Source organism: Callorhinchus milii, unplaced genomic scaffold (assembly GCF_018977255.1).
Source record: "Callorhinchus milii isolate IMCB2004 unplaced genomic scaffold, IMCB_Cmil_1.0 Scaffold2, whole genome shotgun sequence".
In the NCBI taxonomy this organism is placed as follows: domain Eukaryota; kingdom Metazoa; phylum Chordata; class Chondrichthyes; order Chimaeriformes; family Callorhinchidae; genus Callorhinchus; species Callorhinchus milii.
In genome coordinates this window covers 20,795,704-20,939,104 of record NW_024704743.1, presented here as the reverse complement: position 1 = coordinate 20,939,104, position 143,401 = coordinate 20,795,704, and the positions used below count along the sequence as shown (strand labels likewise).

The 143,401-nt window shown below is 40.2% G+C and overlaps 3 protein-coding genes across 6 annotated transcripts; 1 reads left to right on the top strand and 2 right to left on the bottom strand.

Moving 5' to 3' along the window:
- Positions 1-29,409: 29,409 nt before the first annotated feature.
- Positions 29,410-31,082, bottom strand: LOC103176336 (OTU domain-containing protein 1). Its single transcript, XM_007889792.2, has one exon. The coding sequence runs from the start codon at positions 30,956-30,958 to the stop codon at positions 29,411-29,413; it is 1,548 nt and encodes a 515-aa protein (XP_007887983.2). The 5' UTR covers positions 30,959-31,082; the 3' UTR covers position 29,410.
- A 10,101-nt stretch (positions 31,083-41,183) lies between these two features.
- cunh10orf67 (chromosome unknown C10orf67 homolog) lies at positions 41,184-119,365 on the top strand. 4 transcript variants are annotated; one of them, XM_007889724.2, is made up of 17 exons: positions 41,184-41,413; positions 46,608-46,728; positions 50,429-50,572; positions 51,937-52,011; positions 60,147-60,296; positions 69,566-69,713; positions 71,029-71,087; positions 71,466-71,531; positions 75,306-75,359; positions 99,352-99,486; positions 101,055-101,140; positions 103,572-103,637; positions 103,799-103,886; positions 105,359-105,427; positions 105,510-105,609; positions 115,744-115,767; positions 119,218-119,365. In XM_007889724.2, the coding sequence occupies exons 1-17, from the start codon at positions 41,316-41,318 to the stop codon at positions 119,304-119,306; spliced, it is 1,572 nt and encodes a 523-aa protein (XP_007887915.1). In that variant the 5' UTR covers positions 41,184-41,315; the 3' UTR covers positions 119,307-119,365. The 4 variants fall into 4 exon arrangements, with proteins under 4 accessions (XP_007887915.1, XP_007887914.1, XP_007887917.1 ...); XM_007889723.2 differs by having other exon boundaries at positions 101,052-101,140; XM_007889726.2 differs by lacking the exon at positions 51,937-52,011 and having other exon boundaries at positions 101,052-101,140.
- Positions 119,366-130,068: 10,703 nt separating this feature from the next.
- ptf1a (pancreas associated transcription factor 1a) lies at positions 130,069-131,157 on the bottom strand. Its single transcript, XM_007889728.1, has 2 exons — positions 130,575-131,157; positions 130,069-130,292 (listed from the first exon to the last, which is right to left on the bottom strand). Exons 1-2 carry the CDS (start codon positions 131,155-131,157, stop codon positions 130,090-130,092), a joined length of 786 nt encoding a protein of 261 aa, XP_007887919.1. The 3' UTR covers positions 130,069-130,089.
- Between the last annotated feature and the right edge of the window lie 12,244 nt (positions 131,158-143,401).

Below are 143,401 nucleotides of genomic sequence, written 5' to 3'. Positions count from 1 at the left end.
GTTGTATATTTGTTGTACATGTGGGTTTTTTTTTAAGACAGTATGATGATCTGAACATTGCTTGTGAGTTCCTGAATTCTTATAACATCATACTCTGTAGTCGTTCAACCTCTATTGTATAATAACTAAAAACAATATGTGAGTCACCTGTTTGTCAGGAGCAAGTTTTGATTGGAAAGTTTGCTTTTCCTTTGTTTGGTTTTATAGTCCAAAATAATTTCTTGCAGGGATTATTTAGAATTTCAACCAGAAGTAATGTTGTCACAATAGAAGGTTTGACAGAGTTCTATACAATAATATTAATAATAATTATTGAACTCATTGGGTTTACTTTCTCAATCCCATTTAAAATGTGGTATACATCCATTATGTCCCCTCTGAGATGTCTCCTTTCAAAACTGAAGAGCCCTTATTTATCTAATTGTTGTTCGTAGCTTGCTAGATCTCTTTGAGCTTGCTGCCTTGGCAAGTTCTATCCCATCCATGGAATATATGTACCTCCTCTACTTATTTGTTATATGTAGTGCCTTGCATTTACTATATGTAGTGCCTTGCATAGGCACTCTATAAATGTAATTTTGTTGTTGTTGTTACCTGTTTTAAATTTAATTTACCAGTTATCAACCCATGCACATACCCTATCAAACTCACTTTGTAAGAACGTTGCTGCCTACTCGGATTCTATAGTTCTCCCTAGTTTGGTGTCATCTGCAAGCTTAATTACATTACACCAAATCTGGGTCTGCAAATCCAGATCAGTAATACATACAAGGAACAAGAGGGGTCCCAGGACAGACCCCTGGTACCCTACTTAATTCCTTTCCACATTTTGACCTATTGCCCTCACCCTCTGCTTCCTTCCCTTCAATCTATTCTAAATCCATGTCCGCATCTTACCTCAGATACCTACTAACCCAAGTTTGTGAAGGAGTCTTTCATGTGGTATTTTGTCAAATACCTTTTGAAAATCTAGATACACTACATCATGTAGCTTTTCATGGGCAATGTTGCCTGTCAACACCACAAAAAAGTCTATGATGTTGGTCAGACAAGACCTACCCTTTCTGAACCCATGTTGATTATTATTTATTATTAATTTTCCCAATTAATGAGGTCAGTTGAATAGTTCTGTAGTTGCCAGGTATGGCTCTGTCATTTGTCTGGATTATGGGAACACCATTTATTGCTTCCAGTCCTTTGGAACTTCACCAATGGTGATTGCCTACCTTAATAATGTTGGCCAGTGCTGCACAAATCTCCTGCCATGTCTACCAAGTACCCTCAGGTATAGTTCCTTTGTCATTTGTTGGCTTTCAGCTCCTTAAGGCTTTCTAGAACCTCAGCTTGACTAATGTCAAAGTCCTGGAGCTCAAACTACGTTTGCTGGATGTTGGGTGCTTAGTTTTAGTGCTCTGTCTCGTAAAAACATCCAGGAAGTCATCATTTAATATGTTCGCTAACTCATTCTCTCTTTCAACCCCCTTTTAATCCATCAGGGTTTAACATTTTCCCTGACTATCCTCTTACTGTTTAATACTAAAAGAATGGTTTAACATTGTGTTTTGCGTTTGTTGCCATGTCCCTTTCCAGTTCTCTCTTGGCAATCTTATCTGTATTTTTATTTCGTTCTTTACATTCTTGTTTTCAGCCCAGCCCTCTCCTTTCTCCCTACAAGCTTTCTAAATCTTCCTTTTTTCCCCTTGATCTCCCTTTTTATTCTACATTTTGGTGTGGTTTTTGTTTTTATTTAATGTGTCCCCTGCTGTACTTGGGTATGTAATTGTCCTGTATGCACTTAATGGTACCTGTGGTGCTTTAACATAGAAAACCACTGTACATGAAATTACTACTTTTGTGGAAAAGTGCTGTTGAATGAATAACAACTACTGAGGGGTTGGGGCTGAAACATAATGAGTATGAGTGAATTGCAATATGAAGTTTTATAGTGAATAGCAACCACTGGAGCCAGGCCTGCAGTTATTAAACTTAAGGCAGCTGTGTCTTACACTGCCTGGTCTGATCCTTAGTAGACAAGATTTAGTTTCAGCTCAGTGGGCCATGGCTGTGTCAATAGTTCATGACGGACATCATCCACTCAACAGCACTTCTATTTTATTTTCTACACTTTCTAATAAATGTGAAACATTTTCTCCAAAATATAATTTTCATACCACAAAACCAAACAAATAGAAGTGTCTATACACAATTTATAATAATAGTAATCCTTGCATTTTAAACTTGCCTAAGGTTTTGCCGTGTCCATGAATTGAGCCTGAGTCGTGTCACTAGCGAGGCAAGTGCTTTAACCAATACATTACAATTTGTAGAGATTGAGTTGGGATTTGCTTTTAATAAGGATATCATTTTCCACTAGTTTTCCAACCTTGCAGTAAGTTATGTGCCACACCTTCCTTACAGCCAGGAGACCAGGCAGATGGTTTACTACCAGACACTGTTATAATTCTTACTCTTGGTCAACTGCTAGGAAGGAGTAAACAGCTTGGAGAAGGCACCCAATTCAACATCTCCTCACCTTCTCTAAGGTTAGGAACTACAAAATTCACAGTTACTACAATTTACAGTAAATGTTTTGCAGTGCTTTGAGATGTGATCCCAAAGTGAAAATCGCTGTATCAAATGTAAGGATTATCAACAACTTGCATTTAGCATAGCACACGATAGCATCTCAGAGCACTATTTAATTCAGTAGAATAGAAATAGAATCCAGATCACATCAATTCACAGTACTTTGCTTTTGGCTCCAAATTTACTGCACCACCCAGTCATTTTGGTTTCTGAATTTTTACATTGATACATTTTTTGGTGAATATCCTTTCGCCTCCTGATAAAGGGAATTTAGTGGTGGGGAATGGTATAGGTTTCCCTATTGGCCATATAGAGTAAAGTTCCTCTTATAATTGGGGATTCTTGTAATGAAATAATCCAATTACAAGTCTACATCATTGAAGTCTCACAATCTCACACACTATATCAGGAACTCTCAGGTCAGACAAAGCACAGCCAGAGACAGAATACTGTAACTTTACTTCTTTGGGTGAACTTGTGCACAAATTGACGGCCATATTTGCCTGTATAATTAGTGACTGGACTTATAGTAATTACTGTAAAGAGCTTTGAGATGCTTCATAAAAAAAACTCTCAGACTTCCCTTTCTCACACAATCTACAGCCTTTTAAAATCCAAAATTGATGTACCTAACTACTTGTATTTAAATGATCCAGTTACTCTCTTATAATTTTCTAGCTTGGTAGTGCCCTAAACTATACAGCTCATTCTTTCAGATACTTTACTTAAGTGAATGCTTGTTAATGCTTGATCATTACTTGCTAATGAGAAATTGCTGTCCCTTTATAATAATTGAAAAACTAATTCTTGAACTAATGCAGATTATTTTGTACAACAATAATAATAATAATCCTTACATTTGATATAGTGCCTTTCATATCAGGAGGATGTCTCAAAGAGCTTACTGTAAGGTGGAATGACTGTGTACTTGTAGGCAAACACACGGGTCAATTTGCACACAGCAGTATCCCACAAGCAGTCATGAAGTGAATGACCAATTTTATTTGGGGGAACTGTTATCCAGAACACTGGATTTTGTCAAATAGTGCTATGGACTATCCACCTGAAAAGACAGACAGGACCTCGGTTTAATGTCTAATCCGAAGGTACATTTTATCCATAGGTCTCAATAGCTCAGTGACTATTAGATTCTGCTTTGTCAATGGTCAATACATCTCAAGGTTACAAAGCAACACAAGGTGCCTCAGTTGCATAACTAACATATTATCATCAATGTTAATCTTGATCACAGAATCATATGAATTTCATCACTGTTCACTGTGCCTATGTTATTCTAACTCTCCTATTGAAGTTGTCTCTTCTAGGCAGAAATAATAATAATAATAATCATAATCTTTGCATTTGGTATAGCGCCTTATCACGTTTTCTAAGGAGCTCAAAGCACTTCACAGAATATACACTACAGTAATGACTGGAAGCAAAACAATTTCTATTCATTGGAAGCCTGATTTTTACTTATACAATTATATTGGTTAGGAATCAGTATTTTAATGTTTTAATGTTTTAGCAGTGATAATATTTTAAAATGTTCCATTTAGTGTTCTTCGGCAGTGCTTTTGACCAGACAAGAATTTATACGCTACATTATTTTCGCATCCACACACCTGCATCAGATAAACTACAAGCGGTTAGAAACATATGGTTGGGCAGACCTATTTATGCATGAAAAGCATTTCTTTGATGTGCCAATCAAAAGTCTTCTCAAGACTGATCAATCTTCTAGAAGATTATGATTGTTGTTAAGGTGCTATAGTTTTGTTTGGAAAAGGAATCTCAAATCGACTGGCATCTTCACCCTGCAGCATTGTGAAACCTATCACTTGGTATCAGTGGCTCATCACCAGTCTGGTTCGCTTTTAGATCAAGTTAATAAATCAGGATTTATACAGTGCTTTTTGTGCTGATTTGCTGATTTGCCACGAACAGTGCAGTAATAGCACAACATTAAATTACCAATAGCTGGAATAATTCCAACAAGTGCTCGAAACCTGCAGCAGGTAATAATAATAATCCTTGCATTTGATATAGCGCCTTATCACGTTGTTGAGACGTCTCAAAGCGCTTCACAGAATATTGTAAACTGGATTGACTATGTATTTTGTGGGCGAAACCTGGCAGCCAATTGTGCACAGCAGTGTCCCACAAACAATCGTGGATTGGCTGACCAAATTATTATTATTATTTTTATCTATTTTTGGAAGGATTAATACCCCGGGAAAGCAATCCACCAATCGACTAACAACCACCACTTATGGGTAGGTAAACAGAAGCGTGGGGAGAAAGGAAATTTGCTTAAGATTTTGCCCTGCCTGGGAATCACTTGCGAGATTTCCAGCATTTTCTGTCTCCTTTTCCCCACAACAATAGGTTAGAGAGTGTGGCAATAAACTATTGTTTCCACTAGAGGTCATTAAAGATCTGGTGCTGCATTTTGCTTCAGAGCTATGTTGTCCGAGTGGACAGCATAACATGAAGACACATGTTGAAATAGATACATAGATAATGATTTTAGTCTACGTGAATTCTTAATACCTTTTGAGAGATGATATCACAAATAGCTACCAAAACTGTAACATTGCCATGTCTGTGTTGAATCTAATCTACGATAGCATTCTGGTGCTGTATTTGATGAAATGAGATCTGATGAAAAGTCACACCTGAAACATTAACCTTTTTCTTTCAAATGCTCATATACATATTGTGCACTTCCTGCATTTTCTTTCTTTCTTGATTTCCAGCAGTTGTACCTTTTTCTTTTTATTTCTCTTTATTTGCACATTAACTTCATTCAAGTAATTGTATAATTATCCCAAAGTCTGATAACATCCTTTGAAAAATGTTGAGAAAAGAAAACAAGCCTAGGTTGTTGTTGTGATTTGCTTGCATTAGTTGAAGTGGACAATAAACTGAGTAAAAGTGAGTAAAAAGCAGGGGCAGCTATTTATTCATTTATCTGAGTGGCCACTAGATGGCTCAAATGATTATAAGATTATGCGTGTCTGTAAACATGTCCAATGGTTTGTCTCTGGAAAGTTTAAGAAGAATTCCTGGTGGATGAGGTATAGATACAACACTCAAATGTGTGTGCAGATTTCCCACAAAGAAAATGCAGTCATCACTAGAGGAGAGTTTATACAATTAGTACATGATAATAGTTTTAAATAATTGCTTAGATATAATGAACGGTATCATGTCATACTGCCATGGAACTATTAACAATTTAGGAAATGTAAACAGAAAATGGCTTTTAAGTGTCTTGGCTGTCAAATTATATCTGTGAATTCAGACTGTTTCGGTCAGTAATCATCAGTGTTTTTAAGTGTACTCAGTATGTGTATACAAATATCTTTTAAAAAGAGACATCTGAAAACTAAATGAATAAGTGACCATGACTGACATTTTTTCATGTTTTCTTAATTAACAAAACTCATTTTGCAATTATCCCTTTAATTTACCACAGTTCTTCAATGAGCCAAGATCACTTTGATTTGTTTGTCAGTCATGACTGACAATTACATTTAGTGTGACAGTCAGTTAAAGCAACTCTACTGATGTATCAGAAGAAAGGGGACCCAAGTCTGAGTGTTTTTTCTGATCTCTTGGTAAAGGAATTGATCCCATTCTTTGCTTTAAACAGGTGCTTTGTGTCTGATGGCATCTTTGTTCTGATGGAGTTAACAGAAGCTTTTCAGCCTAGAATGTCTGAGATGTCCTCCTGAAGTTAAAAGTTTACAGACTTTTCCGGTTGCTGTGACTCCTGCTTTGTCTTCAGCAAGAGGTTTGTATGGGAAAAATGCAACTCCATGTGTAGCCTATGACCTTCTGTGGCCTCGCTGAATAAACTTTCTGTGTGACCACTTGGTTTCCAACAGCCTTGGCCCCAATATAAGTGCTTTGACCTATAGAATTAATCCAACACAAACAGTATGTTTTTTCTTGTCTTCAGCTCCTTTATTCCTTTGAATACCCAGAGTGCATTATTACTTGTACTAGACAGGCATATGTTATCTAAAATAACATAAACTATATGAAGTGTAAACTTAATCACCATCAAAACGTAATATTGGATTACTTTGTTTCAATGTATTTTTAAGGACTTAAAAAGATTGTCAAATGAAAAATATGTCTAGTAATGAATGGTGTTAAAATCGTGTAAATACTTATCGAAAATATTCGGTAATAATCTACCTTATTGACTCTCCTAATGTTAAAGTATAAAAATTCAACCATAGATTTTTTTCCTCTCTTTTCGCATTTGATTTCCATAACTTATGTTTGACTGTGGGATGTCAGCATGATGCACAGAACAGGAATATGAGCTGCAAATGCTCACACATAATACAGGACTTTGTTCCTGGCTGCAGATGGCCTATTGTTTGCATGTGGTGGGGGTCCTCTATAAGCAGCCTGAGGGTTCACTCTGATATAGCTAGGATGCTGGTGCACATGACTCCAGTTTAAATGGAGCAGAAACCACAAAACAATAGATGTTTTCATGCAGTGATAGCAATACGCTGAGTATTTGCATGTTACGCAAAAGAATCTTAAAAATAACCCAAAGCAAAAATAGCAAAAGTAACAAATAAAAATACATGTATATTCCTGGGGACTACTTTTTAATCGAGATTTATGCTGGTGAAGTGATCACAACTCATATGAATTGAAAGGCCATGAACAAGGGTACCTTTGGTCCTCATCACTAGTCTATGTCGGGTACCACTCTGCTTCTATGGAAGTCGTAACCAACAACTATTTAAATTTAAAAAATAATGTACTGATTTAAAACATCTGCCATATAATAAGAATGCTGGCATTTCTTAACATGATTTAGTATAAGATAATAAATCTTGCATTATATATATCGCCTTCAAAATAAACAGTCAATCCACTTCGCAATAAATCCTGTGAAGCGCTTTGAGACATCTTGACCGCGTTCTCCGCTGCCCGGCTATTCACCTGCACAAAACTCCGTACCCCCAACACAGCAGTCCTTGCCAGGTTCCACTGGCTCCCAAGTACCGAATGGATTGATTTCAAGATCCTCTTACTTGTTTTCAAATCCCTCCATGTCCTCGCACCTCCCTACCTATCCGACCTGTTTAGCTCCCACTCCACCAACCGCTGCCTCCGCTCAGCTGGCTCCGACTCCTGTTTGTCTCTCTTGCCCTCCGTTCCACCATCGGTGGCCGTGCCTTTAGTTACTATGTCCCAAAACTGAGGAATTCTCTCCCTCAATCCCTCCTCCTTGCCCCCTCCCTCCCCACCTAAACCCGCCTAAAGGCCTTCCTTTTTGATCGTGCTTACAGTCCCCTCCGTCTCCCCCTGGCTCGTGGTCAGACACCGCCATTGTGAAACAGGACGCTAGCCCACATGAAGGGAGCGATATAAATGCAAATTGTTGTTGTTGATGTAATAAACGCTATACCATATGGAAAGATTATTATTATTATCGCATTGTCAAAATAACCCAAAAGCTTCACAGGAATTACTGTGGAGTGGAGTGACTGTGTATTTTGGAAGCAAATGCTACATAAATAGGGTACCCAATTTGTGTGATAGGATATTTACACAACTCCTGAACCAGACTTACTTGTCAAGTTACTTGTGGGTTATGCATTTTAGTCTATCAATAAGTGGAGATGATATTTAATATTTAAATAACTTAATTTCTTAAGAATTTAATTTATCACATTTAATGGGTGTAAATTGTTGTATTTTCCTCCTCAATAAGGACTCCCATTAGAATTCCTCTTGATAAGAATGAAGTGGATCTTATTGGAATGGAGTTCCCATGGGTCTTGGCTAGTAAAGTTATCAGAGGGTTTGGAGAAAAGATAGGCAATTGGCATTCTGCAAGCCCATCACCCCAGTCATTGACTGTCTCGATGGCTCCCAGCAGATCAATTTCAAGGTCCTCACCTACAAATCCCTGGCTCCTCCTTATCTCCCTGATCTTCTACCCTATACTCCTCTGCTCGCCTTCAGCTAATGGGCTTGTTGCATGTCCCCCCACCCCTCCCTCTCCACACTGCCATCAGTAGCCAAGCTTTCAGTTCCTATGACTCCAAACTCAGGAACTACTCCCTCTTTCCATCTTTAACCATTTAAGTCCCCCTTCAAATCCTACCTCTTTGAACATACCTATGGCCATCTCCCCTTCCCCCTCCCCCCTGTGCTCTCTCCCTTCCAACCTCATGCCTCTTAGACATGTGAAGGGTGCTACGTAAATGTAAGTTGTCACTGAATTGAGTTACAGATCATCCACCATGACCTAAAAAAATGACAGAGCAGGCTCCGTAATTTTCTTAGTTCATGGCTGATCTGTGGCTCTGCTGAATGGCTTACTCCTGTTCCTATGGTCCTAAGAGAGAGAGAGGAAGAGAGAGAAACCAACAGGCACTCTGGTGATTTGGATTACCTCCCAGTTGTTAGCAAGCTACGCAAGCAGAAACTGTATATGACTTTATATATATATATATGATGCAGGATAGTCTAATTGAGAGAAGGAAAATGTAAGTTTTACAGACGTAGTTTTGTATTTTCTCAATTAAATGTTTATGATGTATTTGCAATACTGCAGATTACATATTCAGTTTCGTTTCAAAAATCTTTTAGAGATACAGGAATGAAACATGACTATTTAGAACAATAGTATCCACAGAGCTCCCCAGGGGCTCACTTTGACATTTCTAACACTGCTCAAAGATATAAGATGCGTGCTTTTTTTAAAAATAGACATTTTCCAATAAACAATATTATTATTTTACTGTATGCCACAGCTTTAAGACCTGCTGAATGAGTCATCTGACTCCATGTCAATTCTTATTCTCCGTACTTAGGTCAAAGAAGGAGTAAATTACCTGTCAGTTTTTTCTGTATTTAAGCTGCATATTCAGTGATGATTTGCTATTAACTATGCGGTAGAAACTGAGACTCAAACAGCAAGAATCATTCTGGAGCTCCCCTGCTAATACCATTCAGAGGAAGTGGTTTGCCAATAGTGCAATTTGTACAGATGCATTATAAGCACTGCACAAATGTCCCCATCTTCTCCTCAAAGCTGCAATGAGCATGAATTTTGAACAGTAACTCAGTAGGTTGGCCATTTCAATAACAGTGTTATGCAAAGCTATTACAGTGTGCACTTTCAGCCTCAATATGAAGTGATGTGGAGTGGGAAGCAAAAGTGGGAAATTACTACTTTACTAAATGTTACAAAAGCTTCAACGTTTCACTTTTAATAGTTTCCCTTAGAATGATTTGTAGGAACAATTGCAAATCTCAGAGGCAAAGAATCATTGTGCTGAACAACTGCCCAATTCTGGTCAGGGGCCATAAACTTGCAATATTATGTCACAATCACAGTTGTTAATCAGCAGGACGTCACACAAACCCGCGGAAACTCCACTCCGACACAAGCTACCTTCAGAGTCAAGTTCCCATGGGTTTCCAGACATTCCTCTGGTTACAGGAAGGAATCTTCATTTGCAAATTGCAGTCCTTATTTCTGCTTTCAGCCACTAAGCCTCTCATTCTCTCGAATGTGAGCGTGAGCAGAGCTTCAAGCAAGGTGGACTTCACTTGCCAATGATAATCTTCAGCTCACTATAGACTTTCACTGAGACATCTTTTCAGAGTTGGTCCAGCTCTAAGGAGATTCCATTTCCTTCCCTTCCTGGAGGAGGACAGTTTTGCTAATTTTTAATCATAATACTCACTTTATTAACCTTGAAAGATGAAGATCCTGGCTCAGCTCAGAACTTTCTCAATCTGAAGATTCATGCTCAATTGATTGCATTTCCTTGATGAGAGTGATCAGGAAAGAGTCTTCTCTGTGATTCGAAGTTTTTGCAGAATAAATTGTAAATTTCTGCGTATTATAATAATCCTATATAATAATAATCCTTGCATTTGATATAGCGCCTTATCATGTCTTTGAGACGTCTCGAAGCGCTTCACAGAATATACTGTAAAGTAAATTGATGGTATGTTTTGTGGGCGAAATGCAGCAGCTAATTATACACAGCGACAATTCCATGACAAACAGTTGTGGATTGGTGACCAATTTATTATTTTTTTGTTATGATCATGATTGGATGCCTTTTAAGTCAATTAAAACAGTGGGTGTCCATTTCTTTAAGACTTGCTTAAAATACATTTTAATATAATTTATATTTAATATTTAATTATAATACATTGCTTATAAGTGCTCTAATGAAATTGTGTTCTTGTGTCAAGTTATAAAAAATGTATAAGTTCCTCAAACATCTGGAGAAGGATGCAGTGCAGTGCGTTTGCCATTGTGCTTAATAATAATAATAATCCTTGCATTTGATATAATAATCCTTGCATTTGATATAGCGTTTTTCACGTCTTCTCGACGTCTCAAAGCGCTTCACAGAATATACTTTAAAGTGAATTGACTGTATATTTGTGGGCGAAACACGGCAGCCAATTGCGCACAGCAGTGTCCCACAAACAGTCATGGATTGAAGTTACTAATTTTATTGGTTTTTTTTCTTTGAGGGATTATTATTAAGCATGTGGAGTAAAGAAACGTACCTAAGGTTTCACCCTGCCGGGAATCAAACCCAGGTCTCTCTTGCAAGGCGAGTGCTCTAAACACTGAGCTACAGAACTCCACTATCTATTTCGGGAGATAATGCTTTAATCGCATTTTTTGCAACTGCAAGAATCCCCATTAGTGTCGATATCCTTTCTACTGTACTGAACGGATGTCCCTCGCAGAACAAATTTCTCCATTAGCCCTGAATTGCTCTGGTCTACTGTTGCCAAAAGATTCACAAGTCACCTCTCAGAACTGATTGATAGTTAATGAAAACAGCCCAGAGGCAAATCTCCCATTGTTTTTTTCCCATCCTATGGGTTGGTGGCTGGCTTCTGCTGTGTGATTTGCATAGCAGAATACCTGGGAATCACCTGAGTGGGGAAATAGGGAAATTTGAACCTGCTTGGCAGCACTTTGCTCCAATAACCCTATCACCTGTCTTGTCCAGTTCCCAGTCTACCAATTTGTTACCAGCACATTCCCATGGCAGTTATCCTTCTTGTCGGTTAATTTCTTTACTGTGGAAATCGCTCACTGGTATCGCTGTAATGGTGTGAGCTTATTCACATGGTCTTGTGATTGATACCTCTACTCATCTCTATGTTTGCCATCTATGAAATGGCAGAAATTGAAAGAGAGAGAGTATCTGTGGGTATATAGAGAAATCTGAGAAGGATTGAAATTTACAAGAAGATACAACAAACTGGATTATGTTATGATGGTTGCTAAAATAATAATAAAATAGCAATAAAGTTCTTATTGCTATAATAATGTTCTATATTTGATTTGAAGTTGAATCAAGAGCTCATTATTAAGAATCTCTTAGATGAGACTGTGAGGTTTAATTCTGGCAGCTCTTCAAAAATGCAATCATCATGTTACAGTTTGATAACTGAATAGCCCATTATAAAGACATTAACAATTTTTAGCAATCATCAAAAAATAATCCCTGTGTGAAACTTATCCTGATCGCCAAAGGGGAAGTGAGCAAAACGTCCAGGATATTGATTTAACATTCCAGCCTAAATTATTCAACACTGACAACTCACATTCCACAGATGGCATTTCCATGGTCCCTGCAACACAGAAGCCATTGTCTTCTGTGCAGAATTTGATCATCCACGTTTATATTTGTCCTTAGAGCGTACAGTCCCTTTCTTAACAGGTATTCATCCAGTCCTTTTTAGAAGGTTAAGCAACACCACGTTGATTGGTTTAATGGGTCTAATTCAGATATTGTTGCTTCACTGTGGAAAATGTTTCATTTCTGATTCAAGTTACATAATCTGTTTACAGTTATCTGTGCCTTTCAGCATTACAATACTTTTTAACGTGTTTTTATTGCAGCACACTGCAATTCTTTAGTTTGTGTTTGAATTTTTGACAGTGTGTTGTTGGAGTGGCTGTTTTATAATTTTAAATACTCAACTTTACAGTAAATCAATCCTCATTATAATATGTAGTCCTGTAGCTCAGTGGTTAGAGCACTCGCTTTGCAAGCGAGAGACCTGAGTTCAATTCCAGGCAGAGGGCGAAACCTTGGGCAAGTTTCCTTACTCCACACGCCTAATAATAATCCCTCCAAAACCAAAAACAATAATAAATTGGTCATTTTCAATCTACGACTGTTTGTGGGACATTGCTGTGCGCAATTGGCTGTTGCGTTCGCCCACAAATATACAATCAATTCACTTTACAGTGTGTTCTGTGAAGCGCTTTGGGACATCATCCCGACATGAAAAGCGCTATATCAAATGCAAGGATTATTATTATTATGTACTACCCACATTACAATGTTAGCCGCCCACATTATAATGTTAACTGTCCACCTTCAGTAATTCTTGTTCCGAAACCATCATCCATCCATTCGTCACCTCTTGCCTCGATTCTTTCAATTCCTTCCTCATCAGTCTCCCCAGCTCCACTATCCCCCCAAAAAATTAATTGAAAACTCCATCACACTTATACTCACCCGCACAAAACTCTGTACCCACATCACCCAAGTCGTTGCCAGGCTCCAATGACTCCCTATCACAGAACGGATTGACTTCAAGATCTTCACACTCGTTTTCAAATCACTTCATGCCCTGGCACCTCCCTACCTCTCCAACCTGCTTAATTCCCACTCCACCACTCACCGTCACAGCGCTGATGGCTTCAACCTCCTGCATCTCCCTTGTTCCCTCTGCTCCACCATTGGTGGCCATGCTTTCAGCCATTACACCTCCAAACCTCCCTCAAACCCTCTGCCTTGCCTCCTCCTTTCCCCATCTTCAGATCACACCTGAAAACCTTCTGCTTCGACAATGCCTTCGGTCACCTCCCTTTCACCTGGCTCAGTGTCAAGCTCTGATGAGCACTCTGAGACACTAGCCTGCGTGAAGGGCCCTATATGAATGCAAGCTGTTGTTGTTATTCCTTGTACATACTAATAGATTGTCACTGGTCTGCTAGGGTTACTCTACCTTTAAAACATTTACTTTCTAACAATCATGGTCTCAAATACTAACATAGGACTTTACAAAAGCCTGCGGTATCCTCTCATAGGTCTCAAATGATTCTTCTCAAATAATTATCTAATTCTCATTTGAATTTTCTGACACAATCTGCCTCCACCACCTTTCTGGGTAGTCTATTCCGTATGTTCACCAATATAGATGAAGTGATTAACTCTGGACTATCTGATCACTTTTCCTCTACTGTTTCCACTGAGTGACATAAGTCTCCACCTATTCCTTACTCCCACATTTCTAAAGCGCTTTTCACATCGGGAGGACATCCCAACGCGCTGTGTAGCACTATATAACTACTTTTAGAGATTGTTAGATCTAAATCCCCACCATTCTATGCTCCTCTACTCTTAGGTTCCTACCATCTATAGATGGCTTCTTTATTGACCCTGTCAAAGTGAATTACTTCACATTTTCCTTTGCCATCTGTCTTCCCATTCTGCTAGCCTTCTTATGTCTTCCTGCATTCTTCTGCAATCCTCTTCACACAGCCCCAGCTTGGTGTTATTTTCAAATTTTGACACACTTCCCATACCTGAATCCAAATAATTCAGTATACGGTGAACATTAGCAGTTCTAACAAAGATCCCTGTGGAACATTACTTCCTCTTCCCATGGTGAGGAGATTCTCTTACCTCCTACGCTTTACTTTCGGTTTCCTACCCATTCTTTAATCCATTCTGTTTTCTTTTCTGTGATTCCACATGCCCTGATTTTAGTCATATCATATCATATGTGGCACTTTATCAAAGGCCTCCTGGAAATCCAAATACACTACATCCACTGCAATTTCCTTACCTGCTTTGTCTGTTACATCTTAAAATAATTTGATAAGGTTGCTCAAGCATGACCTACCTTTCGGTAAATTGTAAATCCATGCTGGCTGCTCTTATTTATATTCTTCTTCACAAGATGGCTAATTACTTCATCTTTTATTATAGATTCCAGTAAATTCAGTAGGTTTGTAGTCTACAAGAATTGGACCAAAATTCTACTCTGGAACTAATCATTTCGTCTAGATACAGTTTTGATGAATTAAATGAAAAATCAAAGTAAAACAGATTGGTAACTGCAGTGATGAATTCAATTAATGGGATTGAATGAACATTTTGTACTGAGAGCTGGTGCAGACTTGATGGGCCAAATGGCCTCCATCTGTGCTGTAAATTTCTGTGAATCTGTTCTATGATGATAGAGCTGAACATATCTGATCCTTCAGTTGTAAACTGCACGTAAATTACAACAACTAACATATCAACTAACATATTTAAATACGTTTTTATTTTTAACAGTAAAAATAATTAAAAATAGCAGTCAAATTCTTATTTCCTTTTTCAAAATTATTGCACATCCAGTATTTGTTAATTGCATTTCATCTGAGGAAGTCTGAATTCTTGGTGAGTACTTTTCAATTACAATTATAGAAAATACCAATCTTTAAGGATCATGACTGAAAAAACAATTTAACCCAGATTGAAAAGTGATAATTATTTTTGACTCACAAAAAGTTACAAAGAGTGATACAGCATGGAAACTAGTCTGTGTTGATGTTAAAATTGCACACAAACCTCCACCATTTCTATTCCTCTGTCTCTATCCCTCTATTCCCTTCTCACTCATGCTTGCATTGTTTTCTTTTAAAAACATTGGTGCCAATTACTTCAACCACAGCTTCTGGCAATATGTTCCACATTCACGAAATCCTCTGAATAAATATGTTCCTCCGAAACTCCCTATTAGATTTACAAGTGCTCCAAGTCACTATCCCATGTGAATATAGTAATAACTAATCCTTGCACTTGATATAGTGCCTTATCATGTTGTTAAGATGTCTCAAAGTGCTTCACAGAATATACTGTCAAGTGAATTGAATGTACATTTTGTGAGCAAAACAGAGCAGCCAATTGCACACAGCAGTATCCCTCAAACAGTTGTGGATTGAGTGTTACAAAATTATAATTAATATTATATTTGAAGGGATTATTACCCTCGGAAAGTGATCTGTCAATTGACTAACAATTGTCAATCGGGAATCGAACTTGTGAGCTTGTGAGGCGAATGCTCTAACCGATATGCTGTAAGGTGTGAAGGGCACTATATAAACGCAAGTTGATGATGTGTTACTAATAGCTATCTTTCATTTATGCTCCCTAATTTTGGACTCAACAAGTGGAAACATCCAAATTAATGCAGTTAGAGAGAGCTCTGGGTGATTCTTATTTTATAGTTCAACATGTATCTTGATCAAAGGATTTCCTTCTCATGGCAAGAATTGTAGCGTTCTTGGCTTACATTCTAGGTTTACTTTCACGTCTCCCATCGTGAAAGGCTCTATACAAATGTAATTGTGTTGTTGTTATTGTTGTTGAGCATGTATCATGGGTAACAAGCGAATCAGATCAGGCAGCAGAATTACAAAGAAGCATTTCACCAGCAGAGTCACATATAATGAGATTAACCAAGAACAACACAGTTCTTTCTACATAGAATATCCACGGTTCACATTACTGAACAGAATATTTATAGGGTGAGCAGAGTTAAACATCTGCTTTTCCTTCATGAGATCAATCATTACATATTAAGAAGAGTAATATTTCTATAAATATTATTGAACGTCATCGGGTATTAACTTGCTATGCTTTTCTGAACCTGTTGCCAGCTTCTTAAAATAGACACAAACACGCTCTGAAGAAGGTTACCGTAAATCTTTTGGAAGGCCTGTTTCTAAACCTGTCTCATATTAAACTGCTGCAAAGTTGAGCATACTAACTCACAGGCCCACTTGTTACACAACCATTACACGAACCCAGATTTTTGGCTATTGTTTAAAACGTTCCACTAAATTTGTGACATTTTATAACAGATATTTCACCCACAGATATTTCGTCCATAAAAGTCATTCACTTTACAGTATATTCTGTGAAGCGCTTTGAGACATCTTGAAGATATGATAAGCCACTATATCAAATGCAAGCATTATTATTATATATGGAGAAACATTCTACCTGTGTACAGGCTAGCTCCATTTATGAAGCAAGTCCAGAAATTGGCAATTGCTTTATATAGATTTAATCGTACATTGAATTACAACATGGAAACACATATTTGGCACAATTAGTTTGTGCTGGTGTTTATACTCCACATGAATCTACACCATCCTTTATCCCCTCACCTTTACCCCTCCTTTCCCTATTTTGAAGTTGGTTTTCTATTAATTCACTTAAGTTGTGATCAATCACATCCAGTTTATTAGGAAGCAATCCAATTTCAGTCAGTAATCATTGACTGTTTTAGCTCTAAACACTCTGCAGCTTTAGCCCAAGGGAATCCATCCTGAATTCAAGACAAATACAAATAATAGCACATCTGATTATGGATCAGTTTTAGACCTTTATAAATTCATATTTTACAGTCAATCCACTTTACAAGTGCTGTGAAGCGCTTTGAGATGTCTCAATGATGTGATAATGCGCTATATCAAATGCAAGGATTATTATTAAATGTTAGTACTGTAATGTTACAGGACAATGCCCAAACACTTGTTGATTCTCATCCCCTCAACACTAGTGCCGTATAAACGGTTGAAGCAGGAAGTATTGATCGTTTCAAACACAGATTAGATAGCTTTCTTTTAGGAAATAACATTATGGAATATCGTACATAGGTAGTTCAGGATATATGTGCATGCGACCCCCAGGTAGATGGAAGACGAACTAGATGAACCTTGGTCTTTTCTCATCTAGCATTTCTTACGTTCTTATATATTATTTCACAGGGCTTTTAGGTAGAACAGCTGTTCAATAAAAAATGGATGACCGGAGATTTGTAGATTGCATTGTGCTTAGAACTTTGATATTGACTTTTACTTTCAATTGAAATTGTATCTGTCTAAATATGTTTTGTAATTCAATGCCAAAATTTAACATGAATCAATTTATTGTCCTTAAGAAAACAAAATATGTCATTGTGTGAAAATTAACACAACACACAAAAGCTAATGTTAAAATCACCTTTCCTTAATAAATCAAAACATAAAAAATCAATTTTACTAAAGCCATTTCAAAAACGAATGTATTGTTTATGGTGTGTAAGCGATTGTTTCCACTCAACTTCTATAACATTCAGATACATAAAAACACATAAGCAAATATTTGATACCAAAAATGAACTAATTGGAAAAGTCACTAAGGACTGAATCTGGTCTTCCCTTGTTTTCCTTAAAGGCCTAGGGAACAGATGCATGTAGATCACCCAGTGACAATTGTAATAATATTACCATATAATTGGTACCATCCCTCGGGCTTTGAAGTTCTAGCTGAGCCAAACAGTAATGTGCTGTGGATTAAATTGCTCCATTACAGACTCAGACAGAAAAACCCTGATTGTAACTCTTTAGTGGTTGGTCTGTTATAGTGGTCTTTTAAGCGCTCTGTGACGCTATCCTATGTGAAGAACGCTATAGACATACAAATTGTTGTTGTCTTTTATAGTGACATTTTCAAGAAACAATAACTTTTTCAGAGAAACATAAAAGTCATAGCAATGTACAATATTTTGTGACAAATTGAATGACTTTAATGTTTAAGTACACTAACAACAACAAATTATATTTGTATAGCACCTTTCACATCGGGAGATTAAGATTAAAACAGAATATTCAAACAAGAGGATATTATCCCTGTTCATTGCTTAACACAAGTCAAAATAAACAGTTTATTGTAATGGGCTACTGTCTATAAAATACTTTGAGATCTTCCCCTTCGAAAATTTTTGTTTCAGTTTGTGTTGACAAGTCACTTTTGTTACTCCCACATATAGATTTGCACAGACTGCACAGCATGGAAATAAGACATTCAACCCAACCAGTCCATGCTGCTGTTTATACACCCTTTTTTATGGTCAGCTGGGTGTCTGACACATGCTTAAGAGTATTCAAACCGAACTGAGAGTTCCATGCATCCCACGTGTAGATGGAAATTCCTGAGATATTGATTGGAAAGGAATGTGCACTCCCTCTTTCTGGAGGAACACATCCTGCTTACCTAATTCCGGAGAGTATTAGGTGCAGGTTGGGAAGAGCCAAGGCTTGGGGAACCCAGAGTGTGCGTTGGGGTATTGCTAAGTCTAACCTGTTAAAACTTCATAGCTTGACATTCAGAGCACTGTCTGGCAAACTTTCCCATTGCTTGCCCATCTAGGACCACGCTACTTGTTAGGGGTCTGGCTTGCATGGTTAACAGGAGCTGAGTAGGAAAAATCCATGCATCCAGTGACTGATCTGCTGTTCCAAGTCCTGCCAATGGCTGTGCTGTCATCAGCAGTGACTTGGAGTACTGTGGAGCCACCTGGCTCAGGAACGGGACTATACAGACAGCCACAGTGGGTTGGCTGAGTTCTGTTATTCCTTTGTCACCTTGGAGCCACTTCAACTCTAAGGAAATTGCCCCCCCCCCTCCACCACTAGTTGGTCATTTTACATCTGACAAGCGTGGGTTTGAGCCCTCACTAGGTGAATGGTAGTTACCAAAAACTCCCTGCAAGCTTCCTGCCCACAGCTCAGACAAACGTACCTTCTCATTGAGCAACAGTTCCACGAGTTGGAGGTTCATAGCTTGAACAACAGCTGCTTGCCTCTATGCAAACCAGTCAAGATAGATTCTAAGCCCTGGATGCATGTTCTCAAACTCAGATTCCAGATAATACTTTCCAGCAGCTGTTGCCTCAAGCCTCAGAGTTTCCTCATCAGCTATCCGGTGGGCATCTGCCTTCAGCGTGGTGGGTGGATCTTTACAGGACAGCTCGTGATGTGCCAGCCACCTTGATATTCTCCAGACCAATGCCGCTAACCAGTCTTACTCAGCACCAGCTGCTTAATCCACGTCCCACATGTGAAGGGTTAGTACTGAACCTGACCGATGGCCCAGCTGAAGCCTCGCTGCTGCATCCCTAGGAGCTCAGAACCATAAAGGAAAACAGTTTGCACATGTGACTTATATTCCACAAGCTTGAACTGCATTGAGACCTTGTTGTCCTTGAAGAGAGATGAGCACGACCACATGAGTAGTCTACATGAATCCACATGTCGTCACTCACTCCTTACAATCTCCCATACCCTTCTATTCCCTTCTCCCTAATGTCTTAAAATTGCTTTAACACATCATTCTTGTGGCCTGAGATTACTCACCTGGAAACTGGATCTCTTCCAACTCTAGTGGTGTGTGGAGATTTCTGATGAAGGCATTGAATCATCCAGATAATAGCCTCTCTGCCATTCTTCGATTTGAAAGCATCCTACATATCCCATGCTCTATGTTCATCTAGATTATTCTGTCTATTTTGTGAGCATTCATTTTGATATACACTTACCGCTAGATTGGAGCAGTCATTGTTGTTCTTGTTCATGTGTTGCTTGGATACCTGTGGTTCCTTCTCCCGAGGGACAAAATAAACACTCCCTTCATTCATTTCATATAACACGGTAGGGGAAGTCACATGATGATGGTCACAAGTTTGTGACATTGCTAATTTCAAAAAAAATATTGGATAGAGCTCTGTAATTCTTCCTAGTACAACTTGATGTCCTCCTGGCGTGAAAGGCGCTTTACAAATGTAATTTTGTTGTTGTTGTTTGATGCTTTTGTTCCCCTCAAACTCTCTCCCTTCTACCGTCAAAGGTACTGAGGTACATTTGTATGGATACCTCACCCAAGTGGTGAATTCTTTACATACAAGACAAGGGGTGAAGAGTCTAACTTAGGCTGATTGCTCCAAATGGTGATTGTTTTTGTAATGTGTTTATAATGGAATTTGAAATCAATATATATATAAGATGTGTAAGCGAAGTCCATTTGCAGTCACTAAAAAGAGTTATCAACGGGGGAGTGTAATTGATTTGGATAGCTCTTTTCAAAGAGCTGGCAGACACGATGTATAATTCTGTGATAACAGAGAAATAACATCAATTTGTCCACAGTACACCCAGTGGAAATTGAAGGAAATAATATCCTATAACATTCTTAACAAAGCTGTAAATTCTCACTTGAAGACATTCCCTGGGATCCGCCTACTCCTCTACTAAGCTGCTCCAAACATGTATGTTACTGGAAGGGGTTGAAACAGCAATTGGGTAGCATTATGGGTACCTGAGGGACTATCTAGAGGTACTCCACCCCAGGAATGTTCAGTCACAATGAATATAGAACAACATCGATTGGGACTGAACTTTCCTAGGCCCTTTGCCTAGCTTTCTAAACTTCTTCACAGTAATCTCTGTTCGCATTTCCTTTTTCTTCCCCACATCCATGCCATGACCTGTTCTGCCTTCCCCCACCTCCACAACATTGCCCAGTTCCACCACTCTCTCTCCCCTCAGGCAGTCTCTCCCCCACCCTCACCCATTCCATTGGCTCCCCATCCCCCAGAGGATAGAGTTCAAAATCCTCATCCTCACCTTCAAAGACCACCACCACCTTGCTCCTCCCTATCTCTATGATTTGCTAACTCCATATTGACCTGTCCACTCCCTCCGTTCAGCATGCTCTGGCCTGCTCCATCTTCCTCGCCCGGCCCACCCACCCCACCATCAGCATGACGAAACTTTGGCCAAGTTTCCCTAATCCACCTGCTCTGTTCACCTAGTAGTAAGTAGGAACCCTTGATAGTCGATCGGCGGATCGGTTGTCCAGGGGTAATAATCCCTCCATTTTTTTAAAATAATAATAATTGGGTCACTCAATCCACAACTGTTTGTGGGACACAGCTGTGCACGATTGGCAGCCGTATTTCGCCCACAAAGTATAGTCAATTCACTTTACAGTATATTCTGTGAAGCACTTTGAGACATCTTGAAGATGTGATAAAGCATATATCAAACGCAAGGATTATTATTACAATATTATTTTCGATAGTCGGACCTTCAGCCTTTCTGCCCCCACCATTTGGAATTCCACCCCACAGTCCATTCGCCTTGCTCCCTCCCTTGCCTTCTTCAAGTCTTGTCTCAAGACCCTCCTCATCGACTGCGTCTTCAGCCATCTTTCTGATCCCAACCTGCAGCTCACGTGCAAACCCCTGACTGTCCAGCGCCTTGGGACGTCCTCCCGATGTGAAAGTCGCTAAACAAATGTAATTTGTTGTTGTTGTTCTCAGCTGACCCTTACGAGTCTTCTTGTGTTCCTTCCCAAATGGAGAATGTTTTTTTTAACAGCTTTAGAGTGCACAACTATTTTCCTTTTTAGTTCAAAAATCTATCTAATTCTCTTTTTCCTCATTCACAGATGGACAGAGACATCAATAAAATGTAAACATTTCAAATTATATTGTAATATTTAATGCTTCTTCGGGCATGAATTTCATTACCATAACATAATTCTCCCTCCATCAAATGTAGGATCCAAATTATAACATATTTTGATCAAATCAAATTTTACAAGTCACCCTGACTCCAAATGAACCAAAAGCAAGTCACTTGATAATTTGGACACACATTGCTGACCTTAAATCAAATGTTAAACCATTTGAAAGTGAATTAAGCACAGCTTGGATATTGGTTTTCGTCTATCAATGTTGGCAGATTCACAAGACTGGCATAGATTTGCACTAATTCTTAACAGCTGTTGTATGCTTCACCGATGACCAATAACAATTGCAAAGCAGAGATCTCATCAGTGAATTTAGCGACTAAGGGACATCAACAGTTCTTTATTATTCATAATGAAGAAATTTGATTTGTCACAATCCCTAAACTAAATTTGGATTGATATTCCTTATAGACCACATTTAATTACTTCAATTCATTATTTCCTTAATCTTATACTTAAATCTACATTTTTTAGGTGTTTATTCTAAATTATTACTATACTTCACACCATTGACTCCGTCTCCCATTCTTCCCTCTCTTTTCTCATCTCCCGTATAAAACCCACCACCTGCTCCCTTGACCCCATTCCCACACAATCCCACTCCTGTCTACCCAGCTGTCGCTTCTCACCCCCCTGCTAGCCAGAATCATCAGCCTCTTCTCCTCTGGCACAGTACCCCTTCCTTTCAAAGCAACCATCATTACTCCTCTTCTCAAAAAATTACAATGAACTCCTCCAAACTCTCCAGTTATTGCCCTATTTCCAACTTGTTCTTCATCTACAAAGTGTTGGAACGTGTTTTGCCCCCCAGATTTGCTCTTTGCTCCCCCATCACTTCCTTCATGAGTCCTTTCAATCTGGCTTCCACCCAATCCACAGCAATAAGACAGCCCTGATCAAAGTCACAAACTACATCCCCTCCATCTGCAATCCAGGGCTCCCTATGCCTCCTTGATCTCTCTGACATCTTTGACACTGTTGGCCATTCCATCCTTCTCCTCTGTCTCTCTTCCCTAATAAACATCATGCCTCTGCATTTTTCTTTTCTGGTTTCATTGTTACCTGTCCCAATTAATTATTTGTCTCATATAATGGCTTCTTCTCCTGGCCCTACATGGTTACATGCTGTATTCTTCAGGGCCCTGTCATCAGTCGTCTTCTTTTCCTCATCTGCATGCTTCCCCTTGGTGACATAATCCGCAGGTATCCACTTCCATATATACATGGATGACACCAAACTATCTTTCATTCTCCATTCTCGGTGACAGGACTGTTGCTATTCTGATAGACTGCCTGTCAGACATCAATTTCTGAATAAGCTTTAATTTTCTTTAACTCAGTGTTGGCCAAATGTATGTTATACTGCTTGGAGCCTGCTCAAACTCTCTTCCAAAACACTTCTACCTTGTCTCCTCCTTCTGTTTCCAAATCCCATCTAAAAATTTGTCTCTTTGATAGCAGTTTCAACCACTACTCCACCATCTCTGATCTTCTTCTCAGCTCAAGTATCTACTCCTTTTTTCTAAAGGATTTTGAACAACAACAAAACCAACAAATTGCATTTATTTAGCGCCTTTCACATCAGACACAAGCATTCTCCCTACATGAAAGACACTATACTATATAAGTGCAAATTGTTATTGCTGTATTTGTCAAAGCTTAGTATCAAGTGAAAAGATTTTCTGTTTGCTTTATTTCACAAACAAAGACCAAATAAGAATGATGTTCATCACTGTTATATCTGAAATTAATTATGAATGGATAATAGATCCATAAAATTATAATTAACCTCATGAATATAAATTTTCTTCCTCTTCAAAGCATTCATGTGGAAACATTTTATTATGAATCAATTAAGCTGTTTCTTAATGACAGTTCCAAACTCAATATCATACTGCTCTTTTTTAAGTCCAACAGAGAAAATTCTGCATGCTCACAGGACTGTAACTGATGTTCAATATTAATTTATCACTTACTCTAAGTTATCATTTCCTTAATTACCTGAATTAATTAAGGGTGGAATTCCCTTCTCTTTTCGAATGGTGCTATGGGCTCTTTAATGTTTACCTGAACAGGTTGACAGAACCTTGGTTTAACATCTCATCCAAAGGACGGCATCTCTAACAATGAAGCACACCCTCAGCACCGCATTGAAGTGCCAGCTTAGATGGTGTGATTCCAAGTTCTGACGTTGGGCTTGAACCCACAATGTTTTGACTGAAGAGGCGATAGTGATACCACTGATCTCATCCTTCCAGAACACGTACCCTACCATCCAGTCATCACAGCATGACATTTTTGAAAATGAGTCCAGTGTCCAACCACTTGATTTGATGTCTGACAGACAGTCTGTCAGGATGTCAATTGTCCTGGAGTCGAGGATGGAGGCAGAGAGATAGATTTGTGTGTCATCCTCGTGGAAGTTGACCCCATGTCTGCGGATGATGTCACTTAGGAGGACAATATAGAGATTAAAGAGGAGGGCACCGAGGACACAGCACTGAGGAACCCTGCACGAGACTGTGCGGGGGTTGGAAGAGAAACCATTGGCGGAGACAAATTGGAGGCGGTGTGAGATATAAGACCTGAACCATTCAAGAACAGAACCTTGAAGGTTGAGGTGAGACGTGGTTGAGGAGGTTGGAGTGGTCCACGGTATCAAAGGTAGCAGAGAGGTCGAGGAGGGAGAGGGGGCAGAGGGAGCCCTGGTCACAGATGGACAGGATGTTGTTTATCACATTGACCACAGCAGTTTCTGTGCCGTGAGCACACGGAAACCTGATTGGAGGGGCTCGTGAAGGCAGTAGTAAGAGGAGGAGGAGCAAAGCTGGGAAGGAACGGCTCTTTCAAGGACCTAGGAAAGAAAAGGGAGGTTGGAGATGGACCGGTAGTTAGAAAGCAAGGATAGGTCCAGGGAAAGTTTTTTCAGGATGTGAGTGATCATAACTGTTTTTAGGGGGATAGGAATGGTGCCAGATGATAGGGAGAGATTAATGGTGTCAGAGAGTAGAGGGGTGAGGAGGTGGAGCTGGGAGGTAAGGAGAGGGGTGGGGATGTGGTCAAGGTAGCAGGTAGTGTGTTTCATTCTGTCCATCTGTGACCAGGGCTCCCTCTGTCTCCTCGTCCTCCTTGACCTCTCTGCTGCCTTTGACACTGTAGACCACTCTATCTCTAGGGACACAGTTGAAGCTGGAAGTGTTTCAAACCCAGATTAGATAGTTTTCTTTTAGAAAATAAAATTATGGGATATAGTACATAGGTAGTTTGGGACATATGTGCACGTGACCACCAGGAAAGTGGAAGGCGAACCTTGGTCATTTTTCATCTACCATTTCTTATGTACTTATGTTCTTATATGATCTATCCGCCTCCAACGCCTCTCCTCTCACCTTAACCTTCACGATTCTGTCCTTGAATGATTCAGATCCTATCTCTCACACCGGTTCCTTTGTCTCCACAAATGGTTTCTACTCCAGCCCCGCACCATCTCATGTGGTGTTCCTCTGGGCTCTGTCCTCGGTATTCTCCTCTTCAACCTGTACATGCTCCCTCTTGGTAACATCATCCGCAGACATGGGGTCAACTTCCAAATGTACCTGATGACACCGAACACTGCCTTCCCATCTGCAACATTGCTGGACTCTGCCACTTCCTCACCTCTCAGACCCCTGAAACCCTCATACATTCCTTCATTACAACCAGGCTCGACTATGCCAATGCCCTGCTTGTCGACCTTCCAAACTCTTCCCTCCACAAGCTGCAGATCATCCAGAACTCTGTAGCTCGTGTCCTCTTCTGCAGCAGGCTCCATAACCCCATCACACCCAGCCTTGCTCCAACTCTACTGGCTCCCCATCCCTCAGAGGATCGAGTTCAAAATTCTCGTCCTCACCTTCAAGGTCCTTCATGGCCTTGCCCCTTGCCGGTATACCAGGGTGAAGTTTGTGAGTAGGAGATGGTTCTGGCGGTGAGGGGGGAAAGGGCATGAAGAGTGGTGGAGAGGAATTTTTGGAGTAGTGAGTGAGGAGGATAAATTAGTGCGGGTGGTAGGCCAAAGGGGGAGGAGTTCAGATAACTCTAGGGCAGCAGAGAGGGATTGCGGGGAGACTTTTTTCCAAGGGCGAAAGGAGATGGCGGTGGATTGGGTGGCAGTGGGGAAGAGGGATCGAGGAGTTAAAGTTGATGAAATGGTGATCGGAGATGGCTTTGACTGTGATTGTGAGACCAAGACACTGACGCCCCGGGTAATCACCAGGTCGAGTAGCTGCCCATGAAAGTGGTTGGCAGAGTGGATGTGGAGGGAGAGGTTATGAAAGGGGATAGAGGAAAAGTCCAATGAGATAGAGTAGGAGGGGGTGAAGTGAAGGTTGAAGTCGTTGAGGATGAGGAGGCGTTCAGAACAGAGGCAGAGGGAATCTAGGAGGGTAGGGACATCAGAGATGAAAGTGGGGGAGGTTTTGGGGGTGAGGAGCGATAAATGAGGAGAATCTTGAGGGAAAGATTGGAGCGATGGTAGAGTGTAAGGTGCTCGAATGAGGGGAATGAACAAGCGGAGTAAGGCGATAGAGCAAGTGGAGGTCCTGGAGATGAGGGCCACATCACTGCCAAGGTGGTTGAGATGTGGGGTATAGTGGGTAGTGTCGCCTCAATGAGGGGGAAGGTGTCACCAGGTTTCAGTGAGGGCCATGATGTCAATATTTTCATCAACGATGATTTCTTTGATGGTCAGAGCCTTGTTGCACAGGGAGTGGACATTTTGTAGGCTGGTGGGGAGGGGACAGTTGCCAAGGGAATATGTGAGACAGGAGGGGGTCATGTCGGTATTGGCAGGGAGGATGGGTATGAGGATGAGGGAGGAGGGTTTGGCCTCTGGGGTCTGGGTCCGGCGGAGCTTGCGTTGATAGTGGGGAATGGGGCAGTAAGTGTGGCTGCTGCTGGACAGCTACTGCCGAGTGCCACGGTGAGCCCGGCGAAGGAATCTCAGGCTGGAGCCCAGGGAGGCTGTGGGATGGTCAAGTGGGGATAGGAAGCGAGGAGGACGGAGAGAGAGGACAGAGCAGGCGTGTTGCATGGATGGGGGCATTTTTGGGGAAGTACAGCTCGGGTCCTCTATAACCCTCCATAGATGATTGATGATGCCATATTTGGAGTATCAAGTGCAATTTAATGTTTAATCCGAATGGCACCGCCTCCAATAATATATTAGCAACTCACGTTAAAAAAAATTCAAAAATAAAGGAAAATCCTATTGAAAAATAACAAGTGGGCAAATTATTTAAGAAATATTGAATTATATATTTTCACGGTGCGCAATTTGGGGATTGAAGCTAAGTGCATTGTACGTTGCATGTACATAATTCTAGTAATTTATGGATATACATAAATTAGAGAGCACAGTATTTTACTAATCAGTGGAATCAGCAACAATGTATAAATTGAGAATTAGCACTTGAAGGAAAAACAGGAATGTCAAAGATTTTTTTCAGTTAGAATGTGTGGAATGTATTCCCACATATGGCTGGTGATGCTGAGCCTATAATAGCATTTATAGTAATCGTAATTGGATAAATGCTTGAAAAAATATACAGTAGGATAGAATGAGTAATAATCCTAGCATTCGATATAACACTTTTCACAATGGGAGGACGTCTCAGAGCTCTTCACAGGATTTATTGTAGTGAGTTGACTATTTTTTTTTAGCAAATGCAACAGCTAATTTGCAGTTTAATTGGGAGAAACTCGCTTGTCTTTTCAAATAGTGCCATGGGATCTTTAACATCCACCTAAACTGGCGGACTGGACGCCAATGAGATTTAGCATAGATAGCTTATGAAGACAGACACAATACGCCAAAATGGCTTCCTTCTGTTGTGTAAACATTCTAATATTAAATGTATATTTTGCAATCAATTGTATGGCTTGATTAACAATTGATCTGCAGGTTATGGCCTTCCATTCCTTGACTCCAGCGGAGTTTTGTTCATGCTCATCTGGTAAAACTACAGAATCCAAAACACAAACTGGTTAAATTAAATGTTACAGAACTTTTATTCATTCCATATTGATTAAGAATTTTACAATCAGTACAAATACAGTAATCGCAAACTGATTATAAGTTCGACCCTGCAAACCACTTTAGGAAGAAAAAAACTTCAATACAGCTTATACAGCGTATAAAAGTCAGCAACAGCCATTGAGATGGCAAGTAACTTACAGTAATAAAATTAGTAACTGCAACCTCTTAAGTTTTAAGACCTGAAACCTTCAACATTAGTTCATTATAAAATTAACACGGTATCTCAATGGCGACCAGCCATGTGCTAGAATACCGGATATGAAAACGTAATGAAGGAGTAACAAGTAACAAGCCTTCCATTGCACAAAAATGCAATAAAAACTGTTTCCCTAAATACATGTTCTTCAAAAAAAAAAATCCATCTCTCCAAAGCAGAGACTAAAATAACCAACAGTTGTTTTCCAAACATTAGAAATTTAAGGTACAAAAACATGTAGGACTACTGACAACAGTACTCTCCCAGTCAGTTCCCTGGTCTCTTGCCTCCAAGAAACCCTGACTAAAATGCAAGGTGGCGCGAGCTTCGTTTATCTTTTGAGCCCAAAGCATTTGGTAAAACATTCAGGAATTCACACAATTGAATTAAGGCGTTACTTATACAGATGATTTAGCTATCCATTATAAAGTGCCATTAGCCCGATCAGAATGTGTAAGCATAATAATTGATAAATATAAATAAAACTATCAAAAACGGTATCGACAATCTTTACACTTTCAGGTTCCCGCTGTGTCTGTCTGTCCTGAAACGTGCAGCTAAAAGAGTCCAGTTCTGCACACTCCTGTTTGTGTGTGAGTGTCTCGAGTGCCGACCCTCACACACACACACACATACACTGACACACACACACAGACAGACACACTGACAGACACACACAGACAGACACACTGACAGACACACACAGACACACACTGATAGACACAAACACACTGACACACACTGATAAACACAAACACACTGACACACACAGACACACACTGATAGACACACACACACTCACATACTGATAGACACACACACACTGATAGACACACACACACACACACTGACAGACACAAACAGACACACACACACACACACTGACAGACACAAACAGACACACACACACACAGACAGACACACACACTGACAGACACACACACTGACAGACACACACACACAGACACAGATTTGACAGACAGGCAGCCAAAAGCTTCCATTCCAAACGCCCGCTGGGTCGAGGGGACTCCCCACCCCCACCCACCCCCGCCCCGCACCCCCCGCCACCCCACCCCACCCCACCCCAAGGCCTCAAAAGCAGCCGTTTTGCTCAATGTACATTTTGGAGAGGGAGGCGGCCATGGATTTGGCCAACTCCTCGTCTCGCTTCCTCTGGACGTGCGTCTGTGTGCACCAGGTCTCGTACTCGGGGTTGGGCAGCGGATGCTCAAACACGGCGTCGTAGTGTCCGTTGCTCAGCCAGCTCAGCCAGACGCTGCGTTTGGACGGATCCTCGGGCCCCAGGTAATGCACCATGGTGGACACGGTGGGGCTCTCCATGCTACCCCCCGTGGTCAAGTACACGTTCACGTTCAGCATCTGGCTCATGGCCAGCAGCTCCGGGTAGCCGGCCCAGGCCCCGTCCTGGGCGGCGGCGATCAGGAACTCGCCCACGTCGCCCTCGATGATGGGGTTGAACTCGTCCAGGTGGTCGGCGATGTGGTGCACCGTCTGCTCCCGCAGCTCCCGGTGCACCGCCTGCTCCCCGTACACGGCCTTGCACACGGCCCGGTACAGGCAGTTGCCGTCCGGGATGATGTGGAAGCGGTAGCGCTCCCGCTCCCGCAGGTAACTGTTCTGCTTCTCCACCTCGGCCAGGTAGCGGGCGATCCTGGTCTTGTCCGGCTTGTTCTCCACCACCAGCTCCACGCTCCGGTAGCCGCCCTCGGGCTGCCACTCCTCGGACACCGAGCCGAGGGGAGCTTGGCCGCTCCGCGCCGCCGCCGCCTGTTGTTGCTGCTGCTGTTCGCCGGGGTAACGCTCAGCTCGGCCGCCATCGCCGTACGAGAGGCCGAAGCGCGGCTCCTGCTCCTGCTCCGACCCCCGGCCGCCCAGCACCGCCACCGCCACGTCCCTGCAGCCGCCGGTCAGTCTCGGGTCGCTCCCCATCAACGGCTGCCCATCGCCGCCGCCGCCGCCGCCGCATCTGCCCTCTCGGCTCCTCCCTTCGTTGATGGCGTTGTTTTCCAGAACTTTCTGGTACTCTTCCTCCTCCTCCTCCTCCTCCTCCTGCTGCTGCTGCTGCTGCTGCTCCATCATCATCATCATGACGGCCGGAGATTTGGTGCTTTTGAAAATGTCCTCGAACCAGACGCCGGGCCCGAAGCCGGGGCCGAGGGTGAACTTGTCGCCGGGGGGGCCCTGGGCGGCCGGGTAGCTGCCGCCCTGCGGGCCGTGGTGAGCTCTGGCCGCCGAGTGAGGCCTCGCGCGGTCGGCCTCGGCCTCGGCCACCAGCTGCAGGGCGGGCAGCATCCGCTCCAGCGGCCTGAGCGGGATCTTGGCGGTGGACGTGTAGAGGTGCGCGGCGGGCGGCTGCGAGGCGAGCAGGTCGCAGGGCGAGAAGGCGGGCATCTTGTTGCCGGCGGCGGCGGCGGCGGCGGCGGGCGACGGCGGTTGAGGCTGACACTGACACTCGCTCTTGTGGACGGCGCTCTGGCTGTCGACGGCCGGAGCTTTCTCTGCCTGAGGCGGCGGCGGCGGAGGAGGAGGTGGAGGAGGAGGCGGTGGAGGAGGCGGCGGGACGGCCACTTTGTAGGCTGCCCCCGGGTAGTGTGTCAACACGCTGTTGTACAGGTGCATGGTCGGGCGAGCGGCGGATCGGCCTCTTTTATGAGCGGCGGCGGCGGTAATCGCTGTCAAAAATACCCACTGTCATCACCGGCCATTTAAAAATAGCTCTGTCCCTCCCCCTCCTCCTCCTCCTTCCCTCCCTCCCTCCCTCCCTCCTTCCTTCCCTCCCTCCCGCCCCGCGATCAATCCAAGCAGCAGCAGCAGCAACAACAACAACAAATTACATTTGGGACAGGCGTCAGGTCAGGAGGACGACACAATAAGGGCCCAACTCAGCCGTCCGTGCGTCAGGGGCCGAGCCCTCTAAATGGAGATGCCTCCCGCCGGGAGCCTCCCGCCGCCGACTCCCGCAAAGCCACGCGAAGCGTTTGGATGCATCATCGTCCGGGGGTGTGGGTGGGGGGGGGTGTGGGGGGTGAAGGGGGAGGGGGGGGGTGTGGGGCTTTTTTCGCCGCTCTTGTCTGTCCCTTTTTGGATACCTTGACCTTGTTTACAGTCTGTCGGTCTGTCTGTGTGTGTGTGTGTGGTGTCTGTCTGTCTGTGTGTGTGTGTGTCTGTGGTGTCTGTCTGTCTGTGTGTGTGTGTGTCTGTGGTGTCTGTGTCTGTGTGTGTGTGTGTCTGTGGTGTCTGTCTGTCTGTGTGTGTGTGTGTCTGTGGTGTCTGTCTGTCTGTGTGTGTGTGTCTGTGGTGTCTGTCTGTCTGTGTGTGTGTGTGTGTGTCTGTGGTGTCTGTCTGTGTCTGTGTGTGTGTGTGTCTGTGGTGTCTGTCTGTGTGTGTTTGTGTGTGTGTGAGAGGCGCTGCTGATACCTCAGTACGTTGGAATGTGAGATGCGGCCCTGAGGGGCACCAGAGGAGAGCCGATTACGCGCGGATTGCAAAACGGCACAAAAACTGCAACGAGTCAACCGTCTCGGGCATAAAAGCAGATCCCTCCCCTTCCCCTGACACTGTTTGGTGCTCTCCTCTTCTCTCTCCTCTCCTCTCCCATCCCTTCCTCCTCCTCCTCCCATCCCTTTTTCCTCCCCTTCAATCCCCCCCCCACACACACACAGGCACTCACACACACACACACTCACCCCACACACCCACCCCCCCCACACACACACCCACCCCCCCCACACACACCCACCCCACACACACACTCACCCCACACACACACTCACCCCCCCCACACCCCCACCCCACACACACCCCCCACACACACACACCCACCCCCCCCACACACACCCACCCCCCACACACACACACACCCCACACACACACTCACACCCCCCACACCCCACCCACACACCCCCAACACACACACTCACCCCCCCCACACACACACACCCACACACACACCCCCCCCACACACCCCCCACACACACACCCACCCCACACACACTCACCCCCCCCACACACACACACACCCCACACACACACTCACCCCCCCCACACCCCCACCCCCACACACACCCCCACACACACACACTCACCCCACACACACACTCACCCCCCACACACCCCCACCCCCACACACACCCACACACACACACTCACCCCCCCCACACACACACCCCCACACACACACCCACCCCCCCCACACACACCCACCCCACACACACACTCACCCCCCCCCACACACACCCCCACACACACACACACACCCCACACACACACACACCCCCCCACACCCCCACACACACCCCCACACACACACACTCACCCCCCCACACACACACACCCACACACACACCCCCCCCCCACACACACATCCACCCCCCACACACACACCCACCCCACACACACACACCCCCCCCCCCCACACACACACACCCACACACACACACACCCCCCACACACACACAGGCACTCACTCACACGAGCGATATTCCTGCTGAATAAATTTCTTACTGTAATCGCTGACAGCAAAAGCGATTGGGTCTGACAGTGCATTCCTGGTTTTCTTCGACCCTCCCTTTGCATTCTACTACTATCGCTGCTAATGAGGCCAATAAAAACGTGTGCACGAACAGAAACTTGTAGGATACCTGTCAAGGACTAAGAAAGGGTGCGTTTGAATGACACAAGAAGCAGCAAAAGTAAAACTTGTGACCTATTAAAATGTTCATTTGAAACCGCCGCAGGAAATCTGCTATTCTTAACAATGTGTACTATTAATTTAATTTGGGCTCCGCAAGTGATTGTTAAATGTGAGTAAGTACTATTCTGATGCATGATAATGATCAGACTGAAGGATGACTGATTTTACAGCAAGTTTATGGAGAGATAACTTGCACTGGAATACTGGGAAATCCTACAGTCGGTATTTGTTATTTGCAGTAAACGAATAGTGGGAGCGATTGTTCTCATCAAACGGATCATATGGCATTTCATAATAATAATCCTCAGTGCCTTTTTACATCGTTGAGACATCTCAAAGCAATTCACAGGAGATACGGTATTGTAAAGTGAATTGACAATGTATTTGGTGGCCGAAACGCAGCAGACAATTGCTCACAGCAGTGTCCCACAAACAGTCGCGGATTGAGTGACTTTTTGAAGTAAGTAAACTGCTAGGTAAACAGAGGCGTGTAGAGTAAGGAGACTTGCCTAAGGTTTTGCCCTGCCCGGGAATCAAACCTGGGTCCTCTCATTTGTGAGGCGAGCACCTTAACCACTGCGCTACCGGACTCCGCTTAAGGCAGAAAGGGAACAAGGTTGGTTTGAGATCTGGGTTGCTTGTGCTCTAACTGTTTGTGGGACATTGCTGTGCGCAATTGGCTGCCGCGTTCGCCCACAAATATACAGTCAATTCACTTTACAGTCTATTCTGTGAAGCGCTTTGGGACGTCCTCCCGACGTGAAAAGCGCTATATCAAATGCAAGGATTATTATTATTATTATTTGATAGCTGCTGGCATTCTCTCACAGGAAGGCAATGCTCAACCCTTTGAGAATTCCACTCTTCCCATCACAGACCATGGGAGAAACAATGAGGTGGTCTATAACCATCATCTGAACTCCTTGATACATGTTTTATATTACTTTCCTATTATGATTTATATAATTTCAGTTAACACAAGTTATTCTATAATTGATAATTTACACAGTACTACAACAACAACAAAATTACATTTGTATAGGCCCTTTCACGTCGGAAGGACGTCTCAAGGCGCTGGGCAGACAGAGTTTCAGACCCGAGCTGGAGGTCAGGGAGGGTGGAGGTCCGGGGGGGGGGGAGCAGGGAGATCGAAAGTACGATCAAAGAGGAGGGTCTTGAGATGGTTCTTGAAGGAGGCAAGGGACGGGGCAAGGGTGGAGGGACTGCGGGATGGAGTTCCAGAGGGTGGGGGCAGAGTGGCTGAAAGCCCGCCAGCCAATGGTGGGGCGGGCGAGACGGGGGACATGAAGCAGGCCGGAGCCCACTGCGCGGAGTAAGGTTGGTAGGGCGTTAGGAGATCGCAGAGGTAGGGGGAGCAAGGCCGTACGTAGAGGGCTTTGAAGATGAGGAGCAGGATCTTGAACTGTATCCTCTGTGATGGAAAGCCAGTGGAGTCGGGCGAGGATGGGGGTGATAGGGTCATGAAGCCTAGTACAGGAGAGGTTATGGACTGCAGAGTTTTGGATGATCTGCAGTCTATGAAGAGAGGAATTCAGTATTATTTAAGTCCTGATATGGAATTTGATTTAGCCTTGATTTAAAAAATCATAATTACTGTACATAAAATTATCACGGCACTTTTTTAAAAAAATACTAGGGATTGTGATTGCTATCCACAGTATTATTTGTTCTATACATTTCTTCTTTCTAAAGATAGTATTTATAATAAACAGTAACTGTGATTCAAAGTATTGCACCTTTCAGATTATTATGTATTTTATACACTTCAATGTCCTCCTCTAATTCCTGAATTATGTTGTGTGTCAGAGCCCTATCTTTTTCTTTATTAATATATGGGCTTTTCTTTCCCTTTTTGACCCAATTGTTGTGCCAGTATAACTCTGAAGCCAATTGGGTAAGATACATGTGATGGCACTCACTCCCATTTGTTTCTTCACTTCTTGAAGGGAAATGGCAGACTTCTCATTACCTTCCCCAGAATAATGTGGCTGAGATCAGGAGCTCTCCCCACTGGGATTGCAAGCCTGAATCCACACTTCTCCCTGAGGCTGCACATTCATGCTTGTAATTGTTGTGCTTTTAGTCAGCTAAATATAATTTGTTGCATGCTTCAGAGATGTATTCTGGTACCTTCATTGTTTTCCATTTATATTAATGATTCAAAAATACTCATGGGGGAACAATTTCAAAGTTTGATGATGTGATCTAATTTGCAGAATACTTAAAAGGATTAAAAAATATTGATTTTCACTGATTATCTGTTGCATGCCAACAGCTTCCTTTGGCCAGAATCCAATTTCATAGGAGTCTGAAATGAAATTGAGTCAATGTCCAGTGGTTCAGCAGGAGATACATCCGGGTACATGCAGGATGTGGTACCTCTTGCTTACTTATTTTGAAGGACAGTGAATTTTGCTAGTAGCCAATATTCCACTTTATTCACAATACAAGTCAATGCACAATCATCGCATCGTTTTCGGTAAGGCATGGCTGGTGCAGATTAGCTGTTATGTTGTTTTATTTCCAAGTATTGTAACTAATTATGCAAAGTACTTTGGGATGGTTTGATATGAAAAGGCTCTATCACAAACAAGTGTTATTATTTTAGTTGTATTAGAACAGTCTGGATTAAAATGAGAGTTCTTGAAATAGAGGTAAATAAAAGCTAAAAATAGTAATAATCCTTACGTTTGATATAGCACCTTTCATGTCAAGAGTACATCTTGAAGTGCTTAAATGATTTATTGTAAAACAATGTCCCACAAACAGCCATTAAATGTTGTTACATTTGTATAAAGCGCTATAGTAGTGCCATTGAAACTAAGAAGGATATACTGACCTTTGTAAGACCAGTCATGATGACTGAGAACTACAAGAATCTATTTTCTAAATTTAGATTGTATTTAATAATTTTTCATAATTGTGCATAATCATAAATTTTAAGTTAAAGGTCATAAGCCTATGACCATGAGAAATTTCAGAGCTCTGACATGCACCTTCCAGTAAGGGGCTTTGGATAGCAGCCAAGAACACTGCCTGATTTTCTCCTCAAATTACAGCCTGGCTGAGATCAGCGAACTCAGTTATAGACTTTGATTTGAACCTATAATGGTACATATAGCTTATGCCAGGAACTCCCTTTATATACTCAGCTGCAATCGGAGCACTATAATATTATCCAGTTGGGACCATTAAACTAAGATGAAATAGTCAACCATTAGTTCACAGATAATGGTTGACTCTTAAGTGGGTGATCTCCAAACATTACACCAACTCAGTCAAGAAACAAGCTCTTTTTAGGATTTATTTAATTATGATACTTTGCAGGTACTAATAATTTTCGGCCACTTCTGATGGACCTTTACAGAAATTCTCATAGCAATAGTTTGTATTCCTGATTGAACATTACCTTGGTCTTTGGAGTACATATTGTTGCAATAATATGTGTTAATGGCCTTCCTGCCTAATCAGCTCATATACTCCTGAATCATTGATGAGGGTTCTGAAATGGAAAAATGGATCAATAGAGACACTCATGTCCTGTTTTATATGTAGTACAACATAGAGGAAACAGGTACTATTGCACATTTCGATCAGCACCAAACTACAGGATACCTGTTTAACACATCAACTTTTGGCAGGAGTATTGTTTCCTCAGGATATCCAAATTCCTCACTGGATCATATTAAAATTTATGTTTGCGACATTCAAGCTCACACTACCACTGAAAATAATTTTATGTATTTTAAATGAACTCTATTCTTAATGTTTTAATCTGAATTGATGGCTGACACACCAGTGAAATGCTAGGGGAGTGCTGTATTGTCAGAGGTGCCGTCCTTCAGATGAGACATTAAACTGAGGTCCCATCTGTCTGTTCAGGTAGTGATTAAAGATCCTATGACACTTTATGAAAAGAGAAGGGAGTTTCTCTTGGTATCCTAGCCAACAATCTTCCAGATAAAATTGATCATTCACTTCATAGTTGTTTGTGGGAGATTGCAGTGTGCAAATTGACTGTCGCATAAGCCTACAAAATACACAATCTCTAGAAAATATTCTGTGCAGTGCTTTGATATGTTTTGATGATGTGATATGAATTGCAACGGTTGATTTGTCTATATGGTGATGTTCCACCTCTTTAACAGCTGTTAAAATGTCATATATACTACATTTGACATAGCCTGTACCTCGTTACAAAATACTACTGCCAGCATCTAAACAGCATTTGTTAAGGGTATATGTTGAGGTCATGAGAGAGAGTAGTGGATTTACAGGAAGGAATAATTAGACATTGGATTTAAAAGATATTTGCGATTAACTGCCCAGTTGTTTAAATTGTTTAAATTCTTATGTTCTAATTCCAGATTCACATCTACTGGTCAGGAAATCCTTGCAACTATCACAGAATTCGTTTTGGTCAGCTGTGTGATTTGCACATGCGGAAACCCAACAACATGCTTAAGAGTATCCAAACCACAGTGAGAGGTCCCCTGGAGTACTGTGGACCTGCCTGGCACAGAAACTGGACGAGAACAACAACAACAAATTACATTTGTATAGTGCCTTTCACGTCAGGAGGGAACAAGTCTTATTGGGCATAGCATGTTAGAAGTTCTAATTTAATTTGACAATCAAATATTCAGGACACAACATCTAAGGAGATGATTTTCTGCCTGTGGTAATTTTAATGCTAATTTATTGGCATGGATAAGATGCAGGTGGAGAGAATTTCTACTGATTTGCATTTTCTGACATTTCCACTAAATTATGAGGCCTTTGGTACCTTGTAATTGTCTTCAGAAATTGTAAAGTTTCACTGATGGATGCACAGAGTTGGAAGAAGACAGAAGCTCCATTGTAGAGGCAAGGAAGACGGTATGCAATTATGAATCCTGGAAATGAAGACAGACTACTGGAGATCTGGCGATGACATCTGTCAAATACTGATGTACAGATGAAGTGCAGCTGTAAATTAATGTACACAGGAAGTAATGCTTGTGTATTTGAGACAAACTAACATTGGTATGCTGCTTCAGGTATAATTTATGCATAGTGCTATCCAATTTAGTTTTATTCTGGGAAATTGCCTAGAAGGGAAAACATGTTCCAATTTACCAGACATCTGGCATTATGGGGATAACATTTCGTTCAACAGGAGTGATTTGAAAACCTTTGCTAACCTAGACTTCAGCCAAATTAATGTGATTTTGGTGGGATTAAATCTCTGTGATGTGTTTTGCACCTGAAATGTAATCTACTTTTGAGATTCCTAATTGAATCAGAAAAAATGGCAAGTTTTCTGTGCAAGTTACATCTCTCTCTTCTATATAAAAAAAACTATATGCACTACAATGTATGTACCTTGATTTTTGCAGGTTGTTTTCAGCTTTGAGGAGACTGGATCTCTACTTGTAACTTGAGCCGCTCTAATGAAATTAGTTATAGGACAATCCCTCCCAGTATGATCCAAAGTAGCTCCCTTAATTTACATGAGGCCCATGCTTTGAAGTGGCTTGGGGCTTATCTGGAGTTACATGACACTGGGTAAAGAATATTGGCTGAGTAGACAGCTGGTATTCAATGAAGGAACATTTATTAACTACACAGGTTTGTGCATTTCAATGCCTGGACAGTACTCTTAAATGAGTGTTTTACAGTTTTATCCTGACATAAATTGAATTGAGTCTTATTAGAGGATTAAGTCATGCATGTACAGGTGGAAACTTTCCATCAATAAATACAGACATTTGTTGAATAAGTTGATAGATATATATTAACATCGTAACTTATCAAGGTCATAAGTTAGTGCTTATAGCTTCCATGTCATCAACTATCAAGACACATCAAATATGTTGAAGAAATTTCTTGAAAAAATTATTTTAATTTACAACAAAATGTATTGTTCTAGATTTATTGTTTGGCTCATTAATGGTTCTTACAGCATGAAGTTTTCAAATAATGAGGATATTTATTTAGTTTCAAGTTACGAGATGCCATTTTGCTTCTTGCAAGTTTAGAGTTATATAATAATCTTGCATTATAAGGGCAGAGCAGTGGACTATACATATAAATATTTCTCACTGTAATGTAAAATACTTAATAATAATAATAATCCTTACATTTCATAGAACACCTTATCACGTCTTCTAGACATCCCAAAGCGCTTCACAGAATATCCTGTAAAGTGAATTGACTGTATATTTTGTGGGAGAAACACAGCAGCCAGTTGCGCACAGCAGTGTCCCACAACCAGTCATAGATTGAGTGACAAAAAATATATTTTTTTGAGGGATTATTATCCCCGGAAAAGCGATCCACCAATCAACTAACAACCGGGTTCCTACTTACTGCTAGGTAAACAGAGGTGTGTGGAGTGGAGTAAGGAAACTTGCCCAACATTTCGCCCTGCCGGGAACAGAACCCAGGTCTCTCGCTAAGTGAAGCAAGTGCTCTAAACACTGAGCTACAGGCTCTGACCACTGAGTGCTCTAATCACTGAGCTACAGAATTGATTTGGGTGTGGAGGCAGATGGATCGCTGAGTTCTGCCTAGTGGGATCTAACATGTAAAATGAAAGGTAAAATATTTTCAGAACACGGAGAAATAATCCCACATTGCCCATTTTTTTCTGCAGCACACACTTTGTGCATTTATCATCAGCTCTTTGAATGTAATCCAACTTCACAAACATTAAGGCAGTCACATTGTTTCACTTTTGCTAATGTAGCTAAGTGTATATGTTTTATTCTCAATTGTTTTGTTCATACACTAGAATTTAGTACAGCCGGAAATGTGGTTAAAGCATTGTCTTGAAGTTAGTTATGTCAGTTCAATATTATTTCTTATTGAGTATCAATGGAGGGTAACGCTTTTTGAAAACTACTAGTTGGGTAAATTACTGCATAATCCTGATAAAAGGAATATTGCAAAATTGCAGAAGCTGTCTATGAAAAACATATTTTTCACCCACCAAATATACAGTCAATTCATTTTACAATACATTCTGTGAAGCGCTTTGAGACATCTCGAAGTTGTGATAAGGCGCTATATCAAATGCAAGGATTATTATATGATGTGAATTGTTTCTAGCAATAAAAGTGCTGGAAAGGTTGATGATGAAGCTTTTCATACCTCGGGGATGATTACAAAGTGACACCAGATCCTTTGATCTAAAAAAAAAGTCAGTGCGTCACATTGGCTGAATTTTTAATCCCTGATTCTCATCAAGAATAAGGACAGTATAATTTTATAAGGTGCTTTAGCAGGGAATATCTCACAATTTTTGCAACGTAATTACAGCAAGTAATTCAGTTTCTTAGCACTGACACATACAACATCTTACAATATAACTTGTAACAATTTTGAAAACTCTGCTTGTATGTATGTATAGGGTGAAGGGGACAGGACAGGAATAGGTTACCTACCGTGTGTGTGTGTGTGTGGGGAGGGAGGGAGGGATGGAGGGGGGTGTGTGGGTGGGAAGCTACATCAGTTGATTTTGTGGGGCAACAGAAATTTCTTTTTAAAAAAAAAGCGCAGGAAGGCACGAAACTGAACGATTTGCAGGAAACCCGCCCTCCCGGTGCTGCAGCGAGGAACAGTCATAAATTGGTCACTCAATCCACGACCTGGGAGCGGGGGGCCATGGCACGGATGTGGGTCACTGCGGCCGTGCGCGATTGGCTGCCGCCTTTTCGCCCACCAAACGCACAAGTCCCCGCACTTTGCGGTACATTCTGCGAAGCGCTTGGACGCGACAAGGCGGCGACATCAAATGCAAAGGATTATTATCACGTCATCTATTTGCGTACGATCGCTATTATCGCTATTGCCTTCGCCCACAAATATACAGTCAATTCACTTTACAGTGTGTTCTGTGAAGCGCTTTGGGACGTCCTCCCGACGTGAAAAGCGCTATATCAAATGCGAGGATTATTATTATTATTATTATTACCGTTTGAGCCCGTGGCTCAGGTAACCTGCAACCCCCCCCCCCACCCGGGCTTTCATCCCAGAACTGAGTCTGCGCACTGCACCGTGGGTGGGGGGGAGATGGTGGTGGTGGGGTGGGGGAGGGTTGCGCATGCGTGCTACCATTTTGACGCAGGCGCAGACGGGTTCGGGAGGGAGGGAGGGAGGGTGGTGGTGTGTGCGCTGTGGTGCGGTCTGGTTGCTATGGTGACGGCGGAGGCTGGAGAGGCGCCGGAGTGAGTGAGTGAGTGAGAGAGAGAGGAGAGAGAGAGAGAGCGGCCCCGAAGAATGGAGGCGGCGAGCGATCCCATGAAGACCATCTACAGCAACGACGAGGACCTGCTCGAGCTCCTCGCCTACTCGTTCGGGGAGGGCTGTTTTCCCGTGTAACGTATCAAAAGATTTCTATCTGCCGCACCGGGGAGAGGGGGCGGGTTACTTTCTGGCTGTCGGCCCTCTCGAGCCGAAGGCTGAGCGGCTGCGACGCGCCCCCGGCGGCCACGGTGCGGCTCTCGGAGCAGAAGTTTCCGCCACGGACTCAAAAAAGTTTGTGGCGTCTTCTGTTTATCTCCGCTGCGGGTGTCGTGTCGGCCGTGGGGGCTGCGAGTCGGCGCTCTCGCCTCCCTGAGTCAGAAGGGGTTGTGGCTTCAAACCCACCCCCCACCCCACCCCCACGTCGGGACTTTGAGCGCACTTAAGGTGTAAGCTGACACGCCCAATGACGACGACAACAGACTGCACTTGCGAAGCGACCTTTCGCGTCGGGAGGGCGTCCCAAGGCGCTGGACAGTCGCGGACTTGGACAGGGGAACAGGGGTTTGGGTTTGGGAGGGAGGGCAGGGGGTGGGTGGGGGGTGGGTGGGGGTGAGGGTGGGTGGGGGGGTGGTGGGGTGGGGTGGCCGAACGCGCGGCCGAAGAGCAGGGACGCGAGACGTGTTTTGAAGGAGGCAAAAGGAGGGGCGAGGCCAAGGGACTCGTGAGATGGAGTTCCGAAGGATGGAGCGGGGTTGGGGGGGTGGGGCGCGGAGGGGCTGAAGGCCAGACCGCCGATGGTGTGGCGGGCCGGGCCGGGCCGGGCGGGGGACACGGAGCAGTCCAGAGCCTGCGGACCAGAGGTAGTGGACGGGTTAGTATGGGGTTGGCAGGTCATAGAGGTAGCAAGGGGCAGGGCCGTAGAGGGTCTTGAAGGCAAGGACGAGGATTTTGAATTCTATCCTCTGGGGGATGGGGAGCCAGTGGCGGAGTCGGGCGAGAATGGAGAAGATGGGGTTATGGACCCTGGTGCGGGAGAGGACACGAGCTGCAGAGTTCTGGATGATCTGCAACTTGTGGGAGGGAAGAGTTGGGAAGGCCGACAAGCAGGGAGTTGGCATAGTCGAGCCTGGATGAAATGAATGCGGGCAATAATAATAAAAATCCTTACATTTGATGTAGCGCCTTATCACGTCTTCGATGCGTCTCAAAGTGCTTCACAGAATATACTGTAAAGTGGATTGACGGTGTGTACTTTATGGGCGAAACATATGAGCGTTTCCCTGAGGGGAGAGGCAGTGGTGGAGCCGGGCAATGTTGCACAGGTGGATGAAGGCAGAGCGGGTCATGGCACGGATGTTGGATAGAAAGGACAGTTGAGGGTCAAACAAGATGCCAAGGTTCTGGACTGGCTCAGTGAGGTGGAGTCTGAATCCGTGGATGATTCTGCCAGTGCCTGAGATGCGGAGGCGCTGACGGGAGCCAATCAGGAGAGCCTCGTTCTTGTTCATATTCAACTGGAGAAAGTTAGCTCTCATCCAGGACTTGATGTCTGACATTCCGTCAGGACAGCAGCGGTCCTGGAGACTGAGAGTGGAGGCAGAAAGATAGAGTTGGGTGTCATCCGCATACGTATGGAGGTTGACCCCACATCAGCAGATGATTCACCAAGAGGGAGCATGTAAATATTGAAGAGGAGAGGACCAGGGACAGAGCCCTGAGAAACTCCAGCACAGTGTTGGGGGGGTGCTGCATTGTAGGAAACCCGTACTATGGATGAGGCATTAAAACAAGATCCCGTTTTCCTGTTCAGGTGGATATTAAAGATTCTGTGGTACTATTCTAAAAGAGAAGAGAAATATAAAATTATCATTCACTTAATGGCTGTTTGTGGGACATTGCCTACAAAATGCAGTAAATCCTGTGAAGTGCTTTGAACTGTTTTGACAATGTGATAAAGCATTGTATCAAATTCAAGAATTATTATCTTCTTTTCCTCTTTCTCTCCCCCATCCCTTGTTATATTCACTCTTTCCCCTAGCTTTCATTCCATATTCCCCTTGTCTCGTTCTATCTCTCCCTTTTTTTCTATCCTTTCCATTTCCTCAATCTTGTTCTCTCCTTCTCACTCTCTTCCTCATTACCCTGTTTTCTGCTCTTTTTATTGCCCTTTTCTCTTTCCTGTTTGGCCCATGTAATGTCATTTTTCTGTATCCCACTAAAGAGTGTTAGATTTTTTATCCCATGAAATAGTGGAGTCCTGTATCTTACAATCCAATACAAAATTACATTTGAATAGCGCCTCTCACGTTGGAAGGATGTCCCAAGGCGCTGGACAGCCAGGGATTTGGACCCGAGGAGTGGGGAAGCAGCTTACAACAACAACAAGATTACATTTGTATAGCGCCTTTCACTTCAGGAGGATGTCCCAAGGCGTTGTACAAAGTACAGCATTTCAGACCTGAACTGGGGTTGGGGGGGTAAGGGAGGGGAGGCGAAGGGGGGGTTGCCAATGGCATGGTCAAAGAGGAGGGTCTTGAGGTGGGACTTTAAGGAGGGGTTGAGGCGGAGTGACTGGGGGATGGAACTCCAGAGGTTGGGGGCAGAGTGGCTGAAGGCTCTCTCGCTAATGGTGGGACGGGGGACGTGGAGCAGGCCAGAGCCGGCTGAGCGGAGGGAACGGGCGGGTTGGTTGGGGATTAGGAGGTCGCAGAGGTAAGGTGGGGCGAAGCCATGGAAGGCTTTGTATGTGAGGACCAGGATCTTGAAGGACAGGGAGCCAGAGGAGTCGAGCGAGAGTGGGGGAGATGGGTTCACGGAGTTTGGTGCGGGAGAGGCCACGGACTGCAGAATTCTGGGTTATCTGCAGCCTGTGGAGGGAGGAGTTGGGGAGGCCGACAAACGGTGTTTGCATAGTCGAGCCTGGAGGTGATGAAGACTTAGTGGTTAAAGCACTCGCCTCACAAGCTAGAGGACAGGACAACAACAACAACAAGATTTCATTTATAGAGCGCTTTTCACATCGGGAGGACGTCCCAAAGCGCTGGACAGTTGGGTCAGGACCCGAGCAGGGAAATGGCGGAAGGCCTGGCCACTGATGGTAAGGCGGTTGGGGCGGGGGATGTGGAGCAGACTGGAGCCAGAGGAACGGAGGGTACGGGCAGGTAAGTAGGGGGATAGTAGGTCAGAGAGGTAGGAGGGAGCAAGGCCGTGAATGGGGATGAGGATCTTGAATTCGAGGACAGGGCGAAAGCTTGAGCAAGTTTACTTACTCCACATGCCCTTGTTTACCTAGCAGTAAGTAGGAACCCGGTTGTTAGTTGATTGGCAGATCGCTTTTCCAGGGGTAATAATCCCTTCNAAAAAAACAAAATAATAATAATTTGGTCACTCAATCCATGACTGTTTGTGGGACCTGCTGTGCGCAATTGACTACCGCGTTTCATCCACAAAATATACAGTCAATTCACTTTACAGTAAATTCTGTGAAGTGCTTTGAGGTGTCTCAAAGACGTGATAAGGTGGTATATCAAATCCAAGGATTATTATTATTTTATTATTAAGTATTTTACAATACAGTGGGAAAGATTACATTTATAGTCCACTGCTCTGACCTTTCCCCATACCATTTTATATTTTAAATCCTTCATTGTCCAACCCCTTTGGATGTCCTCCCGACGAGGCGCAATATAAATGCAATTTGTTGTTCAAATATTTGATTTTCTTTTAAAAAATATTTTGTTTCTGTTTCATTCATTTTTGGTGGAAAATTCCATATCCTAACAATGTTTCTCTTATTATTCCCTTTGATATTTGGTCACAAATTGATACCCTCAAATTATCAACTCACCATCCAATAGAAATGATTTTGAGAGAGCTCCTCTCTTCCAGTGAAATCTGTTCCAGTTTCTCCAGTCCTTCCTCATATGCATAGATTCCAGTATTCTCCTAATGACTATTCTCTACCCTCTCCATTGCCTTGATGTCCTTCCTAAAGAGGGGATTTTTAGAACTAGACAGAAAAAACCAAAAGTGGGTTAACCAATAATTTATACAGATTTAGCATTTTATCCTCCAAATAGAATACAATCGATAGAGTAGCTGCAGAGAAACTATTTCGTCTGGTGAGGAATCCAGACCAAGGTGGCATAATCTTAAAATTAGAGCTAGGCCATTTGGGAATGAAATCAGGAAGCATTTTTTCATGCATAGCTTCGTAGAAATCTGGAACCCTCTCCCCCAAAGGGCTGTGGGTAGTGGATCCATTAAAATTTTCAAGACTAAGTTGGATAGATATTTGTTAGGTAAGGATATTGAGGGATTATGGGCAAAGGCAGGAAATTGGAGTTGAGATACAGATCAGCCATGATCTAATAGAATGGCGGAACAGGCTCGAGGAGCTGAATGGTCTGCTCCTATTCCTATGTTTCTGTTATTTGCACATGTGCAGCAAAGCAGGAAGTGATGTTGAAGGTGACTCAATGACCTGGAAATTGGCCATTTTAGCATAAGACTACTGGCGGCATTTAGTAAGCAAGTGAGCAAATGCATGTATACATAATGAATGTGGTCCACAGTGCAAACGTGTATTGGAAACTAATTTGTGTGACAGTGAAGGGTGTTTTGAATAATTGAACCAGAAATAGATATATTTAATGATTTATATTTATATTATGCTCAGGGGTTATATTTGTTTGTTAAACATAATTTAGAAAATGAGCCTAAGTTCAGAATGTCTAACTTAAAAATAAATTACACCCTTCTAGTTTCATTGGCATGAGTCTACTGTTTTCTTTCTCCATTAATCTCATATCCTTTCTCTTAATGGGGTGCCCAAAACTGCACGCAGTACTCCAACTACTCTAACTAATGTCTTGTACACATTTAATATGCTTTATTGCTTATAAATAAGATACTCCATATTTAAAACCAGAATCTCATTTGTGTTGTTAAGGTAACTTCAACCTGCATTCCAACCTGCAAAGATATATCCCTCTGTTTCTCAACATCATTGGAAGGTTACAATTTAGTATACAGTATACTTAGTTTTATTCTCAAATGTAATCCAACGCATTTCTCAACATTAAACTACTTCTGCTAAACTATTTATGGTCTTGACTTAACTTAATCATTCTTTTTCAACCCTGGCAAAGTACTGCGTTTCAGGCATGTTTCTCAATACCAAAACGTATAATGTCAAGAAAATAAGACCCAGGTTTATTTAAATCATGTTACAGTGTAATGCATGTTCCCTTCTTTTCTGGAAACCTGCAAAGAAACACTGGAATTATTCAATGTGGAAGGCATGTTTTATATTTTTTCTTCTAGTTCTGGTCTCTCAAATGACCTGAAAATAGGTTTCTTTAAAACCGATCATGCAACTCAAACAGATGAAAGTGAAATATTGGCTCTGAAAGAACTGAGTGATAGCCTGGCATCTGTATTTAAGGTACTTGACTCATTTAGTAAACCAAGAACACAGTAAAATGTGATCAATTATATTATGTAACCTATTGTTTCCTGGATTCTATTCACTCCAAAAAACACAGCTTGCGACAATAATCCAATAATAATAGTAATAATAATCTTTGCATTTAATATAACACCCCATCACATTTTAGAGACATCTCAAAGAGCCTCACAGAATACTCTAAAGTGAATTGACTGCACATTTTGTCAGCAAAAACGCATCCACATCCAGATCCAAAATTGTGTGGAAAATAATCGCTAAATGGAAGTTTGATATCACACTGGCCTATAATTGCCCATCAATGCCATTTGGAAAATGTACTGTTCAGTAGCTGCAGACTTCACCATCTCAAATTTTATCAAACAGTTCAGTAACCTGTTTACAAGAAGCTTTAACCGGAGCAAAAAGAATTCAATAGTCCCTTCTATTGGGTATGTAATAATAATAATAATAATAATCCTTGCATTTGATATAGCGCTTTTCACGTCGGGAGGACGTCCCAAAGCGCTTCACAGAACACACTGTAAAGTGAATTGACTGTATATTTGTGGGCGAACGAGGCAGCCAATTGCGCACAGCAATGTATTGTGTTATTGGTTCGCTCAGAAATGGTGTTGCAACCTGAGTTTTCAATTGTTTGTTATACAGTTTGGAATAGTTAAGTGCATCTACCGAGGTCTAGCAACACAGAATATAAAAGAGCAGTATTTGTGGAATCAGAATGCTGAAAATGAAAGCAGACAATGTCATAAGCAGTTGTGTGTTTCTCCACTAGTTAGTTTTTAGATGAGTTTGTAGTGCATAATCATTTGTGACTGACGATTGTAATTGAATTTAACAAATTATTCCATTAATAGAAGTGTTAGTATATGTTTTATAATAAATCTTGTGCATGGCAGTGTCTTTTTTTTAGACTATTTGTTTGAGGAAAGCCATAGGGAATGTGAATAAGGCCATAACACACAGACAAACACAGATTTCCTGTTTAGAAAAGGTTGAGCCCATATTTCCAATGCAGATTGACAAATATCTAAGAAAATACAGTCAAACCTGTCTTCAACAACCACTTAGGGAGTAGTCAAAAATTGCCTTTATATTTATATTAAAAATTGCCCTTATATATATTTATATAAGGGTGGCCTCTGATTCATTGTGCGTGTAGATTTGTGCCTGGGCTGTTTCAGGATGGTTATTAACGTTGTGGTTTATTGAGCAGGTTTGACTGTAATATTGAAGGGCACGGGAAAGATTAGGGAGATGGGATTAGAGTAATTAGCACCAACACAAGTTAGGAAGATTCAGGTGCCAGTCAAGTTATTTTTTCTCAGAAAGAGAAATAGAAAGGTGAATCACTCATGCTACTGTTGTGCATTTTGTGCCCCACGACTGAAGAATAAAATGAATATTTCACATATACAACGCATACTGAAAATGAATGAATGTCTAAGAAATCCCATATGCAATAAATAATCATGAAAATCTATTTTCACCCCCCTCCCCCCAACACTTAAGGCAAGTCATAAAAAGATTTTGCATCCACCTCTGAGATAAATTGATTATTCACTTCATGTTTGTGGGACAGTGGTGCGTGCAAATTGGCTGCAACATTCACCTACAAAATACACAATCACTATATTTTAGACGTCTAGAAGACGTGAAAAGCACAATATCAAATGCAAGGATTTATTATTATTATTACGTTAAAGTAAATCCTGTGAAACGTTTGAGATGCCCTCCTGAAGAGAAAGGTGCAATATCAAATCCAAGGATTATTATCTTTTTTAATTTAAAAGAAATTAAGCTGTCATTGGCCCAGCTTTGTATTATTCTCTGTGATTGGTGTTTTAAATAAATTTGACAACTGTAGTGCTTTACAAACCACCACCTTAATTGTGATTCTATACCATAACCAATCACAGTGAAATGAATGAACAATTTTACCTGGGGAATTATTGGCTGGACACTGGGTGAATTATATTTAATATATGTGTGAAAAACAAAACGTTTTCTCATTGTACTGGGAATTGACTGGGGATGATTACTCAAGCTTTTTATACAAAGCCTCCAATATGAATATCATTACACTAGCAAAATTATTCTTGAGCTTAGTTATACCAATCATTATAAAAACATCTACAGTGGAATTGAATTGCAAATTAGCATCTTAACTTAATATTCAGATCATAGTTGGTAACTGGTTGAGCATGTCTCTACCATAACAGAAGGGTGGCTATGCACAGCTCATGTCCTTCAGTGTTCCACATCATAACTCAAATTGCTTATCTAACTTGTGATAAGTTTAGGAGCAAAAATCTCTGCTCTCAGTCATTATTGCTGCTACTTGAATCAATAGAACGAAGAGAGAAGATTTTTCCACCTCAGCTGAAATATTTGTTGCAAGATACTATTGGCATATGAGGTGACAAGTGTACCTAAATAAACAGAATTGAGCTCATTCTTATTCCCTCAAGAAATCATGCCAAGGTTTTTTTTTATATTTTGGAACTTCAATAGAGGTAGTTATCAACAACAGCAATTTGCATTTACACAACGCTCCTCACGCAGGGTAGTGTCCCATAGGGTCCCAGACACCAAATTAGGGTCTGCATCGTCCAGGTTGCATGTTCAAATTTTAAAATCCTACAGAAAATGCAACAGGGCCACTTTGGCAACTGTTTCACCAGTGTCAAAGCGTTTCCTTCTGCCTTTTGAGACATACCTTAGAATAGCTCAGTGGTTAGAGCATTTGCTTTGCAAGCGAGAGACCCTGGTTTGATTCCCGGCAGGTCAAAACTTTGGGCAAGTTTCCTTACTCCATGCACTTCATAATAATCCCTCAAGAAAAAAAATAATAATTTGGTCACTTCAATCCACGACTGTTTGTGGGACACTGCTGTGTGCAATTGGCTGCTGCGTTTTGCGCACAAATATACAGTCAGTATATACAGTATATTCTGTGAAGTGCTTTGAGATGTCTCGAAGACATGAAAAGCGCTATATCAAATGCAAGGATTATTTATTATTATTATTACTTTGGAATAGCAGAAAACAGCATGGAAATGTTAATAATGGACCTGCAATCCCAATATTTACTTCAAATGGAGACCTCTTCAAATACTAGAATTCAGATTTTTTAAATCCCCATCCCCTGTTTTTTTGTAAGGCTATTTTAAGGATTGATGTATATTGCAATTTTATTTACATGAATTATTAGCTTGGCATTCTGCCAAATATTAGATTCCTGAGATGCATGCTTAATGCAATAAAATATTGTACTTCTGCATGTCACAGAAATCAGTATTCCACATACAGTATGATGTTTATGTTGAATCAAGTTGATGCTTAAGAATTATATGAAAGTCAATGTTTAAGTTGCAACTTGGGATATTGTGAATATTGTGAAAAGCAGCTGAAAGGAAACCTAATACATTTATAGAAATTTTGGAGACTGCTTACACAAGTTCCCTTAATAAAAGTTAGTTGCAGGATATTGCTATTTTTATGGAACTTGTATCTCATTTACATAATCAACTCAAACATATCAAATTATTGCTTCATCTTGAATCAAAGTCATTTAACATTCTTTTTTCTAAGACAAAGTTTTAGCAACTGTTTCAACCACAGTGTGGCTAGCTATTGAAAAGTGTTTGTCATATTAGAACTATTTTGTCTTTTTCAGGAAATTCATGTGGTTAAGAGAGACTTGGAATGCAGCAAGATGTCTCTGGAAGCAGGCTATGATTTGAAAATGCAGGAGCAATCCTTAGTCTTATACAAAAGGATGAATGATCAGATTACTGTTCTTGAGACATTGCACAGACAGGTAATAAATAAATATGTTCTTTTTAATTATGCGTGGTACCATCTGCAAGGTCTTTTAATATTCCCTCTTACCCTCCATATGATTTGCTTGGTCTCCTTTTGTTTCTATATTCCTCCCAGTCTCTGTTCTTACCACTGCCCTTGTCATTACATAAGGCAAGCCATTCTGTTTTGTTTCAGATTGGTGGTAACCAAATTAAACTATGGTTACTTCACATCAAAATAACTGTTTTGTAATGTACTAATTAGCTCTTTGAATAGACTACACATTTTTCAGTAGATCTATCAATTAACAGTGCCTCACATTGTATTTCAGTTAATTTTCTTTCCTATCGCTTCAAATTTGGCCTCGAGTCCAAAATCTGTGATTTGTGACCTTCCTTCCTCCCCTTCAATCCAGATATTGAATTCAGTTGTAATTGCTCACTGTTCCTGTAATGCAATCTTATCACCAGATTGTGTTCATTGGTCATAACTATTGCATTTATATTGCATCCTTCACATAGAAATACGTCACTAAGCACTCCAAATAGATGGAGTCAGATGCAGAGCAATGGAGGAGGGGGAGGATGAGGTAGCCATAGGCTTGATCAAAGTGTTAGTTTTTAGACCAGATTTAAAGATCGACAGAGCTGAAGGGATAAAAGATAAAAACAGAAAGTTTCAGAGGATAGTGGAGGAGCATCGTTAAGCATCCTTTTGCCTGACTTAGATGGTAGCACTCGCCTCAGAGGGTTGTGGGTTCATTCCCAACATCAGGACTTGAATTCATGGTCTAGGTTGATAATCTAATAGTTCCTGGGACAAAAAAATCCTTGCATTTGATGTAGCGCCTTATCAAGTCTTTGAGATGTCTCAAAGTGCTTCACAGAATATACTGTTAAGTGAATTGACTGTATATTTTGTGGGGAAGCACTGCATTGTTGGAGGTGCAATCCTTAGGATGAGACATTGAACTAAGGGCCCATGTGTCTGTTTAGATGGCCATTTAAGATCCCATGCTCTGTTTCATCCACAAAATACAAAATCACAATACTTTACCAAAAATCATGTGAAGCTCTTTGAGACTTTCTTCCGGCTTGAAAGGTGCCAAACAAATCCAATAATTAATATTATATGTTGTTATAGGCTCAGCCACTGATGGAGTTGGTGGGCTCTGCACAGCAGTCTCAAGTTAGCTGAGTGGAGGGGCCAACAGAGGAGTGGGATAGGAGAAAATCACAGAGGTAGGGAGGCGCTAGACTAGAGGGATTTATAGTTGAGAGTGAGTTGAATATGGTTTGTTCCCTTAAAATGAACCAATAAAGAGAAACAGTATATCAGCCATTGAAAGTATCTGCTTTTTTGCTTTAATTGTCATTGCAGAAGATTCAAACCTTATGCTCAAGTTTTAAGCAGCAGCTTTCAGATGCATTAACAAAGATGAAGGCTGAATACAAGGTTTGTATTGATGGATCTACTTAACATTACATTGAATACTGGGACTATAGATGGTTTGAAAATGCTAACAGAAATATTTTTAACAAAAGAAAAATCACATTCCAGATTGTAATCCTGTTGATCTAATTTATGCAATCATCAGATTTTTCCACTGTATTCCGAAATTAAATTTTGTACATATTATAGTGTTTCTGATGCCTAAGTATTGCGCTTCACATTGAAGTATTCTAATTTTCTGTTCTCTCAAATGTTTCTCTGATCTGTTAGGGAGGATATTCCAAGTGGAAGACATTTGAAACCAATAGAAACAGGAGTAGGTTATTTGGGCCATTGAGTCTGGTCTGCCACTTTGTGGCAGCTCTTTGTCCATGCTGCTGCCATGTGATGGTAGGACCTCCAAATGGTCCTCAAGTGCGTTTTCTCTAAACTGACCTTAACAACTCAGATTAGGGGTTGTGTTAGTCATGAATGACAGAAGTTGTCCTTCAATAGCCTTTCCAAATATTTCTCAAGGCCAGCCTTGGGGAAAGGGCAGACCTATGATATAATATTTCCTGGAAAAATCTGTCATTCGTTTAGAATTTCTGTTGGTTGCAACACATTTGACTTCTGTATATATTATTGTAGAGCAAGAAAGATTTCCAGTTGCTAACACTAACTTACAGTAGCTGACATTACAGGGACTACAGCTATATTGGTTAAAAAAAAGTCCTATTCTAAACATTGATAACAAAAACAACAACTTGCACTTATATAGAGCCCTCTACGCGGGATGCCGTCTCAGAGCGCTTAACAGTGGCGGAACCTGAGTCAACAACAACAAGAAGATTACTTTTGTATAGCGCCTTTCACGTCAGGAGGACGTCCCAAGGCGCTGGACAGAATACAGCATTACAGACCCGAGCTGGGGTCAGGGGGGGAGAAGGGAGGGGAGGGCAAGGGGGGGTGGCCGATGGCATGGTCGAAGAGGAGGGTCTTGAGGCGGGACTTAAGGAGGCTAAGGAGGGGGCGAGGTGGAGTGACTGGGGGATGGAATTCCAGAGGTTGAGGACAGAGTGGCTGAAGGCTCTCCTGCCAACGGTGGGGAGGTTGTGGAGGGGGATGTGGAGCAGACCAGAGCCGGCTGAACGGAAGGAACGGGCGGATTGGTAGGGGGTTAGGAGGTCACAGAGGTAGGGTGGGGCAAGGCCATGGAGGGCTTTGTATATGAGGACCAGGATCTTGAACTGGATCCTCTGAAGGATATGGAGCCAATGGAGTTGGACGAGAGTGGGGGAGATGGGGTCACGGAGTTTGGTGCAGGAGAGGACACGGGATGCAGAGTTCTGGATTATCTGCAGCCTGTGGAGGGAGGAGTTGGGAAGGCCGACAAACAGGGCGTTTGCATAGTCCAGCCTGGAAGTGATGAAAGCATAAACAAGAGATTCAGCGGCCTGAGGGGTGAGGTAGTGATGGAGTCGGGCGATGTTACGGAGGTGAGGAAAAGCAGAGCAGGTCACGGCTTGAATGTGGGGAAGAAAAGACAGTTGAGGGTCCAACAAGACACCTAGGTTCCTGACTGAGTCAGAGCCGGGTTGAGGGAAAAGTGATCATATGCACGGTCGAAAAGTAAGGTTTTTAGGCACGACTTGAAACAGGGGAGAGAGGTGGCAAGGCGAAGGGATTGAGGGAGAGTGTACCAGAGTTTCGGGGCATAGTGGCTGCATGCTCGACCTCCAATGGTGGAATGGAGGGTGCGAGGGACAAACAGGAGGCCGGTGCCAGTCGAGCGGAGGTGCTGGGTAGTGGATTGGGGAGTGAGGAGATCGGAGAGGTAAGGAGATGCCCGGGAATGAAGAGATTTGAACACAACTGTGTGGATCTTGAAGTCGATCTGTTCATTGAAGGGGAGCCAGTGGAGTCTGGCCAGAACTGGTGAGATGGGGATACAGAGTTTGATCCGGGTAAGTATGCGGGCAGCAGAGTTCTGAATGAGCTGGATTTTTTGAATAGTGGAACTGGGGAGACCGAAGAGGAGTGCGTTTGAGTAATCCAGGCGGGAGTTGACAAATGCATGCACAAGAGTTTCGGCTGCATTTGGGGTAAGGTATGGTCGTAGGCGGGCAATGTGGCGGAGGTGGAGGAAGATGGTCCTGGTCAGAAACCGGGTGTGGGGGAAGAAGGAAAGCTGGGGGTCAAACCGGATGCCAAGATTGCACACTGGTTCGGTGAGTCTGAGGGAGAGCCCAGGGAGGTTTAGGAGTTCTTATCCGCAGAAGTGAAGGCATTGACAGGAGCTAAGGAGTACGACTTCTGTCTTGTCCACATTCAGTTGCAGGAAGTTTGTTCTCATTCAGGTCCTGTTATCTGCCGGACAAGCTGATAGAACATCGGCAGACCTGGATTTGATACTAGAGGAGGCAAAGTAGATTTGTGTGTCATCCGCACACATGTGGAAGTTCACCCTGTGTCTGCGGATGACATCGCCAAGAGGGAGCGTATGGATGAGGAAAAAAAGAGGACCAAGGATGGAGCCCTGGAGTACCCCGCAAGTGACCAGGCAGGGGCAGGAGGAGAAACCATTGGGTTTAGTATTCTTGAAATTCACATACTGTACTTCCATTTTTCTTGATGATGTATATTTATATGGCAGAGCAATATAGTAATTTAAAATTGCATTTTTATATTCAATGAATTGGATACAAATCAGTTTGCCTATGGCTGAATCCAAATATGTGCATTGTCACTCGAAAACCCATTAAAACTCAAATATGCAAATTGGTGATATTCAGTCAAAATTATGAATTCTCACTTTAAAATATAACAATAATGTATTTTAAAGCATAATTCAAACAACAAATAATAACAAATTACATTTGTTAAAGTGATGAAACAAAAATTAATGAAGATGTCTTCTATGTATTGATAAAACTTAAGAGTTAGACCAAGTAGGTGGCCCAGTTCTTTACTGTGTTGATATAATAAATAATAATAATTACTGTTGTTGATGTACTGGTGTGGTGTGATATGATGTGTTTTGTTGTGTTAGACACCTGGCTAACCCCCAAAAAGTACTTAATAGATTATTAAGGACTTTCATTATTAGCCAAAGATACTAAGCAAAGATCTCTCAGAAAGGGGAAATTTGTGTGGTAGGTAATCTGGGCTGAATACATAATATCTGTGCCTCTTAAGAAGAGCTGAAGAGTGAAATTAAAATTAGTTGCTTGGAAGAAGAATGGAAAATAATATTTGGTATGGAAAGATTTTTAAAAAATAACTTATGGTTTAATCAAATTTGCTGAGTTTGACCATAAAAACAAATACTCGCCTGTATATCCCAACTCTTTTGTTATGATCTAACAGGTAGTTAGGAGAAAGGATAGATTTTTAACATCAAACAGTACAATTGATTGTCCTCCATGCTGTCTTAGGTTAATAATTATCTGAAACATAACTATAGTTTGTATGGAGAAATATTAGTGCAACACCAGGCTCTCAATCTAGATGAAAATAGTGAGTAACAGAAAAGTTAAAAATTTAGAATTTGTCAATTTTTAATGACCTATTTGTCAGTTTTATAAATTCCAGGTTGATCAACAAAATTGACCTCTCTGCACTAGGGTACTTTATTTTAGAGATTTGTCAGGCAGGGAATTATCACAATCCAGTTGTTAAATAAATTATGCAGAACAATAATTACAGGATTCTGACCAGAAATAATGGCTGTATAAAGTTTAAATCAAATAAAGACTGCTAAATATCCAATCAAAAAGGGATAATGCATTAAACATGCAATAAATTAAATGCAATTTTCTAAGTAAATAGGTATAGTTCTGGGAACAATATTTCCTTATAATAAATGCACATAAGCCTCCGTGAGAATCTATCATAGACATACTCTTTCCTAATTAAGAGTTATTAATTTGAGTAAGCATAGGACATTGTAAGTGTTTATTAATCATTCTAGCCATCTGTTACACCAATCTAGATGGATTTACTATACGTGGAGCAAAACAAAGCTTGAACTGTGGTATTTACATATGTGGTTCTCAGATGCTAAAGAAGAGATTGAACTGAGTTTTGTAAGTTATTACCCAGGTCTATGTTCGTAATTCCAAATTAAATCCTCCTGATAGGTATGCAATTTCCTGTACTTCCTTTCAGTGGTTAATTTGGCACAGTGCCAGTAAGGCACCTAATTTCACCCCCTCGATTCATAGTGTCTGTGCTCAAACAGTGCTTTGCCCTGTCTGTTGCTCAATACTATCATACTGTTAGGTCCTAGTTCTGTAAATATGATTGATATGCAAAATATGCAATTAATAGGTTGCTCATCTTCCCTCCTGTGATTTGTTCTTTGTTATTGTGTTTATAGCTTTAAAACTATTAACTAGAGGTCACTTGGTTTCTAAATGGCAAGAGTAGAAACAGACTAAAAGCAGCATGTGGCCGTCACACAAAGAACAACTGTATCTGCTTTGCCATCTTGTGGCCATTTGACAAATGGGTTTCTCATAGACTCACCCCTGTGATGTCTCTTTGTAATCTTACATCCGTCTCTGGTGCCTATCTAATGATAAGCTTTACTTCAGTTCACTGAGCATCTTTTTAAAAGCAATAATTTCTTTGATTAAACTCTTGTGATAATAGTGAGTTTTAGCTCACAATGAGCACAATTGTTTTTAAAAGTCATTTGAAGGGTGTATGCTTTTATTAATAAGGCTTATTCAGTGTTTCTTTGTATAGATATGTCAAGTGACTTCTGATATTTTATTTCTAAAATATTTTAGGTTTATACTGAAATCAAAAAAGTTTTAGATATTAAATGAAAAGATGTATTCAGATCATGAATGATGAACATATGTGATGATTAAAATAGAGAGACATAATGATTTTCTGACTATTATTTCAGTTGGATACATTTTTTCCTTCCTTTGCCCATGTCCTTTTTAAATTCTCTCATCTTCGTATGTACTTTTGCCCATTTCGCCCTTTGTACTTTTCGCCAACAAAATACAGTCACTCCACTTTAGGTTTATCTCGTGAAGCACTTTGAGACATCTCAACAACGTGATAAGGCACTATATCAAATGTAAGGTTGAGGGCAAGACTATATCCTGCAAGGACAAATTATTGCATTCTTATACTCTCAACCTGTGGTGTAATTTAATACTGTAACATTGTTATCTTTGACATGATATACATAAGTAATTATGTAGAATACAGTATTCTTTAGGGTTAGGACATCAGAACTTATGAACAACAAAGACGTTTGACTGTAATCAAACATCATGTATTGTTCCAACAATGTAGAGTATTTGGAAAAACAATTATGTAATATATTTAATGTAATTCATGATACTTTACTGCTTATAATAATAATTCTCGCATTTGATATAGTGTTTTTTACGTTAGGACATCGCAAGTGCTTCACAGGATTTACTGTAAGGACTCTGAGACTCTTCCTGTGTGAAGGGCCTATTTAAATGCAAGTAGTTGTTGTAAAGTGGAGTGACTATGTATTTTGTAGATTAATTTCGCAGTGTTAACACTGAACTATAATGATCATTTATACACTAGTAGAATGTTCCAGTTAAAATGGTACACCTCTCCAATCATTTGATGGTAACTAATTTTAAGTTGTACAGGCCAATTCACGTTTCCTTGTGTTTTCTTGTAAGTAAATTGTACTTGAGTTCTGTCCAGAAATCTTACCTCTTTCAACCACTTGTCAAGAATTCTTGTTTCAGAGTTGACATTAAGAACCCAAGCAACTTAATTTATTTCAACCTTTTGCTGTTTGCTATTTGGGCAAACAATTATTTTCTCGCTGCACAGTAATGACGTGGCATGCCAGAATCTTGGGGAACTAGAACCATAGAAATTTATGGCACAGAAGAAGGCCATTTGGCCCATCATGTCTGACTGTACTCAAAATAAACCGTTATATGTAATGTTTTATATGGAAGCTGTGGAAATTAGTCTAAATGGTTGATTTGAAGAAAATATCTGTTTTGTCAAACTACAAAATTCTACAATAAATATATTAGCAGAGCTCCGTGATTTTAGTGTATATAATGGTATGAATTAGAAAATTGTTGTGGTTTAAATCTTATAATTTTGTAAGATATTCCAGGAACACTTTGTCCAGAATCTACTGTTAAATTGAGGTGCTGATTTTTGTAATATAATTACTTTTTAATATGTATTAAATTATATTCAGGTGAATAATGCCTGCACAGTCACGTGATCCGAATGGCCTTTTTTGTGCCATATGGTTCTACGCATCTCAGGGTTTTAAATAACATTGATAAATCACTCTTTCTGATGTTAGCTGAAACCCTCTATAATACCCTCCGACATACTGTATGTGTTTTCATCTATATATACATAAATATATAGGACCAGCTTAAGGTAGTGGTTGGATAGAAATTTGGTATTATTGATAAATCGGCCAGTTTTACATTTCTCAATGAAAAGATGACACAATTTCCAGCAGAGTGAAACTCGTACGGCTCTGCCATTTTCACTGTTTTAAATGCGGGTGGGTTAAGCAGACTGCAGCTGTGTGTTCTCACCCACCTGCAGCCTGACCCCATTTCATAGGCTGCCCATAGGACAGTGACAGGCATGATAGGCTCACTGTCAAGTCTGTCACTGCAGCTGATCTGAGACCAGCTGGGTTCGAGGAACGCTGGAGCAAATGTAGCAAAACAAGAGGGGGAAGAGAAACTAAAGTACTCCCCCAAGGCATTCCCTCATTTAACCATTTATAAAGAAACAATTAAAAATGCATGTTTTTAGACAGTTAATTGCCATTTGTATGCGTGTTTGTGTGTTTTTGCGGGTTTGTGTGTGTGTGTGTGTGTGTATGTGATTATGTGTGTGTATCGTGTTAAACGAATATTTGTGTTTAATTTGTTAAAACTCTCTTACATACTAAAAATGGATTGACTGATACCAGCTTCATAATCTGAGAGATTGACCCAAGATAGACGCAATACAATACAATTTACATTTACCTATATGTAGCACCTTTCACAACTCAAGGACATCTCGTGCTTGACAAGCTGGGGTGGGACGTGAGGGGTAAAATATCCAAAAGCACAATCAAAGAGGTATGACTTGAGATGGACCTTAAACTAGATGAGGGTGTCCATTGGAGGGGAGATGTCCACTAACTGGCCCCAATTGTTACCACCTCATCCAATACCACTGATGCACTGACCTTCAGTTCAGTTCTTGTCATAGTTAAGAAAATGAGGTAAAGAAACAAGAGTTTTTACATCAAATGACACTCTATGCATTGCAAATATTAAAAATGTGACTAGGTTTGGTTAATGACCACTGGACATTGCATAAGGAGCAAATATCATTCACAGTCTATTCATTGCTGTTGGAAGAGAGCCAAAGTGCAGGCTCTTATCCAGTTTTTAATCCAGTTTATACATCAACCTCATTGTAGCCAGTACTGAGTGCAAAGTTAACTTCCTCCTTCCTCCTCTTACCAATTAATTAGCTGCCGAGTTTTGCCCTCAAAATATACAGTCAATTCACTTGACAGTATATTCTGTGAAGTGCTTTGAGACGTCTCGAAGAAGTGATCAGGCGCTATCTTAAATGCAAGGATTATTATTGTATAATTCATTAATAATCAACTGGAGATGCTGAACATTCCTGAAAAGAAAAATACTCCATAAGCAACAGATAGAACTACAGAATTGGAATGACTGGTACTAATAAAGTTAAAACAACTTCGTAGTATTGGTGTCATAGTACTAAGCGCTCTGGGACGCTACCCTGCATGAGGGGTGCCATATAAATGCAAGTTGTTATTGATATCTGGTGTTTTTCTCATTTAATTTCTCTCCGAATTCTGTCTCAGCAGGTTTGTACCCAGACGGGGTATTCATTTCCTACTAATTTTGCACACCACTATTCTTAAAATGTTGTAACACCCTTTTGAGGGCAAAGGGGTGGTAAAATGCCTTTCTAAATGTCTGAAGGTTTCCATTCTATTCTAGATCTCATCTATAGATTTGTTTGCAATGGTAAAATATTCTTCTTATCAGAAAAGGCATTATGTTTTTCAGATACCAATAGGAAATTTAATATTCTCCTGTTTTTTGATTAAAATCTTGCTTTTATAACAGAAATATTATGCAAAATTGGCAGAAGAAAAGAGAATGAAGGTTCCTGGACCTTTGGGAATGGCTTCTGTGAAACTTAAGGAAAAAGATTTTATTATTGCATCTTTGAAAGCCAAGGTAGCAGATTTTGAAGATCTGGAAGAGAATAGACTGGTATGGTTCCTTTTAATTTAAACATATTATTGAACGGAAACTGTATTAGCCAAGGTAAATAAAATAAACCAACAAAGAATAATAAATGCAATTTATTTTATTAGTTACAGCAAATATATCTTTAATTTAGAGATATGCACCAGCATATGGAGTTTATGCAAAGTGATGTCAAAAAAGGACAAATGTATTAGTTCACTTTCAAAACAAAACTGTTTATTTTTATGTAAGCCGCCAGCACCAAGTTTTGTTTTTTATTTATACTGTGCATTCTGTAAAACAATCTCACACATTTGAAATCAATACATCCTGAAAGCAGCCTTCTTTGGTTCTTTCATTTTTAAAAAAAAGTTATTATTGTGCATACTTACAGTTGTAGGTGAGATTTGCTTGGTATTTGAATGCCGGTAATGTAACTGAAATTGCATTATGTACAGGACATAAAGGATTTTTCTGTTGAAGCTGAAATATTATGTCAATATAGAGATGTTATTGAATTAATGTGTCATGGTTCCAAGTATTTCAAATTGAGATTAAAATTAAGAATTGAAGCTTTGAAGTTAAACTTTATTTCTAACACTCTTCTGTAGCTTTTATGCTGTTTAGTAGAAATGTACATTATTCTGATTGTTTTTGTAGCCTCTCTCTCTATGTTTACTTTGTAGTTAAGATTATTTTCTTAATTTGTTCAATAATGAATGCTTCCTGTAAATGAGGGCCAATTGAGGGTTTTATGGTTTCTGAATTTGCTTTGCAAATTCTGTTAATTCCAAATTAACTTCACTAACTTTGGGGGGGAGAGGGCGGTGGTAAGTAGGATCATCTTAGAGCTGAGCTTGCTCCAAGGTGACATGCTGGCTATGGAGTGTCAGAATCAAATCAATCCTCTGTGGCAGTCTTGGTAGTCTGGTTCCTGGACCGTGCAAGTCTGCTGTACTCCAAAGTACTGCTGATGACAGACCAGCCGGCTCGGTCCATTAGAGGGTGTTTCTAAAAGACCTCTGTTTTGCCCAGAGATCTCAGCATGATCTATTAACTTTTCAGTTAAGAATTCTGCCTAATGTGATCTCAACTAGATAAGCAACTTATTTCAGTTTACGGTCAAGTGCTCTCAGGATGTAACATAACATTTGACCATCTTTGTTTAACCACATGAATTATAATTTTTCAGTAAATGAAAATAAGTTTGGAAGATTTTACCCCAAATAAGTTCAACATAAATCTTTAAGGTGATGTTCCTTGGCAATAAATGTTTTGTTAGGCCTGATCTATCTTCAATCAAACCTTTTTCCCCAAATCTAAAGGAGATTCATAGCATAGTGGTTAGCATGCTTGCCTCGCAAGTAAGGGGATCTGGGTTCAATTCCCAGGCAGGGTGAAACCTTAGGCAAGTTTCCTTACTCCAAAATGTCTCTTTACGTGGGAACCCAATTGTCAGTCGATTGGCGCATTGCTTTTCGGAGGAAATGGTTTGTGTGTCAGCCTGGCGCAGTGGTAGCACTCTCACCTCTGAGTTAGAAGGTTGTGGGTTCAAGCCCTATATCAGGAGTTGGAATCACATAGTCTAAGCTGACACTCCAATCCAGTGCTTGGAGTATGTTGCATGATAGAAGCTGTCCTTCGGAAACCGAGCTCCCATCTGCCTGTCAAGGTGGATGTTAAGGATCCCATGGAAAGTGAAGGGAGTTTCTCCTGGTTTCTGGTCAACAATATAAAATTGGTTACTCACTCCATCCATCATTCAGAAATATATGAAAAGATTTCAGAATTGGTTATTGAGAAAAAGGAATGTACAAGATTTGTTTTGCGCCAGTTCAGTAGCATAGAAATTCTACTGGGTAGCAATCACTGCCAAAATCAGGTGTTAGTCAGTGGGAAGATTCGTAAATCAATGCAAAGGTCCCTCTAACAACGTGGTTAGGAAGTTGAACAAGGTGACCAGACGTAGCAACAAAGCATTATTAAGGAATAGCATGCAGCTTTCAAACTCATACAGAAATCAATTTCCATACCAAGGTCCCATTCGGAAAGCGAAGGGAGTTTTTCCTGTTTTGTGACCAACAATACCCCCAAATAAAATTGGTCACTCAATCCATGGCCTTTTGTGGGGCATTGCTGTACGTAACTCGCTGTCGTGTTTTGCCTGCAAAATACACAGTCAATTTACTTTACAGTATATCCTGTGAAGTGCTTTGAGATGTCTCAGTGACATGATAAAGAACTATATCAAATGCAAGTATTATTGTTATTATTAATCTGATATTTTATTGTTGTTCAAAATTAAATTAAATTTCCCCTAATAAAATTCCAAATGAATTACAGTAATTTCATTTGTTTGCTTGCTTGAACATATCCAGATTGATCACTGTAAGTAACAATACTGCCAGTAAATTGTTCACCTTTTCATGCTTGCTACTGAATAATAAATCAACTGTGACCTCATTACTTTTCGCAGTTTTACATGCTGCACTAAGAAATATTCAAGGATTAGCTCCACAAACTTGTCACCTTTTTACAAAGATCCTTTCCTCTATTATGTTGTAAATTTGTTGTAAATTCACTCACAGAAAAGGACTACAAGAATTATTATTAAATTCAGGCAGTTAAAATCCTCATAAATTATAGCTTCCTTTTCCCTCATGCAGTTTCAGGTTAATCTGAATTTGGAGTAATTACGCTCCATTTTCCTCCAGATCTCATATTTGGATTTCAGATGTGCCTTTTGATGACTTTGGTACAGTAGAGTGCCACATATCTGCACGCAATATACCTGCGACACATGTCCATTTATCTGCATCACATCTCAGATTCAGGTATAAACTCGGTGAAGTTAGATGCTGGAGTTTCATTTGAGCATTCATGTTCAATGTAACATATTTTCATCAAGTGCTATTTTTATAAACTGTTCACAAAGGAGATAATGACTAATTTGAAGAGTTAAGCAGGATTTTTTTATAATAGAAGACATTCAAGAGGCCTTTTTTGTCATAGAAAATATGTTGTAGAGTCATCAGAACCACAATCGCATCTTATTAACTGTTTATTACGGCCCAGCATAACTTTACTCTGTGAATTCCATCCATTTTGCCTACGTTCAGATGAGCATTCTTTTACAGTTCAGTTTAACACTAACATTCTTGAAGCTCGTCTTAAGAGGACTGGACCAGTTGGGTTGGAAAGACTTTACAATGCAGAGCCTGTTGCTTTAAGAGTAGAACATAGATATTATTTCATCCATAGATTTAGGCCTCTTCAAGCTGCAAGTTGTCCATGCCACTATGATTTATCTGTGGTGTGTTCAGACAGGAGTGGGCTTGTGTCAGTGGCACATCCCACCTGAGCCACGTACTCTTTGGTATATGGATTATTCTACAGGTGTTTAGAAACTTAATTGCACAAGAAACTATAACCTTTACTTCCTTTATCTTCCGCCATATTACTTTAAAAAATATGAGAAGGCAATCGAGGAGACATGAAATGTGCACTGGAAAATTAACGTCAAATCATTTTTTAAGAATGTTGGCAATTGGAAAACAGCTTCTCTACACAATGCCTGTAATAGCACCTCCCCAGCTTCTGTTTCTGGATATGTTCTGTGCAGTCCTAGATGTATCAAAACAAATGCTGGGATGCGAGGATTAACTACAGAATTTCCTTCAACAAGTCTGGAACCATTTGGCTGGAGATGGAAATGGATATGTTGCTATTCCTATTTTGACTCTGTGCTCCATGATGTGTTAGATCTGTAGAGTACCCCAACATCTGCTCACTGATGAAGATGTTGCTGCTGGAAATGTCAGCTTTTCCCCAGGGTGCCGCTTTATTTTCACTGAACCCTCAAGCACGACAACATTTGAAAGGCAGATGGTGGTTGAAGCAGCTTTGTTTCCCTCTTTACACCCCTTTGCCATTGCCTACTGTATCAAGCAGCTCAACTTTCCTGTACAATCAGAGGCAGGTGCCCTCCTTCAACAGTGGCAGGCAAGATGGGCAGTCTTCGCAGCAAGTGGCAGGGTGCAGCAGGTGGCAGAAGATGTACCCTCTCCCAGCTCACTGGAAGCTATGATACAGTACATAGTGGGACGCTTACAGGAAAACAAAATTAAGATCATCCTCAAAATGATTTCAGAAGACAATTGCACATACATGAATATGTATACATTCATACCTCAAGTGAATTATCCCCTGCTGAATTTTCTTTCCCAACAGGACACTTTCATATTGCAGAGCACACTACGTTTCTACAATGCATAAAACTTACCTTCCTCTCCAACCCTGCAATTATTACACATGTGCTCTCGCTGTACAGTATCCAAGGCAATAGATTTTTACCCATGTGAAATCTTGCATGGGTCCATAATAATTACAGGACCACTGCTTTCTTCCTTGAGTTATCTTTTTCTCAAGTCATTTCTTTGAGAAGGTTATGGCGATATCTTTAAATACTTAAGGTGACATGACTTTTCGTAACAAAGAAATACGAGCAGGGCTTTTTGCAGTCTACTAGAAAGTGCCATTGTTGTTGTGTAGCTGTGTTCTATTATCTTTCATTATTTTTTAACACTGCTAAGTACATTCCATATGCTGTGTCGTAATATTTTACATGCTTTACGACAAAGTAGTCAGACATTATCTAATCATTTAATGATTAGGCAAGGATCTAATCATTCCTAAAAATGGCAATTGTGCTGTGTGGTGAGAAGCAACCGTCTTCTACCTATCTATGCAATAAAGGCTAATTAATTAATCTGTCTATATTTTTTTTAAAAGAAACTCCTTTTGGGTGGAGATTGACATGGATAAGAGGAGTTTGACCACCCAAGCCAAAAATAATAATAAATAATAATTCTTGCCTTTGATATAGGGCTTTATCACGTTGTCGACATGTCTCAAAGTGCTTCACAGGATATACAGTGAAGTGACTGTATTTTGTGGGAAAAATGCAGTAGCCAGTTGCACACAGTAATGTCCCACAAACAACAACAACTTGCATTTATATACCCTCACACAGGGTAGCGTCTCAGAGTGCTTAAACTCCCAAACAGTCATGGAGTAAGTGACCAATTTTATTTGGTGAATTTTGGCCAGGACACCGCAAGAAATTCCCTTTTCTCTTTGAATAGTGCTGTGGGATCTTTAACATCCACCTGAACAGGTAGATGGAACCTCTGTACGGAAGTTGAATTTCCCTATAATGAGCATGAAAGCTGCATGCCATTCCTTAATAATGTGTTGTGTTGTTACTAAGTCTGATCAACTTCCTAACTTCCTTGTCAGAGAGATTCTTGCATTGGTTTTCCATTTCCTGACACTGATAATAGCAGTAGTATTTCTATGCTACTGAACTGGCACAAATTTTTTTCAGTGCATTTCCTTTTTCTCATTAACCTGTTCTTAAATGGTTTTACTGTATATTTCTAAATGACGCTTCATAATTATAGCCTCTGCAAATCCACAGATACCAAAATCATTGAATTTTGAGTTCTCTATGGAAAGTACTATATTACGTGTAAGTGAACCTGCTATAAAAGAGCAATTTTTACAGTGTCTAGCGGTTTTATTAATGCCAGGGAGTGCAACATGCTCTATCGAGGTTATAAAGTAAACTCTCGGACTCCAGGTATTCAGAATTCATATCTAGTCGGAACGGGCCCAAAATGGAAGTGTTTTAAATTTCCGCGGGCCACGTGAAGACTCCCGCCTGCCCAACTCTCCTAGTGCGTTCCCGTCTCACCGTCCTCCAGTGGCCAGGGATATCAGATTTGGTTCAGTTTGAATCCATCGAGCAGAAGATACTGGGATTTACCTGCACTGAAAAAAGCCGTTGCCAAAAAATAATGGTTAAATGTCGAACTCGTATTCTAATTACAGAGCCGGAAATTTTGGCTTGGGGAATGGATCTCCGCCCACCCACACACCCAGCCCCAATGATCCAGCTATCCGGAGTCTTAGTGTAGTTGCTCTATGCCATGCTGCTTTGCAGCAGTGAAACTTGCGTATATCTACAGACTATAGATTTTATACGATACTTTACAACAGCAACTTACACTTATAAAGCGCCTTCCACATAGGGAGTCTTGGAGTGCTTACTTATAACATGGAGCATGGGTTTAAAACTATCACTATAAAGTAAATAAAGGAGAAATTTAAAATGTATCAAATAGTGACTACTCAAAAGATCTTTTTTCGTATCTCTTACAAATATAAAATGTTAAATTGAACATAATTCTGCATTGTTTTTCAATATTTTGAGTCACAGATGATGTGTAAGTATAACTTCAGAATTTAATAATTGTGCTGTAGAATCCCAATTGACATTATCAGAAATTGTCACAATTCAGAGAACACTGGTTGCTTCAAGTTTCCCGTCGTATCTGTTCCACAATCAGCGGACAAACTTTGAACCACTCTTGAAGTCCTCGACTCATTCCCTCCCTACCATTATTCAAGGCCTGTCTCAATTTACCTCTTTCAGTCATCTTTCTGCACCCGATCCCCTCAGCTCCCACCCAGGCTCAGGTGCCCAGTCTCGGGCTTTATCAGCATTGTAACAAATTGGTCACTTCAATACACAACTTTGTGGGACACCGCTGCCAAGTTTCACCCACAAAATTTATTTTACAGTGTATTCTGTGAAGCGCCTTGAGATGTCTCGAAGATGTGATAAGGCGCTATATCAAATGCAAGGATTATTGTTTGAATCCTGTGAACAGAAGTTAGCAAATAGGCTGTCTTCTTTCCGCTTGCACGATTCAAACTGAGTTCAAGCTGACATTTCTGCCCACTGAAGGCCAGAAAACACAGCGAAGTGGGGGCGAGGGCTAGCGGGAATCTACACATGGGCCTGCAGAATTTTTTTAAAATTTTCGTTTTGGACCTGGAATAATCTGGGGGTATACTGTATTATCAAAATAAAGTTCTTCAAGCTAGAGGGGAGAAAGTATTGTGATATGTCTGAAACCTTTTCTGTGTAAATATTCATGGGAAAAATAAGGTCAAGCTATAACAGGGGATGAAAGTACCTCTGCAATTGAGCTGCAAGAGGGACCTCTAGTGTACAATAGATCACTATCAGCTACTTGAGGTACCCTGGACACAATTGTTTTGCACTATTTCTTCCTCGTTGGCGAGGCGATAATGAGAAGTGACGCATTTAAGACAATCACAAAACAAATTAATTTTCTTTGCAAACAGAGTGATTGAAAAATGGGAGAAGCAGCCGATGATAAAAGGGAATTAATTGGTACAGTACGTGCTTAGAAAAATATATTAATGGGTATGTGGAAAGTGCAGAAAAGTGGCTTTAGACTTTGTGGCTTATGTAGAGAAAACGCCAGTGTAGACCTGATTGACTGAATGGTCTATTTATTTTGCTACAACTTTCTGTGATTCTATTTCATTCATTAGTAGTCATTGTTGCAATCATTGTGACCCTCTGAGTGCAGATGTATTTATAATAATAATAATCCTTGCATTTACAGTTTGTCCATACAACATTTGCATTTTCTGCTTCAATTCATCATAATTAACTGATGAATTATCGCAAATCTGTTTTTATTGTGTTCAAATTAGGTGCAAACATGGGAATGTGGTTGAAATTTGGCAGCTCAGAAACTCCTTCCTCCAATTAGCCAGACTGCATGGGTCTCACTAGCCCAAGCTTGTTTCCCTCTCCTCTTGCTCCAAGTTGTATCTAGCAGTCCCTTGGTTTCGAAGCTCAGGACTGCTGCCGTCGGCAGATGGCAAAGAGAACACCAGCACAAAACCTGCCACTCAAAGGGTGACAGATGACTGTAGCTACAGAAAACCGTCCCTTTGTTTGTCTTGCTAATGAGTGTCCTCATTGCTCCAAGAGACTTGAATAGTTAATTATCTGCAGTTCTGAGCTACAACAGATGGTGGAGCTAGAGCTAAAGGTTAACCATTCAAACCTCAGGGTAAATGAAATTGCAAGGAATACTGCCACAAGATTTCCCCTTTCACAGTTTCTTTCAGATCATGTAAAAATATACCTAACTCTTTAATTCGTAATGAAATATTTATTTATCTATCTTGAATATACGACTGTACTCCATTAAAGTCATGTCAATAAACAGCTAAAGGTTTAGTATATTATTTCATGAAGGGCTCTTCAAATACTTTCTGTCTTAATTAACTGTTTTGTCAAGGGCTCCTAGAGCTAATCCAAATATTGTATTGTTTTTGTAATTTACGTGTGGGGAAAAGCCTTGTTGTAACTGTCTATAGTACTTTAAGCTTATAGTATTGCCTTTGGCCCTGATTTTTCATCGAGGAAACCCTTTATCAATTTCGGAGTAAGGCATTTTTAAATGTTATAGTTTTGTTAAACGTCTACTCCTGAACATTTTTATCCTGATGATAATCCTCTTGAGCTTGAGTTTGTACATTTATTTAAGATTTTCAGAATGCTATTGGATGGAGTACATAAAAAGCGCATTCAAATTAAGTAATTTAAATTAAGTTTTGGCTCAGATGCTTTACTAAAAGTTTCCTGATGATGAAGAATAAACCTGTTCTTTTCGTAAATTGAAGAAAAGTATTCAATAGCATCAACCCGCCTGCACAGCCTATGCGTGACAGGCATGCAAAGCCATGTTAATGTTCAGAATATGAATTATCTCCGGGTGGCTCAGTCACAAAGTAGAAAACCAACTGTGTATGTATCAGCAGACCTGATGGACTCCATGTGGCTTCAAGCCTGAAAACTTCACTACTTTGACATGTGACGTGCTCTTTATGACTGTGGCAGTACTGTCAGTGAGGAATGGCAACAATGGCAACAAGCCCCCTCCTTAGCTCTATGCTCTGCCACCCCTGGTGTTGTCCGGCTATACTCTCCCCTGCCTGCCTAGTTACGAACAGCAGTCCTTGAGCACATAGGGGGATGTGGGTGGATGGGCCACAGCTGCCTGCCTGGACACAGCCTCCACAATACATGGACCTGAATGATGAGGGCACACAAACAGTATGATATGTATTATTCTCATCAATAAAATGTCCCCATGAATTATTGTCTTTGTATATAATGTACTAGTGGCTTTTTTCCAAGATTTGTTTTTGGAGGAGTCTATTTTTTCTGTGCACATTTCTCTTTTTTTGTGTTTGTTTCCTATTCATATTCCAATTGATTCATATAAGCCAGCTAGTTGGATGACAGCTCTGTTGTGGAATAATATTCATATTGGCTACACAGCTTGCGATTTCTTCCTTTTTGTTTCCTGTTCTGACAAAAGAGTTCTGTGATTTTACAGTTTAATTTTGAAATGGATGAAGACGCCGAGAAAGAACTAATTCTGATACAAAATGAAGAGTTGAAGAATGAATTAAACTATCTACTGCGCAAGAACGAACAACTTACAGACATTCTCGATATGAGAGATGAGCAAATACAAGACTTAGGTATATTTTGATACAGCAAGCTAAACTGAATGCAAAAAAAGACTAATCCACATGACTATGTAATTCGTAACATGTCCTCCAGCAAAGTTGGCTTCTGTTTGCTGGAGGACAGTTGCCCTCTAGCAAAAAGCTGGGGTGGATATTGGTAATTACAAGGTGTGCATTTTTACGAGTGCATGTTGGAGGAAGTAAATATTCAGCAGGTGCTTTTTTCTCCCAAACAAATGATGCAGGTGCTGAAGTTTACACATTTTAACTGTTTCCTTTTATCTCTGCTTTCTAAGATAATTTAGTTGATTGAAGTTTTTTTGCATGTTGATCAAGCTTATACAGTTGATATATTAAAAAAACTCTTAGAATCTACAACTTACATTTACATAGAATAAATGTCTCAGTACTGTACAACATAAGATTATTTAGAAATTGAGTGAATGTTATGTAAGCAAATAAGTATCATGTGATAATTTGATAAAAAAAATATTTTTTTCTCTCTAAATGATTATTTAGCTTTTTATGTCCATTAATTTTCCCTGGTTGCAGTCCTCTTTCCACCCACTTCCCCATTCCATCAGTTTGCCCCAAGGAACTGAACACTGAACTATACTCGAGGTTTGGCGTGCAATACTCTACAGTATTAGATGATCGGACATGTATCTACCCAAGGAAAGACTTACAGCAAGAGTTTGTTTTGGGTAGATGTAATGTATAAAGACATTTTTCCCACATATGGAAGGTAATTTGGGTGTACTACACTTTGCTGGATCTGAACCTGCTATTTCACAGGTGTAAGGGTACCACCCTATGTAACTCGGTGCTAATACAAAATGTTTTATGCTTTGTTAATATAGTGTTTATTTTGGGCCATTGAAAGTGAGCCACAAAGACTTCTACTATATTTAAATACTGCAGCAAAAAAGTATTAATAAGTCATATTTGACATATACCATATTACTTATTGCTGTTTGTGATCAGATTTAATGGTGTGTGTTGCTTTTGATGAAAAATCCTTTGAGCAGATAAAGAACCACCTGCTAAAGCACTTTGTATTGGCTGTGACTAACAGAGAACGACGTTCATGGGCTGGGCACACAGCCACACTTGGCCCTTGAACTACTACCTAATATCCATTAGACCAGCCGGCTAAACAGCGGGGGCAGAGCAATTGAAGGTCAAGGTTAGTGTTTGGGGTCAGAGTCCTGCCAGGTCTTCCATCCAGTAAGGATTCCAATAGGCTCTGGAGGATGACCTTCAGTACTGAGAAGGACCACGGGGAATTAAAGATCTAATTTCATGGTCTGCCCTTCTTTGTTTTCAGACACTAATTTTAAAAAGCTAAAAATTCAAAATGAAACTGTTGAGACTGCAGTACAAAAGGTAGTATTTCTTTTTACAAATATGAAATTAGCTTGCTTTTATAATTCATTTCAAGAAAGTTCAGTCATGTATTTGCTAACAATGAAGTAAGAGACGAGTACAGCCGTGATACTGTAAATGAACATTTGTACATTAAGCTTGTTTAAGGTATAACTATTAAATGTAATTGCATTAAATGTGGCTTTGGAATTTCAGAGATCAAAGATTTGGAATTAATTACACAGAAAGTAAATTTGCTAACATGATACTACACTATGAAAATATAGTAGTTTTAAAAATTATGCTCAAATAATATGCTAATAATAAATGCAATGAAGCCATTTTGATAGGTTTCTTATTCTATTTTGCTGTATGGTAAAGAAAATTATCTGATTTTAGTTCATGAATGCTGAAGAGAAGTTGAAAAAAGAATTGGAATCAGAGAAAATAAGAGCAAAACAATTGGTAAGTGAAATGTTAAGATACATCAATTGTCTTGATGATTTTATCAAGGTAAATTAAGTTTATTACAATAAAAGCTGAACTCATATTCTAACAAAGAATTGTAATCACTTTTGTTCTGTTTGCAATTATCAGTAAAGCAAAATTATAAAAGATATTGATTAGGTTTTATCTTGTTTGTCACATGAATATTTTAAATTTAATTAATCTTATTGTCAGACTTGATGAATATCTTAATTCTCTCAGCTTTATGACTGTACAAAATAAGTTGTTGATGTATAAGACCCAAGCAAGAAGCAGGAAGAATTTAGAGGTGATGTCACAGGAGCCAGAACAAAATAACTTTAATCTTGGTCAGTTGCGTAGTATGAAGTTACAACAACAACAAGATTACATCTGTATAGCGCCTTTCACGTCAGGAGGATGTCCCAAGTTACATTGAATACAGGAAAAAATAGTTCCTGCACACCATGGAGAGACATTATTTGCACTTGCAAACAATTAGCTTCATTTTGTTTACAACAACAACAAAAAGAAATTCCATTTACCTTGTGCCTTTCATGTCAGGTCAAGGAGCTTTACATGACTGATGAGGAGCCCAAACTGGGAGAAACCGAAGAAGGAATGGGATAGGTGGCTGAAAGCATGGTCGATGAGATAGATCTTAAGGAAGTATTTGAAGGCAAGAAAGGGGGCTTAAATCAGAAAGTAATGTTGAAGTGCCTCTGGAAAGTCATACTTAACCAATCTTATCAATTTTTTAAACCAATAAAGTAGATAAGAGAAATACAGTGGATGTGATGTATATGGACTTTCACAGGTCTTTAATAAGGGGTACATAAGCGCATCATTGTTAAAACCAGGGCATGTAAAGTCAAGGGACAGGTAACATAATGGATTTAGGGACAGCTAGAAAATCGAAACTAAAGAATAGGGGTAAAGGTCAGCTTCTCAGACTGGAAGTAATAGGAATTGGTGTTCCATAGAAATACGTGTCAGGATCGCTACTCAGGTATAAGAGTTGTGGTGTAAAAATTTGTGGATTACACCAAACTGGGGATTTGGTAAATAACGAAGAGGACTGCAAAAAGATGCACGAAAACATAACCAGGCTTGCTGCACGGACGATAGGTGGCCGGTAAAGTTGAACACAAAGAAATGTGAAGTGATTCTTTGGTAGAAAGAATAAAAAAGCCAACTATGCCCTGGATGTTAAGAACTTTAGAGATGCAGAGGAGTAAAAGGATGTATGGCTTGAGATTCATAAGACTCTAAAAATTGTAGTACAAGTGAATGAGTCTATACCAATGCAAATAGAGTGCTTGGCTTTATGTCCAGTAGGAATGGAGTATAAAATAGAGTAATAATAATAGTAATGTTAAATGTATATAAAACCAAGATCAAACCACATTTGGAGTACTGTGTAATTCTGGTCACTGTACTACAGGAAAGACAATGCAGTAATGGAGAAAGTGTAGCATAGATTTATTAGGATGATACCAGGATGAGTGGATACAGCTATCAAGAAAAAATGGACAGTGAGAGAGCTTTTCTCTGCTGATGAGACAATTGAGAGAGGACCTGATAGAGATGTTTAAAATTATGAAAGGATTCAATAAGATAGACATTGATTGGCTGCTTACACATCTTGGTAAGTCCAACAAGTATAAATATAAGATCACCATCAGCAGATCTGAAAGAAAGTTTAGGAGAAACATCTGTAACCAGAGGTGGTAAGAATGTGGAACTCTGTCGGATGCTGTGGTTGAAGCAGTAAACATCAATGTATTGAAGAGGAAACTTGATGCAAACTGGGGGAGAATGGAAGAGAGGTAGAGGTGAGGGAATTAGGAGGGGTGGAGTTTCATGTGGAGTATAAATAGGATCACAGATTAATTGGGCGGAATGACCTATTTCCGTGCTGTAACAGTCTTTGTGATTCTATGTAATTCTATGGTTAGGACATAATTGTAAAGCAATTATTCAAACTGTAACTGATATTGTACTGAAATCACACATTTCAACTTTGACTGCAATGCTTTATCAAGCTGATTTTTATAGAATAATGAATGAAATGAAGAGATCTGAAAAGTAAAGAGGAGAAAATATAAATGAAGTTTCTGCTACCCCACTGTAATTTTTATCAACATGTTGCTTAACAATGTGTTTGGCCATGTTTTAGTTGCAATAAACTACTGTTAAACAGAACTATTGTAATAAAATAATAACCATCTTTGTATTGAACAGAACGTGACTGAAAGAATGGACTTGTTATGAGAAATCAACACTTGATACTGTGTGTGGCTACATTTTTATTTGCACTATGTTGTGCCAAGTGCCTACTTCTGCCCTTTACCCCTATTTCTGTTTAACAGTTGATTATTCAACGTACATCAGTTTCAGTAGCATGTATTGCAGGTTTTTCCTTATGAAGATATCCATTGATATATAAAATGAATTATGACTACTCTTGATAGCAACTGGTCAATAGCACCTAAATTATTTTAGGGTGTACTTTATCTACTAAAAATAAAACAAGCTACGTATGTACATACATGTGAAACCTGATATTGAAGGAAACTTGCACAATGTTTTGTCTTGACCGGGAATCGAACCCAAGTCCTCTCGCTTGTAAAGCCCTTTCTCGCCATCAAATACTTCCTTAAGACCTATCTCATCGACCATGCTTTCGGCCATCTATCCTACAGGACGCCACAACCACGAAGCTACAGGATTCTACTTGCATAAGTTACTGTGTTAGAGTTCGTAGGTTGTAGAGTCATTCATTACAGTTTTAGACTATAGCCTCAATCTGCCTTCAAATGCTTTAGGGATGAATAACTGGATGAAATAGTTGGGGCATTCACATTTACGGTCATTTGAACATTGCAGCCCACCTGTATATTGAAGTAACTAAAGACTTTGTGGTTTAAGTTTTGGTGTTTCATATGAGCGCAGTAACACACTCAAGATGCTAAAACAGCTACCATTGTCCTTTAGAGTCTATTTCTTAGGCCTTTGCTAGTTGTTTCTCCAACCATTTACTTTCCCTTCACTTTTCTCTTCTTATTCTTTGTTTTGACCCATCAGGTGTCTCATCTTTGTGACATACCTGAAATAATAAGATTTTTAAAAAACAAATGGGCACATATGTCTTGTGATTTTCTTTAGGAAAGATGGGCTGATTTGATTATGAATGTGTATTTTAAGTTAGCAAGTTTTGTTATTACAAAATTTTGGTCTGAACTTATCATTCTTCAAATGGGTTTAAATCATAAGATTTAATCATGTCATAAATATGAAATGAATTTTCAGGGCCTTGGGACGTTCTTCCAACGTGAAAGGCTCTGTATGAATGCAATTTGTTGTTGTTGAATTGACTCTCAGACTATACAACATTTAAGAATGCTGCTCTCTAGAATGATAACATACATCATTTTGCGAGTTCCCCTTTTCAGCCAGCCCATCATGGGAAAGTAATGCATCTTCATAAGGAGTAAAAATAACAGATCATGACAACCTAGGCGATGTTTTTCTAAGCTCCCCACACCCGCAGGATGAGTAATAGAAACCGGAGAGCAGGCAAAGAGTTTGCTCATTCATCTGCATAGTGACAAAAGGGACAATAGTGTAGAAAGTAAAGAAAACTAATAAAATCAAAGTACAATAAAAAATAAAGAGCAGAACATTATTTGATGCTGGTATTCGTATAATTTTCTTAGTAAATTACTGAGAAGGAACTGATGTTTAACACTTACCTTTATTTTTCATTGGCAGTTGGAAGAGCAGAAATCACGAATGGACGGCAAGTTATTTGCCACAATGATGAAGGTAAGTCAGACACTACAAGCAAGTTAGACTTTTACACAACAGTCAAATAAATGTATGTTTTCATCAATGGAATAAATACATTGTGCATTCACCGAGAAGTTGTAAAGAGATGCCATAAATCTAATATCTGGATTTTCCAGCAAAACTCACTATGGTATTGGAGACTGGTTTCAAATGAGTAAATTTTTATCTGGCAGATGAAAGTGCATTAATAAATCTTACTCTAAAGAATTTGTTAAAAAGAACCAGCAGCAGATAAACCCATACTGGTGCGGAACAAATGATCTCATTATGTGAAATTCAACCCATTATATTTGTGTATTTATTAGCAGTGTTTAACCAGATGAGCTGGCGCGCTCCCCATTCTGTTTACTGCAGTACCATTGATACCCTACGTTTCTGTATTATAATGCCTGTAGCTGATAAACGTCAAGTTCAAAAAGTAAATCTCTAACATGGAGTAGTTTCTTACCCACTTTACAACTGGTAAAACATAGCCAGAAAATAGGATAAATGTCGAGTTGAGTTGGTAAAACAACCAAGGAGCAGCATTGATCTGGACCATCCTTCTCCCCTGTTGGAGGGTAGCATTGATTGCAGGGGGAGGGGTTCATGGACCAGAGGCAAGGAATAAAGAAAAGTTGAAATAAGTAAATCTTTCCTGATCTGATTTATTTTTCAATACAAATTGTAGTTTATTGAACTAATACTGTTCATTAAGAAACCTGATATAATTCCATACAATTCTTTTGTTCTATACCATAATACTGGGCATAATAAATTTACTTAAAAAAGAATTTGCATATGTTATATGGTAGACAATGTGTGTTTTTTGAAAGCTGCAAAAGGACATTCAGTACTCGAAGGGTAAATAGACCCATTTCATGATGACCTCATTGTAAGCTGTGATTATAAATGAACTGTGAGAAATGGAAAGATGATTGTGTTGAAGAAAACCTCAGGAACAGGGTGCACAATAACCTTGCATGATAATGGCAGTGACCCCATATATCATTGTCACTGCCACACAAGATTGGGAATTGGCACACTTTAGGGCTGTTTAGCTAGCATCACAGGGCAGTCGGGAGTTGAAAATACAGTATTCGAACAGAGAAGGTGGAGAGCGATCAAAGTCGCCAGAAAGAATTTAATAAGAGAAAGCCAAGTAATGTAAAGGTGTGGACAATATGTGCAAAAGGTAAAAACTGAGATGTGTTAAGAACAGATGAAATCAACTGAGAAGCAGAGAGACAATGAAATCTAAATATATTAATGGTGGAGTTGTACTGTAGTTTCTTCTAATTGATTTTTGGAGAGACACTTGCATTATATCAATTAGCAGGAACTGCAAAATCAATGATGTAACTTTGAAAGGTTCATCCAAAATTTACTATTTTGCTGATTTTGCCAATATAAATTATTGTCTAATAGAAGTGGTCTGATTATTTATGTAACATTTAATAGATTATTTAAGATGCATGGTTCTTTCATTTAGATTTACAAAAAATATTGATAAACTTGAAAATTGCTTTTTCCTCTCGGATTGCTGATGTATTATTCTGTATTCAGTGTTACTTTTTAACCAGTATGAAGTAGACAAGGGTGGCTTTGATTTCCACATATCTAGCAACGACAAACATCCCAGGTAATATGTTTTTTAATGGTCAGCCAGGTGTCTGGCACTTGCGGAGACCCATCACCATGCTTAAGATTATCCAAATATTGAAATTAAGTTTCAGCCCTTCAGTCTTTTTAGGTGATAACGTCATCATTGTTGGAGAGAAGAGTGGAGAGGTAATTGTGATTTACCTGGAATTACAAAGGCAGATTCATCACATAGCCACAATTTGGAGGTGTAGACATGCCCTCAACAAGTGATCTGGCCCTGTCAGAACATATTCTGGATGAGTGCAGTTTCACTTCCATTAAGCATAGGAAGGACTGCTGATTTCACTTCACAAGTGTTTCCTGTGCTTAGCGTGCATGAGCATTACACAGAAAGTAATTTGAGCAGTGGCCTGGAAACGAAACTGATAGGCATTTTTTTCACAGACCAGGTATACGTCACGGTGTAATTTTTTGGTTTCAAAACACCTAATTTTAATGAGGTTGGCCTGTAGTTAGTGAAACATTATGAGAAGTCGAGAAGACATGAAAAGCGCTATATCAAATGCAAGGATTATTATTATATTATCTGTGGCAAATTATGCAATATATTAAACAAGGATTGTGGGGATTCATGAGATAAAGATTTATGCTCACTTTGTTCCTCAACTTTAAAGAAAGAGCATTAGGAAAGCACAGACTTATAAAGTTAATACTTCATCCCAAGAAATAGATTTTAATAATTACTGTGAGTCATTTTGAAAACAGATAAATTTAGTTTACATGACATAATGAAAAATATCAATGAGCCCTTGTACTAACAACACCAATACATTTTTTTAAAAAAGTGTTCTCCCTTCTCTCCTGGAAACACTGATATTTGATAGTTTATGTGATTTTTAAAAAAGGTGTTGGGCCTCACCATTCTGTATGTTTAGTGCAGTATCTTCGATGAGGGGGCTAGAAAATCCTGTACTCATCTGATATGTATCGCCCAAGATGCAGCACTGGATAATGATCAAGAGTGTGAACCCTGTTTGACTTTTTCCCATCCCTATTCTCAGAGACTTAATAGTAGCACTCCTCTTCCTGCCTTGGTCAGATCAACCCAAAACACATTGGGGATTATGATCATATGTTGGCTATATTGCTGAATTCATAAATGTTCCTGCCAGTGTGAAACTGCAAGATTTGTCTTTAAAAAAAGTTATTTTTAATAAATCTTGATTTCCCTGTTGTGTTTATACGAGAATGAGAAATTGTGAAATAAAATTTAGCTGACAAGCACTAGGAATGAAATAAAAGGATTTATTTCATCCCTAATGCATACCAGCTAAATTTGATTGTTTTGGAGTTATAATAGCATCTTAATTTATGAAATGAAACACCTATTCCATATTCTCCTATTACATACCTCTACACCCAGTTAACTATTACTGTTTATGTATAAAGAGCATAAGAATGCCGGACTTGGTAAATTCCCATTCTCTAAAGCTATAACATGGATAAAGCGACAACAGTATCATATTCTGAAAAATAGACAGTTGTAAATAAAGGCCGTTAATATTTTGCAGCCTGTTTGACCACAATGCAAAGTCAGACCTTGATAACTTCTATTTAAATGGAAAGGTATATTTTGAAGTGTCTATTACATTTAAATATACAAAAGAACGACTTTTTTCTGCTTTTACCCAACTCTTATGTATATTTCTGCAGAGAATAAATACTGCAAGACACCATAGTTACATATACAAAGTATTAAAAAATTATCTCTACTCTGTATAGATGCAGCATAGTAGAATTTCTCTTCCCCCATGATACGTATTTATCAAACCACTTCTAGGTCTGTATTGAGTCCATTATCTTCAGTTTCAGACTTTGTTTCAAAGGGTTTGTCTTCCATTTAATCTTGACAGAATATTTGGTTTCTCAAGATTTTCTTGTCTGCTGGCTTTTTAAAAGTTTAATATATGAAGGGACTCCACCTTCCACATTTTGAACTAGGTTTAAGAGATTATAATGTTCTTAGTATGTAAAGTAATGAATATAACTAAGTTATTTATTTTTATATGCTTATTTCATTTTCAAAATGTCAAAATCAATAGTTACCATTTCTCGATTCACAATTATTATACATCAGAAAGCACACTTCAAGCCAAATGAATCTGCACTGCATTTCTGAGCAGTGTTCAGCAATAAAATAATCTATCTATGCAGCAAAGACTACTAGCGTCAAGACTTCCCATGCCAACTCTCTTGGCGTTTGAGCACTGTGCCAAACAGTGGCAGAATCCACAGATACTGTTGCAGAAGTTCTTAACAACCATTTACAGCTTGAATTATGCCTTTCCTCATCATTCAACATTTTCAGGACTGCCTTGAGTTTATCAGGAACCATTAGAGCCAATCATGTTAGACGTTAGCCTTGCCAAAGTGTTCTTGGCAGCACTGTTGTTATTCTGCCTAATGGAAAGACAATTTATTACATGATACTAAAGCTTCAGAAAAAAAAAAAATGGAAAGTATGAACCACAATAGACCAGAGGCAACACATATATAAATAAGGATTTTATATTTAAGCATGAATAATGAGATTGCTTCAAAGTGTTTTTAATATTTCACATTTCACGAGCCTTTCTTTTTCAAGCTTAATTGTAGATTGACTGATATTTGATGAAGGAGCATTAGAATATATGATTGTTGCTTTGGCTATTTATTTGAGCTAACTGCTTGAAGGTGCTGAGAGGTTGGGGTGGACAATGGTGAAACAGACAATGGGAGGAACATGGGTATCTGTGAGCATTGATCACAGTAAGTTGGCTCAGGCTTGATGTTGGGGGAGGAGAGTGCCGCTGAAAGCACCTGGCAAATCCAAACTAATGGTCCACCAGTTTTTGGCTGGACCAAGTCAAAACCTACACCTCTGCCCTCACCTCAGTAAAATCAACCTTCAACTCTACAATCATCCTGCAGGCGAAGGACAAGGCAAGGCTCCTCTTCTCCACCAACTCTATTCCTCATTTTTCTATGCCTCGCCCATCCTCTTCTCCAAATTCAAATGTGAGGAAATGATGGACTTCTTCAAGTCCAAAATTGAGTGGATGTACTCTGCTACTTCTGCATTTTCTACTTCCACCTCCTCCCCACTTCCCCACCCCCCTTCTGGCCTCCGCCTATCCCTTCCTCCACAATTTTTATCCCATCTCCTCTTCTTTTCTCACCTCCATCACTTCCCCCTCAAAATAATCTCTTCTTAGAAATCCTTTCCAATAAGCACCACAAGATCACAAGATTGGTTTGGGTGAAGAGGCCTCATTTAGTCTCATTCTTCCAGAATACCCACTATATCAGAAGACCAATTCAATTTATGTCACAAAAGCAGGAAATTTGTCTAAATTTTGGTGTAGACAGTGGGACGGGGGGGGAAAGAGTTCTCTGAAATCAGTTTTTCATGTTTCCTTCGTCCTCCACTGCCACATTGAACACGCAATAGTCCTTTGCAAAGAGCTTCAACTTCCTTAACACAAACCAATTTACAACATTTTGTTTTTCTGTGTTGAGGAACAGTAAGAAATGTGTGTGCTTTAGGAGGATAAAGTCACTAGCAATTAACTAGTAAACACATTTAAGCTAATTACCTTCGAGACCTATATTAACCATGTATTTGTTGCTAAATAAGTGTTGAAAAAATAGTAACATTCGTATACAAGGGCTGCCCATTGAAACACCTTACATTTTGCAATTGTCATAGGAATTAACTATGTTTTAAATCTCAATTCATTACAATGAATCTACCACAATAATTTATCCAGAATTAAAAACTGACTCTTTTTCTGCTCTTTGATGTTTCAGTTGGAAAAAACTTGCTTACTCTCAAGCGCAGTAACTGATTTTTTTTTGTAGATAAACGTGGTAGTTGTTTGGAACAGCAAAATCAATTAATCTAGCAGATTACTGACCAGAGACATTCGCTTAATTTTTTGAATATAACTTCCACCTGAACAGTCTGCCAGGTCCCTGCTCTAATGTCTCATCCAAAAGTCAGCACTCTACTATTATTTCACACAGTACTGTACCTCAGAACACACTTCATCTGGATATAAATAAGTTGTATAAAATTCCATGACCTAAGGTTACAGTTCCACTGTGGAATTGCTCATCTCATTGATCATACTCATTTGGCATGGCCATGACACTCAGTGAGAACTGCACATATGGTTAGATAAGCTGCACTTGTGATATTTATACGGCAGTATTGTGTGTTCTCTATGCAAAGAAAAAAACATGTATTGCTATTTCTTTTAACATAAAGGCAATAAACAGCTTTACTGTGCTTAATCTTTGTGAAGACCAATTTAATAGAAGCACAACACATGCTGCCTTTGTATTTAACCCTCCCCATTCTGTACATGTCTATTTGAAGGCAGGATCCTGTAAAATTATTTTATCTTTCAATTTAATATGGCACAGAATTTTGGAAAATTCTTTAATTCAGCCTTAATTTGGAAGTCGATTCTTTTTAAGAAATGTTGAAAACTGACATTCAAATTGAAACTGATTTTAAGATTTTTTCAAAATTCTGTATGATCTTAAATTTGCAAGACAAAACTGCCTTGCAGGCCAACAGTAGATGGAATTTCAAACCTTGCATGGCTTTAATGCCTATCTATTATGTAGATGCCAAATGGGAGTCCTGTAGCTCAGTAGTTAGAGCGCTCGCCTCGCAAGCGAGATGACCTGGGTTTGATTCCTGGGCAGGGCAAAATGTTGGGCAAGTTTTGTTACTCCAAACGTCTCTGTTCACCTAGCAGTAAGTAGGAACCCAGTTGTCAGTCGATTGGCAGATCAATTTTCTGAGGGTAATAATCCCTTCCAAAAAATAATTAAAATAATAATCATTTAGTGACGCAATCGATGACTGTTTGTGGGACACTGCTGTGCGCAATTGGCTGCCATGTTTTGCCCACAAAATGTACAGTCAATTCATTTTATAGTATATTCTGTGAAGCATTTTGAGATGTCTCGAAAACGTGATAAGGCGCTATATCAAATACAAGGATTATTATACAAAGCAACAGTAATTTATTTGACTTACAATGAAATAGACTTCAAATACAGATGCAACAAAATACTGTACTTGGTTAGGCATGTTGACAGCTATACACTTTTAATACTTTCATTAAATGGGCCAAGTTCATGCTGAAACCCATTTTTAGTCTTCAAAATCATTTGAATAGTGCCATGGTTTATACCAGAAGTCCAAAATAGAATTTTTTTGAATTGAAGTTTTTTTTTATTGGTTGCTGGGATACGGTTCCTTTTAATTTATACCTTTTAGTGTTAAAAGGTGAGATGTTGTGAAAACTTGTGGTTTTATAACAATTGTCATGCAGCAATGTCATTATATTGTAGCTCTATTTAAATATTTCAGAAGATTGGGCCAGGAAGATTTTGTTAATATAAAGGACTAAATAACAACAACAACAATAACAACTTACATTGATATAGGGCCCTTCACACAGGGTAGCTTCCCAGCGCGCAAATAATACAAGATGTGTTCTTTATCAAATCAGATTTCCTAAAATAATGGGTGCAAATTGTGACCTACCATGTATTAACACTAGTATTAATTGCTCAACAAAAAAAAATCAAGAGGAAAGCCCATATCCCACATGGTTAGGGGCAGACCATAATCCCATGAGGTAATCTATAAACTGACTTCAGATCCTTTTTTATCTCCAGTCAGAATTTTGAGATCTTTCAGATTTGGTTTGCGTGTGCAACAAAATAACAAACAAAAGAAAAAAAGTCAGTACCATGCATAAAAATGAAATGGAATCATAAGCTGAGGAAGTCACTGTCAACAATCGTAGTCGTGTTTATTAAAATCCATCTCTCATTCTTGGACATTTATCTAAAAGATATCTTATACTGTATGGTGCAGAGTACAATTTCTGCTGTATCACATTATACAAGGTCAACGTTACTTAGATCATCTGAAGGGTAACAACTGTTTAATATGCATCACAGCAAAAAGGAAAACATTGCGAAAGATGTAGTAGGAATTAATAAAATGATGAATGTATGCAGCTTGTTGGAGTGACAAAGTACTTTGATATTTACCTTTTAAAAGTTGCTTTTAAATAAACCTGCATATCAAGAAGGTCATTGTTGAAACTGTAAAGCACTTTGTCTCTGCTGAGTACAAGCGAGGTTTGTGCAGCACACGTTCTGCCATACAATATTGATTTGCTATGTTGGATTAGTTAAAATACAACCTAAAGTAGAAGAGAATGTCTCCCTGTCCTGATAAAAGAAAGAAATAGCTACGCTATGCAGAGCATTTGTCAGACAGTATTATTGACAACGTAATTAACTGAGGAAACTCTTGCACTGATAAGTAGTTCATTAATTTAATCCTTAGAATTAGTTAGTGTACTTTCATAAAGAGTAACAATCTTTCATTTTCACTTGTTTTCCATTAAATATTTACCTATCATTGAATCATTTATATATTTTTAAAGTTATAGGGATTGACAAAGACCATGTAATTTAATATACACTTAACCATTGCTGCATATCTCCACTGAATCTAATAGAAAGGACAGGGAAACATTTGATATAAATATTTTATATAAACAGATTTTTCATGTTAGAGTATAATATTTAGAGATTGGGTAATGCTTGTAATTTCCAGTTCATCTTTGAATAGGGGTCTCAAATATGTATTAATTTTATCCACAAGTTAGATGATGAGCAATGGTTCGAGCAGAATTGTAGACTGCCTCCAGGGATTCTTAATGCTTAATGTATGCAACGTTGCATATTTAAGCAATAAGCAAGTACTAGGAAATATTGAAAATTGACTTGGTAATTAGAAGTAAAATGTGGTGATGATGATATGTAGAAGATATCACTTTGGTTTAGTTGGTAGCAGTTTTGCCTTTGGGTCAGAAGGTTTTCGGTTCAGAGCCCATATCAGGACTTTGAGTTCACTATCTAGCAGAGATTCAAATGAGTTATTAAGCAAAGTTATTAAGCAAAATTAAGTATTGTCTATTGGTTGGTGGACATTAAAGATTAAAGACATTATTTGAAAAGTGTTTCTCCTTGTATTTTGGTGAACAATTTTCCAGATAAATTGATCATTCATTTAATGGCTGTTAATGGAATCTGCTGTGCTCAAGTTGCCTACAAATAACATAGTCACTATATTTGACAGAATTACCAGTGAAGTACTTTGAGATGTTTCAATATTACAGATGCTATACTCAACACCGAATGCAAGAATTATTATAGAGAACTTTCTGGCACAGTAGCTCACCCAAGTTCTGCAAAGGCCTATAAATGAGTTATTTTTGATCATAATAAGATATACTGCATTTTTGAAAGTGTCATCTTTCGGATGAGGTATTAAACTGAGACGGGGGTGTGGTAAGTAGGGTCTTTTTGGAGCTCAATTGGCAACATTGTAAAAAGTGTCACTTTGTTTATAACACAATCCTTGGATTTGATATAGCGCCATATAACATCATAATGTTGATAGGTCTCAAGGTGCTTTATGGGATTTTACTATGAAGTTTAGTGACATAGGTGGGCACAGCAGCCAATTTGCCCACAGCAATTTCCCACAAAGTGAGTAACTTTTTTTATTTAGGTCATTGTAGGCCAGGACACCAGGGCAAACTCCCTTATGTTTTTTCGAATACTGCCATGGGATCTTTAACATCCATCCTGAACGGTCATCGACCTAAAGTGTTCTGACGAAAGGTCATCGACCTGAAACTTTAACTCACTTTCCTCTCTCCAACTTTAACTCACTTTCCCTGACCTGCTGAGTGTTCCCAGTGATTTCTGTTTTTATTTCAGATTTCCAGCATCTGCAGTATTTTGCCTTTTGTTTATGAATGAACATTGATGATTTAAATAAACTTAAAACTTTGTCTGCACCAAGCTGAGGGAGTTGGAAAGAAATTTTCCAAGTCAAGTAGATCATTGAGTGAAGGATAGAGGCAAATCTCTTCTCTAACTTAATAAAGATTTCCCTAGTCGTCATTCCTTTCACTTGCAGGAGAGGATTATCTATATTGTACAGCAGAAGACAGAGCATTATGACTGAGATGCCAAGCCGCCCATTCTGCTATGATTTAACAGTAACTCTTAATATATATTTCTTTTCCACTTTGAACAATACCACATAGTCATGAGTTGAAAACTATGTTCATTCCAGTCACATTTGTGACTTTGTCACTTATGATTTGCACCATATTCTCTTATGTAGAATGTGCATAATCAGTGATTTCAAATCAGTATTCTCCTTATCATTTAACAGCATACTGGAGGTAAACAGCTAAAATGTCAGTATTTATTTAACGAGTGGATGGTATGATTGTACACTGAATGATTGTGTTGCTTAAATAATTCAGTTGTCTTGCTTAATTGTAATTGAATGGTGAAATGCCATTAAATGTATTCTTGCATATTGATATCCCTATTTCTCATATGTTTAAGCTTTTTTTATTTACTATTTGATAATTAGGTTTAACTCAGCTTTGATGGTGGAGCCCTCAGTTGTGTTTAGCCAGTTTTATTGATGCAGCTTTTAGCTGCTTCACTGATTATCCATTAAAAGCCTCCTGCTGCAACCCCTCCTTCTCCATTTGGATCTTGTAAGGCACAAGTTTTCCTCCCCTTTCCTCCCATCTCCTCCCCTCTCCTCCCCTTTCCCATTAGAAGTTTTGTATGGTACAGTATAGTTCCATTCACTGATCATTCTCATCACCCGTTTCATTCACTGTGGATTTCAGTGGTTCCCAGTATTTCTCATTAGTGTCGCCCATATCATTGCTCATTAATCGGTTTAATTTAGTATCATTCTTCATCCATGCCTTTTTCACAATATTTTCTCATTGGCTTGCTTTCTGGTCAGCATTGTTCAGCCTTGTTTCTTTTCAGTTGTCTTCAATGATAGCATATCTTTTGTCAGCAGTTCTCAACACTTCTCATTAATTATATGCTTTTGTTCCAGCCAACATGCACTTAGGAAGTTTGTCATTGAAGTCTAAGCTCAGCTTCCACGTAGTCTTCACTGAGTATGCAGCCTAAAGCCAAGATATCTTCAGGAAAAAGTTAATTAATTTGTTAAAGCATTATTTAAAAGGCCATCACTGTGAAATTGAGATATTTCAGATTGGTGTAGATCCTCAACAACTGGGTAAAGCCTGTGAACATTTAGATTGAAAACAAAATATGGACTATATTGATACACTTTGTATTTGTTTGATGTAGTACATTTTCCTATATATTGTATATCAACACTTAGTTTAATGTCTCAACAGATTTTTCCTAATATGTAAATTTCAGAAAATTTCTATTCACAATTCATCATGCTCTTACTGATTTCTACACCACAGTATGTAGCAGGCATATAAAACATACTCCATTTTTTTATTCTGCACTATTATGCCAGTTTCATGTAGTACATTGGTGTACAAGCAACACTTGTCCTGCAAAAAGAGATCCCTAAGGAGTTACTGACAATAAATTCATTAATTTATTGTTGTAACATGCATATCAAATCCTGTATGACCACTTTGAGGAGTTGAGAAGGTTTGGAGCGTAAGCCTGTCACAAAAATTGCATGCTGCTTGCTTTTTATCCTTCTACCACCTTTCAGAATCGTGTCATAACCATGAAGAGCATTTCCCAACAATGAGTAGAGTTATTTCAAATGATCATTGCTTCGTTGAGAATACAACAGTATAACAGCTTCCCAACATTTCTGTAACAGCAAGAGAGAACAATAACATTCTTTGCCATTGCTCGTTTTCCCATAACTTGTTTAATCATCTGTACCCACATGACCATCTGTGCACTTGCTGATAATGCATTCACTGTAACACGAAAGGCTTATTTCCATTCTAATAATGAGCAAAGGGCATGTGCTGGCAAAATTATTATAGCTGCCTGTCTAACAGACACAACTAATTTTGCCTCACATTTCTTTACCATTTTAAAAGTGGAAATAATGTTTAGGGAACATTAATTGCATTGCGGATTGCTGTTGCACATATGTCTAAGGCATCAGTCTACATGTCTGTTACTTTCTTTTATTGAAACTACTTTCTGTTCCACAGCTGAGAGAGGCTGTTATTAGAGGTTGTTGTTGTGTGTCAAGAGTGTCATGCCCAACTCTCAAAAACAAGTGGGATGGGAGGGGAGTGGAGGTATAGGGCATTACTCAAGTATAAATTAGTCGAGGACATCCTTCAAAAAGATTAAGTGGAGCATGCAATTCAAGCATGTAATTAAGTACAGGAGGTAAATGACGCTAAATTATTCCAAAATGGATTAACAGGAAAACTGAAAGCGAAATTAAGAAAGAACGATTTACAAATCTTGTAGAAGAAAAGGGCCAGGAAGACAATATGGAATCAAATTTGTTTTAAAAAAAGATTGTGAAGCCAAAGAAAATTAGAAAGGGACACAGTATTAGACGTAAAACATAACGTTGAAACATCTTCCAATATTACTTCAGGAAGTTGGCAGTAAAGGAAAAAGTTGATACAAAGTGACTCAAAGGATTTTTAGAAAGAGGGAAAGCAGAAGGTATAATGAGACAGAATCCTGGAGCTCACACAACGTGTGTTGAATGCTGGAAAGCATGTTAAAACATTTAAGAAAGTATAATATATATCTGTACACATCTCTAACCAAGCGCAACATAAATTTCAGGAGCAATATTTAATCCTTCATTTAATATTTAATCTTGAACATTGATAGAAGCTTGACCGATCTCATTTTAAAACTTGGGTTCAAGTCAATCCTCTGTGACTGTCTCAGTTGTGGGGTTCCAGAGCCAGGTGAGTCCACTTTACCCCAGGGCACTGCTGATGACAGACCTGCCAACCTGGCCTATCAACAGGAGTTGGAGGGCAAACTACCACTGGGTTCTGGGATGCTTCCCAGACAACTCCTATTAATCTTGCAAGTCAAAGTCCTAATGGATAAAGTGGTCCTAGTTAGTTAAGCACAGAGAAGCTTGCCAGGAAGTGCTTTGAGTGGCAAGCTATGCGGTTTTAGCTGATTTTTCATATCTTCTTCCTGCTGTTTTCGTAGCTAATGCTTCACAATCCACTAATGGTCCATCAACTGTTTCTGAATGTAATTTTTTTAACTTCTTTTATTTTCTTGCTATTCTGTATTCCTTGAACAAAATCCTAATTGTTTCAGTTCTGATGAAGGGTCATACTCGAAATGTTAATCTATTTTTCTCTTTCAAATTCTGGCTGACCTTCTGTAGATTTCCAGTATTTCTGTTTGTCTGACAAAAATTTTCTTTTGTTCCCTTAACAATCGATCGTTTAAAATGCAATTTGTTCCTATTAACACTGTCTTTACCTCAATTGTTCCATGCTTTTCTTCGTACTTGATTGTCTGAGCAGTATTTCTGAGGGCAGATCATTAGAATCTATGAGAATTTTCTTTTACCAATCTACTGAAATGAGGGGAGGTCTTTTTAACGTTTTTCTTTGTCTCATTGCATGTTTATTTGCAGTGAACTATAGAAATTTTAAAACGATTTCTGAAAAAATTAGGAACAACTGACACTTGTTAGATCTGTATTTGAAAGTCAGAGAGATTTATAAGCTCGGTTTCCATGCATAAGCATGTGCACAGTATACTTTTATAATATACTGCAGTAACCATTGTTTAAAAAAAGTATTTTCACAGCAACAGTTTTTTTGAAGAGATGGGAACTGTGCCATTGCCCAAAAATAGGTTGACAATGTTGTTTAGCAGGGGGCAAAGAGTTGGAGCTGTAGGGTCAGGAGAGACATAGGAGTAGGTTCAAGGGAACAAGGGATAGACTTCCATTCGGGAAATGACATAAGAGAGAGAAGACAGAGATAGGGTTGAAAGTGTCGAGGGAGGAATGGGTGGAGAGTGGAAGAGGATTGGGAGATTGGGAGGGGATGGCAGTAGCAAGGGCAGAGGCAGCAGAGAGAATCCTCTTGATTTTGGACCCGAGGAAGTCCATCATCATCTCCTCGCATTTGGAGTTGGAGGAGAGGATAGGTGAGGCCTGCAAAGACGGGCAAAGGAGCCAGTTTGTGGTGGAGAAGAGGAGCCTGTGATTGTCCTTGGCCTCCAGGATGAATTTGGAGTAGAAGGATGATTTGGCTGAGGTGAGGGTAGCTTTTGGCCCCTCAAAATCTTGCAATGGCCCGTTAGTTTGGATTTGAGCCAAGTGCATTCTGCGGCATTCATCTTTGTCCCGGGAAACAGAATACAGCATAGAGCTTTATTCATCTTATCAAAAACTCTGGATAAACATACCGCACTATTGAGTCACCAATTACAATGGCATTTCTGGCTTGGTTGTAACCATCCCATATTTCCTGTGTAACCGTCTCCTTCACTGTGATTCTTCCAGATAGTTTCCCACTATTTGTCTCTCTCCTCATGCCAGGACTCATCATTTGTTTCTCTTACCTCGTCTCAATACTAATCTCCTCTTCTTCCCATCTTGTGTACCTGTTTGATATCTCTACCTTCTTGACAGGTTTTGATAAAATAGAAATCATTTCCATTTGTCGATGAGACAATTACTAGAAGGCATCAATTTCACACAGGTAGAATGGAGAAAAGACAGGTACATGGAACCTAATCGCAACGCACTTTCAAAAAAACAGCACAGACATATTGGACCAATAGCCACCATCTGTGCTGAAAAATATTATGGTTCCTATTTAGACAGACTTGCTATTACAATTGCAAGCAAAGTTTCTGGATGACTCCTTTGTATTAATTATACAGTTGACCAGTATAGCAATGTTCTCAAATATATTTCAATTATTAAGTATAGTTGGTTCAGAATCATGTCAGGTACAAGCGATCATGTGCCAGGCAGAATTGTTACATATCTACAGAGAATACTTTTGTGTTCTTTATTTGTGAAAGGAAGCAGTTTTGAAGATAAGTGTCTTTATCAGTGCCATTTTTATGAGTCGTTTTTCATATTAACTGTTTGCTTAAACTATAATAAATGACTACAATATAATTGGATCAAATGAACCGGTAGAAAGATCAAGAGGAAATGTTGCCAGTCTTATCTGAAGTAAATGTAAGGGTATGCTGTTAAGTCTATCTTTGGCAAGTAGATGTGCCAAAGCTAACTGGGCACCTTTAAAAGAAACTTTCCAGAATAAATATGCTTCTGATATTTATCACTGAACTTTTTTTAAAAAAGAGAGCTGTTGTGAAAGCTTAAATACGTTGACGTTTGGGGAACAACACTGGGAACAGAAACTGCAGGATTTTCTTAATCAGTGATAACATTTGGTCTTTGAACTTGTTTTCTCAGATTACACTGAGTTTAAATGGTGCTGGTTCCTTGTTCTAAAAATATAAATGGATTAAACATTAGAAAGACTCAACCAATACAGAATGGGGAAATACATCACAGTGGATTTGAGGATCATTACAACTGAAGAATGTGATATAGGCAGAAAAACGGTGTTCCTATACCAAGTAACATTAATGCACAGTTAATGCAGGGGATTATTTAAAAGCATCCGGGGTTATGGAGAAATAAATGATGGTGATGTGACGATAGTGAAGCCAATGATTTCTTTCTGATATAGAGAGGAGAAAAGTTAACAATAAAACTTGATAGAAGTTGGGGGATATTACTGTAACCTAGCTGAGCAATTTATATTGCTGAGACTTTCATTCAACAACAACAAATTATATTTGTACACTTTCATTATGTCCAGACTTGACTATTCGCTGACTATTAATATATCAATATTAATATATTGACTATTGGTTGGAGAGCTCGCCTCGCGGGCAAGGGACATGGGTTCGATGCTCAGCAGGGTGAAACCTTGGGCAAGTTTCCTTGCTCCACACGCCTGATAATAATCCTTCAAAAAAAATAATAAAATCGGTCACTTCAATCCACGATTGTTTGGGGGACACTGCTGTGCGCAATTGGCTGCTGCATTTCGCCCACAAATATACAGTCAATTCACTTTACAATTTATTCTGTGAAGCGCTTTGAGATGTTTAGAAGACATGAAAAAGTGCTACATCAAATGCAAGGATTATTATTAATATATTATTATTCCAAGGTCGGGCTCACTGGACTCAGATAACTACAGACTAACCAGAACACTGCAGTCCATGTTCTTTCCTGCATCAGGCTCTACAAGCCTATTATCACCTCACTGGCTCCCCATCCCCCAGTAGATTGAATTCAAGATTCTCATTCTTACCTTGAAATCCCTCCACAGCCTCGTTGTTCCCTACCTCTGCAACATCCTACAACCCTACCGACACAGCTGACCCCCATCCTATCCATCGTATTCTAGCCATTCTGTCCCATTCTCTGGAACTCCATCCAAAGTTCTTCCGAATTGCTCCCTCCCTCCCCATTTTCAAAGACCTCTAATGACTTATCGCTTTAACTGCAGTTTTGGTCATTTTTCGCTTGTACACCCTCTTTAGCTCCAACCCCCTGGCTTAGGTGTTCAGCCAGCAGAGTAAAGTGCTTTGAGACGTCCTCCGGATGTGAAAGGCACTATATAAATGTAGATTATATTGTATTAAAGGGTCCCAACCCCTGACTAGCCAGCGCCTTGGGACATCCTCCCAACATGAAAGGCATTATACAAATTAAATTTTGTATTATATTGTATAAAATTCCACCTGGGTCCAGTTGTACTCCGTTTGGCATTTTAGAACATCGAGAATTTGGCAGATTAACTTTGAAGCTGTTTTTCTGACAGTGTCAACAATTAAGATGGTATTTAAAAATTTGCCAAATTCTGCTTAATTTGAAATGCTAAGTTAAATGAGTAACTCACAGAACGGATTGTCTTCAAGATCCTTACATTTGTCTACAAATACCTTCACGCCTTGGCACCTTGCTGGTTCTCCTACCTGCTTACTCTCCACTTGCCTCGCTCGGCTAACTCCAACCTCCTGCATGTCCCTCGTTCCTCCACTCCACTATCAACGACTGTGCTTTCAGCACTACACCCCGAAACTTTGGAACTTTCTCTTTCAATCCATTCACCTTGCCCCCTCCTTCCCCTTTTTCAGATCACGCCTGAAGACCTTGCTCTTCGACCGTGCTTATGGTCACCTCCCACCAGTTCGGCATAAGGCATGCACACTGTCTGGAACTCGCAATGCATCACAATGTCAGCTCTTCTTACTCATAAAGTATAATATATATTTCTTTCATAATTTTTAGTCCTCTTCTGAAAGTGATGTGTTTTGGAGCATGATTTTCACAGGTATCAGCAACACGCTTGAAAATAGAAATTTGCTCCTAGTGATAAAATCAATCAAATGCAGACTTATGATAATTTGTTGGTATGGAAGGTAGTCTACAAATGTATCAGCATCTGGAGTGGAAAAAGCATACTGATGCTTAAGTAAAGAAAAATAGTGATTGCCCTTGGTTAAGGGAAACAAATTAGATGACAATGAGATGGGAAATAATAAACTAAAGTGAGCGTATGGCATGCTCCATTTATGTTTACTGGAGGATGCTAATCCACCTATGTGTAATGTATCTCACTTATTCTGTTATAAGATGTAAAATAGACTTATTTTACTCATTGTTTTAGTCATCTTTTGTGGGTCTTGATTGCAAAATATAACGGTGAACAAATTAAACGCAAGACAAATTCCAATAATTCCAGTTGTGTAACAGTGAAAGTAATTAATGTAATCAATAGATATCCTATTATTACTCCAATTCATTGATGTCTCATCAACATTGAATTTAGAGTTGAAAACACCTCTTGATTGAACTGAATACTATCTTACAAAACTAGTTTGTATATAAGTTTAGTTATCAAAATCAGTATTTTTCTGCTGTTCTAATATTTGAGTATGTGACAATGCATTTGCCAAAAGAATTACCTGTGTTTACAGAAACCATGTTTCTTGCCAAGTTTTCATTTGAAATAAGGCCGCCAAATACAGATAAAGAAACGTTGTTCTTTTCCAAAATACATAGATCATACATCATCACCTCTACCTATTCTTCTTCTGTCACATGTCTGCACCTGTCAACAAACTGACCACATAGAGACAGGCATTTGTAATGCAGAAAAAGTGGAATGTGTCAGCAGCTGACAAAACAAAGTGAAGGTTTAAAGTGGCAAGAGCTAGGTTCATTATATTTTACAATAGCAGAGTTCAAAGTTCAGCACATAAGGAAGTGCAAACAAAATAGCATGTCCTTCAAAGATGATTTTTTAAATTATAAAATAGCAGTTATTCACCTCACCTGTTCAGATAATGTGGCTAATGATGCAGCTGTAACTTTTTTCCATTCATAGTGAAAATGTGAAACTAGGAGCATTGCAGTCAACTTTTAGTTGTATAAAATTCAAATTTCCAGATTATTAGGGAAGCTGCAAGCAATGCTACTCATAACTGTAAAGCTTACAATATCAAATACATTTTGATCAACCTGTGTACAATGCAAACTGAATTCCAGTTTGAGCTTTTTTGTTAACTTTTTATATACATACTTAATACTAGAAATTTGTTCATGTATGTCTTACTAATCTAATTAATGTAACTAATCCTAGGGATGGATGGTGAAAGGTTGAAAGATTTTACTTACAAGGTGTATTTAAATTGGCAATGCTAGAAACCAAATATAAAACTTAGCATACACTCTCCAGAAAGTAGTCGACAGATGGCAAGCTGTTATTTTGCACCTTGAACCCTTTGCCCTCACCAAAAGAAAATTTCCATTTAAATAGCTGTCTGTTTGGTGAAAAAGTCTCCTAGTAAGGGCAAAGGGTTAAAAAATGTATAAAAATGACAAAAACATCCCCAATAGGAGAAGACATATTAATTCCACTTTCGGATGTTTAGAATCCTCAGAACATATCATTATAAATTCTGTCAAATACGTGATTAATCTATGGTGAGTGTCCAATGAAGTGTTTGTTTCTATACCAGATGAAGAGTTTTCTTCTGTTCTTTCAGTTGTTTTGTTCCTCTATTCATTCCCCCTTTCTTTCACTCCCTTTTTATAGTTTTCTTTTGTAACTGTTTTTTTTAGCAAAATGACTCCTATTTTCCCTATTCCTTTTTAGCTTTGGTCAATGTTACCACTTGGCCTTTTGCTTTTCAAATATACAGAAATAAAGTCAGTTTTTGTATTTTCATAAGTTTCATAGGTAAACAGCAATAGCTGAAGAGAAACACTTTGTCATTATTTTAATGATATGACAGCCGATACTAAAAGTAAAGAATGAACCTGTATAAAATCTTGAAACCATTGTAGTTTGTTTCAAATGTTGCATTGCAACATGTTATTAAGGGAAGTGATTTACAACCAAACCGGTGTAAATTTTTTTGTATCATATTACTATTTTACTATTTATTTAAAGTGCTTGTATATGATATTCTGATTAAATGGTGTTTCACATTTGCAAAACGAAATTGGATGAAACAAAATCACCATTCCTTTTTTGAATGCTTGCAGTGTTTTATAATAATAATCCTTGCATTTAATATAGTGCACCTTATCATGTAGTCGGGATGTCTCAAAAGCGCTTCACAAGATATCCTGTAAGGTGGTTTGACTGTGTATTTTGTGGGCAGGTTTCATCAAAATAATAAGAAATAATAATCCTTGCATTTGCTATAGTGCTTTTCACATCTTCTAGACGTCTCAAAGCGCTTCACAGAATATACTGTAAGTGACTTGACTATATTTGTTGGCGAAATACGGCATCCAATTGCGCACAGCAGTGTCCCACAAACAGTCGTAGATTGAAACGACCAATTTTATTATTGTTTTTTTTTCTTGAGGGATTATTATCAGGTGTGTGGAGTAAGGAAACTTACCCAAGGTTTCACCCTCCTGGGAATCGAACCCAGGTCTCTTGCTTGTGAGGCAAGTGCTATAACCACTGAGCTGCATAGATTGTCCTTAAGTGGTTTAGATCCTATCTCTCACACTGTCTCCACTTTGTCTCCACAAATAACGTCTCCTGCAGCCCCCGTACCGTGTCGGGTGTTCCTCGGATCTGTCCTTGGTTCTCTACTCTTCAACTTGTGCATGCTCCGCAGACATGGGGTCAACATTCACGTGTATGTGGACGACACCTGCTATCTCGCTGCCTTGACTCCAGGACCACTGCTGTCCTGACAGACATCAAGTCCTGGATGAGAGCTAACTTGTCTCCCAGCAGCGCCTCCACACCTCAGGCACTGGCAGCATCACCATCCACGGATGCACACTCCACCTTACCGAGCCAGTCTGGAACCTTGGTGAATTGTTTGACCCTCAACTGTTCTTTCTACCCTACATCCGTGCCATGACCCGCTCTGTCTTCCCCCACCCACCTCCACAACATCACCCGGCTCCGACATTTCCTCAGGCCACCGAAACACTGATTCACGTATTCATCACATCTGGGCTCAACTATGGCAACTCCCTTCCCAACTTTTCCTTCCACAAGCTGCAGATCATCCAGAACACTGCAGCCTGTGGCCTCTCCTGCACCAGGCTCTGTGATCCCACCGCCCTCAACTAGCAACCCCCTCCACGGGCTTGCCCTACACTCAAGCAAACCCCCTTATCACGCACCGCTCTCTCGCCCTCACTGTCTCCCCACGCCCACTCCCCTGATCTTCCCACAACCCCTCTCTCACCCATTACCTCTCTCTCACCCACTGCCCCTCTCTCGTCCCCTCCTCTCTTGCCCACTAACCCACTCTCGGCCACTCCCCATCTGGAGTCCTGTGGCTCAGTGGTTAGAGTACTCACCTTGCAAGCGAGATACCTGGGTTCAATTCCAGGCAGGGCAAAACCTTGGGCAAGTTTTCTTACTCCACACACCTAATAATAATCCCTCCAAAAACAAAAACAATAATAAATTGGTCATTTTCAATCCATGACTGCTTGTGGGACACTTGCAATTGGCTGCCGCATTTCGCCCACAAATATACAGTCAATTCACTTTACAGTATATTCTGTGAAGCGCTTTGAGACGTTTAGAAGACGTGAAAAGCGCAATATCAAATGCAAGGATTATTATTATTATTACTCCTACCTCTGTGACCTGCCAACCCCATATCAACCAGTCCGCTCCATCCGCTCAGCAGGCTCTGGCCTGCGCCACGTACCTGCCCCAACAATTGGTGATCGAGCCTTCAGCCTCTCTGCCTCCACCCTTTGGAACGCCATCCCACATTCCCTTTCCCTCGTTCCCTCCCTTGCCTCCTTCAAGGCACATCTCAAGACCGTCCTCTTCGACTGCGCCTTTGGCCACCCTCCCTGCCCTCCACCCTCTTTGATCCCAACTCCCCAACACACTGCTGGGTCCAAATCCCTGATTGTCCAAAGCCTTGGGACATCCCCCTGACGTGAAAGGCGCTATACAAATGTAATTTTGTAGTGTAATTTAACTTGGTGCGAGAATCTTCTCGATGATGTGTTTTTTATATCTTAAACATTTCACTTGCGTAACACCAGTAACAATTTTTAATACCTGTCTGCAATTACCATTGGATAACCCATACTGGATACAATTTGTACCAGCATAATCATCCTATATGTGCTGATTACAACACAAGACTAATATAAATAACCAGACATGTTAATGATCCTGAGAAGTTACTCCACCTAAGCTTGTCACACAAAGGACCACCTCCTTGTACTACCCTAGGATCAGCACTTCCCATCACATAAAAGAATGAGTAGCCTGGTCACCGGAACAAAACAAATCTCCTGCCTTCTGATACATGCAATCCCCACACAAATATAATTCTACATATTAATTCATGCATTCATTAAATAAAAGACAGTTTTGTTTCTCTGACAGCTTACTTTGTAAATTTGTTGTCCAGAAAAGAACAAAACAGCAACGTACAAGAAAGGCAATTTGGCCCATCAGGCTCCAATTACACATCATGCAAGACATACCATCATAGACTCAACCTTGACCATTCTATCTCTTGGGAGAAATTTCTTCATAGATACTCCTAGATCCTCAAAGATAACCATATTACTTCCATATATTTGTGACAGTGCCAGTCAGTGAGCAGGCAGGCTGTGGTCCATGTCCAGGCTTTGTCAGTCAGGGTCAGGGGAGATGGGAGGAGAGGGTGTGATTGAGGTGGCCTGGAGAGCTAATGTTTTGCGGCTGACCGCACAGCACAGCCACGCCAATGTGTTCCAATTCTGATTCCCATTTGCATCAAATTCAAAACAGCAAGGGGGTAAATTATTTGGCATACAAAATTGGCCGACCTCAAAGTGATAATGAGGCCCCCTGACCACCCCCCAATCCCCTACAAGTTTTGCCACTGTTCAAGCCCTAAGTTGGAACTAGGAACTCATCTAGGCTGACAACAACAAAGACTTGCATTTATATAACATCTTGGAGCGCTACCCTCCGAGGAAGACATCTCAAAGCACTTGACATGATTTATTGTAAAGTGTAGTCACTGTGTATTCACTTGTACTGTGATTTACACTGATACTCCATTGCAGTGCTGGAAGTGTACTGCATTCATGGTGCCATCTTTCGGATAAGACATTAAACTGAGGTCCTGTTCAGGTGCATGCTCAGGATCCCATGGCTCTATTTGAAAAGAGTAGGGAGTTTCTCACGGTGTCCTGGCCAACAATCTCCCAAATAAAATTGGTAATTCACTTCTTGGCAGTTTGTGGGAAATCGCTGTGTGCAGATTGATTGTTGCACACCCCCGATAAACCCTTCTCTTTTCAAATAGTGCCATTGGATCTTTAACATCCACCTGAACAGACAGATGGGACCTCGGTTTAAAGTATTATCTGAAGCACAAATATCTTAATGCCCATAGAGTCAAATTCATTCTTTATGATGCAGCTTAATGACCTGACTGACCTGTTCAGGCCTTCCCCAAACCTCAAGGAAACTCCTGTGGGCAGCAAGAAATGTGACAATTCACGATTTCAAGATAACAACAACAACTTGCAGTTGATATCAGGCGGGCCAGGATCTCTTATGTTCAACTATTTATGTTCATGCACAACTGTTTAACTATTTCCCCTGTTTAACTATTTCTCCTGGTACCTTTGAATTCAGCTTACAGTGTCATTAGGGTAAATTCCAAAGCAACAGCAACCAAGTATATTGCAGAGCAATGTTAACTAGAAATTAAAATCTAAACACACCTGCACTTTTAAGGAAATCTTGTGTAAACATTTAGCTGCCTTTCAGTATGGATCATTCCTCCAATAACAAATGAATGAAGTTTGAAGAGTTAACTGCTGAGTCTACCCAAGGAGAATCATCCCACTCAGCTCCTGTAAGCCACTAATGAGTAGGGTGGTCCAAGCTGGACAAGCAGTGGGAAAGCTTGCCAGATAGCAATATCAATGGCAAGCTATGTGGTTTTAGCTGGTTAGACTCCAACAGTACACCAATGCACACTCTGGGTCCCCAAGCCTTGCCTCTTGCCAACCTGCACCTAATACTCAGACTGAACGTACTCACACATAGCTTCTCAGATAGATGAAGATCATTGTTGGTCTTCAAGGTGGAAATCAAGCACCATTCAATCTTCTCGTTTGATTTTGAGGCAGTTGAATGTCATGTGCCTTTTAAGAGAGAATATTGCAGAAGCTACTTCCAAGCAAAGAAGTCTTCAACAATGGAAAGTACTCAGACAGATATTGTGTGTCCTTTTTCATTGGGTTTTAACTTTACATATATGATGGAACATATGTAGTGAAAGTTGCATAAAGTCTAAATTAGGATCAGTCTCTAATATTAATTAAGTTACTTTCACCCTTTTGAAGTCACAGAAATTAGTTTTTCTTGGGGATGGGAAGGTAAGGATCCTAAGGTTAAACTAGTTCTGAGCCAAACCAATCCATAATACTGTAACTCAAAGCATTGTTGATGGTTGACTAGCCTTTCGACTTATCAGTAAGGTTTGAAAATGTAGCTACAGAAACTTAGGAACAGAAGTAGGCCATTCAGCCCTTCAAGCCTGTTCCGCCATTCAAAGCTGATCTATATCTCAACTCCAAATACCCACCTTTGCCCTTATCCCTTGATACCATTACCTAACAAAAATCTATCCACCTCAGTCTTGAAAATTTGAGTGGATCCAGCATCCACAGCCATTTGGGGGAGAGACTTACAGATTTAATTGACCTCAAACAGAAATCCAACATATGTCTACAACCCTGGAAGCCAAATCCCAAATATTTTAGGTTAGGCTGAATACATAGTGTGAAACTTACAATGTTTTGTGCTGGTAATCTGTGATTAACAATTGTTTTACATTGTTTTGACAACTTCTTAATTTCCGCTTGAGAAACTTAGTTTTGCTTCCTTTAATGCAGATGGAAGCACGGGATAAAGCTGCTAAAGATATAGAACTGACTTTGAAGGCAAAGGAAGCACTGATAGCTAAACAAAAATCATACATAATTGAAACTAAGGAATCTAAGGATACTAAGGAAACTAAGGAAGTTAAGGTAATGTGTAAAAAAAATTCTATTAAAATGTATGCAGTATGAGAGAATTTGCAACCATTCTTTTTCATCTGATGGTTAATATTCAAGGTCTCGCTAACTCTATGACTTCAAACAGAAATCCAGCACATCCTCATTTGCTAACAACAACAACAACAAAATTACATTTGTATAGCACCTTTCACGTCGGGCAGACGTCCCAAGGCGCTGGGCAGGCAGAGTTACGGAACCGAACTGGGGGTTAGGGTGGGGAAGGGTGGAGGTCAGGGGGTGAAGCATGGAGATTGAAAGCACAGTCGCAGAGGAAGGTCTTGAGATGGGTCTTGAAGGTGGCAAGGGAGGGGGCGAGACAGAGGAACTGCAGGATGAAGTTCCAGAGGGTGGGGACAGAGTGATGGAAGGCCTGCCCGCTATTAGAGGGGTGAGCAAGGCGGGGTACGTGAAGCAGGCCGGAGCCCTCTGAGTGTAGGGAGCAAACAGGATGGTAGGGGAGGTCGGAGAGGTAGGGGGGTGCAAGACTGTGGAGGGCTTTGAAGGTGAGGACCAGGATCTTGAACTGTATCCTCTGTGTGATGGAAAGCCAGTGGAGTTGGGCAAGGAAGGGGGTGATAGGGTCGCGGCACCTAGTGCAGGAAAGGACACAGGCTGCAGAGTTCTGGATGATCTGCAGCCTGCAGAGGGAGGAGTTGGGGAGGCCAACAAGCAATGAGTTTGCATAGTCGAGCCTCAGTATAATGAAGGTACGTATGTATGAGGGTTTCGACAGCCTGCAGTGTGAGACAGTGCTGGAGCCGGGCGACATTGCGGAGGTGGGGCAAGGCAGAGCGGGTCATGGCACAGATGTGGGGTAGAAAGGATAGTTGAGGGTCAAACAAGACGCCAAGGTTCTTAGTGAGGTGGAGTGTGCAACCATGGATGGGATGCTGTCAGCGCCTGAGGCATGGAGGCGCTGACGGGAGCCAATCAGGAGAGCCTCAGTCTTGCTGATGTCCAACTGAAGAAAGTTACCTCTCATCCAGGACTTGATGTCTGACAGATATTCTGTCAGGACAGCAATGGTCCTGGAGTCAAGGGTGGAGGCAGAGAGGTACAGTTGTGTGTCATCCGCATACATGTGCAAGTTGATCTTATGTCTGCGGGTAATGTCACTAAGAGGGAGCATATAGATATTGAAGAGGAGGAGACCAAGGACAGAGTCCTGGGAACGCCGCACAAGACAGTCCGGGGGCTAGAGGAGAAGCCGGTTGAGGAGATGAAGTGCAGGTGGTGTGAGAGGTACGATCTGAACCACTCAAGAACAGCGCCATGGAGGTTGAGGTGAGAGGAGAGGCTGCATCCAAAGCAATGTGGTTGACTCTTTTATCCCAAACTCTTCATTATCCCTCTTACCTCTCATTAAAAGTTAAATCCTCCAAATCTAACTGGGAGCATTTTCCCTTTGTCCTACAATGTCCAAACTTTGAAAACCATGCTTGGGATCACCTAATTTCTTATATTTTTCAATCTCTGTCAGATTAGCTTTATCAATAAAAAACAATCAAAACAGATATTTGTTTTTTTCTTGACAGAAGGAAACCCACCTTGATACAAGCCAAGCTCTTCTTGAATTAAAGTTGTTGAAGAAGTTAGACAAACAACAAAAAGAACTTATACTGGGGTGAGTATCACAGAGCAGCCTCTAACATGCTGCATTGCCAAATGTTAGAAATGTGAACACCCCAATTTTTCCACACAGTGAGTTTAGAGACTCACCCTTATGGCAGTGAAGAAGTATCGCGCAGAAATGTTTCCTCAAAAGCAGAGGGAGAGCCATTCCACGCCCCTCAATCATACCTCTTTAATAAGTTTTAAGTTTCCAGATTCATGCGCATTGGGTAGCATCCTGGCTCATTTGGTAGCATTTTTGCTTCTGTATTACCTTCCTATAAAGTAAGGGATGATCTTATAGATACAGTATTCTCTAGTTTAAAATAGAATTATGTAATTTGAAGATAAATAGAGAAGAGGAGAGGTGGAGGAATAGAAGCAGAGAAATCCAGTGGTTGGGGGTGTAATGACTTTGGCAGAACATGCGTTCAAGCCTCACATCAGAACTCCGAATTTAAATAGTCTAAGATGACACTTCAATGCAATGCTGATGGGGTGTTGCATTGTTGGAGGTGACATTATTCAGATGAGACGTTAATCCAACGCCTTGTCTGCCTGTTTAGGTGGACGTTTACCATCGTGGACGTTCACCATTGTGAACAAATGTAATGTCATTAAAGAGCCAAGAGCGCTACTGACTCATAATATTAAAAAAAACTTGGTATTGTTTAATTATGAATGTGAAAACCACTTCTCAGCAAAGAATAAAGTGTAATACAATTGTAAAACCAAAAATGAACGCAGGGCAAAACAAGAGCCATATAGCACCTTAGACATGTTTAGTTGACCTGTACTTATGATTGTCACTTATTCCACAAGGGCGACATTATATTGTCGAAAGTTTGAATAATGAAGTGAGTGTGAAACTGTTGTTTAAACAGTTTTCCTTTATGTACAAGCATTGTTCAAAACACAGTAATCAACTCGTAAAGCAGTGAAATCACAAGGAAAAGTCCGTGTGAGTCATATTCTTCACAGGGAGTTAAACTGAAGAACGTCTCACCACTTCTCCCGGTTAACCTTTCCACCAACTGGAAACTCGTGCAAAGAAATAATTCCTGCTATCTGTTATAAAGTTCCTTTCACAAACCTGAAACTTGTCCAGCTGTCTCTGCGAATCTGGAAATATGTTTCTGCATTTACTTTTTTAATCCCATTTAACATCTTATTTATCATTGACATTCATGCATGATTTTCATTGTAGTCTTGGGGCCACCTGTAAAAGAAGATTTTCTGGTGGCCTGTGGAGGAGCTGAGGGCCTCCTCAGGTTCACCTTGAAAATTACTCTCAAGGTTCCTCCATAAGCAGCAATGTACTATTTACACCAATTATTGAAGTTCACAGCCCATTAATTAGAGCACACGTGTCTTACAACCCATTCATCATAATGTCTCTAACTCATTTCAATATCAAAGTTGAGGCTAATCTGTTGCCCTCTCAATTTAGCTACATATATGGTTCACCCATATATTTGTTAAAATTATAGAATGTAATAGATGGCAGCTAGCTTCTTACGCACTTTTACCTTCCTATAAAGGAAGGGATGATCTTATAGATACAGTATTCTTTGGTTTAAAATAGAATTATGTGATTTGAAGATAAATAGAGAAGGGGAGAGGTGGAGGGGTAGAAGCAGAGAAATCCAGTGGTTGGGGGTGTAATGACTTTGGCAGTACAGTAGTGAATTTTGCAGCACAGGCACAATGGGCAGGGTGACCTCCCTTTTTACCATAAATTCCATGGTTTTATGGAATGAAGTTTAGCTCCCAACGGTGGTGCAGAGCGCGTGGGGGACACGTAGAGGGCCTACATTAGCTGAGCAGAGGGGGCAGGTAGAGATATCATAGAGATGGGGAGGTGCTACAGTGATTTATGTGTGATGCCTTTTGAAGTTGATCCATTTGAAGGCAGGGAGTTACTGGAGCCTGGCAAGGATTGGGATTTCAATCCACTTTGAATTTCAAGCTTTTATTTGAAAAAGCTTGACAAACAATTAGAAGGGTAAAACTTGTAATTTTATAGTAACTTTTTACATTAAAATTTCTCAAAACAGTTTACAGAAATTACTGTTGCACGCAGTTCACAGCAAGGTCACACAAGTAACTACACATAAGTGACCAATTTATCTGCAGGATTATTTTCCATAGCCCAAGAAGAAGATGCCTTCTTTTTTCAACTAATATCATGGGATTTTTTAAGATTCACCTAGTAGACAAGAACTTGGTTTAACCGCTTATCTAAAGAATGGCACTCCTTTGGAACAGCCAGTTAAAACCACCACTCCTTTGGTTAACTCCCTCAGTACTGTACGATGTATAGATAACTGCACCTAGACGATTATAAGATCAAATCCCGAAAGCTAATACTAGTTAGTCAGTAGCTAATTGGTACAGGTTGAAACAGTTTTGTTTTTCACTCATGAAATATACTTGTTTTTCAGACTTAATAAAGAGCTTCAGCGAACAAATCAAGCGTGGGAAAAAAAGTTTAATATACTAAGGAGAAGGTACACATTTGTAAAGTTTATGAACAAAATAATAACTTCACCAGATTTGTTATTAAAAAAATGTGTGATGCTTCTTTACTTAATCCCATTGCAGAAATAATTAAATGTTTTGTGTGTTGTAATGCAACAGTTTAAAAATAAACAAATCTATAAATTTTCAGCCTCTTTGCTGTAAAGGATGAGATGTTCATGAGATGTTCTATGCAGCGCCAAACGGCATCTATCCGCAATTCCAACATGAATTATGCAGTAAGTACCTGTTAATGACTCCTTTAAGCACAAAAATACTGAAGTACAAGGGTCAAAAACGTTTATTCTATTAAGCACTAGGGAATGAAGCAGTAACTCCAAAGCAGATGCCCTACTGCACATGTTTGATATTTACATTTCCTGCACTAGTGAAGCTTATGTTGTTTTAGTCAGCTGAGTGTCACAACTGAAAATCGTCATCATGCTTAAGAGTATACAAACCGGCCTGAGAGTTCCACATATATAGAATGGAATGTGCACTCTCTCCCTGGAGGGTGCATCTTGCTTATGTAACTTCATAGAGGATTTGGTGCAGGTTGGCAAGGTCAAAGCTTGCCAGTTAAAACCACCACAAGCTTTCCATCCAAATCACTCTGGCAAGCTTCCCGCTGCTTGTCCAGCTGGGACCATCCTACTATTAGGATTTTGACTTGCAGGGTTGACAGGAGCCAAATGGGCAAAAACCCTGTGACCAGCTTACCTCTCCAAGTCCACACAATGAGCCAGGCTGGCTGGGCTGTTATCTACAATGCTCTGCAATATTGCAGGCCTACCTTGCTCAGTAACCAGACTGCCAGAATGTCAATTCTGAAAATCTTTTGGTAAGCATGTCACCTTGGAGAGGATCAGCCACCACCCCCCCCCCAGGATGATACCCACTATATTTATGATTTCTGAGTGAGATCAGACAATACAATTTACGTTTATATAACACCTTTCACACTTTGGGAAAGCATCTCAAATTGCTATCCTTTTTGGATAGGCACCCGAGCTGGAAGTGGGAGCAAAAGGGATAGGGAGGGGATTAAACATGTAATACCAAATATGAGTAACGTTTGCTGTTATCTCATACCCACTAGAAGCTGGATAGGAACTGCGTAAAATGTGATTATTTTACTGAAGACCCTCACCGACATCTATGAAATTAAACATTTGTCAGATGGTTTTGGTGTAGAATCAAATCCGCGTTTCACAGATGAAAGAGTAGTGTTGTAATCCATTCTTCCATCCAGTCCTTCATATTTAAAGAATGTGATTGTGGGTTATTTAGCAGCTGGTTACAGCACAGCATTTTTAAGTTAAACAGGGCGAAAGCCTAAAGGGAAAATACTGCAATATAATGACCAAATGATAGCAAGTTTGTACATTGAAGCATTATAAATAATCTTTCACAGCAGTAGTGGATGAAGGTTTAATTTTCCTATGCTGCTAATAGCAATATTAGCCATGCTGCTGTGGCCAAGAAACCATAGATGAAATGTATTCCCCATGCTGCCATCACTTGCCCCTTTACAGCTGCTCAGAATGACATTGTCAGACCCCTGGGAATATGTCATCTGATGGCCTCTTCGCTACATGGCTGAGGTAGACTGGGCACTTGGAAAATATAAAACAATTGTCATTAAAATAAACATTTTTTGATTTATTAATACTGCCTTCACATGTCAGACAATTTCATCTTTTCTGTATAGCCCGAAGATCCTGTAGGAATTGTTTCTCAAGCAAACCAATCACTGGTTGGTTCTCCCTATATGCCACTGGTAGGTAGACATTTTCCTTCAGAAAATTAAAAATTCATACAGCTTTTGCCAGAAATGAAACTGATTATATTACTGTTATCAGCCTCAAATAGGGTCCAGTCCTTCACAGCTTGCATTGCGAACAAATGTAGATAAAACGTCATCAGGAAGTGCTTTGGGGATCTTTAATTTGACTGCAGAAGGTGAGATACTGTAGTTACTAGTATTATAAGAAAACTAATCAAAGCAAATGTTAGTACCAAATCTATTCATATTCTTTTTAAAACAGCTACTTACATGCAAATGCTTTGCGCATAAATTATCACTAAATCTCTAGCATTACATCAACAACTATCACTTTCTCTGGAATTTCCTGTCAGTGATTTTGTGATGTGTTTTCATGATTTGCTGGCTCCAATATAACAATAGGTGAAGCAGACACAATGTAGTTAAAAGTTAATTTACTAACTGGTATGAGTTCAATCCTCCTTGCTCACTCCCCCCACCTGTAGCAGAGAGACTAGTGTTAATACCATGATTTGTATGTGCATAGCTATGGCAGGCAAGCCAAATGGACTCAGTGCTGTACTTTTGTCCAAAATCAAGGGCATCTATGAATGTACAGATACAAGTGACTGAGTATGCACATGATATTTGGACAAAGGACAAGCTGAATATGAATAAAGTCTATCTGATAAATGTTTCTTAACAGCAACAGTGAAATCTTACATAGAAATCTTACTTCAGAAATCCACCGCTGGACACAGGAGGCATTCAGATGCATGTGGAGTCCTGTAGCTCAGTGGTTAGAGCACTCACCTTGCAAGCGAGCGACCTGGGTTCAATTCCCGGCAGGGCAAATTGTTGGGCAAGTTTCCTTACTCCACACGCCTCTGTTTATCTAGCAGTAAGTAGGAACCCGGTTGTTAGTCGATTGGCGGATCGCTTTTCCAGGGGTAATAATTCCTTAAAAAAAATAATAAAATGGGTCATTTCAACCCATGATTGTTTGTGGGAGACTGCTGTGCACAATTGGCTGCTACGTTTTACCCACAAAATGAACAATCAATTCACTTTACAGTATATTCTGTGATGTGTTTTGGGATGTCTCGATGACATGATAAGGCGCTATATCAAATGCAAGGAATATTATTATTATAAAACTGTCAATTCATGTATATTCAACCATGATGCTGTGGTGATTTAATGTATACAAATTCTATATTCATTGCTTTAATAATCAATATAATATTCAATTGCTAAAAAATAGTCAATGCTGTATGTAGTAACACAGGTGATGGATAGTACAAACTGCAAACAAAATTTTTTAAATGCAACTTTTTGTCTTCATATCTTCCTCAGAAAGCACCTCAGAGTAAAGAAAAGTTAGCCCACTTTTCTAAGGTTACCAATCACAAATTTGAACATTATATCTCATAAGCATATAGAGTAAGCATATATTTAAAACTGCAAAGAAGTCTTCACTTTTAAACTTTTTTTTCAAAATCATCATGTCCTACATTATAAGTCTTGCATTTTGAAAGAATCAATTTAATAAAATCTTTATGCAAGCAGCGCTAGGGTACAAGTCCCACTTCTTAATCTTTATGACTGTGTAATTTATTCGCAATGTAACTTGGCGTGAAGCAGCAATCACCTGTTTTCAGATTAGTTATAGACTTACTCACAAAAGTAGCAGCCTTTTGGTACTTAGTTATTTACATGCATATTCAGATGGCATTGCATTGATTTAAGCAAGGCAATGCCATCTGAATATGCTTCTCTGTTTTATTAAAGTTTATTTATAGTGATCTGGGAAAAGTTTGTTACTACAGGTGTAAAGGTAATGGGATCTTGCTTTTTGTAGAATATAAGAGAAATTGATAAAGACACTTTATTATGCATGTAGTAAGAATGGAACTGTTTACAATATTCATACTAGACCTATTATAAGATCCAAATTGGTCCAAAATTGGTCCACTAGTACTAAAGTATCTTTATAATTAAAGAGCATCCCCATCCCAAAGTGTTTATGCTTCAATGCTGCTTATTAAACATTGGGATTTAACTGTTTTAGAAAAAGCAGTTTAGCGATGTAGTGTTCATTGACTGCATTATTCAGAAAATCCTGAACCAGCTAATTCTACATTTGCTTTCAAAGCATTTTAGTAATTTCTGAAGTAAATGTTTTAGAGCTTTTCAAACCAGGTTATTAGATCTAACAAAATGTAATTAGTAATTACTGTAGTTGGTAGGAATTCAACACAATCCATCAATTGACAGGTGGTGATGATCTTGTAAGGTGTTCGTATTTCTTCCTACAGTTATGATGTATCCACAATACAGGGTTTTTGTTTTTAGTAAATTTAGGCTGTCTGATTTTTTTCTAATTTTCTCCATATTTGACTGTCACACATGTACACAACTACAAGCCACAGGTTATAAAGGGACCAGAAGCAGGAACATGACTGGTTTTACCCTCCTTAACCATGGGGAGGTTAGAGCCAATTTAGCTTCCCCATGCAGCTCAAATCATATTTGAATCAGCAAACTCCTAGTCTGTCAGATGCAGCTCTATCCAATACACTATAGAGGCTGCCCCTACACAATACAAGGTTCATTCTTTTTGTAAGTATATTGGTATCTCTCAGTACCAAGGGCAAAAATAAGTTCAACACACATTGAACATGTTTTAAATCTTCAGAAACTATTGAAATCAATGGATGGAGTCCATGATAAACAGATGACCTGTTGTCCATGGAGAAAATACCATGTATGTAAAACTCCACATTGAGGTTTTATCTCCCCATTGTTTTTTTCATACTTTAAGGCCCTCTCTTCTGTACACCTTCCACTAGCCAGAGAATCCACTAAAAACCTACAGCCAATTCCACCTGGCTGAGAGATTCATGACGTTTTGTACAGACAACTTTTCTTTGTTTTTTTCCTGCCATCCTGTGAGTATGTAGCTGGCTCAGATGGTCGACTCAGCCCCTTGGAAGATTATCAAGCCAGAATGGGAACTTATTGAATAAGAAATCACTACCAAAAACTTTGCATTCTATTGCTCTATGTTACACACTGTTGTGTACGTAAACACAATGTCACTAAATTGCTATGCCTCATGCTTTTGGCCTCATGCCAAAAGTAATTTTTTCCAATAATTTGGAAAGAAACCAACTATACCATTATGTCTTTGACATTCTTACAAATATAAGTAAAATATGAGAAATATCTTATCAGATAAAGTTATTGTATTCTTCATTTTTTGTATTAAACTCCATCTGTATCAGCAATGTATTCCCCCTGGTCAGAAATGCAGAGGACAGTTCTTTCTTCCACACCCAACAATGTGATTGAACCCCAACCTAGAAAGAATACTACTCCAACAATGAAGTTTCTATTTACCAGTTGAGTCTTCCTGAATGGTCACCATTACCAATTAATGCCAAACACTAAGCAGCTTTATACAATTAACTTATATATGTCATGTGTTAGCCTGACATGTATAAAACTGAGTTGGTAGCACCTCGTCTCTGAGTTAGTAAGTTGTGGGTTCGAGCCCAATGTCGGGATTTGGAACACTTCAAGTCAGAGCTGACACTCAGTTGCAGTGCTGGGTGTGTGCTGCATTTTTGGAGGTGTCATCCCTCAGATGCAAAGTTAAACCAAGGTTCAATCTGCCTCTGTTCATGTGGGCATTAAAGATTTCATGGGACTATTTTAAAAAGTTTTCTCCCAGTGTCCTGGGCAACAAATCCCCCAAAAATCATTGGTTACTGTGCTAATTTGCTGCAACCTTTGCCCATAAAACACAAGGTCATTACACTTTGTAGTATTTCCAGCACCTTGGGATGTCCTACTGACATGAAAGATGCTATATCAATGCAATTTGTTGTTATTGGTGCTGTTATACCCTGTGAAGCGCTTTGAGACAACCTCCCAACATGAAAAGCACTATATGAAATCTAAAAGGTTATTATCATTTGTCCGCAACAAAGCAAGGTGTCAGCCAGTTGATATCACTCTCGCATCTTAATCACCATGTTAAGAGTTTGAACCTCTAGAACCTCCTGCTGGGGAAGTGCTGCATTGTCAGAGGTAGCTTTCTTCTGATGAGACATTAAAACAGGTCGCATCTGCCTGTTCAGTGAATGTTAAAGATCCCACAGCAGTATTCAAGAAGAGAAGGGAGTTTCTCCTCCTTATGCCTTGGCCAACAATCCCCAGATAAAATTGGTCAGTCACTGTACATTACATGGTAAAAATCCTGTGAAGTGCTTTGAGACATCTCAACAACATAACAACGAAATTACACTTGTAAAGTACCTTTCACGTCGGGAGGACATCCCAAAGCGCTGAACAGTCAGGGATCAGGACCCAGGTATAGGGCAAGGTTGAGATGAAGAAGGGCAGAGGGGGTAGGAGGGCGGTTGAAGGCAGAGTCAAAAAGGAGGGTCTTGAGTCGTGCCTTGAAGGAGGCAAGAGAAGGAGCAAGGTGAAGAGATTGTGGGATGGAGTTCCAAAGAGTGGGGGCAGAGAGGCTGAAAGCCTGGCTGCCAATAGTTGGGCAGGTCGGGGAGAGATGTGGAATAGCCCAGAGTCTGCTGAGCAGAATAGGTTGATAGCAGGTCAGCAGGTCAGAGATGTGGGAGGGGGCAAGGCCGTGGAGGACCTTAAAAGTGAAGACGAAGATTTTGAATTCTATCCTCTGAGGAATAGCGAGCCAGTGGAGCCGGGCGGGGGTGGGGGTGATGGGGTCACAGAGCCTGGTGCGGTAAACGACATGAGCTGCAGAGTTCTGGATGATCTGCGGCTTGTGGAGGGAAGTGTTGGGGAGGCAAACGAGGGAGTTTCCGTAATTGAGCCTTGAGATGACGAATGCTTGTATGAGGGTTTCGGCGGCCTGAGGGGTGAGGCAGTGGCAGAGTCGGGCAATGTTGCGGGGTTGGGGAAGGCAGAACGGGTCATGGCATGGATATGGGGGAGATAGGACAGTTGATGGATAACAAGGCACCCAGGTTCCTGACTGGCTTGGTGAGGTGGAGTGTGCAACTGTGGATGCTGATGCTGCCAGTGCCTGAGGTGCTGGGGCGCTGGCACGAGCCAATCGGGGGACCTCAGTATTGCTGACATTCAGCTGTAGAAAGTTGGCTCTCATCGAGGACTTGATGTCAGACAGACAGTCTGTCTGTCTGACATCAAAGAGCTATACCAAATGCAAGGAATTTGTACACTCTGAAACCCAATTCAAGCTACCTGAATGTTGCGATGTAAAACCATCACATCCAACAGAGTAGAGGTTTCAATATATTCTGTGTGGTATTGGTTTTCAAACCAGGTCCCAGAGTAAAACCCAGTCTGCAAGCACTATGCATCCAGATTGCTGTCATACATTGTAATGGTTAAAAACAATAGTTTTGAACATACTTTACAAAAAATATTCTTCATTTTAAATATTATTGAAATGAAGTACAGTAATTAAGGAAATTCCATTGGTTGGTGGTTATCAAGGCAGTTTGCCCTTATTTCCACATAAACACCAGCCTGAAAAATCAGCAATTGCAAATAATTGCTCAAGGTTACACTTCAAGTAGTATTCGATGATCATTTTGCTTTGCCACTCTCCACAAGGGATTAGATTAAAACCCTTAATTTTTTGAATAAAGTGGAATTTGGTATACTGTTCAAATTGGACAGATTATCTGCCAAGATAACTGTAAACCTTCTACATTGGAAAGCCCCTTTCACCCACTGTAACAAAGAGGTAAAACATGAAGAAGCTGCAGCATGTTGTTTATATGATCAATAATCAAACTAAGTAACATAGACATAAATGACTCCCCCTGGCCCAACCCATCGATTCAGGGGTCTAATTTGTAAGATTCTCAAGATTTGACAATAGTATATCCTACAAGGCATGTGCTTCTGGAACTCAACTGAGACTGCGATCTGAGTGTGAAACTAGATTGCAGCCAAAGGAGGTTCAGAGCATCTGGGGGCACTTGTAACTATGCAGAGTTCCAGCAGGATTGCCTGGGTCACATCTGGATACCTTGTAGTATTACTTTAAAATAATTTTCAATCATTGGGGCAATATCTCCCAGAACAAAGATTATTTTACCTTGTTTGCAATAATTTACAAGAAACCATAATGGACCCTCTGATCAGAAGCAACACCATTTTAAGGTTGTCATATGTTGTGCAGTACCTAACCTCAGCATTTATGATTCAATGTACTTCCAGAGTGGAGTCCTTACAATTGGTGTGGCACTCTTGTGATTACTGATAAGAGTTGCTATTACTAAATCCAAGTAGAGAATATTCTATTTTCAAACCCATTATTGCCAACTAAATTAGAAAATCAAGGTAGGTCAAGTAAAATCAATGATGACAGTTAATCTCTTCTGATGATGAAGATAAAATTGCAATTAAGTCCATTGATTATTATTAGCTAAACTATCCTCAATCCTTCAAATATTATAGTACCACTAGATAACACTCATCTCCTTATTGAGAGTACCTTCAAAATATTTCTGGCATGTGCCACAATTGCAAATGTAGGCATTCTGAACGTATACTCTTTTTTAGAAATTAGCTGAGTGTGTCAAGAACGGGTGCCATGGGAATCAGCAAGTGCGCTCTAGTTGAGGGCATGTATTTCAAGCACTTCTGTGCTCAGTGATATTGTCATCATAGAGCCTTCAGGAACCCTTCAGTGATGTATAATGTACACTGAGTTAATTATGAACTGGAGGTATTATGTGGTGTAAAATTCTGGAGTTTGTTACCAGAAATATTTGGACAATTTAATACACTACAAAAAACAATTTTCACCCAATCTGAAGCAGAATTGTAAAATCCTTTAATTTAGTTTGGAAGCCTATTGGCTTCCAAACTAAATTTAAGGATTTCTATAACTCTGCACAATCTTAAATTTTCCACAATTCTACTAGAATTTCTGCCTCAAGGGCCCAGTTTGCTATAGACGTACAAGCTGAATTCAGTTAAATATCCTAGAAGTCTGGCACAAAAAATATAAAACAGTGTGGTGCTACGTAAATGTTTGGGAGCAGTCAAGAAATAACTCAGCATGTGATCCAGATTCAATCTGTAAACCACAGTATCTAGTAGTAGCAGACTGGTGTCACACAGTTGTGTGAAACTCTGGATGACCTAGAAAGACTGTTTTGACCACCTACTAAGTGATACATCATGTGGGTAAAGAGACCAGATGTCATTTAGCACTCCAGGTTGCTGCCGAATAGGGCTGATGTCAGTGCCCTAGACAGTAAGTTGAAGGTTCACAGGAAACTATATAGGAATACCTTGCGTTATAAAAAACTTGCATTTGCAAGAAAATAGCATTACATTTCTCAGAGCTTTACCTTTAGACAAGCATCAGATTTATGGAAACCTATCTTCATGAGCCAAAATTTTCAATTCATTCACTGTGATGTTAAATAAAACAGTACAAGGTACTAAAGATCAAGGATCAATATACTGTATTACTTTAATATTAACCTAACCCACTGAAATCAATACAAAAAACATTGAATGAACATAAACATTTGTAAACCTTGACCAAGTCTGACCAATCTGTTATCAGTTTTTCTCTCGATTTCCCTTTTCCTATTCTATTTCCTCCCTATTCTCCTCAAGTTCATGATTTTAACTTTTTTTTCCATTTCTAATGTATTCTACCTAATTCCGAACTCACTTAACCTTTTGTAACTATGTGAGCCTTTCTGCTTCTTGCTTCCTTCCAGCTGCCTTTCTCTATTTTGTAAAATGCACTTTTGAAACCAATCAAAAGTAAAAGGTTGTCACGGCTGCACCAATCTGTGGCACATCCATGTCCAGAGGAGAAAGTGGGGATTGTGACTAAGCATATTCATTGACAGTTCCCAATTTCCTAGAGAATTCTTGTAACACTCCACACATTATGATATTACCCTGATGCTGACCAACAACCAGCATTTACAAGATCAGGAACTAAGTCCTTCTCTTAGAACCTTCACTTCATAGATATTATTGCAGATAATTACATCCACATAGGTTTTCTCCAGATCAACGTGATTTCATTGCAACAAGATTGTTAAGAAGCAATGCACATATATCAGCCTGATAATCACTGAAACATGTTTTGCTGTTTAGAAGGAACTCCTATATAAACTATTGGTCAATTCACTAAAATGGTCCAACATTTTCAGGCTAAAATGTAATAAATACTGACTGAATTAATATCTGAATGTCTTAGGAAATCAGCAGCCAAAGCAAAAAACTGTAGGCGCATCTCAGATGGTAACTGAACCAGTCATTTGGGTGATTCCATGTCCAAAGAATGCAACATGAATATCCATACAGTTTAAGAGGTGGAATTTTTTTCTTAAAAAATCCATCTTCCTAATCTATTTTAAAAAGACAAATTTTAGACAACACAACACAGCAAGTTGCAAACATTCTTACATTTATGTTACCAGCATTATGAGTATTAACTGCTTGCATGACTCTACCAACAGGAATTTTCTGTAGGAATGATTGATGTTCTTAATTTTATGGTTGCACAGAAATATTTCCAGAATTATTCAAATATTGGAACTCAAAGTTAGCTGCATGAGCTAGCATAAATACGAGCAGAATAGTGTTAATTATGCAGTTCTGTGTGGCGTCAAGCTTGTGCTGTCTGCTGTACACGCCCAAACTGGATTATGTATTTTAGGTAATTGCAGCAACATCTGAGCCCTGTCCAGCGCTGCAGTTTTCAAGCTGCATATGACATTTAAGGTTGTAAATACACTTAAAGTTGTGGGATGTTATTAGGAGCGTGTGTGAATAAAAACACTGGGAGTGCTTGTAAAACAGTTTCAGGCCTATTGTAAGGGAGGAATAATGGATTTCTCAGAAGCCGTTTTGATTTTATGCATGTGCAGTGCCATTGTGAAGTTGTGGCATTGTGCAGCTTTCAGTGACATCATTTATCACTTCAGCACCTCACCCTACCCTCCCCCCAAAACATCACACACAAAACACTTCTATCAGGACATGCTTATGTTCCTTGCAAACTTCTGTAGAGTCAAGGATAAATTACAATAGAGTTTAGTCACTTACTCTGACACTCAAAAGATTGGCAGATTTATGCAAGTATTGCTCCTGCCTTTACTTTTCAGAGAACTGGATAACTAAGAGTTCTGTCGTTTTCGTCAAATAGTCTTCATAGCCCGTATGGCTTAAACCATGGGAATTTTCAGAACAGTTCATCAGTGACAGTACTTTATTCAATGATTAGAGATAATATTGTCACTACAATGTCACAGCGATACTGGTGCCTTGTAAGAAAATTGACTTTAGGAGAGATAAAATTTGCGGTGGCATTTTGTTTCAGCTGATATGGAGCTGAAATAGCTGAAGACCAATTTTGTTTTTCATGTGAATGCAAAGTAATTCAGGTTTCATCACTGCAATTTTACAAATCTTTTCATTATTTTGCAAAATAAAGCACGCTGTGCAATATGGTGCACAATAAAGACAATATATTGATTCACTCCAATTTATCAGTCACAATTAATCAAACTTAACAATGGAAATTCTGATGTGTTCAAGGAATCTGAAAGCTCTAGGTCATTGCTAGGGCAGCCTTGTTGTCTCTTTTTGGCTTTTAGCTTTTAGAAAAATACTGTTTTCTGAAACCTGAATAAAACGGCACTCTTATACCAAATATTAATATATCATGGTTTATGAATTCTGTGGCATGTATCTTTGGAAATGGTTGAAGTGCATAATTACAACTTTACGTGAAGTTTCTTTGTTTTCAAACAAAGTATATTGTAAGCTTTCCAATTCCAATAATAGCGAAAGGGGTAACCTGCAGCTTGAGCTGGTTACACGCTTTAGTTAAGTGTTCCCACCCACTGCCTTTGGGGCTGTGAAAGGTCTGTGACCTGTTTAGAATTTCCAAGTGAAATGTCATGTTGCCCCTCCCAAATGGGAGTTTCTGCTCTCATTTGATCAACAAAAAACGATTGGGGACGGTAAAATCTGTGTCTCTGTATTGTAATGTGGAAAAGTTCACAAAAATACACCATACTAAGAAGCTAACATTATGTTTGAATTTACCCCTTTGAAAACTAAAATTCTGTGTAAGCATTTAATGTATAGTAAAGGAAAAAAACAAGTATAAATGCGTATTTTCTAAAGTTCTTCTTTTGTGTAATTTTATTTTTATTTATAGCCTAATATTATTGTCTTACAATATATAAAAACGTTCATGCAGTTTGTATGATAGATGTCAATATTATTATCCATTCATGTGAACAACCTTTTCATTTTGTGTTTAGGGCAAAAGCTGCACCTTGAAGGGAGTAAGTAACAAACTACATATCAATTAGTTAATAGTCATTGTATATATTAGGGAACAAAACAGAGAAAGGATTTGCCCTAAAACTGAGCCGCGTAAATCCAGGATTAAAACAAATCCCCAACATATTGTGCAAACCAAGCGAAAATCCTAGATTAATTTACTGTGGGAAGCATAATGAGAACAGTGAGATGCTCTCAATCTGAAAGTGAGGAAGGTAAGAATTCTCAACTGAAAAAAGTCAGTACTCTGTTTCACAATAGTACTTTGTTTGGAGCACAGACACATTATCAAACAAATTTCTATTCAGTGTGTCAAAACATTACTGTTAAATATGACAAAACTCTCAAACGACAGTTCATCTTTATCAGGACATCTAAAAACATAGTGTTAAAACATCAGATGTGTGTTAGGACTTTATAAAGAAATAAGAGTGCACATATTTGGAAATAAAATCATGTCCTGTTTGGTCTATAAATTAACAAAATCTCAAAATTTGCAAATTCCAAAGTCTAATGTGCGACCTGAAAATGACTGGGCTAAATTAGATCTGTATCTGTTCTCTCTGTGAAGTCTATTTAAACTGTATATTGTTTTGTTTACTTCACAAAAGTTTTTAATATAATTAAGACTTGTGACCAGACTTGTGATTTGTAATCAAACTAAGGATAATTCTCTCTTTCTATGTCATCTTAAAATGCTCATTAGAGATCAAATATTATATTAATGATGATCAATCTGATGCATCATAATGCTTTCACAATCTGCTGCATTTAAGCGCTGTGGGACCCTACCCTGCGTGAGGGACGCTATATAAATGCAAGTTGTTGTTGAATGGTGGAAGCAGTGAAAATTATTTTCGGTTGAGCAAACAGTCTTGACTCTGGGACAAAAGGTTATGGTTTTAAGACCCACTCTATGCTGCATAGTATGAAGTGCTTCAGATAAGACAATAAATAAAAGTCCTGTTTGCCTGTTATGGTGATTTAGGTGGATTTTAAAGGTTCCATGGATCTGTTTTGAAGAAGAGCATGGAGCTTTTCTAGTGCACCTGCCTGTTCAAATAGATGTTCCAAATCCTGTGACACTATTTGAAAAGAAAGGGAGTTTCTCCCGATGTCCTGGTCAATAGTGTCCCAAATAAAATTGGTCACTCACTTCATGGCTGTTTGTGGGACATTGCTGTGCACAAATTGGCTGCCGTGTTTGCCTATAGAATACACAGTCACTACACTTCATTGTAGAATGCTGTGACACACTTTTAGACATCTTGACGATGTGCTATATCAAATGCAAGGGATGTTAACAAAATAATTGAAACATTGATAGTGCACTATATCAAATGTATTGTTATTTATACAAAGGGAAATAAACAAGAATATGCTTTTGAATTTGTCATTGACTCCTGCATGGAAATAAAACACTCTTGCTCTTTCATTTGTTTGCAGCGGTCATGAAGTTTTGGACTACCACTGTTAAGTACTGGAATGTGCCAGACATAAAGTAGTGTTCAACAGGGATTAGTATCTTTGGTTACAATATAATCACACAGCATGAACATTTTGTGGAATATTGGAGTGCATTCTTATCTTTTTATGTAAAAGAATTGATGCCAGGTTTCATTTAATAAGTAATTCTGTGCCATAAACACAGTATACATTCTGAATGTGTTGATCCAAAACACTGAATAATTATTTTTCAACAGTGAAATAATACTTAATAAAAAATGCTTACTGTATTCTGTTATAATTGCATGTCAATGTTGTATAAGTTTCCTTATGCTGTCACAAAGAAGTTCAATTACTTCCTGCCTCTACACAATGGACAGCAAATTAAACTAGTAAACTAGCTTGCTCCTTTACTTTTTATTCATAATATGAGCAGAATGGAGAGCATTGGAATACTGAATAATTTCACCATGAGATTTTTATATTCCTCGAGCAAAAATGTTACTGATGGTCTGTGATGGTTCTCAATTATGCCTTTCTCACTTTGTCAACCTTTTTAATATCTAAGTATCTAATATTTAAATATCTGAATCTAATCATTTTAATATCCAATGCTCTATTTTAATACTATGAATCTCCGAGACAGAAGGTTGTGGGTTCAGTCCTCATGTAGGCATTTTGAACTCACATAGTCTTAAGGTAGGGTGACTATATTTTGGGAACCAAATCTGGGGACACATATAGAAAAATTATCTAACCACAATTCCTGATATACTGGAACTTGTTGGATTAATGGCTGTATTTCTCTGATGAATGTATCTGTTTTAGAATGCTATTGTTCTTGCTCAGTTTGTTGCTGAACTCCAGACAGGGCAAATTTGGTGACAGGGACACAATACCTTATGAGGGAACTTTCCCCTGGAAATCTGGGACATATGGTCACCCTATCAAAACACTGCTGAGGGGAATATTGTTGGTGGTGGCACCTCCACTTGTTGGAAGTGCCTTCATTAAACTGAGGTCCCGTCTGCATGTTCAGGTGGAAGTTAAGGATCCCATGGCACTACTCAAAAAGAGAAGGAAGTTTCTTCTGGTGTTCTGGCCAACAATCTCCCAAATCTTTCTATTAACCTTCACTTTGTTCCTGAAAGGAAAGTTTGAAAAAGGCTCTACTTTGATGCTATTTTCATAATCCTGTAGCTCAGTGGTTAGAGCATTCACCTCACAAGCAAGAGACCTGGGTTTGATTCCCAGCAGGGCGAAACGTTGGGCAGGTTTCCTTACTCCACACACCTCTATTTACCTAGCAGTAAGTAGGAACCCAGTTGTTAGTTGTTTGGTGGATTGCTTTTCCAGGCTAATATTTCCTTAAAATGAATTGGTCGCTTCAATCCACGAATGTTTATGGGACACTACTATGCTCAATCGACTGCTGCGTTTCACCCACAAAATATGCCGTCAATTTACTTTACGGTGTATTCTGTGAAGCACTTTGAGACGTCTCGAAGACGTGATAAGGTGCTATATCAAATGCAAGGATTATTATTATTATTATTGTTATAAATCTCATCTTTGTGTCATGATTGTGTGAGGTTTAAACATGTAATGACCATCAATGGCCCCGAGCCAATAAAATAGTGGTTCTGCGAAACTCAAAACAAAATACAGTGCTGACCATTTTCAATAAAAAAATGCAAACATCTAAACTACTTGTATACATCTGCTATATATGGAGATCTATTCCACGAAATGTCAGCATATTTTAACAAACATTTCTTTTGAAAGAGTGTTACTGAATCAAAATAGATGGCAACGGTCGAGTTTCAATCTAAAAGTGAAAAAGTACAATGCTAGAAAAATGATAGTTAAGGCATTATTTTCAGTCACAATTTTGTTTTTAAAGATCGTTAGTCCGCGTCCTGGGGAATACATTGTGCTGTAACTTACTTTAATCCTCATGATCAATTTCTAATGATGGTTTCTGCCTATTTCTTGTATATTCACAGAATTCCAGGTCTCAGGTGACCAGGAGGAAGCACTTGTTAGTGAAATCGCCCCTTTTCCCTCCCCTCCACAACGCCAAGAGGAGGAATAACATTTCAGCAGTCGTTACAGTTAATCCCATTTTACTCATTTGGTTGGCTGATGCTCTTATGTCAATGAATATATATATATGTCTCAAATCAATACTGTACGATTTTGTGCCGCACAAGTAATAATAAATATTGCGCAAAGGTCACCGTGGTGTTCCTCGTGGAGCTACGGGTTCTTTATTCCTCTTGATACCAGAAGTTCCTGCCTGCAGCAGACAGTGTTAGAGATGTACAGAATTGTATTGTCATTTGCGTCTCTTTCTTAAGAAACATAAAATAGTGCAGTAGAAAAGTTAAGAGCATTCAAGGCAAGTAAGTAATAACACTAGACATTGAGAATATTCCTGTATAGTCGATATGATGAGAAACTTGAGTTTTTGGAACAATTCCCAGAAGTATTTTGGTATGTTTGTTTGGCACTGCACATTAAAGCTATATGTTAAACACCTAGAATCTCTGAACTATTGTCTGACATTGTAAATGAATCTGGTTTGTTGTCCTCTTGATATGACTATTCAATAACGCTAAAAAAGATCTCTGTTTCTCTGAACTCTCGGTTGTAACTCGTTGCAAGACTGTGTTTATGTTAAACATGGTGATCCACACAGATCGAACAGCGCCAGCTGGTTGCAGAAGAAGGAATCTGCACTCAGCAAACTCTCCATTTTGATACACAATACCAGTTTTTTTTCCCAATCATAACGTATTGTGCTTTCCATGGCGTCTCTCGCTGAAGTTGAAGGTGAACGACGTTTAAAGGATTTGAATGGTCAAATGTTTTCCTTTTCCGATGTGTCGGTCATGGTAAAATACAGCCCTGTCTTTGCCAGTCTTTCTCATAAATCAACTGTCAGAAGTTGTGTGCTGTGTTTAACGCTGAGAGGTTGTAATGTGAAGGGAATTTATTCAAGCCTTAGTTTAATACACCACCGTTCATTGTCGCATTGGATTCATTGTTAAATTCTTTGCAATGTTTACTTAGCGAGAGCTCGGGTTTTGTTTTTTCTTTACTGAGAGTTTCACTTTTTTTAACCTACAAATGAAACAGGGAGGAAATGCATAGGTCCACAGAGAGCTTGCTATTTCGTCCTGAACTGCTTGTAACTTAACGGGTGTTTTTGGCGATACCTGTTAGTCACCTTGCCATTCTGCAATGGTAGATTTATGATCACATCTACTACGGCTTTAAAATCAATTAAGCATTATATTACATGTGTATATAAAAAAAATGGATTTTAGGAACTTGGGTGCTTCAAACTCATCCGTTTGGGGTAATGTGATTTCCAGAGCAATAGATTGCTAGCAGTTGTACTGGTGCTGGGTCTCCGAGCAGCAGACATTTACAAAAAATAGTTAATCTGAATTAGGGCTGGATCGCTTCCAAGAACTGGCTCTCAGCCATTTCCACAAAACTTCCATAGCAAACTGACTACCTCTACAAGCAGACCTTCAGCCAAACCAGAGACCCTTAAACCATCACCTTCAGTCATTTCGATATGCACTTGTGTGTGTAAGGGTTGAGATGCTTCTGTGATTCCCAATGTGGAAACGTGTTTGCACTGAAGTTTGCATAAAAGAAACAAAGCAATCTGTACATGGGTAGACGTCTTGCAAATAAACTTTATTGGAATGATGTTAGCAAAGCTTTTTAGTTCACTGAATTTTCTCAATGTACAAGATACGTAAGATACATCCGTCTTGATCAGCCATGTGTGTCTCAGTGTCTCCCTCTCTGAAAGGGAAGGGTTTGCTCGGAATAATTCGTTTCTTTACATAATGTCACTGTTCTTTACCACACCTGGTTCTCTCGACAAAATTGCAGTAACGTTTTTTTGTATTGCGAGAATCTAAAATTTGACTCACTTGCTCAATGCATCAAAATGATCGGCTGAGATAACAAGCCATGATAGCTCGTGGATTTTGTCCTCAACTTGCACCCAACAAAATGAGATTTCATCAATTTTCTTTTTGTTCATATCATAAATATCTTGTCAAATATATCGGTTAACCAAGTAGAAAGATAATTCACTCATATTCATTATGAACAGTTACACACGAGAGCTGTGAATTAAAGTGTGGACTGATTAAGACATTTATACCAAGTGCATAAACCAATAATAATATACAAAGTAACTTTTAGAACAGTTACGCATAGGAATCTTTTCCTGAACGTATCAGCATAATTGTTTACCTATAAATATGTTTTTATGACCGTATTGATCAAGCTGAATATTCCAAATAAACGATTGGAGTAGGTGAAACTATGGCAAAAATACCAACAAGTGCATTCAAACGTTTAACCCATAAGCGTTTCCTTTGGTGTTTATTAAATTAAAAGAGGAAGAAGATCGCTTTAGCTTCTCATCGAAATATTGTTTTTATTGAGGAGAAACGCGTCTGTGCTACTCACCTATCTCATCCATGCGATGAAAGATGCATTCATAGATAAACTCGCAGCTGCATTAGTCTTGCGGGGGGGCAGGGGGGGAGGGGGGGGGGAATAAAAAAAACCCTGCTGAGAAATGCAAATAATAGGGGGAAACAGATCGGTTGGAAAGCAAAGTAATTCATGCCTAAAAGGGCTCAGGGCTGGTTTTGATAGTTGTCTTTTGAGGATGAGACGAGTCTGGTGAAAAATGACGCATGCTTTTGGACTTCAGGAGCGGGCAACTGACGAAGCCTCTACTTGGTGCTGCTGAACAAAAGAGGTCGCCTGAGCTCGCTAGATTGTAATGAGTTTATGTCCCCCCCCTCCTCCTCCTCCTCCTCCCGAGCACATTAAGTACATCATGGAAACTTGTTGCACTGGAATACTTTCCGCCGACGACTGCGGATGAAAGTGTCTGCTGGACATTCTGGGGTCTTGAGTGAGCACCGATTTGCCTGAGAATCTAATCCATCCCAAAGTCAAGCGCCCACCTCAGAAGATATTCAGGTCCTAATTGTTGCTATTGAACTCGCATAAATGTAATGAACTTTAAAACGAATGCAGGTATCATTAATTGCTCACAACGCCACCAAACTATGATATATATATATATGCTCATGTTACAATACTGTTCCCAACAAATTGGAAATGTGAAATGCGTTTTAAATCTCATCCATATCAGTGTTACTACATAACACACACACACACACATATATATATATATGGATGAGATTTAAAACGCATTTCACATTTCCAATTTGTTGGGGACAGTATTTATAATTTCAAAAACTGTTATAAACTTCCCTTCTTAATTTGTCAATTTATGTTGTTAACTCCCTCGGCAAGTGTCTGGATTCTCCCAGTGCGATGAGGAGTGACTTTCAACATTTCATAAGACCTGCCAGAATGCTTCACAGATACAAAGATACTATTCTGCAGCTTTAACAAAACCCAGTAAAACTCTAAACAAGATCTTCAACTTGACCTTGGAAAGGGGTTTTGTGCCTCTCGCTAATCTATCAAACCCCAGTCCATGACAATGATGCATTTAAAAGTATTGTCAGATGAATGGTCTGATAAATTCAGTGCTGAAAACATTGAGGTCATTTGTAATATGTTCAAATAGTGCGTCTGTTCATCAAAACGTTTTGTGACTTTCTGTAAGAAAATGAATCGCCAAAGCAGCACTGTAATATTTCCCAGGAGCCCAAAAAAAAGCTGTGAACAATTCTCATATTTAACGCGATATTTATATGCTTTGGTTCGGAACAAAAGTCATAGCAAGACGTCTTTATGGCTAATTCAGTCAAAGGCACATCTCTGGTTTTCCCGCAGAAAGGTCACTGTCGTTGTGTTTGGTCCACCGAGGGGGTGTTTTCAGATTGAAAACTGAGCCAGCTGTCTCTGTCATACCCTCGCCATTGGAGAGCACCAACTGTGCATGGTTGTTAGTCACATTCTACACCTGCAAAATATACCGATTACCAACACTTTTCAATTTTTTTAAAAAAAAACATTGCATAAACAATGCGAGCAGAGGCTGACAGCGATTGCCAGTGCAGCAACTCGAGTAGGTACCAGCCTCACTATTCCTTGGGCTGTCCCGTTGAATGGCCTCAGTCAGCGGAGATCAAAGGGGAGGGGGGGCATCAAACAAGTCTGCAAAGTTTGAAAACAAACTGGTCAATAAGTGTTCAAGGCGATATTCCCCAAGATAAATGACTCCTTCACTACTAACGTTTATTTGCAGACACTTGGGGGCAGTGAAGTGGCCATAGCGCGAAACCATACATTTAACACACCATGTAAGACTCATTCTGCCTTTAGGTGTTCAGAAACAAACTGCACGTTTCACGTTTTAATATTTGATTATAAAATACTAACATAATTTCCCATTCCATCAATAGATCTGCAATTGTTATCAACTGCAGTGAGTGTGTCCCTTTCTACAATCCAGTTACTAAAATAAACGTGTCTTGGGGGGACGAGGGGGGGGGGGGGGGTCTTGTGAAATTCCAAGTTGTTAAATCTTACCGAGATTTTGGCCTCTATTAAACTAGGAAATAGATTTGCTTTTGTGAAAAGGTTATTTTTGTCTGAAAGTTTCATTAAATCATATAAATCTCTTAAATTGTGTTGTAATTGGGTAGCACGTTGTCACTGAAAGTTATTATTAATTCTGAAGGTGACATTTTATCGATAACATGTACCCCAACTCCGGATTATTTTTCTAATTATACGATGAGAGCAGATTAGTGAGTTAAACCGATAGGCTCACAAGTTTGAGCTTTAAAATAGAAACCAACAGTTTTAATGTCAGCTTTCATACGTTCCATATTTATTTTTCATGTGCGTTATTTATTATAATTTCATCTGTGTATCCGAAAGGAATAAGATGGTCATAAAGTGCATGTAAGGTGTAGCGTTGCCTTCGGAGTTAACAAACATTCAGAGCTATCTGCACATATACTATCCCTTAATGTTTTCTCTGAACCTTTAAACGGGGTGGTTAAAATATAGGAGATGGCACACTTTATTTGACGCGCTTCCTTGGGTCAGTATTGTATGGGAAATAAAGGCATCGGTGGGGTGAAATCGCCATAAATGGTCATTATGTGCATACATGTTTTCATAGTTCATGCGTGGAAACATCTAACCTGAGATGGGAGAATGTGAACCAAACTGGGATGCGACTGACTAGTGAGGAATAAAGTCACAGAATTGAAACTCCTCAACAGAGTGCGTAACTTCAATTAAAACTGGATTCAAATGTTTGCATACTTTACCTTTTCTATTTATTTTTTTTAAGTAGGGAATATAATCTAGGTTGCCCTCACGTTGCTTGCCATGGAAAAAAAAACACAAATAAAACAGATATGCAGTTGTCCCAAGTCGCCTTTCAAAAGGGGTCACTGCCTGGGAAAAGCACCAACTGCACCCAGTCATTGTCAATATTTAATGCGGTTAAAGAGATGGTGCTATCTTAATGAAACCTGTTTTTAATGTGCGGGCTGCGGGTTATTCTGTGTGCAGATAAAGGCCGTGAGGTCCCAGATCCGGGAGCATTGTAACACTTCCACAGTTTGACCAAGTTGTGAGGCAGCGCACCGGAGAGCGAGAGAGGGACCCCGGCTCCAAAGCGGCTGAAACGCACCAATCTGAACCCTCCAGAGGGTTTGCTATTCAAATAGCAACAAATTAAACAGCCACCAGCAAAGAATCGGGGAAATGGGATGTGCACAGTGTGGCACAGAACAGAAAGATACACTGTCCTCTAAAGTGTGGCTGATATTTTACAAGAGAAGCCCTCCCCTCCTCGGCTTATTACCCGCTATCCTTCTGCTCCGTTGAGCAATGTTTGCTTAAAGAAAATCCCGTACGCATGCGCGCGTTGGTGCACTTGTTACTTCGGCGAAAACTTTGGAAAAGTTTTGGGAAGTTGCACAACTCTGGTTCTGAGAGCGGAGCGGCGCCAGACCCTTCGCCAATGCGAGAGGCCGGGGCGAGGCCACCCGAGGGCCGAGGAACCAAGTGCAAAACGAGTAAAAATATAGGTTTTAAGCATTAAAAGGCTGGAAAGGGTGCTTTTTTTTGTGTTGGTTTGCAGGGAGGACTTGCGCACAGACGCAGCGCGCCTTTGGCATTGACTCGCCCTTTATTTGGAAAGCGTGGCGGCCACCATGTAGCGTGTTTCATTACAGCATAAGCTTTTCATCGTGCGGCTTTGTTCCGAATGAAAGTAATGCTGTGAATTAAGAAATAACAATATTTTCCATCCGCTTGAAAATCCACGAGAAGAGCACTTGAGCTTGGCAAAAATCAGGCAAATCATTCATCATGCCACCCCGCACCTGTGGTCCTGGCATTCAAAGTATACAAACCTTTTCCTATTAACCTTAATTATTCAAAGCTCACAATGGTTGAAATAGAGCAGGTTGAAGTCTGTTATTGGTCGTAAATGTTTTCTGAAGATGCCTGAAGCTCATTGTTAGGCCGTCGATGAGGCTGCCCTCCTTTTTCAGTGTAGAGTAGCCTTGGACTTTTCAATTTTGAATCGCAACATCTGCTTAATCGTACGGATCAAAATATGGAGACACAAAACATATGTAATGGTTGATTTGTTAAATCCTGGTAATGAGTTATTAACAAGGGAAAACAATGGGACAGGATGGTGAGAGCCTTATGGTAACAGAGTCACTTTATGTAACGCCTGACGTTTCCCTTCTTGATAAATGGAACTAAGGTCTGAACGCCAGGTGATAGCAGGAAAATCAATGTCTTTGGGGCCAGCACTGAGACTTTTTTCTATGTGAAAAATTAGGAGACATAAATTTTAATTGGCTGATCAGGGAAGCAGTGGGCTTGAGTCTAATTGCCAGTAGATTTACCCAGAGAGACAAAACAAGATTTTGGCGTGTTTGTTTGCTTGCATCAGAGCTTCCAGTACAAGTGTATAATTGAAAATGTGTTTTATTATAACACATGTCATGCTTTACAGTTCCCATATTGTGCAAAGACAATAGTTAATGGTACATTAAAGACAAGCAAACCATGCCAACACGTCTTGGAGACATTGTAAGGGCCTCTCTCTTTGCTTGTTTTAGGCAGCTGCAGTCCAGGACCAGAAGCACAAAAAAGAACAAGTTTGAAATACCAGGTGCATCCTAGAGAACCACGACAGGGATTGATATGTTATAGCCTAGGACATGAACCTAGCAATAAAGATATCATTTCGATTGTTTGTGTCTTACACGCCATGTAAAGCAAGAGGCGCCACTGCAGACTGTTTCTGGCAAGCAAAGCTCTCCCTCACTGGGTTTCCCTGCAGCCAGAGTCTGGCTTCGGCCAAATCCGAACACCTGTTGGCCAGCCTCACATCCCGTCGTGGGAATCGTTTCATACGAATGATTCCAGATATATAAAATGCAATTTGTTGTAGAATTATTTCCAGCGATTACCACAAGCTGCACGATCGTTGGAAAGAAAAAAAAATTACCCACGAGGTTTTACCGAAGAGAATTCACTGGTGATCATCTCCACTTCACAGCTGGTATCCGATGTCCACAGAAAGATACATTATGAAAAGTGAATGAGTTTGTAGATTTGAAATATTTGACAATCTAAATGTTGCTGTGTGGTGGCCCCAGTCCAAGCTCCATTAACCCTGTGGAAAGGTTGGGTAGGCCAGTTAACATTGCCCTAAGGTGAGGTGTACTCATGCGCATTGCTTTTGTTGCAGTCATTTGAATTTTATTTCTCCTGGTTTCATATCTTAGACAGTATTTTTAAAAAATATTTGAAACCATTGTGATTTTAAAGTGAAGGTTTTGATGCCTCTCACTTAATCCAAACCACCGCACTTCTGCAAAATGCTCGCCAAAAGCACCTTAACATTACCCCCCACCCCCCCCCACCCCCCAAACACTTTCAGTTTGGCAAAAATGTTTGCAAGTTGGAACATTTTAGTATCAGGTGAATATTTTTAGGGAGACACACAGCTCCTTGGTAATAAAGTAACTGAATGTTTGTCAACACTGACTGTCCACACGCTGGTGCTTGCGAGGCTACACAACACTCGCTGACCATCAAACCTGGACATCTAAATATTCCCATTTAAATGTAAGCTATCCACACTTTTCCTTATCCATCATTTTTTCCTGTTTCGTATGTTAACATTACCCATTTCATGTCATAAGCTGTTTGGCCTGTTTGTTTGTCTTTAATATTGAAATTATCCTGGCGTCAACAGTTAAGTGTTTACCAGCAAGTCAGTGAGAAGCTGTCACTCCTCAAGAGGTCATGTTTAAAAGCACTTGCCAAAACAAGACATAAGAATGACAAGATAGGAACCCGAGTGTTTTATATGTGAAGACCCAGTCTTCCGCTTGATCTGCACAATACTAAAGGATGCTTTTGGGCATTGTATTCACACAAACAGAGGAAAGCAAATGAAAAGGTGCTATCTAAACAAGTGCTGTAAAGGCTTTAAAAAGTGTGTTGGTACAACACCGAATCAGTTTTAAATTTCCAGTCTCCCTGCAACGTACAGAAAATCGATTAAGGGATTTTTCAAATGTTTAATTACACTAAAGCCTGACATAAGATGCATTTTTAAAGGAATATAATGCCATTAAAAAATTGCAAATAATTGCTAAAATCGTTTCGGTGCATCTGTGCCATTCCTAATACTGCCAGCAATAACCTGAATTGCATTATTTAAGAAAACTAAACATAATTTAATATTTATATTGTGTTTTTATTATGAATTGTAAAAGATAAGTTGGGTGTGGAAAGTCAGATAGATTAAAAAAACAAATGCACCGATTGATGTGAGCAGGTCGAAATAGCCCAGGCAGTTTGACAGGTCAGACACTAAATCTGTAACGACTGCTGCACGAATAATGTCCCAACAAATAAGAGTAATTATAACTTGGCTTTTGCGGTGCTAGTTCCCATCCGCTTGGATATACCCCCGTTTCTAAATCTGCAGGGTTCATTGCATTGGCGATGTGCATGTGTGGGTCTGGGCAGGGCATCTGCCCAGCAGCTCCTGCTATCACTTTAACCCCTGAGCTGCTGCTGACTGACGGCAGAGCCGCCGCGAAGCTGCGAGTCAGACTGAATGCCACGGGAAATTTCCCTCCTCAAACACCTGCACTGTGCAGCACCAGGCGAGACTGCAAGTAAATGGGAACGGGGTTTTGTCATGGTTCTCTTAGGACTTTATTGGCCTTTTTAAATACCAAAAATGAGTGACTGGTCCCGACAACACAGTGGAATAATAACACACAAAGTCACCAGGCTCTCTTCCTTTGGCATTGTACCAAGCTTTCAAAATAATGGGATTTCTATGTTGTGAGGTGTATGCAAAATAATTAGATTTAACCCTACAGAGTTTTGCCATTATTCAACAAAGATAACGTGCAGCAGAAACAGAAATACAGAATCAAAGACAACACTTATGTGACTTTATCTGAAGTGCAATAGGCTTAATCTAAATCTGTCTACGATTTATTTACTTTGCAGCTTTTAAAACATTATTTTAGATGTTATTCTTCGTTATTTTTATGTTTTTACAGCCCGGGGGGGGGGGGGGGGGGGGGGGGAATGAATTTCTTCCGAGGATTTTATTTTATTGCATCTACAAGATCGAATCACTTTTATTTAAGTTTTATCGCGTTTTTAAAGTACATTCTTCACGTCGAACCTTTCTTTGATCCTCTTTTGTTGAGGAGAGCACCGTTGGACCCAGCTATTGGTTTATTTTGAGAAATGCAGCATTTGTCATAACTTTAGCTGTCTGTAATTCATTTCAAAATAGATACTTCCAACCTCGCCATGTATAATGTTAGCACTACACATTGTATTGCTTTTATTTGCATAATGTGTCCACAGGGTGATTGACGCGAGGCGCACTGTATAACATGAAAATCGTTGTGCACTACATTGTACTGCCAATGTCTTATAGATTTCCTGAGTCAGAGGTCTGTCAAGTCTGTGTAGTGTGTAGATTCTGCATTATGTTCTTCGTGTTACCAGAATTCATTGTGTTTTACGGGTTATGAATGACTTTTAAAGTCTGAGAAGAATGGAACAGAGTTGTCACAACCCACATGGCAGTAGAAACGAGAATTATTGAAACTGACTGAGACAGTAGATGTCTTTTTTTTTGTTTGTTTGTTGTGTGTGTGTGTGTGGTGTGGGTGGAGTGGGGGGGGGGGGGGGTGGGGTGCGCTTTTTGCCAGGATGGGAAAGAGCTTATGTACATCGTAAGTGGCTTGTGTGAATGAAGATACCACGTTATAACTGATGCAGGAGTTCATTCCGCGGTAAAGTTTTATTTTTGGGGGGAACAAGTTGCAATATGACATTTTTAATCAGAAATGATTATGTCGTGTCATGTGTGGAGAGTGTTATGCACTTAGAAAGTGTATCTTAACCAAACTGTGTCCAGCAGAAGTTCCAACACACCTGTTTTCAAAGCGAGAGACTTTTATATTGCTTCAACAGCTTTATTTTACAAGGTATAGGGGGAGAAGGTATATATTACAATAAATTAATTGTTATATATTGAAAAATATTTGTCAGAAATCCAAATATAACCAATTAGACCGTAAAGTCGGAATACAATCATTGAACACATCGTTAAGACAACTGATTAGAACATAATTCAATATATTAAGCCTTCGGAACGCAGTTTTGCACAGAACTAATTCAGATAATAAATATATAAATTAACGGTTCATAGATTTACATATCAACACATTCTTGATCTTCGCGTGAAAAGTTGCGTATGGGAATATATTAATTTTCATTAAATATACACGATTGGGGATTGAAAATGACCGATTCAACATCTACGAGACATAGTCAAAGGGTGGCTCGTTCTCGATGTTGTTCACAGAGGGTTTGGTGTTTGTTTTTCTGGGGTCTTCGGGGGTCCACACTTTTGCCGTCCTGATGACATTTTGTTCTTTGAGCTGTTTCTCGTCGGTCCAGGACAGGGAGTGACCCGCGAGAGGAGGTAATCCATAGTCTGGATCGTTTGGAGAGGGCGACCCTGGCAGAGGAGGAAACAACAACAAAAAAAAGAAGAGAAATGAATCAAACACATTTCACCCCAACGAAAAACACCCGGAGAGGTTACCCTCCCCTCGCAAACGCCTCCGCCAGCGTTTCGCCAGTGGCGTTTGAGCCCGAACAGCGAAAGGAAGCCGCTGCAAATCGCCTTTGCGTGAAAGCCCTCGAGGTGATGGGAAGGAAAGGTTAACGCAGCGCATTCTCCCCCCCCCAAAAAAAAAAAAATGTTCAGCCGTTCGCAGAGTAAACGCGAGCCACTTACTTGCACCCCTGTGGCAGATGATGACTTTTTTCGGTTGATTTGCGGGATCGTGTCCGGGGTTTCTCAAAGGCGTGTCCGATTGCACCAACTCCGAGAGGAAGTTAATGTACCCGATGGCCAGTCGGAGGGTATCGACTTTGGAGAGTCTCTTCTCGTAGGGGAGGGTGGGGATGTGAGTCCGGAGCCCTTCGAAGGCATCGTTGATGGATTGCATCCTCCTGCGCTCCCGCACGTTGGCTGCCTGTCGGAGATGCTGCATTTCGACCTCCGAGCGGACCCTCCTGCGCCTCCTGGCCAGGCTGCCGATGCCCTTGAGCCGGGGGGACACCTCGGCCGCGCTGTCCAGGCAGTCGAAGGAGAAGGAGGAGGAGGAGGAGGTGAAGGACAGGATGCCCGAGTCGCAGTGCTCGCCCTCCCTGTAGTACTCGCTGAGTTGGCTGCTCAGAAAGTCCACGTCCTCCTCCAGCAGCTCGTCCCCGTCCAGGTGGTCCCTGGACGACTGGTCCGTGAAGAAGTCCTCGTCGTCGAAGTAGGCGGCCGAGAAGCTGTCGAGTCCCGGGAAGTGCTCCAGCGCCGTGTCCATGGCGGCTCCGTCTCTCCCCACGCGCACCTTTCCCCCCCCTTCCCCCGCCCCCGCGGTCCCGGCCTCGCGGTGCAGCGCCGGTGACTGACCCCCGGGGACGGCACGCGAGCGCTCTTATACTGCACACAGCGGCGCGTGCCGCCGGCCAACCCCGCGGCCAATCACACTGCAGCTCAGCCACCGGGGGGGGGGGGGGGGGGAGGGGAGGGAGAGGGGGGATAGGGAGGGGGGATAGGGAGAGGGGGGGATAGGGAGAGGGGGGGATAGGGAGGGGGGCATAGGGAGAGGGGGGAGAGAGAGTGGGGAGAGAGAGAGGGGGAATGGAGAGAGGGGGGGAATGGAGAGAGGGGGGGAATGGAGAGAGAGAGGGAATGGAGAGAGAGGGGGAATGGAGAGAGGGGGGGATAGGGAGGGGGGGAATGAAGAGAGGGGGGATAGGGAGGGGGGGAATGGAGAGAGGGGGATGGAGAGAGGGGGATAGGGAGGGGGGCATAGGGAGAGGGGGGAGAGAGAGGGGGGGAGAGAGAGAGGGGGGAGAGAGAGAGGGGGGAATGGAGAGGGAGGGGGGGAATGGAGAGAGGGGGTAGGGAGGAGGAGGTAGGGAGAGGAGGGGGGAGAGAGGGGAATGGAGAGAGGGGGATAGGGAGGAGGGAGGGGGGGATAGGGAGAGTGGGGAGAGGGAGAAGGGGGAGGGATAGGGAGGGGGTGTGGAGAGAGGGGGGGAGATGGGGGAGAGAGAGGGGGGGAATGGAGAGAGAGGGGGATAGGGAGGGGGGCTAGGGAGGGGGAATAGGGAGGGGGGAGAGAGAAAAGGGGGAGGGGGAGAGAGAGAAGGGGGAATGGAGAGAGGGGGCGTAGGGAGGGGGTGGGGAATAGGGAGAAGAGGGAGAGAGAGAGAGGGGGGGAGAGAGGGAGAGAGAGAAGGGGAAGGGGCGAGAGAGGGGGGGAAGGGGCGAGAGAAGGGGGGATGGAGAGAGGGGGCATAGGGAGGGGGGGGGATAGGGAGAGGGGGTAGAGAGAGAAGGGGGAGAGAGAGAGGGGGGAATGGAGAGAGGGGCATAGGGAGGGGGGGAATAGAGAGAAGGGAGAGGGAGAGAGAGCGGGGGGAATGGAGAGAGGGAGGATAGGGAGGGGGGGATAGGGAGAGGGGGGGGGAGAGAGAAGGGAGAGGGAGAGAGAGAGAGAGAGAGAGGGGCGAATGGAGAGAGAGGGAATAGGGAGGAGGGGTAGGGAGAGGAGGGGGGGGAGAGGGGGGAATGGAGAGAAGGGGGATAGGGAGGAGGGAGGGGGGAGAGGGAGAGGGGGGAGAGGGGGAGGGATAGGGAGAGGGGGAGTGGAGAGAGGGGGGAAAGGGAAACGGAGAGGGGGGGAGAGAAGGGGGAGGGGGAGAGAGGGGGGTAGAGAGAGGGGGGAGAGAGAGGGAGGATGGAGAGAGGGGGAGAGAGAGGGGGGTGGAGAAAGGGGGAGAGAGAGGGGGAGGAGGAGAGAGAGAGGGGGTGGATGGAGAGGGGGGGGGTGAGAGATGGGGGGAGAGAAAGTAAGAGAGAGAGATTGGGAGAGAGAGGAGGCGGGGGAATAGAGAGAGGAGGGGGAGAGAAGGGGGGGAGAGAGAGTGGGGGGTTGGGAGAAAGAGAGAGGAGGTGAAGAGAGGGGGGGGATTAAGAGAAATGGAGAGAGAGAGTGTGTGTATGAGAGGAATAGAGAGGGTGGGGGGGAAGAGAGTGACAGAAGGGAGAGACAGAGTGTGAAAGAGAGAAATAGATATAGAGAGGGGAGAGTGTGTGTGAGAGAGAGATTGAGATGGGAGAGAGAGTGAGAGAGAGAGAGAGAGAGAGAGAAATAGAGAAAAAGATTGTGTGAGCGAAAAAGAGAGCAGTGGGAGAGAGGTGGAGAGAGATTGAGAGAGTGTGTATGAGAGAAATAGAGAGGGGAGAATGAGAGAGAGGGGGTGGGAGAGAGACAGTATGAAAGAGAGAAATAGATAGAGAGAGGGCAGAGAGACAGAGAAATAGATAGAGTGAGAGAAAAGTAGAGGGGAGAGAGGTAGAGGAGAGTTAGAGAAATAGAGAGAGAGAAAGTATGAGAACTAGAAAGAAAGGGAGAGAGACAGAACGGGGGAGAAGGAGAAATGGAGAGAAAGGGGAGAGAGTTAGAGAAATAGAGAGGGGGAGAGAAAAAGTGAGAGAGAGAAATAGAGAGAGGGGAAAGCCAGTGTGAGAGAAATATATATATATATATATATACAGAGAGAGAGAGAAATAGAGAGAGGAGAAAGACATAATGTGAGATAGAAAAATATAGTGCGAGGGAAGAGAGACAGAGTGTGTGAGAGAGAAATGGATAGAGGAGGAGGTGAGAGAGGGGAGAAAGAGAGAGAGAGGGAAGGGTGGAGAGAGGGGGAGAGAGAGGAGGAGGGAGAGAGAGATGGAATGTGTGAGAGAGGGGGGAGAGGAAGAGAAAGAAATAGTGGGGTGGAGGGAGAGGAGGGAAGAGAGATAGAGAGGAAAGAGAGAGTGTGTGTGTGAGAGAGAGGGAAGGGAGTATGTGTGAGAGAGAGGGAGAGAGAGAAGGGAAAGAGAGGGAGAGAGATGTCAGAGAGAGGATGTGTGAAGGAAAGAGAGGGGATAAGAGTGGGGGAGAAAGGGAATGTGAAAGAAAGAGAGGGGAGAAACAGAGAGAAGTGAAAGAGAGGGAGCGTGGAGAGGGGAAAGATAGAGAGAGGGGGAGAGAGGGAATATGAGAGAAAGAAAGGGGAGAGAGAAAGAACGGGGATAGAGGTAGTATGAGAGAGGTGAGAGAGATGGGGATAGAGGGAGGGAAAAGAGAGAGATAGAAAGAGGGATGGAGAGTGTGAGAGAGTGGGAGAGAAGGGTGGGGAAAGTGTGAGAGAGAGAAAGGAAGAGAGGAGAGAGAGGGGGAAAGAGGGGGGAAAGCATGTGAGGGAGTGTGAGAGCGAGAGAGTGTGAGTGTGTTGAAGAGAGACAGACTTTGTGAGAAGAATATGAAAGAGATAGAGAGAATAAATGAGAATATATGTAAGTGAGAGCGAGAGAGAATGAGATTGATAATGTGTTAAGAGACACACACAGAGGGTGAGATAGAGAATGTGAGAGAGTATGAGCTAAAGTGTTTGTGAGAGGGTGTGAGAAAGTGAGTGTGTGAGTGTGTATGCGAGATAGAGATAGACAGAGGCTGAGAGAAAGAGGGGAGTGAGAGAGATGGACATAGGAAAGAAGAAAGTATGTGAGATTGTGTAGGAAAGAGTGAGTGAGAGCGTGGGTGGGGAAAATGTGTGAGTGAGAGGTGTGTGCACAACAACAACTTGCACTTATATAGTGCCCTGCACGCAGGTTAGCGTCTCAGAGCACTCAACAGTGGAGGAGCCTGACTCCAAGGCCAATAGAGACTGTGTGAGAGAGAGAAACTGTGTGAGAAGCAAAGTGTGAGTGTGTGAGAAAGAGTGTATGTGAGTGTGTGAGATGTGTGAGGGATTAGGTAAGAGACTATGAAAGAAAGAGAGGAGAGATTGTGCGTATGAAAGTGTTAGTGATAATGTGTGACAGAGGAAGTGTCTGAGAGTGTGAGGAACATAATAATAATAATCCTTGCATTTGATACAGTGCTTTATCAACTCTTCAAGACGTCTCAAAGTGCTTCGCAGAATATACTGTAAAGTGAATTGATTGTATATTTTGTGGGCGAAACACTGCAGCCAATTGCACACAGCAGTGTCCCGCAAACAGTCATGGATTGAGTGACCAAACTTATTATTTTGAAGGAATTATCATCCCCAGAAAAGTGATCCACCAATCGACTAACAACTGGATCCCTATTTACTGCTAGGTAAACAGAAGTGTGTGGACTAAGGAAACGTGCCCAATGTTTCGCCCTGCCAGGAATCAAAACCAAGGCCTCTCGCTTACTAGGCAAGTGCTCTAACCGATAAGCTACAGGACTCCCATATGAAGGGAGGGGAGGGGAATTGGGGGTGGCTGATGGCATGGTTGAAGAGGGGGGTTTTGAGGTGGGACTTGAAGGAAGCTAAGAAGGGGGTGAGGCAAAGTGACTGGGGGATGGAATTCCAAAGGTTGGGGATAGAGTGGCTGAAGGCTCTCCCGCCAATGGTGGGGCGGGTGGGTCAGGGTACGTGGAGCAGACCGGAGCCGGCTGAGCTGAGGGAGTGGGTGGGTTGGTAGGGGGCTAGGAGGTTGCAGAGGTAGGGTGGGGCGAGGCCATGGAGGGCTTTGTATGTGAGGACCAGGATCTTGAACTGGATCCTCTGAAGGATAGGGAGCCAATGGAGTCGGGTGAGAATGGGGAAGATGGGGTCACGGAGTTTGGTGTGGAAGAGGACACGGGCTGCAGAGTTCTGGATTATCTGCAGCCTGTTCCTAAGTATCTGCTGCCAGTTCCTAAGTAAGAACATTGCCATCACCTTACTGTAGTAGGAGATTACTACTGTATTCTATTATATTAAAATATTTAATCCAAAAGATGTTCAATAAATAAGCTAAAATGAAAACAACTTGTGGTTTAAAGGGCTTTTCGCACATGACATTGCACATGCAGGAGAAAAATCACTGACTTACCTCAAAAATATATCATTTGGAAACCCATCAAGGCTAAAAGGTATCTTCCATCTAAAAGGACAATAAAGGTTAAAAGTCCATTCTGGATTTCTTTTTATTATTAGGATTCGTGAAAAATAATAAATAATAATCCTTGCATTGCATTGCATTGCACGTCTTCCAGATGTCTCAAAGCGCTTCACAGAATATGCTATAAAGTGAATTGACTGTATATTTGTGGGCGAAACGCGGAAGTCAATTGTGCACAGCAGTGTCCCACAAACAACCATGGATTGAAAATGACCAATTTATTATTGTTTTTGTTTTGGGGAACCAGACCACAAGCCTGTATATGATACACGTGAAAGTTATAATTTGTAATGTTTATATTTATATGTTTTTATCGAAACTTTATGTTAATGCTTTGTGTTACATGGATTGCAGCCTGGGTTGGAAACAATGCCAAGACTTTTGTGCGTGGTAACATCAAAAAATGACACACATTTCATGACTAGCTTTTCATGCTTGTGGGAGTGGGGGTGGGGTTGTAATAAGACGCAATTAGTTAAGAGGTTAACACAAACCAACCCATGAAGGTGGCAGAATGCAAACGATTGTTTATTACCCTATTTTTGTCTCCTTTGTTGCCTCTTTCTTGCTTTCATTTGTTGACGCCTCAGTTGCTCACTCCACACCTCGTACCAATCTCAGTTATCAATAAGAAACAGCAGGCTTTTGCGTTTGACCATCAGCAGGTGTCTTGCCACCAATGAAGGTAAACACTGTGCATCTTTCTGCTGATCTGCACCCACATCTTGACCTCGGATCACGTTGTTGGTAACATCCAACTGTTTAACCCCTGGCGCGTATTTTAAAAAATAAACATCTGTGACCCAGTGAGAACCTACAAAGTTTTATTTAATAAGAGGGCACGGATATCAGGAGCAGGGTCATCAATCACGGTAACCACAGCTCTGGTCAGTACTGGGCGGTGGCAAACCCACTGACTGCAGACCCTCAATGAAACTGTTCACGCAGTAATGCGGTAGAAAGGACGTGCATTTTATTAACAAGGAAAGGGCGTTCCGTTTCTTTCAAAACGGCACTGGTTTTTCAACCCCAACATCTTTGCACAAAGTGAAAGATATTCCTCCCTATCTCATTAAAATGTTGATGTAACAATATCCGGACTCAAAAGCTGAGAATCCCGATCCTTGGTTCAGAAAGTTAAAAAAAAAAATCTCAAGTCAGATGATATCAAGAAGGTGGCGCAGTGTTTGCGTTACCCTTTAGCACTCTCCACTATTTCATACCCGCTTCCCATGATCGCTGTAATCGTTTGAATGGTTTTAGTCTTGGTAATAACGCCAGGATTTTGTCATACCTCTTTTCCAAAAGCCTACACACACGAATGGACCTTCTGCACTGTATTGTAGTTTTATTTGTTCAGATAAATATGCAACGCGTTAAAGATTATTTGTCTATAACACCTGTTTCTGGATAAATATTTAACACGTTTAACTGTAAAAATTTAACCTTTTGCAAACACCGGCGTTAGTTAGTACCAAATGCTGTAGGGAGAATGATCTTTATCTTAATTCATTATATACAAAAAAAACACTCTGCAAGGCGATTGTTTTTTTCTCAATGTCGTGAAGCATTTCACAGGTACTGAATACAACATAATGCATCTGTATCATACCCTTGCCAAGAATATAGCATTAATGTGCTTTTCAATAGTTACGATCTGAATCAAAAGATAAAATAAAACAAATATTGAATTTGTTTCTAAGAGATGTCGTAGTTTTTTTTTAGCTCAATAACAATTGCAGAATAACCTTAAATACAACGACATCTGGGAGAAAGTTTATCGAACGACTGGTCAAGGACCCACTGTTTATTCTGTGCAAATACTTCACACCTTGAATTTTATTTGACTTCACAGTTCTTGTAGAAGTTGACATCTGCGTGTCTGAAAACCTGTGACTTGTAACTTGTAACTTTGACTGATACTCTTCTCCGTGGACATTATCCACCCACAGGACAGATTTAGAAGTTATTTGGTGCCTAACGTATCGAAAGGAATGTGATGGCTCACTCGCCGTAAAGATGTTTACAAGGTTATTAAGCGAATTAAGTAAAACAGCATCAAGCGTTTTAAACAGAGAAAGGTCACCTTTCCAGGCTTCATTGGAACATTACAATGTCACTGCAGTAGAACTAATCACAGATCAGTCATTGCTTCTCCTGCTTTGGCACAGATTTTATTTCTTTTTGGTACTAGTGGCCCCGTTATATCTGGTAGTTACACTTTTATAAATATCGCTTACAAAATCCGGCAGACAGATGATACATCCCTTGCAGGTTGTTTTCCAATGCTGAGTTCGCCCCAGGTCACATTCTTTCTGCTTGTAACAAGCCTTGTCTTTTTTGAGTAATTAATATTGCTACCATCCTTAGTAGCATAAATACTGACATATGGCGCTGCATTAAAGCTGGTTATATTAATGCCCTTGATTGATAGCTCCTTGCAAACACCAAGTTCGCCATGTAATAATTATGCTCCGAAAAACACAGCACATAATCAAGAGGCATTATAATAATAATAATAATAATAATAATAATAATGTATCTATTGACAAAAATAACGCTTTTATTCAACTGGTTGTTTTGTGAGAATTAAATAAATACCGAATTTGAATATAAGTAACTACGTCGCACACAACGTTTTTGACGAATTAAAAGTTGCATTTGGGTTGTCCAATTTTACTTTCCATTCTATAAAGTTGCAGGTTAACACGTGCCAGAAAACATAACATATAACGGTTTAACAGTCTGACTGAAACACAAAGCAAACAGTAAAAAGTAAGAAATGGGGGCTTCCAAATCCGCAGAAAAAATAAAGGAACATAAAGCTGTCGAGGCGATTTCTCTTTATTTAATGATATTTTCAAGGACAGCCTTTGTCACAATTAATTGGTGTCAACGTGTGGATCTATTTGAGGATGATTATGATCAAAAGACAGATAGATAGATATATTTAAAAAATACCGTAGTCAGATACGGTCACCAATTTGTTGTTAAGAATAAAATAAGTTTTATTGTTAGGAGAATACAAATTACTTTAGATTATGATAGGAAAAAATCACAAATTTCACGCTGCAGATGACCTAAGAAAACGAGTTAAACGTTTTATCTATGATTTTCCCCGTCTGTTACTCTCTGTTTAACGGTGACTTTCTAAGCCAAGAAGGGATACATAATAAGGAACAGTGGGCGACAGAATTCCCCAGTGATCTTGTCCTCGTAATCCACTCGTGGCAACAACAACGACAACAACAACAGATTGCATTTATATAACGCCTTGCAGGTACGAGGGACGTCTCAAGGTATTGGACAGTGAAGGGTTTGCATCCGAACTGGGGGCTGAGATCAAGAGGAGAGATTAATTACTTAGTTAATTAATTAAGGTGCAGTCGACCCTGCATTACTGAGGTCCATTTCAGGACAGCAATTACAGTAAACTTTCCATTGTGCACTTACACTTCGGGAAACCACATGTTCACATAACACTGGATTCTTTGGTGCATATAAATCCCTGAGCACCTTGAAAATAATCTCCTTCTGGATAACAGGTAAATGCTTGTTTATATCAATTATTGTTAGTTATATTTAGGTATTATATCACTTCTTATTACTAACTTCGATAATTTATAGACAAGGTTACACGCTCATTTACATGAATATTCTGTTCAGCAAACGTTATATTGAGTTTATCAGGTGACAATATATTATTGAGCACCTTATATTACCCTTCTTTTGCGTGTCTAATACTTGACTATTTCGTTGTCACAAAAAAACTGTGAAATGTGTTTTCTCTCTATCGTTTGGAGGCGGTGTTTCATGCTGAATAAAGTTACGAGTGCTACAGCTTTCTACCAAAATTGTGTGGGTATCTGCGGACTGGTCTACTCCAGGGACCATCACAGTTGAGGCTAAAGTATTTACTCACATCCACACATGCACATTCCCCGCGGAGTGAGGTGTTATTGGTGTCAACCTCTCCCTCTCTTGGGACATTGAGTTAGCACCTGTGGTGCTTTTGGATGTGCCACTCACAATGCATTTACTCGCTGAGTCTTTGTGGAAGAGTTTTTTTTTTGTGGCTCACACGATTAAGCATTCATTTAATGTATATAGTATCCAATCACATTGCAATTCATGCATTTATTTTTTTTAAAAAATCGCACTCCATACTGATGACAAGTACGCATTTTAATTGCTCCTAATCTGAGCACTGGAACCTGTGTAACAACCTGTGCAAAAACCTGGGCTATTGAGCTCCAACATGCAACGCTTTCCGATGCGTCGAGTTCTATGCCATCCTTAAATCCACTGTACACGTGGAAGTCATTGGCAACACGAATCCTGAATAATTGTAAGAAACAATAAAATACCTATTAAAAAAAACATAGATACAAATAACAACGCGCACAGGTTGTTTGCAGCGACACCTATGAAGTTAATCTGTTTGCAATTGTGATCATTCGCGTCGTAGCTTCTGTCGAGTCATTCGTTGCTGATATGTTGTGTACACAAAAGCGACTCCCGACTGTATTAAAGTATTATCCCAGAAATCGTGTGATCGACCTGTATGTGGTGAAGGAATGTACCGTAAACAACGGAATTTTTTTTTGCAAAAAAGTAAAAAAAAAGTAACAGAAGATGTGTTTGTTTTGGACTGAATACTATAGCTATAAATAAATGCATATTTTCACACAAAAAAAGTCATTGGTTGCTGACAAAAACACAATCAACGTAATCCGTCAACAATTCATTCTTTTTCCATTGCTCCAATAAAATCAGCAAAACACATCAGGATGATGTCTGGGAATATATTTCACAGCGTTTATTGGAATTCGTGCAGAAAGTCTAATCAGCTTCGATTAATACATAATACATCCAGCTAAACAAGAGCTTACAATGTACTGATCATATATATGACATCCATACACTATATTCGATTGCATACATTTGTTATACTTGCAATTTGTCTTTATTCCCTTTGTTACATTCAAGAAAAACGTTTCCTCAAATAGGAATCTCTAAAAATTATCTCCAATTCCAAGATGCAGTAAGATGCTAATATTATACATTATCAAGATAATTAAGAATAAAATGATTGCATTTGATAAAACTCCTATAAGGACGGGAATTTTTCAATCCTTCACAGAATTTGGGTAAAGTGCAGTTATAATATTTATACGCCAATGCAGCAGCTGCGCTCCACAAAGAGCCATGAAGGAAATGATCAATTTTATTAGGGGGTTTCTTGACCAGTACACCAGGAGTAATTCCCTAACTTTTTGAATAATAATAATCCTTGCATTTGATATTGCGCTTTTCACGTCTTCTAGACGTCTCAAAGTGCTTTACAGAATATATTGTAAAGTGAATTGACCGTATATTTGTGGGCGAAATATAAAGTGCCTTGGGATCTTTAGGGTCCACTTGCTTGGAAGAAATAGGCAACTTTGGAGATCTAAAGTTCACAAAGTAGACTAATCCATACAGAATTATCTGCTATCAACATCTCCATTATTGTAACATGCGATTACCAGGATGGTAGAAAGCAGACTAGATTGAACTTTTTTCGTCTAGCAATTCCTACATTCCTATTGAACAGGCAGGCCTGATGTACGTTTAACCTCTTAACTATAGGACAGCAACTCTGACAATGCAGCCCTCCTCCAGCATTGCATTGGAATATCGGTCTGGACTGTGAGCTCAAAGCCTCTACTTTGAATATCTCGAATGGAATAATCTGTGATCTGTTTATTGTCCATTTTTAAAAATTCAAATCGAATCACTAAATGTGAGGATTTCTGAGATAAATTATATTTTGGAGTGTTTTAATCTTAATATGAGCCAGGAATATAATTAATTCATAAATATGTTTGAAATCATTTATAATGTAATGGGAAATATGGGTTTAACTGCTGTGATATTAGCAGAATAACTGGATGTTCACCTACAAACTAAACAGTCACCGCACTTTACATTCATTCTTGTGAAGCACTTTGAAACTTTTTGATGACTTGGTAAGGCACAATATCAAATGTAAGCATTATTCTTATTTACGTACAATGCTTCTTCCAATATAATGCATTTGTGCCAAACCTTGAAGATCAGATGAATCTCATTAGGAAAATGGCTAGATGAATATTTGATCCTAAACTTGATGTAACTTATGTAAACATATTTACAGTTCATGATCTAATCCTACAAATCCTTAATGCCTTAGAACCTCCCTATCTGGCTCTGGCCTCCTGCTTGTCCCTTGCCCCTCTGCTCCACCACTGGTGGCTGCGCTTTCAGCACCAAAGCTTTGGAACTCTCTCCCCAAATCCCTCCACCATCCCCTCTTTTAGATCATGAGTGAAGACCTTCCTCTTCAACCATGCTTATGGTCACCTCTACACTTGCCCCCAGCTCAGCATCAGGTCCCGCCACTGTTAAGAGCTCCAAGATCTTGCCCCCGTGAAGGGCACTATATAAGTACAAGTTGTTGTTGTTATCTCTGATTTCCTCCAATCCCACTATTTGGCTCACTTCCTCCATGTGGCTAACTGGGGCTTGCTGTTCTTCCCCACCCTAACCACATCACCATCAGTGGCCAAAGGTTCCAAATTCTACACTGCAACTAATTCCCCCAACTCCTCTTTCTCACCCCTTCTTTATCTATCTTCAAGCTCCCCGTTAAAACCTACCTCTTTGACCATTCCTACGGTCACCTCCTTCTCCTCCCTTCTCCCCTCCCCAAACTCAGCATCCGGTCCACCATTGTAAAGCAATCCGAGATGTTACTCTACATATTTTTAGTTAGCTGGGTGTCTGACACTTGTAGAAACCCATCACCATGTTTAAGAGCGGTGTTGTCTAACTTTGGAGCCATGATGAGCCACATGTGGCTCTTGAAGGGTCTAGGTGTGGCTCATGTGTCTCTGATAATCGCCACTAACTTTTTGCTCACAGAGACAAGTGCATGATTATTTAAATGCATTATGTGTATGCGATAAAAAAAATTCTCCAGCTAGGCTTTCTGAATATTCTGTTAAACTAGTCATCTAAAATAATAATCTGAATAATCGAACAAAACGAGTATACTCAATTGATACAAGTTTTTTGAATGACAATATAATGACATAGATTTGTACATTGAATACACAATTCCCACAAATTATATTCCATTTATTTAAATACAATATAAAATTACATTTGTATAGGACCTCTCATGTAAATGAATATAACTTGCACTTCATGATGTCTCTACTCTCTTAGTAACCACATTGGGTTTTCACCAAATTTTCAGAAATTGGTTGAGAAAAATTGTCAAATCTCACACCAATGTGTTGTTTTGCTTCTTTTGTTTCCAATAAGAATTCTAGTGATTCCCTAAAAATGAGCAAAATATAGCATTTATACTATCCAGTCAATCTGAGTTTGTGCAATTCACTCTTCTCAATCTTTCTCTCTCTCTCTGTGCTCCATCTCTCCCACTCTGCTCCACCTCTACCTCTCTTTCACATTCTCTTTCTCTGTCCCATGTCTCCCTCTCTCTGCTCCATCTCTTCCTCTCTCTGCTCCATCTCTTTTTCTCTCTGCCACATGGAGTC

Bases quoted from the DNA above. Each gene is read 5' to 3' on its own strand.
- ptf1a (XM_007889728.1), bottom strand. From the start codon at position 131,157: ATGGACACGGCGCTGGAGCACTTCCCGGGACTCGACAGCTTCTCGGCC. The intron at 130,293-130,574 runs GTAAGTGGCTCG...CTCCTCTGCCAG, and splicing joins CATCTGCCACAGGGGTGCAA to GGTCGCCCTCTCCAAACGAT.
- LOC103176336 (XM_007889792.2), bottom strand. From the start codon at position 30,958: ATGCACCTGTACAACAGCGTGTTGACACACTACCCGGGGGCAGCCTAC.
- cunh10orf67 (XM_007889723.2), top strand. From the start codon at position 41,316: ATGGAGGCGGCGAGCGATCCCATGAAGACCATCTACAGCAACGACGAG. The intron at 50,573-51,936 runs GTAATAAATAAA...TTGTCATTGCAG, and splicing joins TTGAGACATTGCACAGACAG to AAGATTCAAACCTTATGCTC. The intron at 103,887-105,358 runs GTAAGTACCTGT...TTTTCTGTATAG, and splicing joins ATTCCAACATGAATTATGCA to CCCGAAGATCCTGTAGGAAT.